The 142,132-nt window shown below is 47.0% G+C and overlaps 8 protein-coding genes and 1 long non-coding RNA gene across 10 annotated transcripts; 6 read left to right on the top strand and 3 right to left on the bottom strand.

Annotated features, from left to right (window-relative positions):
• Positions 1-1,832: 1,832 nt before the first annotated feature.
• LOC117844129 (protein MAIN-LIKE 1-like) lies at positions 1,833-4,972 on the bottom strand. The gene is made up of 3 exons (XM_072291947.1): positions 3,292-4,972; positions 2,843-3,170; positions 1,833-2,768 (listed from the first exon to the last, which is right to left on the bottom strand). The coding sequence occupies exons 2-3, from the start codon at positions 3,040-3,042 to the stop codon at positions 2,066-2,068; spliced, it is 903 nt and encodes a 300-aa protein (XP_072148048.1). The 5' UTR covers positions 3,043-3,170; positions 3,292-4,972; the 3' UTR covers positions 1,833-2,065.
• A 9,132-nt stretch (positions 4,973-14,104) lies between these two features.
• LOC117846045 (nuclear pore complex protein GP210) lies at positions 14,105-29,965 on the top strand. 2 transcript variants are annotated; one of them, XM_034727141.2, is made up of 36 exons: positions 14,105-14,437; positions 15,109-15,374; positions 15,751-15,920; positions 16,026-16,242; positions 16,572-16,918; positions 17,640-17,819; positions 17,947-18,085; positions 18,170-18,318; positions 19,129-19,240; positions 19,743-20,338; positions 20,448-20,571; positions 20,704-20,984; positions 21,221-21,325; positions 21,413-21,475; positions 21,567-21,758; positions 22,062-22,121; positions 22,193-22,261; positions 22,631-22,756; positions 22,830-22,949; positions 23,125-23,244; positions 23,330-23,485; positions 23,561-23,623; positions 23,697-23,818; positions 23,993-24,404; positions 25,229-25,331; positions 25,476-25,606; positions 25,748-25,819; positions 26,366-26,447; positions 27,214-27,321; positions 27,424-27,565; positions 28,050-28,136; positions 28,217-28,427; positions 28,508-28,562; positions 28,650-28,744; positions 28,844-28,904; positions 29,213-29,965. In XM_034727141.2, exons 1-36 carry the CDS (start codon positions 14,247-14,249, stop codon positions 29,581-29,583), a joined length of 5,898 nt encoding a protein of 1,965 aa, XP_034583032.1. In that variant the 5' UTR covers positions 14,105-14,246; the 3' UTR covers positions 29,584-29,965. The 2 variants fall into 2 exon arrangements, with proteins under 2 accessions (XP_034583032.1, XP_034583033.1); XM_034727142.2 differs by having other exon boundaries at positions 28,053-28,136.
• Positions 29,966-30,409: 444 nt separating this feature from the next.
• Positions 30,410-35,214, top strand: LOC117846046 (delta(14)-sterol reductase). Its single transcript, XM_034727143.2, has 13 exons — positions 30,410-30,565; positions 30,663-30,780; positions 30,916-30,986; positions 31,192-31,248; positions 32,084-32,175; positions 32,410-32,457; positions 33,065-33,185; positions 33,265-33,311; positions 33,476-33,557; positions 33,770-33,846; positions 33,957-34,076; positions 34,632-34,706; positions 34,796-35,214. The coding sequence occupies exons 1-13, from the start codon at positions 30,503-30,505 to the stop codon at positions 34,947-34,949; spliced, it is 1,125 nt and encodes a 374-aa protein (XP_034583034.1). The 5' UTR covers positions 30,410-30,502; the 3' UTR covers positions 34,950-35,214.
• A 1,308-nt stretch (positions 35,215-36,522) lies between these two features.
• On the top strand, positions 36,523-38,396 carry LOC117846641 (arogenate dehydratase/prephenate dehydratase 6, chloroplastic). The gene has a single exon (XM_034727877.2). The coding sequence runs from the start codon at positions 36,677-36,679 to the stop codon at positions 38,033-38,035; it is 1,359 nt and encodes a 452-aa protein (XP_034583768.1). The 5' UTR covers positions 36,523-36,676; the 3' UTR covers positions 38,036-38,396.
• Positions 38,397-41,015: 2,619 nt separating this feature from the next.
• Positions 41,016-55,326, bottom strand: LOC117844130 (uncharacterized). Its single transcript, XM_072291809.1, has 23 exons — positions 54,722-55,326; positions 53,886-54,184; positions 53,645-53,786; positions 53,315-53,418; positions 52,877-53,085; positions 52,617-52,712; positions 52,168-52,386; positions 51,837-51,877; positions 51,286-51,354; positions 51,067-51,167; positions 50,874-50,958; positions 50,662-50,760; positions 49,865-49,933; positions 49,649-49,780; positions 49,391-49,485; positions 49,199-49,291; positions 49,003-49,033; positions 46,304-46,690; positions 44,898-44,999; positions 44,501-44,758; positions 44,230-44,355; positions 43,549-44,109; positions 41,016-43,343 (listed from the first exon to the last, which is right to left on the bottom strand). Exons 1-23 carry the CDS (start codon positions 55,175-55,177, stop codon positions 41,565-41,567), a joined length of 5,553 nt encoding a protein of 1,850 aa, XP_072147910.1. The 5' UTR covers positions 55,178-55,326; the 3' UTR covers positions 41,016-41,564.
• Positions 55,327-71,591: 16,265 nt separating this feature from the next.
• On the bottom strand, positions 71,592-73,396 carry LOC117844131 (uncharacterized). Its single transcript, XM_072292129.1, has one exon. It carries the CDS (start codon positions 72,849-72,851, stop codon positions 71,811-71,813), a length of 1,041 nt encoding a protein of 346 aa, XP_072148230.1. The 5' UTR covers positions 72,852-73,396; the 3' UTR covers positions 71,592-71,810.
• A 1,580-nt stretch (positions 73,397-74,976) lies between these two features.
• On the top strand, positions 74,977-79,637 carry LOC117845309 (biotin synthase, mitochondrial). The gene is made up of 7 exons (XM_034726305.2): positions 74,977-75,133; positions 75,414-75,634; positions 77,755-77,934; positions 78,106-78,212; positions 78,490-78,695; positions 78,785-78,924; positions 79,132-79,637. The coding sequence occupies exons 2-7, from the start codon at positions 75,416-75,418 to the stop codon at positions 79,435-79,437; spliced, it is 1,158 nt and encodes a 385-aa protein (XP_034582196.1). The 5' UTR covers positions 74,977-75,133; positions 75,414-75,415; the 3' UTR covers positions 79,438-79,637.
• Positions 79,638-105,745: 26,108 nt separating this feature from the next.
• On the top strand, positions 105,746-108,046 carry LOC117843738 (uncharacterized). Its single transcript, XM_034724423.2, has 2 exons — positions 105,746-106,840; positions 106,936-108,046. The coding sequence occupies exons 1-2, from the start codon at positions 106,007-106,009 to the stop codon at positions 107,122-107,124; spliced, it is 1,023 nt and encodes a 340-aa protein (XP_034580314.1). The 5' UTR covers positions 105,746-106,006; the 3' UTR covers positions 107,125-108,046.
• A 585-nt stretch (positions 108,047-108,631) lies between these two features.
• Positions 108,632-113,295, top strand: LOC117843740 (uncharacterized). The gene is made up of 3 exons (XR_011897585.1): positions 108,632-108,802; positions 108,941-109,054; positions 109,410-113,295. It is a non-coding gene; the product is annotated as an uncharacterized lncRNA (long non-coding RNA).
• Positions 113,296-142,132: the final 28,837 nt, after the last annotated feature.

The following is a 142,132-nucleotide window of genomic DNA, read 5'->3' on the forward strand; positions in this document are numbered from 1 at the left end:
TAAGGAAATGTTGTTGTCTTATAATTATTGTTCATAATTTTTTTGTTTTATAACAATTGCATTTGTTGTAGACCCCTCCACCGCTATGTGATTTTGAGCAGTGGATCGACACTGAGATCGATCCTGAAGACAAGGAGTTTTTGGAGTATATGATGCGCTGGGATGCAGAGAGGAAGGAGGTGTACGAGAAGAGGCTCGTAGAGGAGGCTGCGGAAAAGGAGCACAAGGAAGAGGAGGAAAGGAGGCGGGTTGCTGCGAACAGGGAGGAGAGAGAGAAGAAGCTTGAGCGGGCACGCCGAGCGAAAGCAGCGGTTGAGGAGAATCCCGATGCCTTAAGGAAGGGAAAGTGGCCTCGTTGCACTCAGTAGCCATATTTAGGTTCTAGTTCTATGGTTTATTTATGAACAATATTTTCTACTGTGAGACTTTTATTATGTTGTCATGTAATAATGCACTTTAAGTAAGGACACGCAATTTGTAGACGACATATGTTCATTTTGCGATGTAATGCATTTCGAAGTCATAGTGTACTGAAATATCCGTAGAAAATAAAAATGGTACTTGTTAGCGAAATTTCGGCAGAATTTCCCCTACTTGTTCATGCAATCCATACAAAATTACGAGATGAATAGTGAATATAAATACAAGCATAGAAACATAGAAGCATATGACACAAGCATATGACACATTTAGAATAGAATCCACAATAGTTCAGAATGAAAGTACTTATATATACAAATAGTCCATATGATACAAAGTTCGCAATCAGAGTCATCACTGCCTCCTAGTCTTACCCTTACCCTTGTGACCAAGGGCGTCGGTGCCTGGAGTGTAAGGACAACGTGGACGACGTAGTCTAGTGCCCCCTACAACCTGTGTAGGCTGAGTCAAGGGAGCCTCCTGGAGCTGAGACGGGCCAATCTCCTCGGCCCTCTGCTCATCGTCGTCGTCATCGTCGACTTCCTCGGATGCAATTGATTTGGAACCTGAGGGGCCTTGGCTGGACGTACCGACGCCTCCTTCGCGCAGGGATGGAACGTGCACGTCTCGCGTCGTGGCAGTCCTGCAACCACAACGAGCAGCGGCACGGCGAAGCCGATTTGACAATCGCTGCAGTAGTAAAAACAAGTTACACAAATGAATAATGTAACGTATTAATAAAGTATTAGAAAGAATAATTTGAGACTTACCTCTAGGAAGCTCCCAATCTCGGGGTCCCTAACTCGTGGACGGATATGCTCTATATCTCTAACCGAGTTTTGTAGGGTACGCCCCTGCAACAAATGACTAAGTCACTAAAGCAATAAATGACTAAGTCACTAAATGACTAAATGATTAAGTTAGATGATCACTAAGTCCTTATCTAACTAACTAAATCTCTAAGTAACTTAACATAGAACATAGAAAACTGAAGCAATTGTCTTACCATCCTATCCAGGATTGGTCCTGCCTCCACCTGTCTTCCCGCACGAGTACTCTGATCGTACACCGTGTCTTCATCGTCGGATGACTGGATATCGGCGTAGTCATCTTGCGTCCACGCTTCCCTCAGCCTGTGCCGCGTCACACCTTGGTACCAGCTCTGGTAGTGCCTGTACGCACTGTTTGTGTGCGGCTCATTGTTCTCGTCCACGTTCTCCTCGAATAGGTCCCATTCCTGAATGTATGCGTGGTGGAACGTGGCCCACTCGGATACCTTCCTTTTCTTCTTTCGATCCACGCTGCACGTCACGTTACACGTTACTGTTAGCCAAAATTTAGTTAATAGTATTGAAATATATGAAATAGGAAAAGACTTACTTGTGTAACTCTATACTAGTCGAGGTCGCCTGTGGTGGCCAAATCTGCCTCATCCCAAATTGACGTGCGACTCGATGTGGCAAGTGGTACTCGACAGCATAGAAGCAAATAAGAGGGCACACCATCCTATAAATATCATCGTCCGTCGCACACATGAAGCTAAGGAGAAAAGGAAGTGGATCGTCTCCGTCGTAAGGCTGCCAATTTACCTGCAAAATTTGAATCAAAAACGTTAGTTGTTATACTAAAAGATTACAAAGCATGTCTAAAAAAAATCACTTACACTATGAGCAGTGAGCGCATCTATCTCGTTGATGTAATCAAGGTACGCGCGGTCCAACCTCGTATGGCTAACCTTAACCGGATCCCAAATATATGCCCATGTCGGCTGTCGTCTCGGCGGCTCACCTGGGAACCACGGTCGACGCGGCATAATCTCGGGCCGACCAACAGGAAGACGGGACCACATCCATAATTGCAACAGGTAGACACACCCACCAACTGACGGGGAGCCCGAAGTCCGACGGCACGCCTCGCACAGCTGCCGGTATAGAAAGCACAACACAGCTGATCCCCAGCTGTAAAAACCAGCCTGGTGCCAGTCAGTGAGGCAGTGGATCCACATCCAAGACGCTGTGTCACCTGTAGCGTCTGGGAAAAGAACGCAGGCAAAGAGGTGTAGTATCCACGCCCTGCAGTAGTGCCCAACTGTCTCAGCATCCGCGTCCTGGGGGCAGTGGCCGAAGTGTTCCCGCAGCCATGAGATTAGCATTCCAGATGTGCGAGTCCCCTGCTCCTCAACCTCTCGCCCCAGGAAGGCTGCGACTCGTGCTCTCCAACCATCTGAGACGCACGGCCCAGTGACTGGCTGGCCCCGAATCGACAGACCCAGCATCTTCTGACAGTCCTGTAGGGTCACTGTCATCTCTCCGAACGGGAGGTGAAAACTGTGAGTCTCGGGTCGCCACCTACATTTCGCCGGATTATTATTTGATAACATGTAAAGACATAACAAAATGAATATGATTAGTGGTAACAGTACCTGTCAACCAACGCAGTTATAGCCGCTGAATTGAACTTGGGCATCCCACGACGAACCTGATACGAGATGACATCTAGGCCAGCCATCTGTAGCAAAGGAGTGTAGCGGTCGTCGTACTGCAGCGCCAAAAACCCATCATGGGCTCTAGAACGAAGGAGCGGAAGGACCTGCATGCAAATAAACCGAGTCAGAGATTTCATAGAACACAAGACGTGGACGCTCGCAAAGCTTTAATCATGAATTGTAAATTATTACCTGCCCTCCCGCTATAAGACGACCTCGGTGGGTCTGGTCGTACGCCTGGTCTAGAAGGTGGAAGTGCGCCATCCTACAAAAAGGCAAAAAGAAATAAGATTAGTAAACAATAAATCATGAAGTTAGAGATGTAGAAACACAACCTGTATGAATAAAACACATATCAAGTAATGAAAAAAAGGTACTAGTCGCACCTCACTAATTTGCCAACGGCAAGTGCGTGAATTATGACCCAATCTGCCGCACTTGCCGCACTCGTTCTGTTCTGGATCAGCAAGAAATGGTGTTGCTCTACCACGCCTCGTTCTTCCGGATACCTGATCCATAGTCATGTTATGCCTCGTCCGCTTCCTTGTTCCACGTTTGTTCCAACGGTATGCAGGATCCGCAACATATTTTGGCCCATCATACGGAGGCCACTCTCTAGGATCCCGGAAAGGCACGAAGCAGGGGCTCCATGTCCGCACAAGGGTGCCTACGCTGAACTCATGTGGTATCATGCTCTCGATATCAAAATTGCGATGCCTAGCTGCTGCCACCAAATGAGAACATACAAAGTGGTACTGCCTTGGCCTACCACAAGTGCACTTGAAATCTCGGAGAACTACCACATGTATCCTCGACTCTCGGATCTCACCGTCGGACGTTGTACCGCCCCTATGCTCCACCTGATAAGTCCCTGAGCCGAGATCAAAACATCGCACCTCATGTGTGGAAGCCCTTTCATTTGCAATGATGAGATGTCTCTTTGGTTTTTCAGCCTATCTCTCCCCAGCAACCTGCAACGCTTCTGCTTTTGCGTGTCTTTCATTGAACCACGCAACAAGCCTGTAGAAGGTGAATTCAACGATTGCGTTCATAGGCATACCACGTATCCCCAATAACAACTTATTGAATGACTCGGCCATGTTACTGCACTGAAACTCGTACCTCCAACCACCGGCGTCGTGAGATCTAGTCCACTTATCTAAATCTCTCATCAAACCAGCAAGCCATTGTCGACCTTCTGCATTTGTTGCGGTCCTTACCGTGCTGCAACTTGAAACAGATCAAAATTATCCTTCACACCATCCTTCCGAAGAAGGTTCTCCGCAAGGTGCCGAGTGCACCAACGATGATGCAAAGGTACATAACCCTCTATCTGTTCTTGCACAGCATGAAGTATGCCCTGATGCCTATCGGATATGACGCCAACCTCCCTACCAGGACCAACCACATGTATCCGGACTAGTCTTAAGAACCACCCCCAACTGTCATTGTTCTCCCTCTCAACCAATGCAAATGCCAAAGGAACCAACATATTGTTCGCGTCACAAGATATGGCTATAAGAAGTGTGCCTCTATATTTGCCAATCAAAAACGTACCATCAATAGAGAAAACAGGACGACAGTGCCTAAAGGCTTCCACAGACTGAGGGAAGCACCAGAACGCACGCCCGAATATCTGCCTCCCGTCCTCCTTCCAAGCATTTGGCTTTGGGATGTACTCATAATGCATGCCTGGATTCACCGCTTTAATTGCATTAAAAAGAACTGGCAGCTGCTCGTACCCAGACTCCCAATCCCCATAAATCATCCTCCACGCTCGCTGCTTAGCCCTCCAAGCTTTACCATAAGTTATCACATATCCTCCATAAATCTCCTCAACAGTTCTTATAATTGTTCTCACTTTCATGTTGGGTTGTTCCTTCAATATTCCCATCAATCGCTTCGCAATGAGGGTAGATGTTAGCTGCGGATGTCTCACTGTAAGCTCATGGTCAGCACAATTGTGTGGACCGACAACTTTTGTGATCTTCCACTTCCCGGTGATATTTTGCTTTCTTGCACAAACCCTCCATGGACACCGTTCCTTGTCACACACAACTGTGTAACGGCGCTCCACATATAAATGCAACACTTTGTATGGTCTCTTCCGTATCACCGCAAAGGCTTGCAACCATCTCTTCAATGCAGGAAGGTCCTTAAATACCCTACCCTCCTCAATAACCATACTAGGACCAGCTTCAGGAGCTTCTAGGAGCTCATCATCACGTCCTTCTGCAAATGCCTGATCGGAAAGAGTCAGGTCGCTAAACTCGTGAACTATCGGATCACGACGTCCGGGGAATATACGCCTGAACATCTCAATATCACTTTCTGTCATCTCTCCAACAGGACGATCATCATCAGAATCAAGATCCACTCCCATCTCGTATGCATCTTCATCATTCAAAACTTCAACACTATTAGAGCCACGCAATCTATCTCCACATTGCACTTGCACATCAACTAGAGGCACATCCACATTTTCTGGAATATCTCCTGCGCCATCAAGTACAAATATGAGTAAAGAATAAGTGGATGGAACGAATGGATTATCTTGTATCAATAGAAACCGGTGAGACACTTACTCGGATCATTCTGAGTGAAAAGGAACTCATTAGGAGAGTCCGCCACATCATCAACAATCCGACAACCATGTCCAACTACTTCATTAGGGGCAGATTCAGCATCGGGAATAGTAGGTGCAACATCCACATCCATAACAGGTTCTGGGACGGAAGGATCGAAATGTGCCCGTTGACCCATTGGTCGGGAAAACCGACGAGGATTTCGATCAACTCCCACCGGACGAACAACCACTTCAACACTTGGGGAATGACCATTCATAACCGTCCTCACATATTTCTCCCACTGACCTGCACACCGAATTGGGACCATCTTCCTTTGAATGTTGAGAGGGGAACCTAGGTGAAGTATGCCCTCGACTGTGATTTCATCATTTTCATGACAATGTAACTCCTCCCGAGCCCTTGCAACCAACTCACTAAACGATGGTTTCTCATCGAATATGACAACCTCGCACTGCATGCCAACAAACTTAACACATCCATATTCATCCCTTTCCACAGTGCCTCTGTAATATATGCTCACTACGTTCTCCATCTAGTATATCAATATAACGACGCACAATTCATTTAGTCCATAATAAATTAAACATTCTAAGTCTACTAAATACAACTAACTAACTATGTCACATATACTAACTAACTATGACACCTAATATGTACCTACATACTTACCTATACAACTACTTAACTAAATACTTACCTATACAACTACTTAACTAAATATCGTAATAACTAGTTTACTATGCTATTAGTTATCATATCTAACAATTTACTTAACTAAATATCGTAATAACTAGTTTACTATGCTGTCAACTTATCTATCTACCTATTTTATCTAACAATTCTACCTATCTATCTAAATTTTACCTAACTAGTCTAATTTATCAATATTACTATTTTACCTAAACCTAACTATCTACATTATATTACAACAATTACCTTCGATCGGTCGGGAGCGGCCACAGGACGGGGAGCGGCCGGCCTCAGGCAACGGCGGGCGGAGCCCGGCCGGAGGGCACCGGCGAGCGGGGAGGCGCGGCTCGGGCCGGGCCTCTCCGGGCGGAGCTGTGCCGGGGTGGCCCGGGGCGGCGCGCGGCAGGCCTCCGGGCGGGCCGGCCGGGGCGGGGCGCGGCGAGCCGCTCCTGCCGCCGGGCGGCGGCGCGGGCTGGGGCGGCGCGCGGGGGCTACCGGGAAGCCGGCCGGGGGCGGCGAGTCGGCGCGGGCAGCGTGTGGGCGCGGGCCGCCGGGTGGGCGGCGGCGGGGCGGCAGCCGGGGCGGCGGCCGGGCGGGGCCGGGGGCGGGCGACGACGGCGCGGCGGCGGCCGGGCGAGCCGGGCGGGGCCGGGGGCGGGCGGCGACGGCGCGTACGGCTGGGGCGGCGGCGGCGGCGGACTGGACTGAGCGCGATAGTGGTTTCGAGATGCAAAAACAAACTGCCCAGAAGGAAGGCCGCGATAAGGTAGAAGGCTTGGCGCCATGGATCTTGGCGCCAAGCCTCCGCGCCACGTCAGCGGGCGCCCGCCACGTCGGAGGCAGGGCGTGGGGACCTTGGCGCCAGGATGGCTGGCGCCAAGACGTTATACCTTGGCGCCAGCCAGCCTGCCTGGCGCCAAGCTGAGGGTCCATTTTCGGAATTGGTTTCGCCAGGGGCCTATTTGTGAGATTTTTTCGCGAAAAGGGACAAAAAAAAAAGTCAGGGCAGGCTTGGCCATTGGGCCAAGGACTGTCGACAGCCAAGACGCGGCCAGGCTCACGTCGCACTAGCGGAGGAGGAGGAGTCGGCTCTGCTCCTAGCACATGCAAGCATCGAGCTAACTCCAGCGGCATCGGCCGCAGCTGTTCTCCTCCACCTTGACGAGCCGAGGGCACACGCCTTCCTCGGCGACGGCTCCAGCAACGATAGGACTGAGGGGTGGTGCCTCAACACCGGCGCTACCCAGCACATGACCGGTCGGCGAGAGTTCTTCACCGAGCTTGACTCTAGCGTCCGAGGCACCGTCAAGTTTGGGGATGCCTCCGGCGTAGAGATCAAGGGCGTCGACTCCGTCATCTTCACCGCCGAGTCTGGAGAGCACAAGCTGCTCACCGGAGTGTACTACATCCCCGCGCTGAGGAACTCTATCATCAGCTTGGGACAGCTAGAAGAGAATGGTTCGCGCGTGGTGATCGACGACGGAGTCATGAGGATTTGGGACCGCCGTCGTCACCTCCTTGCCAAGGTAACCAGAGGCGCAAATCGCCTCTACATCCTCAACGTGTAGGTGGCACAACCCTTCTGCCCTGCTGCTCGTCGGGACGATAAGGCGTGGCAGTGGCACGAGCGCTTCGGGCACCTTCATTTCGAGGCCCTGAAGCGGCTCAGTGCCAAGGAGATGGTGCGAGGCCTACCATGTCTTGATCACGTGGAGCAGTTCTGTGATGTCTGTGTGTTGACAAAGCAGAGGCGGCTCCCCTTCCCCTAGCAAGCGAGTTTCCGAGCCAAGGAGCGGCTCGAGCTCGTGCATGGGGACTTGTGTGGCCTGGTGACACCGGCCACACCCGGAGGACGACGCTACTTCTTGCTGCTCGTCGACGACCTCTCTCGCTACATGTGGGTGATGGTCCTCGGCAGCAAGGGGGAGGCTGCGAACGCCATCAGGCGCACGCAGGCTGCTGCGGAGGTGGAGTGTGGCCGCAAGCTGCGCGTGCTGCGCACCGACAATGGCGGCGAATTCACGGCGGCTGAGTTCGCGTCGTACTGCGCTGATGAGAGCATTCAACGCTACTACTCCGCGCCGTACAGCCCGCAGTAGAACGGCGTCGTTGAGCGGCGCAACCAGACGGTTGTGGGGATGACTCGGGCCCTCCTTAAGCAGAGGGGGATGCCGGCTGTTCTCTGGGGAGAGGCGGTGGTGACGGCTGTCTATATCCTCAATCGCTCGCCCACCAAGGCGCTCGACGGCAGGACGCCATACGAGGCTTGGCATGGGCGCAAGCCGGCGGTGTCCCACCTGCGGGTCTTCGGCTGCCTCGCGTTTGCCAAGGAGCTTGGCCACATCGGCAAGCTTGACAACAGGAGCACCCCAGGAGTGTTCATCGGCTACGCGGAGGGATCGAAGGCCTACCGCATTCTCGACCCGGAGACACAGCGTGTGCGCACAGCGCGCGATGTTGTGTTCGACGAAGGGCGAGGATGGGCGTGGGACAAGGCGGTGGATGACGGTTCGACTCTGACGTACGACGACTTCACTGTCGAGTACGTCCACTTCGAGGGAGCTGGGGGAGTAGGCAGCTCTTCTTCGTCGAGCGTGCCTACCCTGGTCCCTGAACCTCCACCGACTCCGACGTCTGCTACTCCGGCAGTGCCACGCTCTCCAGCCGCGACTTCGGCTGCGACGAGCTTCTCGCCGGCACCACCACAGCCGGCGACGCCACGTACTCCAGCACCGACGGCCACTCCTCCAGGCACGTCTACTCCAACACCAGCTCATGTCGAGCACAGCCTGGTGGAGTTCGCCACTCCGCTCCCTCACGACGAGGAGCGCATCGACGCGTACCACGACGGCGAGCAGTTGCGGTATCGTACGATGGAAGACCTCCTCGGCGACCAGCCAGTGCCGGGACTGGTACCTCGCGACCTGGAGGCACAGTTGCACCTTGCATGTGACGATGGCGAACCTCGGTCTTTCGCGGAGGCCGAGATACACGCAGCATGGCGTGCTGCGATGCAGTCAGAGATGGACGCGGTTGAGAAGAACCGCACCTGGGAGCTTGCTGACCTCCCTCGTGGTCACCGCGCGATCACCCTTAAGTGGGTGTTCAAGCTGAAGAGGGATGAAGCCGGTGCCATCGTCAAGCACAAGGCTCGCTTGGTGGCACGCGGGTTCGTGCAGCAAGAGGGGATCGACTTCGACGATGCTTTCGTCCCCGTGGCACGGATGGAGTCCGTGCGACTCCTCCTTGCGCTGGCAGCCCAGGAAGGCTGGTGCGTTCATCACATGGACGTTAAGTCGGCGTTTCTTAACGGCGACTTGAAGGAGGAGGTCTACGTACACCAGCCGCCGGGTTTTGCGATGCCCGGCAAGGAGGGCAAGGTGCTGCGCTTGCGCAAGGCCCTCTATGGCCTGCGGCAGGCTCCGAGGGCGTGAAATGCCAAGTTGGATTCCACGCTCAAAGGGATGGGCTTCGAGCAAAGCCCGCACGAGGTGACCATCTACCGGCGGGGCAATGGAGAAAATGCCCTGCTGGTGGGTGTCTACGTTGATAACTTGGTGATCACCGGCACCAAGGATGCGGAGGTGGCAGCGTTCAAGGAAGAAATGAAGGCCACCTTCCAGATGAGTGACCTGGGGCCTCTCTCCTTCTACCTGGGGATCGAGGTGCACCAGGATGATTCCGAGATCACGTTTCGACAGACCGCCTACGCCAAGCGCGTCGTGGAGCTAGCTGGGCTCACCGACTGCAACCCAGCTCTCACTCCGATGGAGGAGAGGCTGAAGCTGAGCCGCGACAGCACGACAGAGGAGGTAGACGCTACGCAGTACCGGCGTCTTGTGGGGAGCCTTCGCTATCTCGCCCACACACGGCCGGACTTGGCATTCTCCGTCGGCTACGTCAGTCGGTTCATGCAGCGACCGACGATGGAGCACCAGCAGGCCGTGAAGAGGATCGTCCGTTACGTGGCGGGGACCCTCGACCACGGTCTCTTCTACCCGAGATGTCCCGGGCCGGCACACTTCGTCGGGTACAGTGACAGCGACCACGCCGGCGACATCGACACCAGCAAGAGCACGAGCGGGATTCTCTTCTTCCTTGGTAAGTGCCTCGTTAGCTGGCAGTCGGTCAAGCAGCAGGTGGTGGCGCTGTCCAGCTGCGAGGCCGAGTACATAGCGGCCTCCACTGCTTCGACTCAGGCGCTTTGGCTTGCCCGACTGCTCGGTGATCTCCTTGGCAGAGACACTAGAGCGGTGGAGCTCAGGGTGGACAGCAAGTTCGCTCTGGCCCTGGCAAAGAACCCCGTTTTCCATGAGCGGAGCAAGCACATCCGGGTGAAGTACCACTTCATCCGAGGCTGCTTGGAAGAAGGAAGCATCAAGGCGAGCTACATTAACACCAAGGATCAGCTTGCGGACCTACTCACCAAGCCCCTTGGGAGGATCAAGTTCCTTGAGCTCTGTTCCAGGACCGGGATGGTCCATCCTTCCCACAAGACGACGCCCAAGACTTAGGGGGAGAATGATGCTGGATAAAGTCTTGTTGCTGGTTCTTGTGGGGCTGCAGTCCTTGTGGGGCTGCAGCTGGTCCTTGTGATCTTTGTGGGGCTGCAGTCCTTGTGGGGCTGCAGCTGCTTTGTTGACTGGAGGACGGTGGGGCTGCAGCATATGCTTGCTGCAGCACCACCTTTGTTGACTACTTTTAGGGTAGGACAGTCCTAGGCATCTTAGACTAAATAGGACAGCATCAAAAAGGCATCTTAGACTAGCATATGCCTTGATGCTTAGCTGGTTGGCTGCTTGGCCAGCTATAAATATGTATCCCCAACCCTTGGTTGGATATGGTATTGTAGAAAGAAAATCCAGAAAATTGCCCCAACTCTTCCTAGTGCCATCCTCTCGATGAGAGTTACAGTTCAGATCCTAACACATAATCGACATATTGAAAAGATTGCAAATTGTGAGGTTTGTGGGGCTGACAGGGAAACCATTTACCATGTTTTGGTTGATTGTTCAGTAGCAAGGACTTTCTGGAATTTCGCACAAAAGATTACAGGAATCAAATTACCTCATTTGCATCCTCTTACTTGGGCATCTGACCTGCTGAACATTCATTTTTGCCCCAGGGAGCACTCAGCGATGATTATATGTGGTATGTGGACGCTGTGGATGGCACGAAACAAGCGAAGGCATGGTGAGCAAATGATGTCTATGCGACAAGCAATATTTTGGGCTCGGGACACAGCGTTTGATCTCTGGCAAATGCTTCATACTCCAAGAAAACAGGTGATTCCCAAACTGAACCCTCAGTGGAAACCTCCTCCGACAGGGTGGGTGAAATGTAACACTGATGCGGCCTTCTACGTCGATGATCATAATGGTGCGTCGGGAGCAGTTCTCAGAGATGCTACTGGAGCTTTTTTTTTTTTGGTGCACATGCTAGATGGTATGGAACTTCTCTCAGTGCACTAGCAATGGAGGCCCAAGCATGTAAGGATGGCATGATATTTGCACAGAGTCAAGGTTTGACCCATCTGATGCTGGAGACTGACTGTGAAGTACTTGTCAAGCTATGGCATGACCTACAGACTCAACGCTCAGAAATTGCAGGGATTCTCCAGGAGCTTAAATCTCTTAGTTCTGTTTTTACTTCCTTTGTAATTTGTTTCTCTGGTCGTTCTTGTAATAGGGCGGCGCATGAATGTGCTAATCTGGTTAATTGTACTCAGATTCTGGGTGAGTGGCTATATAGAGCACCCGAGCCAGTACAAGAATGCCTGAACCTTGAATGTAATGCTTTGCCTGTTTTAGGCCATAATCAACACGAAACCGATGCCTCCGACAAAGGGCAGCGTTCCTCGCAAAAAAAAAACTTGGCATGGGCATTTTTGACATTTTATACGGGTGTTTTCCCTCAGAGTGTCCACTAACAGTTAATAGCTTGGCAATGTCTTCGTGTCTTCCCCAAACGTCGACTATTGCAGGGTCTCACAACTATTACCATGAAGTTAGGAAATTCTCTGCAACTAATAAAATAAAAGTGACGACACTCGCATTTTTCATCGTCCAATTCGATCGTAGTCACCCCTACGATTGTCGTGGCTCCTCCGAGATTTTCTTTGTTTTTTACCTTCGTGTGACCGTCTCTTGTGAAACCGCCTGGAATCAGTCCGGGATGCCGCTAATCGTGCTGCCACACTTTTTGGTTGCAGTCGTGCTCGTCGCTCTTACCCCTGCGCTCCTCCTCCCGCAGGCGATCTGATCTGATCGGCATTGGCCATGATCAGTTATGCCACTCGGCTGCCCTGCGCCTCTTCCTTAATCGATAGTGACGATGATCATTGGCGCCGCTCCCTTATCCTGCGCGGCTGCGCCTCCTCCCTACTGGCAATTTGATCGGCGCTTCGGTAATAACACGAATTGTGCGTCGTCACCCCCTCGTGCGTCACCAGATGCATCACACAGGGGGTGTTTGGGAGGCACGTGCTAAATTTTAGCACCTGTCATATCGGATGTTTGACACTAATTAGGAGTATTAAACATAGTCTAATTACAAAACTAATTGCACAACCCCTAGGCTAAATCGCAAGACGAATCTATTAAGCCTAATTAGTCCATGATTTGACAATATGGTGCTACAGTAACCATTCGCTAATGATGAATTAATTAGGCTTAATAGATTCGTCTCGCGATTTAGCCTAGGGGTTGTGCAATTAGTTTTGTAATTAGACTATGTTTAATACTCCTAATTAGTGTCCAAATATCCGATGTGACAGGTGCTAAAATTTAGCACCTGCTATCCAAACACCCCCATGTCTAGAGGAAGTGTCATAGCACCATGTCGTTGTTCTACATGAGCAACTGCTGAAACGGAATAAGCAGTAGTGGATCCAGAAAAAATTGTTAGGAACCTCTAACCTCTTCTTATAAGCTTCAATGGATGTAAATTTACAGGGGGCTTAGGAGGGCTTCATGGCTCTAGCAACGGTAGGAGGGGCTCTAGCCCCGTCCGCCCTAATGCTGGATCCGCCCCTAGGAATAAGCAAGATATCATAGTGAAAAGTCTTTGCTATATGTAGTGTCCTTTTATAACATTCAGAATCTATTCTGTTTGTAATGTGTTGCGCATGCACATTTTAGTACCATTTTGCTATGTTTGTTCGTTTCATCTCTCTGAGCGGAAAACCTTGAAGCTTCCTCCCAACTGAGGCATTAACGTTAGTTGACGGAAGATTAGTTGTTGTGTGTGTTTATGTGAGCGTCAGTGTATGTACTGTGTTTTGCAAAAATAAGGGTATTAATTATGAAGGTGGACATGGTCGTACGAGCGGCTACTCCTTTCCTAAGAAACTGTTTGTCTAGCAAGCATAATCGAACGTGATGACTAAATTTCATAGAAGGGATAGATTGAGGAAATGACTTGTAATTTTGCTATTTTCATAAAAATACGTGCATTTAAATGCATAAAAGATGGACAATTATGATGTTATCAAATTAGACTAATATATTTTTTTACTTGTAGCATTCACATGCATTTAACTAGTTTATTTAGAAATTTAGAGTCTTTATAAGGATATAACGGATCTGTTTGGTTGTTTGGTTGCTCGGATGAGGGTAGCCTGGCTCGTACCAGCCAGTCAGGCTCAGTATGCCTGTGTTCAATGTGCGCTATCCGTATGTTTAGGGGAAAAAACCCGTGAAAAATTGTTAGTGGTGTAGATCACCACGTTCGGTGTGCACGTAGCAGCAGTTCCTTGTTGTCGTTTCCAGCTGACCAATGGCGTTATTCCACGACCGCCCTCGGTTACTACCAACTTATCGTCCTTTCCGTTCCCCACGAATCTTTTAACCTTTCAGCAGTAAAAGCGAAGGCAGAAGGGGTAACAAAGAAACTTTCGCATAAAGCCCCCTCCCTCCTCCCCCTTCGCCGTTCGCCGCAGAGCCACCTTTTTCCTCCTCCTTGCTCCGCCTCTCCTCCCCCCTCCCCACCTTAAACCCCCTTTCCAACTAGGGTTTAGCGGACGGGCTCCACGCAGCGGAGAGTTCCAGAAGCTTCGCGCGGCGATGGGGTCGCCGCCGGCCGCTGCGGCGGCGGTTGTGGCGGTGGTCGCGGTGGCGGCGGCGCTGCTGTCGGCCTCCGCTGCTGCCAACCCCGCGGGCGGGCCCCACATGGCGGACCTGAGCGTGCTGCTGCCCCCTCGCATGACCAAGCCCGTCGAGTACCGCCTCATCGGCGGGGATGGATGCTTCTCCTGGTATGCTTCCTGCAGCCTTCCTTCGCCCCCTTGTTTTTTTGCTTCGTGTGCTGCGTGATCGATCGCCGCGGAGTGCCATTCCGCGACCGCGCGCTCCCGCGTCCGCTTCGTGGAGCGAATCGAGGCTTGATTGTTGCTGCAGCTAGTGGTTGGGGATGGTTTTTGTGGCGTGATTTGCTCCATGCGCTTGCTTCCTTGCTTCAGAGTGCGGCCGAGTGACCTGATGACCGATGTGAACCCTGGTGAAGCCATATGGTAGCATTGCTCATGGTTTGGGGAACTGAACTTTAATCCCTTACTTGGAGCAACTGAGTTTTTGTAGTGTTTACACGACTCTACCTCTTTCTGGTACTGGTATGCACCTCTTAACAAGTTGTTGACTACACCAGTGCAGAATGTGGGATGCACACCTCACATTTTAGGGCACTGATTATTTGTGCCTAGTTGGTTCATACCTATATGTTTTATTTACGAGCAATGTACTTAAGTACCTAGTATTAACTCGACTGGCGAACCATTGTTACTTGTGCGTGGACATGTAGCCGGTTGCACAAGGACTTTTCACAATTTAGAAACCATTCCAGGACCATGCTTCTGTCCTCTCTAGAGATGGGAAATTCCCATTTCACAATATGAAGAAGCTAATGTCTCCCAATTTCTTTTGTTTACAGGTCATGGGATCATCATGATCTTATTTCAGTTAAACCAGAGTACAATGATAGCAGCAGATGCTCGACTAGTGCTCGTTTGGCATCAATTGCCCCTTACAATGGCCGGAGAGAGACTTCTGTCTATGCAACTGATATTATCAGTGGAATCACAATACACTGTAAAGTATTCGTGGACAAGATCTCGCGGATCAGAATTTTCCACCATGCTGTTAAAATTGACCTAGATGAAATTGCTACATTGCGTGTTCATGCCTTTGACGATGAAGGTAATTCATATGAACTTTTCCATCTTTGTATGCGAAATTGCCATGGTACCTGTAAACAGTGACACTTCTTTTTCTATGCACTACTTGAATTCATTGTTTGTCGATCATTGGTTTAAAGTACCTTTTGGTTTTCTTCTTTAATTGGTTGTTAACATCACTCAATGTTCTTGTTGGTCTGAACAATCATTAGTTTAGCTTTTTAGCCTTTTTTCAGTCATACAAAGCTTTTAGCCCCAAGCAAGTTGGGGGTAGGCTACAGATGAACCCATACGGGAGCTACCAACAAAATGGAAAAAAATTATATAAAAAATACTATTTGCTGGCACTGCTATATTCTTTTATTTTAGCAAACTTAATTTGTTTCCATTTGGTTCAGAAAATGTGTTCTCGTCGTTGGTGGGGTTGCAGTTTTTGTGGCAGCTTTCCCCAAGATTGCTTGATAGCAGTAGCCATCATCTTGTTCATATTCCACTGAAAGAAACACATTTGAGTGACTGTGGTGGCTTTTGTGGTGATATGAATATTCGGTTTGAGCTAGAAGACAAGGTACACTGCAGCATTTGTGTTCTTGTTTTCTAAGTCCCTTGACCACTACTCAGTTATATAAGAATGCATGTTTCATGTTTGAATTTTGTTGCTGTACTCATGCAGAATCTTGGTTCAGATTTCTTTGTGGTGAAGGGTATTGAGATCGGCCAAGAGGTTGTTAAAGCTCAGTTATTCGAGCCTCAGCTTGAGCATGTGATTGACACAATCACATTGACTGTTGCTGAAGCTATGTCACTAGAGCCACCCTCACCAGTTCTCGTGACAGTTGGTGTTTCGGTGAAGTTTAAACTAAAGGTTTTTCGACAAAAAGTTGCTGAAGGTACCTTCTCTAACAGATTGAGTTTTTTCATCGTTTGACACTGAAATCTCTGAACAAGGAGGGTGACTTAATTGTGTTTCAATGAGGAACATATACTAGAACATTTTAGAAGAGAATCACAATAGATGGAATAATTTACATAAAACACATGGAAGTCATATTCAGGGGAAAAAGGGTCAATTTGACTCAGTGCTGAAATCTCCACTTTTAGATTCTGTATTATGGTTTAATGCCATCCATTATGTGATCTCATTGCTAGATAGCACTTTCTTTAGTGCATGTCTGGTGCTGGAAGCTAACAGATCCTTTCCATTTCTACCTTTTACTAGTGATTAAATTACCATCACCATATCATCGATGGCATGCAACAAACTCTTCTGTGGCCCAAGTGGATAGTTCCTTGGGTATCTCACATGCTTTGGGTCTGGGCTTTACTAAGATTATTGTTGAAGACACAAGAGTAGAAGGTCATGAACAAGTATCATCTCTACACGTTGTTATTCCACGAACACTCTTCCTTTATCTGGTCCCTGTTATGGATGATTCTGCTCATTTTCATGGGATAACGAATATTCCATCCTCAAAAGATTGGTATGTTTATCCTGGACGAAAATACATGGTCCTTGTCAAAGCATTTGCAGAGGGATTTGATGCTAGGGAGATATATATTACAGAGGTACTATTCATATGATGAATTTGATTCCTTGCTCTCTTTGTAAATGTCACTTACTATTGGATACATGGATACTACACATATGATTAGATCTGCACGAACATTCTTGGAAATTATTTTGAAGGTCAATTTGCGGATGACCTGTAGAACTGCAAGCACATGCTCTCAATTTCCATCAATCACTATGTGCTACGTGATGCAAGGGAAATATAATTTTACCTGATTTGTAGTATTAAATGCAAAAGCTCGAAAAAACAAAAAATTCCACCAATAGGAGGAAATAGGTGGCATTGTAAACAAAGAAAAAATAGGCACCCAAATTCGAGTCAACGAGGACTTGAACCTAGGTGGTTGGGTTGTATACACACACCAACCAGCTGAGTAGGGTCCCTAAAGCTTGAACAAACACTACCCGGGCATAATTACATTTCTATTTACATGCAGTCCTGTGTTCTAGTGATCAGTGTGCACATCCCAATAACTTGAGATTTTAAATTACATGGGCCATCACAACTTGCTGCCTCAAGATGCTCCTTGATGACCACACTTCATTGGCTCGTGCAGATGTGTGCAGTCATGCCTGAAACTTGTGTAGTGCATATTCACATCAAATAAATACAACATCTGAGCAAGTTTATGGGCATAATTGTTTTTTTTTGTTCAAAAATTGCCATCTGCATGGGAATTTTCTTCTGTTTATTAATTCCTTTTCTTTGGCTGGTAGGAAAACGAGCTTAGACTGGAGAGTAGTACCATGGAATTCTGGAACTTATCACAGGTGCTAGACAGTTCTATAGGTTCCTATGAAGTGCAAACTTCTAGATTGTTAAGTCCTGTTTCCCAGGGGAAAGGACATTTAGTTGCTTCCTTAACTTACCTAACAGAGGCATCTGGACCAGCAAAGGTACATCCAACTCATGCGTATATCCTGTTTCTATCTTGTCAAGTAGAGGTTATTAGGATGATGTTGGGAGTTCTACCATCAAAGCATCATGGCTTGCTGATTACCTGATTGGCCCATGCGATGCTAGGTTCTCAAGATCGTGCAAGAGGTTAATGTTTGTAGTAAGGTGAAGGCATTCTGGGATGAAGGATTGGAGAGCTCCAATGTTATTCACCTTCCCTGGGTTCCTGGAGTCTATCAGGAAATTGAACTGAAGGCAACTGGAGGTTAGTTATTGTGATAACTGCATATTCTTTACCATTTTTGGTTTGTAATTTGAGCTGATTCTATTGTCTTGCATTCATCTGAAGGCTGTGGTAAGACACTGGATGACTACAAGTTATTTTCCTCTGATGAAGATGTTGCTTCTGTCTCTGACTCTCGTATTGTGCATGCAAAAAAGCCTGGTCAAGCTGTCATCAGAGTAGTTTCTGCTTTTGATTTCTTGAATTTTGACGAGGTTTGTCCATCTAATTTTCGTTTTAAATCCCGATCTCTCCTGAACTCCTGTTTTTACTCTTAGTCTTTACATACTTTAAAAAATGTAGTTCAGCTTTGATGCACCATGTAATTACTTGAGGTCGACGTGATATGAAGAGTGACACATGTTATTCCTATGGATTATCTAGGCTCACATCTTATTATGTAGTGCTGAGTTACTGGTTAGCTGTGAGGTTGACACTTCAAACTTTCCACTAGTGGAGATTGCTATAACCTCAAATCTTCTTACAGATTGGCCACTTGTATTTTTTTTTCTAATGCCCTCATACTTCCTACAGAATGGTCACTTCCTCTTATTTTTCTGTCACAATGATGTATATGTGAGGAATGCATATTGTTACTTTCTCTCATGATAGTAACATGGTAACACTGATGTATGTCTAACATATATGCACTGTTTTGCTGTCACAATTGTTTATCTTTGGCCCCTACTTTTGGGCAAAGCATATTATGAGTCTAATTGCTATACAACATTCAATTTGGAAATATTTATCTAATTTAGGATGCAACACCCTTTCATTTGGTTGCTACAGGTAGACGCAAGATCTGTGTTTTCGCACAAGCGTGTATCTGCATTATCTTATGTCCAAAAGGACAAACACACCACAGTTGCTTGCTGTAATCTACTGATGCATTTGATCACATGGTCAATTAACTAAATATGCATACATCTTAAATGATTAGTGAAGGCCCTTCTTTACAATCATGATATTCCATCTTCACAAGTTTTAAACTCCTGGTAACTCATTTTGTTTTATTGGCAATGTAGATCATTGTTGAAGTTTCCATTCCTTCAGTATTGTCTATCTTGCCGGTCTTTCCTGTGGAGGTGCCTGTTGGAACACGACTTCATGCTGCTGCGGCACTAAAAACATCTAATGGTGCGTTTGCTAAAAAAAAACTTATGGCGGTTCATATGACTTGAATTAGATGTCTCTGTTACAAAATAGATGAAGTTCAGCAAGTAGCATGCATCTTACAAAATGAGATTAGTACAAGAATGCCATATTTTTTATATGTTTAAGTACTAATCTCATACTCTAATCTTTCCTTTTGACTCCTCTCTCATGCTCTGCTCTCAACCTCAGCAAATAGTATAATTCGTTCAGGGCTTCACTTAAAAGAGACAGAACTTGCAAACCATAAAATGTCATCATTTTCTTGCAGTAAGACAGAAGCTTATGCTGAACTTATACTCCCTCCGGTCTCAAATATATGACATTTAGGACAAGCTAGTTCATTTTTGAACTAAATAGCATGTCCTAGACACCATATATTTATGGACGTAGGTAGTATTTATTGAATATGTATCACTAATTAATTATTTTTTCCCACAAACTATTATGTTCTTCTAATAGCTATTATTGATGTTTCTCTCTGCAGGACACTCATTCTCACGATGTGACCATCTTAATGCTTTTATAAGGTGGAGTGTACTATCTGATAATGAGTCTTTTCACATTCTTAACACTGCTGAGGCCTCGAGCGTTGAGGACATAAAACATAGTGCTGGTTCTTGGGGACAAAATGGCAATCCTTGTGCCTGGATATCTCTAAATGCATCTGCTGCTGGCCGATCCACAGTAGTTGCAACGTTCACCTTTGATTCAGATTCTAATATTGAGACACTTGGACCTATTTCTCTAAAGGCAACTTCAAAAATTTCTGCATATTATCCTCTGGTGGTTCTTCAAGGGGGAAATGGAAACCAATTTGGTGGGTACTGGTTTGACTTATCTGGAATACATGGTAGGATTGAGATCATGGATAACAACTCTCTGAAGGAGCTGTACTTAGTTCCTGGATCAGCAATGGATGTTTTTCTCTTTGGAGGACCTGAGCGGTGGGACCAAGTGGTTGATTTTGTTGAAACCGTTGATGTGATTGGTGAATTGAAAAATCATATTACTAGTTCTACTACTGTGCAGAAATTATCTAGTGGAATATACCGAGTATCTTGCCCAAGCAAAGTGAACTATGTAAGTACTTAAAATGGATGTTTGCATTTCCATCTATATACCACATATTGCAATCTATACTAGTGCATTGATTCACTGATATGTGCAATTTAATGCACTTTTTCCATAGAAACTGCTGTTCTCACGTGGAAACATGATCGGGAAAGATCATCCTGTGCCTGCTATAGCCAAATCAGAGTTTTCTGTTGTGTGTGACTTCCCATCAGAAATAACATTGATAGCAAATGAAAATGGTACTTTCTTATCCTTTCCACTGATATCCAGTTTAGTCCTTAAATTACAACATATACATTATGAAAGCCTTTTACTGTTCCTCTTCATTCTTTAAAGCCTACCAGTAATGGTGATGTTTGATACCTGTACAGAAAATCGACTTAATATTTTGGAAGCCGCTAGCAAAGCTGACCGTGATCCTGATAGATTGCAAGCACCAGCTGTTGTAATCTCCAATGGAAGAAATATACGTCTTGCTGCTGTGGGTATACATGGAAATGGAAGATTTTTTGCTAATTCGTCTTCTCTTTGCCTGAGATGGGAAACCATTGGATGTGAAGGGCTTGCTTACTTTGCCGAAACCAAATCAGCTGAAATGCTTGATGAGTCAGCTTGGGAGAGGTTTCTTGTCCTACAAAATTCTACAGGAGTGGTCAGTATAGTCAGTTATCACAAATCACCTTGTTTGAACTTTGTTTTTTTTAATTACATCAATAAAACAATTGTGTTAGCTTGCATGTACAAGCAGTATTCACATTTTGTTTCTCTTGTTAGTTCGGGTGATTCACCACCCTCTATGTAAGACCAATACTGTGATTGTACCGTAGTAGTTGCATGAATTGTGGATTAAATACAGATGTCTTATCATTTACAATTTTGAACCCCCAGTGCACTGTGCGTGCTACAGTCGCTGGCCTCTCTACCAAATTTGCTGGCCAAACTCACGAGGAAGAACACACATTTCATAGTCTCACAGATGCTATTCAGTTGCAGGTAATTTGACTGGATTTATTTTTTTGTGAATGCTTTTCATCAATATGGCTAAAGCTTTTATCTCACTCAGCCTGTGTGTTCAAACAGCTTGTTTCTTCCTTAAGAGTCACCCCAGAGTATGTGATGTTAGTTTTCCATCCTGACGCACAGGTGCGTTTTGCTCACATATAGATCCTTTTCATGATCCAAAGTAATATGAAGCCCCCTTAGCTATTTAGGCTCTTATAAATTTGTGCTGCAGGAAAATTTGATTGTCAGTGGTGGAACGTGCTCCCTAGATGCTTCTACCAATGACACACATGTGGTGCAAATAGTTAAACATCCAGGAAAATCCTTATGTTCTCAATTGATTCTTGGGGCTAAAGGCTTAGGCAAAGCTATTGTCACAATCCAGGATGTTGGCCTTTCTCCTAAAGCAACAACTTACTCTCTGGTACTTTTCTTCCCGATTCTCTTGATACTTTTTATACTAAAGTCAACCAAGTGCCTTCTGTTGCATACTATGTTTGTACTTGTCAAATGGTCATCAACCTCCCTTGAGCCATGTCCCTGTGTCCATGCTTTATTTAGCATTTCTCTTGGGATAATGATAACTTTGGGTATGTATTTGTCATCCTTAGTTCAGTCAATTTTCATCAGATTATACCTCATCAATAAAGATGTTCTAATCTTCCTTTTAGTCCATTGTATTTCAAACTGACAATAGCTTCTCTGCTGCTGTTTTGTTGGTTTGCAGGCTAGAGTTGCAAATGTTGACTGGATTCAGATAATCGCAGAGGAGCACATCAGCCTTATGGTATAAGGGTCTGCTTTTTTATTATAATTTTATTTTGCTTGCATGCTGATTCTTTTTTTTTTCATTTAAAGGAAGGAAGCACAAAGGATTTTCAAATATTAGCTGGCACCCAAGATGGACAAACATTTGGCGATTCTCAGGTTTTTGCTGGAGGCACTATGTGTTAGCATCATATTTTCTCTTCTGTTTTTTAAATTTGATTTTGTTTCTATTTTGACACTTTTCTGGTTTATATTTGTCTTGACTCTACGTTAAGTATAGTCATTTCAACATTAAAAAATATATTATCCTTTTCAGCTGTGTTGAATCAGTTACACCAATTCTATTAATTATTTAAGTTATCTTGTTGGTTCAATACTGCAAATACAATTGTTATTTGTGCCTATGATCTGTTTTCCCTTTTTCAAATCCTAATAACGTGACCGTCGAATGCCTGTTTCAGTCTTTGCACATTTGAGTGGTTACCATTGTATTTCTTTGAGTTTGCTAATTTGCTCTATTCTTTGCAGTTCAAATATATGGGCATTGAGTTGCACCTTGGTGACAAGATTCTGGAGCTTATTAGTCCAAGCGATTCAATTGATGGACCCAAATTTTCAATTAAAGCTGCAAAAACTGGCATAACATCTCTATATGTAAGTTGACAATAGATATATGTTGGCTTCAGTTGCTTATTGGCTGATGACCCTTACTATGCCCAATCCTCAGGTCAGTACTAGGCAACACTCTGGACAAAGAGTTTTGAGTCAGGTCGTAAAGGTGGAGGTGTACAAACCATTGCAAATACATCCTGGGTATATTTACCTCACTCCAGGCGCCTCTTTTGTGGTAATCATTAATAACTTGCTCTCTTCTATGAATTTATGCCAGCTATATATACATCCTGTCAAGTTTTATATGTTCTTTTGGGGATGGCACTGCTAGCATGCTGTTGCCAGATCATTGGCATTTTAATTTTACTTTTATGGAGAGAAGTACGGGTGCTGAGTTTTATCTTCCTCAGCTTTCCGTTAAAGGTGGTCCAAAAACTGGAGTTTACATTGAGTACTCAAGTCTGAATATGGAAGTTGTAGAGGTTCAAAATGCTACTGGGAAGCTGTCTGCAAAGGCTGTGGGGAACTCTGTAAGTCAATCTGAGATCATTTATTCCTGATTCTTGAATCTGGATTACTTATACATTCAGTGTACTGACCTATTTCATTATTTAGACTGTACGTGCTGCTATTTTGGCAAATGGAGGTACCTTAGTCTGTGAAGCTTTTGGAAGAGTCGAAGTGGATATCCCACTGGCTATGATACTGAATACTCAAAGTGACCGTCTTTGTATTGGCTGTAGCATGCCAATCTATCCTTCACTGCCTAAGGTATACTTAATACCTGTTTGCTATCTGCTTATCTTCACATGTTTGCCATTATTTTAACATGACAATGCTTCCCAGGGAGATTTATTTTCCTTCTATGAAACTTGCCAAAGTTACAGTTGGATGATAGCAGATGAGAAGGTCAGAATTCAGAATACTCCTATACTTTCCTTGTATATAAGTTAATCTGTACTAAAAAGTTATTCTGCCTTAGGTTGTGATATTCCAATCAGCTAAATCTTGGCAATACAGACTTGGCCAAGGATCAGAAGGAAAAAACAATCCATGGTTTTCCAATGGCAGCAGCAATTCTTTTACCAACCATATGATTGGGAGGTACTGCATGGAGCACTATATTGAATTTCCAGTGAATTGCTTTTGTCTATAGCACAGTTGACTCTTGACTGCCTGAAACATGAGTATACTGAAGTAGTGTTTTTATTTGGTGCTCATCTTTAGTTCAGCTAGAGACCAAGTATGCCTTAATATGTTATTTCATTCTTGTAACAGGTCTGCTGGGAAAACCAAAGTTTCCATTTCAGTTACTTGTGACTTCTTGCTAGCTGGCACCACTGGGTCTGTTGTATCATACAATGCCTCCAAGACCATTCTGGTGGTTCCAGATCCTCCCCTTGCACTTGTACTTCCTATAACTTGGTTGTTCCCACCCTTTTATACTACTACGAGCCTTTTGCCTAGATCAGCGAATTCACTTGGAGAACCAGACTCACTTGACCTGGAGAGTTCGGTTGGGTATTCTCTGCTAAGGGGCAGTGGTAGGGGTGGTTCTGCGATCCAAGATGCTAGCATAATTGATGGAAGTAAGATTAGGACTGGAGAAAGCAATGCAGTTGATTGTATTCAAGCAAAAGACTACTCAACTGGAAGAACAGAAATAGCATCATGTCTACGAGTTGCTGAGGTTGGATGCTGAGACTCATGTTATTTTATTTTGACTGCCAATTATTTACTTATGAAGATCCCTATTTGTGTTTCCATCTTTCTTCTGAACTAATTTTACTGCACTCAATTAGAGTATAAAGGCCTAATAGATTTAGGCCCCGTTTGGATCATTGGAATTGAATTCCATCATAATAATCATAATTTAGACACAAATTAATTAAGCTAATATAATTGTATGTGGAATATAGTTGTATATTATAGTTGGTGATATGGGAGAGATACTTGTATGCTGCACTTCTACCATAGAGAAGCGAGTCTAAGAGCGTGCTATAAGAATTGAATTCCATTCTAATAACCATAATCTATAGAATCAATTTCCATCTCCCACCCCATGAATTTAAGATAGGCTTATATCTAAACTTTGGAAAGTTGTGGAATGCCACATTCCAACATAAATTAGCCTACTCCATTAAATAGATTCCAATTCCTTGGACCCAAACGGGGCCTTATGGAAACTGGAAAAATCACGATGCTTTGCTTTACTTATGTTGTGTATCTAACCTATTCATAAGAAATCTTTACTAATTCTAATAATATTAAAATATTTATGTTTGGCATTGCTATGGAGATAGCCAATTAGTGTGTCCAAAAGTGCAAGTAAAAAGCCACACATCTTCAATGCCAAAGGAAAGCTTAAAAGCAGATCACATCCAATTGTCAAACTGCAACATTCTTTGTCATGGGATTACTATACTCTCTTTATGTTTATGTGGATTGAAGTGAGAAATTGATCTTATGCCTGATGTTTTCTTTGATGCTGATGCTGTGATAATAATTATTCAGGTTGCACAAGCACGGCTAGCTGCTGCAGAATCATCAGTCCAGATTGCCTATCTATCCGTAAATGATAGAGTTGAATTGGATATAAAATATGCTGATGAATTAGGTAGATCAATAGCTCCTTTCTTGATGAGCACATGTTTTGTTTGTCCCCTTTCGTCTGGAATCTTCAATGAAGCTGCATCTTTATATATACCAAACACTTCGATTCTTAATGCACATGTTTTTGTTTTTTGTCCATTTTCATCAGGTTATATCTTCCATGAAGCTCATGGAGTAGCCCCTGTAAAGGTTGAGACAAATTATCCTGATGTTGTATCCATTCTCATGCCAAGAGATTTTAATGGTACACATGGCACACATGAACGTTTTGTTCTTCAGGTATGTTGTGGCACACAAGAGTGTATCTGCTCAATTCAGGAATACTGTTTAATTCTAGGAGTACAAGCATGGACATGTTTAGAACTCTCTAGTCTTTTATTCAAACTGTATTATTGATCAGTATGTTTTTTTAACTTGAAGGCGAGAAGTCATGGGACAGCTCTTATAAGGCTGCGCATAAACCATATTCCAAATAAAGCGGATTTCATAATGGTAAAGTTCTATGTTGGCTTTTGGTGATCTTGCCCCTACTTTGAAGTGCAATTGTGTTTTTACCCCTGTTTTTTGAACTCTGTGATTTTGCCCTCAACTATTCACAAATCACATTGACTTGTGAATAGTTGAGGGCAAAATCACAAAGTTGAGAAAATGAGGGCAAAATCACAATTACACTTCAAAGCAGGGGTATAAAGACAAATGCCCCTTGTGTGTTATAAATCCATGTCAGTTCATGCTGTATTTGATTCATTATGATTTACAGCTGCTCAAACTCAATATGAAATAGGAGAACCCACTAGTTTTGATACTTTTTAGCTATATAATTCTGTAGACTTTTAATTCTATTTGCCAAACCCACTAGTGGGCATTCTTTTGTGAATTGTGTACGGTGTCCAAGTTAGCAACATCATACACTTTCTGCACGTTGGCATGTGGCAGTGCCATTGAATTGGAGAACTGCATAGATACAGTGACAAGGCTTCTCTCATATTTAATGCACGCACTCAAGCACTTTTTTCTACTCCAAATGTTTCTCTCTAGGTATCTGTTGGTGCACAAATGTATCCTAGGGATGTGATCCTTCATTCTGGTCAGCACCTGAACTTCACTGTTATTGGAGACGGTATGTTCACTGAAACTATTTTCTTATTAATATATACTTTTTACAATTTTCTGCTTTTTATATTTGTATTTGATGTTCACCAGATTCATCATTTTGATTTTATCTTATCAACAGTAGGACATGCTCTTGTGGATTTTTTTTTTAAGGAAAAAGTCCAAATTACTCCCCTCATTTATGGCCAAAGTCTGGTTAAACCCTGAACTCTTTTTTGGTTTGATTTACTCCCACAGCTATGCCAATTGGTCCCATCTACTTCTTGATAAGATTTGTATTTTTTGTCTCCATCTCAAGTGGAGTTTTAAGTTAAATCATCGTGGGGCTGGTAGCGGGCATTTTTATGTTAAAAAAATACAGTATGCATGTTTCATCGTTATTTTTCGTACAGTTTCGTATCACTAAGGTTACTTTATTATTAGATGTCCTAACCTATCACAGTAATAATGAAAATTGATAGTGTATTCTTTTTTAACATAAGTTATGATGTCCTCCTCTATCACCCTACAAAATTTTAACCTAAAATTCCACTTTGTGCGTAGAGAAAGAAAAAAAAGTCAAAACTTATTATCCGGACTTTGGCATGCTTGAGGGGAGTAATTTGGATTTTTTTTTCATTTGCTTATGTGGGTTAAGGGTTATAGCAGGTGATAGGTCAGAAGTAGGTTGCTTTCAGTCTTACCTTACTTAATATCAAGTATTTAGTTGATTAACAGAATGGGCAATCTATTACTGTATATATTCTTTGGTCATAACAATGCTACTGCTGTAGGTATGGAAACGCGTGGATCTGGCCACTGGTTAAGTAGCAATGAAAAGATTGTGCATGTCAATCGTGTGACTGGTGAAGCACAGGCACGTAGTGAAGGTGTAGCAGAAGGTAATCTTAAGAACATGTGCCCAAGTATAACTGTGTAATACATTATCAACTAGATTCCATTTTTCTTGATGATAACTTTTCATAAATTTTCTTTCCAAACAGTAATCTTCAAAGGTTCAAATCTTAAGCTGCAAACAACTGTCAGTGTCCTCAAGGTGAACCAAATAGTTGTTGATGCTCCTGCAGAGACGCTGACTAATGCTGCTGGCCCACCTGATGGATACAAGTTCTCTGTAAGATTCAGGTTTGTAATGCTCATATCATTCTTTCTTCCACATTTTTGTTAATTAAAATATAATCACAGCTGAATTACTCTATTTCCTTGTGACTGTCCTTTCGTCATTATTCATGAAGAGGCACAAGTATATGGTATACTAGATTGGAATATGTTAATACTTAAACATACTGATGTGTAGTAATACTATGGAAAATGCCCACTTAAACCAACATTATGGTGCTTTTAATACTTCCATATATTCATAAGTTCTCGGTTGCATTTTGTGATCTAAAAGTAGAGGCTCAATATGTATATGTGTAAAAAGCATATTACTTGTAACATCGGAATCAGTCACTATAAAAACTTAATAAGTCGTTAGGTATTAGACTATAAGTGAGTTTATTACATCTATCAGCAACTCTCTCTCTCTCCATTCTGAAAACCTAAGCATACCAGTATTTTGGATACTCTTGACTCACTTGTGCTAACCTTTTCATTCTATTTTTGTAAGAAGTGATTCAACTGAGCACAGCAGTGGATCCTCTGTGAGTCCAATTGATGTCCCGTTTGAATGCAAGGTTGACCCTTCTTTTGTTGGGTATGCTTCCTTCTCATTATCATTCACTCAACTAACTCTTGAATATTTTAGTGAAATCTCACATTTGTTGCTTCCTATAGGTATGTTGAGCCATGGACTGACCATGCTGCAAAGAAATCCTATTGCCTGTTTCATCCATATCCACCTGCACAGCTGCTGGCTGTGAAGTTGAACCAGAAGGAAGGATTCTTACACATTTTAGTTCGCGCAAATCTAAAGGAAGACCTGAAGGTGACAGGATCTGCACATGCCCTTTTTGTCAAAGGATTTTACATCAAAGAACCTGGGAAGGTAGGTGCCCTCTTCGTCCCTTGCCCATGTGCGTGGATGGTTTTTATTTGCATTGACTACAAGGTGGCTATCTCATGCAGTTAAATTTGGCTCCAAGTTGCAATCATAGCACCATTACTATTGGTGGAAATACTGGTATGAGAAAGCTTAGTGTTGAACTTAAACCGTTGCGATTGGCTTGTTCTTCTACTGATAGTCAAGTTATTGTTTGTCCTGTTCTAGATGTTGAGTTATTCTGGAATGCTAAAGATTTACTCTCAGTCAGCCGTGTTGACTCAAATGAGAACAAGGGTGTTCCTAGTCAAATTATCTACAGGGTGAGCCACAACTAAAAAGTCAGCATTTTCTTTTCTTTTTTATTTTTGTTTACCAATGTTTATTGCTGGTAACCATGCACTGGTCTCATCTTCTTGTAGGTTGAAGCGCTAAAAAGGCAACCCTTCTCTGAGAAGGTTACTATCATTCTTCCTGTCACTGGTATGCTATATAATCTCCTTTTCTTAAATCCTTGTAATAAGCTGATCACCTAGAATTAAGATATCTCAAAACAAGATTAGGCTCCAAAGTCCAAACAATTTCTTGTTTGTAGTATATGATTCATGTAATAAGCTGATCACCTAGAATTAAGATATCTTGTTTTTTTACCATCCTTGGGTGAAATTAGGCTCCAAAGTCCAAACAATTTCTTGTTTGTAGTATATGATTCATGATTCAAGTTTCACACACCAAATATGATTGCAATGCTGTGGACTGGTAGTTACTATTTCCCTTTCCCCCTTCTGCAGGCCAGACTGAGGAAATCGAGATCAGCTATGATACAGGAGAGAAGGCAGAGCCATCATCATCATGGGGCCTAACCACATTTGCTGTTATCCTCACATGCATCGTGGTACCGGTAGCTACAATTGCGTTCTTCATGAAGTCACTGGAGAGGCCTAGCAGACGGGCACCGTCAAGGAACACGGCAGCATCCACACCAGCACGAACACCGGTGGCCAGTCCCGCTGCGATGGCTGACCCTGCATCCCCAGCTAATGGTCAGCTCTCGCCTCGCACGCCACAGCCATTCATGGAGTACGTGAGGAGGACCATCGACGACACGCCCTACTACAAGCGCGACGGCAGGAGGCGATTCAACCCTCAGAACACGTACTGAGCGTGTGTTGCTAGGTTAGCGGTGGGCTGGCGGTTTGTTGTAACGTTTCCTCGGAGATTTAGGCCTGTAGCTTGTAGAGCCTTGTAATTCTTGCACGCGCATGCCCATGCTGTGAGGAGAATATGCTGCCGATTTTCAGGTTCTGGCAGCATCTGTGAAGAGCGATGATTGGTCCGGGCGCCATTTCCTCCGCAATACTCTGTTAGTTGTGAGGAGTAATGCAAGACACCCTCCTTTTTGGGGTGCAACTCTGTTAGTTCTGAACTTGTGATGGACATGTAAATTTAGGTATGTACATGGGACGCTCGAGCCTTGGTGGTTGGTGGATAGCTCAGTCAACCATCTTTCTTCTGTAGTAATTACTGTTGATGGTTCGGCTTCAGTTGGCTTCTTTTGTTCTCGTTCTCTAGACTTTGGAAGCCAGTTTATTTTTACAGACCCAGTGGCCAGTGGGTGAATGACAAGACATTGTGTCCCTATATATCTACACCGTTAGAGGGGGACCTTGTTATGTAATCTAAGATAAATTAGATCTACACCGAATCATATCACGTGACGCATGGGATCACAGTGGTTCCACCACTTGATAAATCGTATTCGTTTGTACGCACGTCAGAGCCATCGTCAGTTCGTCGCCTTCATCGTCTTGCCTTGCCCACACGTTCTGTGCACTCCATCTGGTAAGCATGTTATGTGGCGACAATTAATGAACATAGTTTAGGTATGTTCACGACAAATCATGCCATAATATTTTTCAGAAGAAAATCAAGCGATAATAAAGGGGAAAAAAAACTTCGTAAAAATGAAAAAACAAGAATGGCAGCCCAAGTTTTGTTTGGGCCGAGTCGAGCCCAGAAACTTTTGTCAGCCACTTTTCGCCGTTCTGGGACCAAGTCCACGCCGCTGATACAGGCGGAGAATGGAGGCCGCCACCGCCGCCGCCGCCGCCGTCCTCCCCGCGCTGGTGCCCTCCGGTAGCGCGGTGGGTGCCTAGTTCCTCATCGCTCCACTTGTCTACTTCCAGTTGCGGCACATCGATCCCTCACTGTGTACCTGCGTGCTCGCTCTGTGCTGTGCAGGTGGTGGTGCTATTCGCCTACCTCGGCTACCTCGCCGCCGCCGGAGCCATCCTCCCCGGGAAGCTCGTCGCCGGCGCCGTCCTCCAGGATTCCTCCCGCCTCCACTACCGCTGCAATGGTAGGCCTGCTGCCGCCGCGCGTGGCGGCCCCTACCCTATCGCCACGCGCGCCCGATCCCTGAACCCTATGGCCAAACAACGGCATTGCTTTGTGTTCGTCTCAGCTTGTTGATGCGTGCGTGCGTAACCCACAGGTTTACTCTCGCTCCTGCTGCTACTGGGCCTCTTGGCGTTCGGTTCCTACATGGGTTGGATGTCTCCCACGGTGAGCTCCTGTTCAGTCCTGATGCCTTGTGCATCTGAGTGTTCCCCTGTTCAATTGGTGCGCTATTTATACTCTGATTCAACAAGGACCGAACGGCAGTCCTATTCGGATGACGAGCGCAGTGAAATTTCTGTTGCGGTTTATAATCTGTGAATTGACTTAGGTACGAGGAATTGATCAACGGATTGTTTGTCGATGCTTGCAGGTTGTGGCTGACAGGGGACTTGAGCTTCTATCAGCGACCTTCATTTTTAGTGTTATTGTAAGTGCCTCCTCGGACAGACGGACCTTTCCATGTCATCTGCACCTGCTTATGAAGATTCTAACTGCTTGTGCCTGGTACTTTTGGGGTGCCTCAATGCTATCATTTATGTAAACTGGAAAAAGGAAAGGGGGGACCTTGCACACTTATGAAAAATAAATAATCACATATTTTAGATGACGTATTGCACTCGATATACATTTGCGTGATTGAAGCTTCCAGACCATCTGAATGTCTGAATGACCTGGTCTTAACTCATAGTGTCAACGATTTCAGATATTACATGTTCAGAATTGCTACATCCTGAAGTAATCATAAGATAAGCCAAGTGTTGAACTGTTGATGCACGGAGTGTCAAATTTTCCCAATTTGACCTTGGTTATGGGTGTGTCTCATGCGTGCACATTTTTGGCTTACCGACTATGAATATTAATTTGGTAAAATAAAAAAATCACAAAATGAATAGTTTATCCTGGATTTGGATGGAGATTCACAAGAAAATGACTTGAGGTGGCAAGCCCAAGTGAAACTTTTCCTCCAGGGGCGGAGGGAGGTGCTGAGGGGGCTAGATGCAAAGAGTAGATGGACACCGATTTCACCACGTAAATTTGTGAAAATTTAAGCTTTTTCCTCCTAATGATCAATCAACTACAAGCTGGCCCCCTCATGGATGTTTTTCTGGCTCCGGCCCTTGTTTCCTGTACTTTGGTCATGATCAAAATGCTAGCAAAAATCTGGTCACATTCATATTTTCACCATGCAGTATTTAGTTATGTTGTGTCAGACTATATGAAGGCTATTTGATTGGATCTCATATCTCACTCTTTAATTTCAGGTCACTTTTGCACTCTACTTTGCCGGCACCAAGTCCCGCCACAAAAGTTCTTCTTTGAGGCCACATGTTAGTGGGAGCTTCATACAAGATTGGTAACTTCTAGGAAACTTCGTTGTGTCTAATATATAAAAATATGTCTGGCTTATTTTGGTACTTAAGTTTTTTTTTTATATATTCTTGTTATTATTGAAAGATCAAGCAAAGATAATCTTTTGTTTCTCATGGCTTGTGTCTTCAATTTGAATGTGAGAAACTACTATGCATTTGATTGCAGTTCTCTTTCACATAGCACTGATACTTGTTGTTTTGATCACTTTGTTCAATAGGTGGTTGGGAGTGCAGCTTAATCCTCATTTTATGGGAGTTGACCTCAAGTATGTCAACAATTTCTTGTATTTTTGCAAGCATATGACGTGCTGCTGTCTTGGAATTTTGAAATAGGATCAGGGTTGCCAAGAGAGATTTGTTATTGGTTGATTGAGATACGCCTATGATTTATCTACAATCTGTTTGACCCTTTGACAGATTCATAGGTTCCTTAATGTAGTCTACTCATGCCTAATACTTGTGTCAATTCATTTTATACATGTAGTCTATGGAGAATACCTAGTCAACTTAAATGGAATGCTTAGTGATTGTTTATTATGCTACTGATTGACTACAAATGAGAAATAATTGCTGCTCTTGGGATCTGCTGAAACTCAAGTTTATCTCCACACCTTAGCTACTTAATTTGGTGCATTGAGGTATAGAATCCATAATACTTTCCATTCTTTAGATTTTCACCTTTAGAAATGGCATCTTGGCCTAGTGTTTCTAGGTTATCCTGATAAGAAATACAAATGTGGTTAGACATGATGTATTCTCTCTTTATTTTCTCCTCAGATCACTTAATTGCTGGTGCTTGTATTGTATTGTTTATACTACACGCCATTGACGTTAATGAAATTTTCATGATAATTATGTTTTCAATCATTGCAGATTCTTCTTCGTGAGGGCAGGAATGATGGGATGGTTATTTATCAACCTCTCTTTGCTTGCAAAGAGCTACCTAGCTGGTTCCGTCAATCTTTCAGTCATTCTCTACCAATTCTTTTGTGCGGTATTGGACAGCAAAAATCTTCTTAATTGATCATCTTCTAACCCCTTATTTCTGGAATTAATTATACCTGTTCGTGCAGTGGTATATTATAGATTACTTCGTCCATGAAGAATTCATGACCTCAACGTAAGTATATCACATGCGGTCAGTGGTAAATAGATTAACGATGGTGAACATACTAATCCCAAACAATATATGTTGAGATCTCTTGTGGGAAGATTAAAGATGATAAACATACTATTCCTGAACAAAAGGTTGAGACCTCTGATTTGTTTCATTGCTATTTCCAGGTGGGACATTATTGCTGAAAGGTTGGGTTTCATGCTGGTGTTTGGTGATCTAGTTTTCATTCCTTTCACCTTCACTATTCAGGTATATACTTTCTTTACATTTCATTATTGCAAATGTTGACCCATGGTGCTAGCTATTGAATACCTTAGGCAGAACATTGTACCTAACATCAATTTTATTTGTGTTTCTCAATTGTCAGATTTCTGGCATGCGAGATCATTGATGTCTCTTCCATTAAAACAGTTGTTTTGAGAATTAAACTAATCAACAATTTATTATTTCTTTTTTGTCAGGGTTGGTGGCTTTTGAGAAATGAAGTGAAGCTGTCACCTTTGGCTGGTCTAGCTAACTTTTGCATCTTCATTATTGGGTACTCTTGCTCTTTCTCCAGAATCAACCTCTTGTTGCATTATTTTTGCTACGTAGCCGTTTCTTGTATTCTAACCTTGACTTCTGTACTTTATACCATGTGGCACACAGGTACCTAGTGTTCAGAGGAGCTAACAAGCAAAAACATGTTTTCAAGAAGGACCCCAAAGCTCCTATATGGGGAAAACCTCCCAAAGTCGTCGGGGGAAAGCTACTTGCATCCGGCTACTGGTAAGGACACATGCATCATGTGGAACTTATGCATGCCAATGCCCCTTTGTTAATCACGTAATATTTATACACTGTCATCTACTCATCTATGGTGCTTGCTATTGACCTTTGACCATGTCTAAATGTATGATGCTTGCTACAAATAACTAAGAACCACACGTCACAGGTTTCTTTTAGATGACATGTCTACTGTATGGTTAATCCTGATAAGTTGAAAAGTGAGAAGCAAAGGAGTCAATAGAATCATTATGAATTTTTATAGTGATAGATGATAGTGGCCCCAAATGATGTTTATGGAAGATTCAAAGATGTAGCAATTTGTGCTTGTGGTATGTCAGTTGCTGCTTATTCGGTCATTATATTGTTTTTTCAAAATGTTTGATAGCTCAGACTTAAAATGTTCCTTTCTCTTGTACTCCCTCCGTCCCAAATCGTAGGTCGTTTTGGCATTTCTAGGTTGATAGCTTTTGCTATTCATCTAGGGAGTAAGAGTTATCAAGCCTGTTGTGTTGTTGTGAACGTGAAATTACGAAGCTCGTCATCATCCAATTGCAGGGGCATCGCAAGGCACTGCAATTACCTAGGAGATCTACTGCTAGCGCTTTCGTTCAGCCTGCCCTGCGGGTTCAGGTGACTGTTGGGTCGATTATCTGTTATGCTTCCTTTTCTCAGTGGAATGCCAGTGAAAGACAATGTTGGTGGAATCCGCTGTTTTGCAGCTCTGTGATCCCGTACTTCTACCCGACCTACCTGCTGATTCTGCTGATCTGGAGGGAGAGGCGCGACGAGGCTAGGTGCTCGCAGAAGTACAAGGAGATCTGGGCAGAGTACTGCAAGCTCGTGCCCTGGAGGATCCTACCTTATGTGTACTAGTTGGAAGGCGTTGTACTCGACGGTCGAGCGAGCCTGAAGGTGCAGGTCAATCTTAGGATGGTAAATGTTACCTATTGGCCTTGGGTGGTTTCTTGGCGAATCCCCATCACTACTTGTAAAACTATGAGCTTGCTGATGTTGCTGTACGTTTTCCTCCTGGATATTCGTGTTTGCAAACCAGTTGCCCTGAGGCACGCACGGCACAGCAGTTCAGTTCCATGGCGTTTAAGTTATCAACTGCATGTCGCTCTCGTGATTTGTGTCAGAGGCTTCTAGTCGTTGGCCGTTTCCTGCTGAATTTCGATCGCTAGATGATGACAAGTTAGGCGTGTCCTTGATTTTTGCCTAGAAGATACACAAGGTTTTCGTCAAAAAAGGAAGGTTATGATAGGAAATGGTTTGGTGAGCAGCAAGAGTTGAACGCGGCGTCTAGAACTAGAACCTAGTAACGTGAATGTGGACATGGGTACGTCGCATGTGGTGCGCGCTAGCGGTGGTGTTGGCCACCTCGATGATTCGATATCGGCACAGATTGTCCGGCGTTTTGCACGTGCGCGACAATCGCCGCTGTCTCAGGGACTGGATGAGATGAGATGAATCCTCCCCGATAGCCGTCCAGTTGCGTTCGTCACCTCGTCCATTTTCCCCGGGCTATTTAAAAAAAAAAGCTACGTTCAAAAAAACGAAAGCAGGTTCGTCGGGAAGTACAGTACTCCATCCGTCCTGTAGGTTATTTTTTTATTCATTAGATTTGGTTGTACATTTAGATATACTGTATAATATTTTTTCCATTCAAAAAAAATAAAACGATCTATAATTTGAAATCGAGGAACCGAAAAAGTAACATTTATAAATTTAAAAAAGCTAAAATAACCCAGAATTTAGATTCTAGATACAGAGGGAGTATTCATCGTCACGACGTCACGCACGTGTGAAATGTGAACCGGGTCCGGCGGCATGCATGGCAGGCAGCTCAAGCCAAGACGAGATATTTCGTTCGGGTCCTTGCACGGTTGGTTGGTGTTGACGGATGCAGCCACGCAGGGCGCGCCTGTGTGTGTGGTTTGCCACGTAGCACGCTGCAGACGAACGGTGCGCCTACTGCTGTCAGATCAGGGTGGCCCCAGCAGATGGTCGTCTCCAGCGGCTCGTCGACGGCTTTGTCTCAGTCTCGGTCCAACCAAAGTTAAACTTTTTAACTACTAGTAGCCTCTGCTACTAGTAATTTTTACTCCTACTAGCGGCGGCGCCCACGATGGGACGGGGGAATATGGGATCAGAGCGGCTTCAAGTCACCACGGCGTTGCGTTTCCGTTTGGGACCTGCCGCCCCCACCAGCCGCCAGCGGCGTCGGCGCCCGTCACCTCGCCCGCCGTCGCCGTCGCCGTCGCCGACGTAGCGAGACGACAGGGCAAGGGGTCCGCCGCGCACGCCCACCACACACGCACGCCTCCAACCCTATAAACCCCGCGCCCGCGCTGGCTTTTCCCTCTAGCTTGCCTCGGAGGAAGCTCTCCTCCTCTTCCCAAGCTGAGCTGAGAGGGCTGAGGCTGCCGCTGCCTCTCCCCCACCGCCCACCGCCCACCGCCCACCCACCACACCCCACCCACCCACCTACCACACCACACCACAACAGGTGGGAAGGGAAAAAATAAAAATAAAAAAGCCAGCGCCCCGGAACACGGGGAGCGAAATCGCCCGGCCAATCCACCCACCCCAACCCCGACATGGAGGCCGCCGCCGCGGCGCCCGTGCTCGACGCCTTCTTCGCCGGGCCGCGCCACCACCACCACCAGCTCCGCCCCACCGCCGCCGCCGGAGGCGGCTGCAGATCCGCGCGCCTCCAGGCCCAGCCGTCCCGCGCCGCCGCCGCCCCCTACGCCCGCGCCGACTGGCAGGCCGCCTGCGCCATCCTCGCCAGCAACTCCAGCGGAGGCAACGGCGGCAGCACCAGCAGCGCCGACGCCAGCAACAGCAATAGCAGCAGCAAGCAGCCGGCGCCGCGGGTCAACGGGCAGGAGCCGCCGCGGCCGCCCGCGCTGGAGGCGACGCCGGCGCCGGTGCCCGCGGAGCTGGATCTGGTGCCGGTCTCCAACCTGCCCCGGCCCCTCAGCATCAGCGACCTGTCCCCGGCGCCGATGCACGGGTCCCAGCTCCGCGTGGCGTACCAGGGCGTCCCGGGCGCCTACAGCGAGGCGGCGGCCGCCAAGGCCTACCCGGGCTGCGACGCCATCCCCTGCGACCAGTTCGAGGTCGCCTTCCAGGCCGTCGAGCTCTGGATCGCCGACCGCGCCGTGCTCCCCGTCGAGAACTCCCTCGGCGGCAGCATCCACCGCAACTACGACCTCCTCCTCCGCCACCGCCTCCACATCGTCGGCGAGGTCCAGCTCCCCGTCCACCACTGCCTCCTCGCGCTCCCGGGGGTGCGACGGGAGCTCCTCACCCGGGTCATCTCGCACCCGCAGGCGCTCGCGCAGTGCGAGCTCACGCTCAACGCCATGGGGCTCAACGTCGCCCGCGAAGCCTTCGACGACACCGCCGGCGCCGCCGAGCACGTCGCCGCGGGCGGGCTCCGCGACACCGCCGCCATCGCGTCGGCGCGCGCCGCGGAGCTGTACGGGCTCCAGGTCCTCGCCGACGGCATCCAGGACGACGCCAGCAACGTCACGCGCTTCGTCATGCTGGCGCGGGAGCCCATCATCCCGCGCACCGACAGGCCCTTCAAGACCAGCATCGTCTTCGCGCACGACAACGACGGCACCTCCATCCTCTTCAAGGTGCTCTCGGCGTTCGCCTTCCGCGACATCTCGCTCACCAAGATCGAGAGCAGGCCGCACCGCCACCGCCCCATCCGCCTCGTCGACGACGCCAACGTCGGCACCGCCAAGCACTTCGAGTACATGTTCTACATCGACTTCCAGGCGTCCATGGCCGACGTCCGCGCGCAGAACGCGCTCGCCGAGATCCAGGAGTTCACATCCTTCCTCAGGGTGCTCGGCAGCTACCCCATGGACATGACGCCGTGGGACGCCGCGCCGTCCTCGTGGTCCTCGCGCGTCGACAATAGCAGCAGCCAGCACTTGTAGAGATTGCTGAATGCTGATCAATCAATCAGCCAAGGTAGCCACGGATCGATCGATCAATCAATCAATGGTGAATTGCCACTTCTTTCAATTAGGAAGGAAGGACGCACGAAACGTTTCTTGGTTCTTTCATTCGCTTTTGTTTTGGAGGAGATCAAACTGCATCGCGTTTGGTCGATGCTTTCTCCTCGATGCTCCTAGCTCCCTTTTCGATTTGTGTTCATCAAATCCAGAGAGGCGGTAGAGGGGCTCTTGTTGTACGCTGCTGGTGTATGTAAGTACAGTATATTCTTATACTTGTTTAAACCTTTGAAGAAATCAATCATGCGAAACCATGGAATTCAAAATGAAAACCAATTCTTTAGAGCAACAGGCATTGCTGCCTGCATCCACTGTTATGATGAACTGAACTGTTGATGGGCATGTCCCGATCGTGTCTGGATAGGCTCACCGATCGATCAAAATGCGACCTTGTGTTCCTTGCTGGAACTCTTCCTGTCGTTGCCTGTTGAGATTGGCATTTGCATTTTGGGAGGATGCGGGAAGATTCGATGGCCGGCGGCGTGGTTGGTGTGCGGGCGAGAGGCTGTGGTGTGAGCTGTGACTTCGCCTTGGTGAAGCAAGAGGTAGAGGACTCTTCTTTCGTTGGGTACATACGTACAGTAGGAGGAGAGGAGTTGACGGTGGATACTTGGGAGCCATCTATTTTCTACCAGCACAATACGTTGCCCTTACGGGCCACGATTAGAACTAAATAAATAACATAACTTGCCTTGAAAATCTTAAATTTGTTCCGATTCCAATAATTTATTATCCTATATTTTACACTTGTATATATTTTATTTAATTATTTCTACTCATTTGAAAAGCATAAAGACATATTATAACAATCATACATCCCAACCTTAGTCTTTACCGGGTGATTGTGTCGAACAACACATAAGGTAATCTGCGTATTGATGCGTCTTTAATTTCATTTAGAAGTTTTTCACTGATTTTATGCGCCGTGCATTATACCGGCCACCCCTCTCTCTCCCTCGCACTCTCCCTCTCTCTCAAGTCTACCATAGCTCTTTATGAATTGTGATGTATAAACTGAACAGATAAAATGTACCAACTTAGTCTCTTTCGGAAGAAAATGAATTGAACAACCTTTGCTCTTGAGTCTTGGGCGTATCTAGTCAACTCTGCGGAAACAAACTTCTACTTATGCATGCGAGGACCATGCGTGGCCCATGCACAGTGTCGAGCATGTCTTGCGTGAACCGTACACCAGACAGACGAACTGCTATAGCTGGCATGCAACATTCCCACAACTCGACACTGCCACCGATGACTGCTCTAGCTAGCATGCAATCTTCCCACAACTCGACATTGCTAGAAGGCCCATCGATGACGCATGGAGAAACAAAGGACATGTTGCGTTGAATCGCCAATGCGTCCACTTAGGCTTATCCACTCTGTCACCGTGGACGGAGCCACTTAATCCACTCACCCATTTCTCTCTCATCTATACTTCTTCCCAGCTCTGCTGTGGCGATCCCCACAGCCACCCTAGCTCAGGCCTCAAGTCAAGGAGCCTCTTCAGCGTCTTCGCAGCGTCTCCCGAGTGCGTCGCCAGGCACCACCTGCTGCCCCCTCCTTCCCCCGACCCCACCTCGGTCCGTCGTCTTCTTGAGCTTTGTCCGCTGCCACCTCCTCGAGCTTCCCTCTATCCACTGTCGAGCCACCAACTCCAGGCTCCAGCGGGGATGCACACCAGCACGTCGTCGCCACAAACACAATTCATGGTGCTCATCTACGTCACCATTGGCATGGCCAGAGCTCATCCTAGACGGCACGGTGCGGCCTCGTCGCCCTCATCCCCCAAACAGTGGCTTGGGCGACGAGGATGCGCGTGGGCAACCACGCCATCTACGGTGAGGTTAGGGAAAGGGACCGGAGGAGGAGGGCACCGCAGCGAGCGGTGGCGCGGGCGGCCAGAGGATGGCGAGAGGGCTGGATGTGGAGGTGGCGGCCAATGGATGGCGAGGGGGCCAGCGGCGGACTGGAAAAGGAGGGCACGAGTGGATGGCACACGAAGGGACTTTTTAGCAAAATCGACAAGTCCTATTCCAAGGACTGCAGGTTGATTAAAAAAAGTTGAGAGACTTTTTTGCAAAATAACCACGGCGGTCAGAAGAAACAACAGCACTTTAATATTATGTAGAGATAAGCGGCAGGTGGTAGGTGTAAGTGCCTGATTTTGACTAGACAGACAAGGCACTCAACTCCTCCAATTCGTTAGGCTGCACAAGCATGAAGCGTGGTTCGGTGCAAGATGAGCATCGCGCCAGCTTTTCCTCACGTCATGCTACTCGATGCATTGATGCATGACAGATCTAAGGAGTAAGGAGGGGCATCTACCATTTTCCAGTAAGAGACGATGCTTTAGTCTTGGCATGAGGGCAACAACAATCGTGGCAAATCCCATCGTCCTCACAAACTACTACCGGAGATCTTGGTAGGTGAAATTTGAGGTGGCAATGGAGAATATGCTCCCGGTCATGCTTGCTGGCAGTGGCAGGTAGATAATTGCAGAAAGGGAAAGCAAGAGTCCCGATCAAGACCACAGGATTGGCAAACACAATTATAACAGTGTACAACCCATTCTGATTAGTTAATAAGAGTTTAAGAGTAATTTTCGTGATGAATCTAGCAGCATAAACCATAGATTGTCTACTTTTCGTATGCATTGATAGGTCGATTTAAACAAGTTTCGCCAACTGGAATCCTGAAACAAATTACATTCGGAATTGGACCAACTAACAACCTTCCTACCTTATGTAAGTGCAAAATGAAAGGCTTTCAGATAATCAGGTCCATCATCAACAAAGTGAGCTCGTTGAATCGTTGTTTGCCTATTCGTTCGTGCAACTCGAAAACGCGTTAACGGAACCATGACACTGGGGAAAAAAATACGATGACAGGTTGACAGCAAATCGATCACAACTAACCTGTTTAGCCCTGCCTATCATGTTCTATTACTATCGGTTTCTTCTCAAGTACAAAAATCCCTACTTCTCAAAAGATCGAGAGCGAGTATGTCGTCAGAAACACAGTATAGACTTACATGCGGGGCATCTTCCCCTTTTTCCTCGTAAATAAACAATACATTCTTTTGACATGCTCCTACAAAGCTTTTCTTTCTATCAACAGAAAGATCCTTCTCCTCAGATGGAGTCCAAAAATATTAAGCTTTTGATTATTCTGATTCATATGGCCAAAGCGCGCTCCCCCAGGGCCTTATTCTTTGACTCATGTGGATTTCTACAGGAAATCCAAGGAAGATTTCAGTTCTTCACCAAAATTTTGTTTTTGATACTGCCTGCCACCTTCCCACTAATCCGTCTACATGTATACCATCAGCCCCGTTGCAACAGACCGCCTGCCGCTGCACAGTTTCCTCATTCAAACCCCTTCAGGCTCCCTCCATCTCGAGGCCCCCAGAAGAGTTTAGCTGCTGCTTCAGCTGCTGTGCACAACAATCATGCTAGTCCACCTCCATGCCGTTGTTTGAGCCTCTTGGCATACATCTTACATGGACTATGGGCACATGCTCTTCGCCCTCAACATTGCTTCCACAGCTGCCTTCTCTCTTGGGGTAATCCAAAAACACTGCATCCTTGTACATCCAGTCCCCCTTCTCAACAGAATAGATGTCATCAAATGGCTCCCCACATAGCGCACAGATAATTTGGCTCTCATCTGCAGGAACCATAAACTCACACACTTCTTCTGCAGAACCTAAATCCGCATCAGATGCCTCAGCGCTGTCCTCAATTTCATGAGATCCATCAATGTAACTGTTCTTGCTAGGGTACCATTTTTTAGGTGCGATACCAGCATAGCTCTTAGACTCCCTTGACACAGGACATGGCGCGTGCGACCTCAATTCCTCTTCAAGACTGAACCTTTCACCACAGGTTTTACACTGATAGTTTTGGTCACCAAACAGGCTGCTAATCACATGTTCATGGCACTCACGAAGTATCTCTTGCTTGAACTCCAGGCCAATAAGGTCACCTGTCTTGATTTTGATAACTTTGGGTAACAAAGTGTTTGTTGGGGCTGATGAATCAGAATTAGATGTCTCCTTACCAACTGAAGGCTTCTGAGCTGGCATAGGCATAGCTGAAGCTGCAACATCTGTAGCGTTTGCGCTTGATGCTTTATTTGGCTGTGAAGGGCCAGCAGCAGATGAATCAGTGGCTGGCGAAGAGATCAACCCCTTTGCAACCAGGGAACTGAGAAGGCTTGAGAGCGGTGCAGCTATCCCCGCACTCTGTGTTGGAGGTGGTGGCAGGCCCGGTGGCAAAGGTGGACGAGCAGTGTTTGGTGCCTGTGTTTGCAAAGTGGTATTTTCGCCAGCTGCATTTTGCAGTGATGAAGATGCCACTGGAGGAGATGGCAGAGTACGTGGAAGTGGCCCACTTGGAACAAGAGGTTGTGCCCTCAAACTTGCAAGATCGCTGGGGTTATTTGGTTTGAACCCACTCTTTATGAGACCAGCCAACAAATTACTAGCACTTGTCAGATCTGAGGTTATAGGGGTGGGATCACTGGGTAAAGAGACTTCTCCAAGCTGGATGGAAGGTCTCGACAACGATGGAGAATTTTCACGTGAAAAGCTTGCCTGCACTTGATCAGTTGGCTTGATATGTGACTTTGGCTGCAAGGTAGCATACTTTTGTCCCTGCTGGGTTGCTAGTAGACTAGGTTGTCCCTGAGGAAGTCCAGCATTGTGAGACATAAAATGAGAATCTTTAGCAAGTGCTGCCGCTCTTAGGCTATATTCTTCTTGAGGATTTTGGCCCAATTGAGAAAATGATCTGGAAGGATAAAAATCAGGCTCAGCAGGATTTGGAGAACTCTGACGTACAAAGGGTGCAGTAGATGAAGGTGAGTGAGCTGGTGGAGGAGAAGATGACCAATATCTGTGCTTTTGCTGCCCAAAAGTCTCAGTTGATCTTATTGGTACACTGTTTGCACTATCTAGGCTTGATCTTCCAGCGTAAGGTCCTGATAACCCAACAGGTACAGACGAAGTGATACTTGCTGACATGGTACCAGTATAAATAGTAGACCTCTCTCCTGGCTGATTGGAAAACCTTGATATCCTAGGATCCAGCCCAATGTCTGGGTGTGTGTTTTCCTGGGATGCCCAGAGAGAGGAACTTCGAGGTGCCGGCAACTGTTGTCCATCAGGCCTAATTTCCCGATCAATTCTTGGTCCCACCTCATGCTTACCATGAATGTACTCTTCATGATCCTGAACAATTGAAAGACAACAGTATTATAATCTTTTCTGACTAGAACGAAAAAGTGGAAGATATATAACGAAAATTTTCATTGTGAATGGTTCACATTGAAACAACAGACAACATAATAGACAGTTTATTGCATCTGGCAATACTATGTACAGTAATGAGCATATCATGATTACTGGATTTCTCCAATAACTTTGATTCACATACCATGTATGCCGCAAGTCTTCTATCTTGACCTGTTGCAAGTCCAAATCTTGGGTCTAGATGTTCAACAGCTCCTCCCTCTGCCCATTTAGCCCTTTGGAGGCTTGCAAACTTAGCATTGCCATCATCGACCATCCATTCTCCTTTTCTTACAGTGCTGTTACTACCATAATCTGCTGCTTGAGAATGTACATCATCCCACACATACTCTTCTTCCTCGGAGTGCTTCCAGCTTTTGTTTGATGAAGGCCTACCAATTCTATCAGGATCAATGGAAGGAGTTGGAAGAAGTGCACTATCCAAACGTACAGGTCCTGATGGCCGAACATCCTTGCTTGCATAAAAGTTGCTGCGCCGGTCAAATTGTTCTTCAGAAGAGCCAACACCAGTGGCATAATACGGCCCCCCGATTCCATCTTGACCTTTGGATTTTGAGCGAACTTGACCAGTTCCCACAACAGCTTGTTGTGAAATGTTGGAGAATCCAAGACCCCTGACATCTCTACCTGCCTGTTTTTCATTAACAGGATTGCTAAAAGGGTCCCTCTGAGTGCGCTGTATGTTCTGCATATTATAGTTAAAGTACTGTATTAGGGGAACAATGTGTGAACGAAAGCACTGATACTTTCCTGGCATTTTACATGAAGAGGTATCAAAAAGCCAAAGAGATTACAAAGAACTTACAGGCCTAGCATTAGGAGCATCTAATCGTCGCACTGCACTTCTATCAGTACCTAGCCTGTTAGCCCTCTCAATATCATTGCCTGCATCAGCAATTACAGCTGTCTTAGCACCACTTCCCAGTATCCCCTGTACGAGGTAAGGAAAAACAGCATCAGAAACAAAATCACATGAGGTGCAATAGAACAAAGTGGAAGCTACAATGCTAGACATTATACATGAAGGTCAGAGGAGTGAATAGGTATATCCAGACAAGTTGAGATAGATGGCTTACCTTAGTTGGTTGATTGAGCTGCTGTCGTGCTTCCAAATATTTTGGATTTACATGTATGCTATTGGATGGCCGCGGGGATTGAGATTCAGGCCTCGATGGTGTGGCACTTGAGGATCCATTGGCAGATGACTGAAAACCAAGGTCTTTCTCAATCATTTGGAGCGGATGAGGAGGAAACACTCCTTTCCATGTTCCGAAAAGGTGCCTCATGCTATGATGTATAGAAGGATCAACTTGTTTATACGCCTTGCAGAACACCTAGCAACAAAAGCAACCAAAGAAAACTAACGTTGATTGTGATATACAAGTTACACTCAAAATAAAGAAAATATTGCTCCAGGGTTTGGAACTGTCTTTATTCTCACATCAAGAAGATGGCATAGGACGGGATACTAACCTCTGGTAGTCTTGAAGAGAAATGTTTAACATAATCTTTTCCAATATTCTTGACAATACTGTCAAGTAGATATAGAGATGGTAGCTTCTGTTCACTTGGAACCTACAGGCACAAGCAACCATCAAATGAGATAGATATGCCCCCCTCCATCCGTAGTGGATAACAATCACATAACATTATAGAAAGAGCTAAAACCAGAAGCAAGATTGTACTAATGCAGGGAAACAGGAACCAAACAACGCTGATATGCCTCAAATGTTGATTCAAGACAAGAACACTAGCAGATATGATTTGATGACAGAACATATCCAATGGTGTGGATCTTTCAGTTCCAATGACTACCTAGTTGAAAAGGACCAATGGTGTTTATTAATCCCTTCTCTTCGATGACTAGGTCTCAATCCTACTTCTGAAGAATCCCGTAATTTTCCTTTTAGCATACAACCAAGGAACAAAATGAGCCTAAACAATATGCCACCTCAACCTGAAGACAGCAGCACGATTACAGAAAGAAGTAACACAACCAAGACAACCAAATGTTTGGCAGTTATCCAGGAATGTGAGAAGCCCAGCGCATGTCACACTTGTGGCATAGATTATTATACTTCATACTTCCCTGTTCTTTCATCAGCGCATCCATACATCATACAGATTTACATGACAATATATGATACACTTCAGTTTGGAATAGAACTTTCTGAATTCTGAATCCTTTGTGATTCACCATTAAATCAGATAGGTACACAAATATCAAGAGATTATTGGTCGGTATGAGAGTAGCATATCAAGAAATCTGTGCCAAAGTTTCTGAAAGCGTGGGAATGAAACGGTTTTGAAGCAGTGCCCAACCATAAGCCAATAGCTTAAGATTGTTTACCGCCACTGATAACTGCTGTAGCCCTCTAATTAGCAGAGGGTGGTTCCAACCATAATGTTCATATTTGTTTTGCCATGACACACGGGTCCGAATTTAAACAGCAAATGAAAATTTGGGAAATTAAATCGAGCAAAGGAACTTCACGAGAGAATTCATAAAACCACGTATTTAGCATCACAAGTGAGCAACGCAGGCACGAGAGAGCAAGAGAGAGAAAAAGAGGGGGTGAGAGAGATTTGCCGCGGCAAAGATAGGTCAATCAGTATTTTCTTTTCCAGCTATTTTACACACAACAATTCCCTTCGCAACATCACAGCGATTGATCTCGATAGCAACCATGGACACCAGTACAATGCACAGAGGCCTGAGAATCCAACAACAACACCTAGCACATGCACTGTATCTAGCATCAGACACAGACGGTGCTTGCTGCTACTTGCCGGAGCCTTAGTATTACTTTTACATGGTGAATTGAAGGGGAAAGGAGGGTACTTTGATGAGTGTAAGGGGAGTCAAAGGCAAAGGTCACCTCGAGGATGTTGGCGCAGATGAGGGCGGCAATGGGCTTGGCGGCCTGGAGGTTCTCGCCGGCGATGATGGTGAGGTTGGTGATGATGGGCTTGGAGTTGAAGGTCAGCTCCCCGAGCGCGGTCCGGTACTGTCCGAGCAGCTCGTCGACCAGCGCCTGCTCGGCGGCGCTGGCTGCGGCGCCATTGGAGGCGGCGGCGTAGGACGAAGATCTGGGGTCCCGCGGCGGCGGCTGCGCGAGGCGCGGCTTCTTGGCGACGCCGGGGTCGGGGCCCGGCGCGGATCTGCGGGAGGCGGCGGAGGCCTCCATGGGGGCCGCGGAGGCGGAGGCGCGCATGGCGGGGGGGAGCTTAGGGTTTGGGGCGCATAGGCATAGGGGAGGGAGCAGCTAGGGTTTGCGAGGCGGCTGAGGCAATCGAAGCCGAGCCCCGGAACCCGGGTTGGGAGACCGCCGAGTAGGGTTTGGGAATCGGGAGGAATGGATTTGGGCAGCGAGGGAGCGAGGAGGAGGAAGAGGCGGGGAGGTGGCTCGGACAGTGGACGCAGCAGCAGGTTTGATTTGATTTCGCCGGAGGAGCGTTTCGGGTCGAGGAGGGAGGGAGGGAGGAAGCAACGCGAGCCGCGAAGCGAGGAGGAACCGAGGAAGAGGACGCAGCTGCGCAAGCTGCTGCCCCCTTTTATCACCTAGCCCCTTTCTATTTGTGGAATTTGTGACGGTTAACTTGCTCACTCGCTCTGTCTGAGAATGCACATCTCCCCGCTTAGTAGTTTTTTTTTGTTATAGGCCAAATCTTTGACCAACAATTCAATCTATTTGTAGTATACAAATTTTCATCTTAAAAAGAAAAGGTAGTGTATACCTTTGTGATACAAAATTGATGTTATTATTTACTTATGATTAAAAGTTTGTCACAAAATATTATATCAATAAAGCAATTGATAATCAAATGTAATGCAAGGTATATTCAGTACCATGTTCATCTGTGCTGGACATAGTGAAAAAGTTGCTGAAACGCGGTGTAGAGAAATTTCAGGAAACACCAATTTAGCCATGATGACAACTACCAAAACACAGTGCTGGACAAAACGCGGAGTAGAAACAAGTTTGCCACAAAAAGTGTGCTGTGCTGGATAAGTGTGCAGAGCTCCGTCAACCTTTTGTCTATCGTAAAGACACAGATTGTAAATGTGAGCAGACAAGGTTGCTGGAAAGTAGCAAAGAAAGCACGATCCTGTGCAGACCTCTGGTCTACCTTTTGCCGGCGATCAATTGTTCATGATCTGTGTAGGAACCCCCTGAAGTGAAGAAATGGTTACAGCTTTTTGGCCATGGTAATCACTAAACCATGTTCCGAGATCATCACAATTCAATCCAAAGATTCGAACTCCTCCATAGAAGGCCCACCAGGCTAGGAACTGAAGCCCTGAAAAATCAGCGTCAGTACTTGCATGCACTGATGAAAATTATATGCGCAACAACTTCGTGACACCGAAATTATTCCATCAGGTCAGACATATCTGCTGCACGGACATAATATCTGGCAATCAGTGAACTAGTGAAGTCATGAACCCACACCACAAGCATGGCAGGAAACCCAAAGACATTCATGTCTGCTTGCTGATATTCAGCTTCGGCGACAACAATACAGGTACTATCACTCACCTAATTTCGTGGTATGTTACATTACAATTTACAAGAGATGAAGAAACAGGCATACATACAGATATACATCAGCTTCTACGGAACTGCACTGCTTGGTCTAGGTCAGTAATAGAATCAAAGGCCTGAAGCAAGTCAGCCAAAATCTTTTGTTTTCATGGCTACCTGTAGTTACATACTGTACAAAGAAATCTATAGACTGGAATTTACAGGAAATGGTCAGGAAATTTGAACCCAACGTGCATTCTCTGATGTGAGCAAGATATCATCACAGGATAACTCCGTATAAGAAACAAACTGAAAATCCAAATTAGCAAAGGATGTCATCCCACATCTCATGGGGAAGTTAGACTAACAGTTCCATCTGATATCCATTGAAGCAACATGCAGACCTGCAAGTAGTTATTATAGCCTCGTCAGCACTACTTTTCAAACAAAAAAAAAGGAAAAAGAAAAGGTAAATTGACTTGTAAAATAAAGTTGGAGCAGTAAGAGCTCAGCGAACAGCACTGAAGCACTCAATCTTTAAAAACAGGAACATTCAGTTAAACATAGTGATGTGTAATCAATTTGGTACTTGTAGCATAAACCCAGTTAAAATGAAGAAGCCTAGATCAACTGTGCCTAATCCAAGTTACTTCCATTATCACAAATAATACTAGCAACAACTATCAGGAAAGACTAATCAAACCATGCATTTGAGGTACTCAAAACTATAATTTTGAGCATTCAGCGAATTATTACAGTAGCCATCAACTGGATGCATATATATGCATTACTCGCCTAAAATTTCTAAATTCAATATTTATGAACTCATTCCTTTAACCCAAGCCATTAACTTCTAATGTTCTATACAGCATACGTTGTGAGAAAACATAAAAATTGAGCACAAGAAGACAAAATGGACAGTAGATTGTGTTTGATTTTGTATTTACTTGAACTCAATCTCCTTGCAAATATCTAAGTAATCTCACATTCAACAATGCATAGATACTTCAAATTTTGGTAAGGAACAGAACTCAATGAAAATGGCAGCATACCTGGAGATATGGAAAGAAGTTGCTAGGTACACTTTGTTTGAAAGTGTAGATGCAGGAAACCATATTCTCAGAATGAAGTGATGCTGACAATGGATTATTCAGTTATAGCAGGTCAATTCAAAACCCTCCTTCGTGTTGATCTTATCACGACAACTCACTAAAATACACCTTCCTGTAACTCTATAAAGCAGGCTACGAATCTGAACGAATCAGCTGCGGCACTGGAACCTTAATTAATGGTCTCAAAGCTTCCATAATATTTGTAAATGAGGGTCTTCGCCATGGCTCACTACAAAAGACATAGCATTAGTAAAATAGGCCCAGGTCCTTGCTATTAAATTCGAAGTAAAAATGAAAGGGGCTATATAGGTGGAACAACATTCCATACTTTGCCCAGCAAGATTCAATTAAAGCGGCTACTAGAGGATTCAGATCTTTCGGGATTTCAAGCCTTCTTCCTTTAAAACCTACAGCAGCAACCACCTGCAGAATAGTGTGGAGACCAACAGAGGTCAGTACAATATGGTATACAACACTTCAGGTGTTTTTTGTTTGTGGATAAGCAAAAAATGTGTTCTCGATGTGTTCAACACTCTCAATGAGGTTGTGTCACTTCATCAATCAGGCTACAGGATAATGAAGTTACCTGGGCAGGATTCAGGTTACACCATGGTTGTTGCAATGTCATTAGTTCCCATAGGATTACACCAAAACTGTAGACATCAGATTTCTCATTGGATGGTTCATCTCGAAGCACTTCAGGTGCCATCCATTCAGGCTGACATTTAAAACAAGATTATCGAAGGCTTATTTTCCAGTTAATGGGAGATGAACTTCAGAAAAAAGTGGAAAAGGCTCTTACAGTTCCAGCCAAAGACTTCGAAGACAGGAAGGTGTTAGCTTTTAGTCTTGAAAGGCCAAAGTCGCATACCTATGGAATTTTTAAAACTTATTAAAGTTTGGGCAAGTAGATACCCTGATATCACGTTGTGATCAGGCAAAAAAAAATGCGAGTAAATAATAGCATGGAAACTAAAAGAACAGCCAAGTCAAGACAACATTAAATCAACAAGCTATTTATGATGTATCCTCTAGGAAGAATGACATGAAAATCCACATGCTATGTCAAGACCAGAGCTATTTCTCATTTGTTTAGGGAACTTAGCATCTATCGCAGAGGTTCCCCTAAATATGTTCACTGAAAAGCGACAAGGTGAACTTAGAAAAAAGAAAAAACTTGAGTGCAAATATCTCCACTACTACAATATGAGATCTCTTTGTGTGTTCTCTCGGTAATTTTCTCCACCAACACTTAAGGGCTCGTTTGGAAGCAATAATTATGCCCAATCCCCATTTACCGGAAGGGGGAATGAACCCCCAGACCATCCCCAACGAACTGGATCAAATCTCAGGCTATGCAACAGAAAACAAGGAAGAACATGGAAGATTATAGCTCTATTTTCTCACCAAAAATCACATGTTTGCTAAGATTGGATAGTATTATGTTCAGATACTATTACAAGTTTCGATGTGCATAGGAACATTTAGCAAGATGTGTATGACTACTAACCATGTGTCAGCATAAAGCATCGCAGACAGTATGCACATGCAAATTTCGTTTGCCTAAATGCAATAAGAAATGAAGTTAATTGACCATACTTTGACAGTATACTTCTTGTCAACTAGAAGATTTGGAGACTTCAGATCACGGTGAACAATTGGAGGGCTGCGTCTATGCAGGTAGTTCATTCCTTTGGCCTGTAAAACCAGCAGAGAGGGTTCAGATAGTAACAGCGCATCGCTTTAATTTCATAACATGGGCATGTAAAGGTGTGGAGTTAACAGATAGGGAAAATGAGATAACACAATACCACGTCAAATGCCATGTTTAATCGACGTCTCTCATCCAGAACTTCCTTTGCACCACTCCTATGCAAAAGTTTATACAAACTACCCCTGCAATGAAAGAAAGGCATCACTTGTTGGAAGCAGCCTAGTGGGTAAACTATTATGATATCATACTATAAAGATAAACAAAGGTACAACCAAAAGGAACTTCCCAACCTAGACAAGTATTCTGTGACTATCGATAGGTTCGGCGGTTCAGTGACAGCACCCATGAATAGAACAATATTTGGATGTCTCAGACTTTTCATGATTGCAACCTACAAATTAAGAAAAAAATTCATGAGTTAACTACTTCGAATAGGGATACTCAATCATGTGGATATAGAGTAGTACAGGCATAACATAGTCCAACAACATTAAAACTATTAGACGGACCTCTCTCATAAACTCCCTGAAGCGCTCCGGATGAAAATCCTGCTCCATAAGTATTTTGACTGCAACATCCTGTGAAAATATGGAGTTGGTTTCATTATTGAGCTCAATATCACCAGAACAGTGGACCCACCCAGAGCAAAAGCAGCATAATGGGAGGTTACTATTGAATGTGTTATTGAGTCTGTTTTGGTGCTAGATGAGAAGTTTGCACACAATTGAGTAGTCAGTTAGCACTAGTAGTCAGCTGGATTAGGAAAGAGAAGACCAGCTCCGTTAGGAAAGGGAAAGGGGCCAATAAAGTCAATCTAAATTATGTTATAAGTCAACTTAAGTTAAGCTGAGACTAGATCTTAGTCATAGAAGGGTTCAGCCATAAGGGTTGACTATGTAATAGATTGAATCGAATAAGAAAGAAATCAATCTAATCCCCTTTCCCAACCCCTCTAGTTCAATAATGGGGCACAGTCAATCAGAATAAAGAAGCAAAGGCAACAATATTTTCACACCTGTCAGTTACAGCTTATGAATAAATAGAGCACGCAAAAGCTTACCGATCCATGCCAATCAGCACGATGAACTGTTCCAAAAGAACCTGTCAAAAAATGGGTTTATTAAATCAGCAAAAATGTTCTTTTGATAGGGTAGATACATCAAGTCAACAGGCAAATTACTCAGCATCACTAAATTTGATTAAATACTAAAATTTCTTCTTTTTTCCCTCGAATATACAAAACTATGCATCGTTATATTAAGAAGAAAATAAAATAAAATTTCTAACATGGTCGATTGCAGTGCTATTAGCAGACATACAAGACATGATTGTTTTCCCTTTTTTTCTGGTGGGCTAGAAAGGGCTGAACTTTCAAGTATTATGTCATATACCTGCTCCAATCTTCTCCTTTAAAATCAGCTCATTCCATGGAATGATCAGATCATCCGCAGCAAGTGACAGATCACTGACTGTATGCCGCAAGTGCTGAGTCTCCTCAATTAATTTCAATTCTTTCTTCTTATCAAGCTTTATATTGGAGGAAGTAATTAGTGGCAAAACCTCCCGAGGAGCTTCTGGCACAATAATGTCCGGCTTTATTGCTGCTTGCCCTGCATCACCAGAACATAAATATATCGACTTCAGACAACCATCCAATTATATACATGTATGATGCAGGGCTACAGTAAACCATGCAAATTTTCCTGGTACAGGTGCAAGGGGTGTACTATCTCTTGTGATAATATGTACATGTAGCGTGGTACAGCAGCAAGCCCCTCATTTGATATTTCAACACTCAGAACAAAAGGCGGTGATGTCTCAGAAGATAGTCATGCACTACCTTTTCCTGGCATCCAGCTGTTAATAATCTCGTCCCCAGCAATATGTTTCTTGGAATAAGGTTGGTCCAGAGTAGTTACTGCACTAGTAGCAGCACCTGAAAATGCATGATACAGCTGATAGATATAAACATTCTTGATGAAGACTCCTTACTTAGCCTATATCAACAGCTTACTGGAAAGTTATTGATATACATAATGAAGCACTCTTGAGTCTTGACTCATGAAGAAATAAGTTAATACCTATTCAGAAACTAATTACCTGTAGAAGAATCACTGAACAAGAGATTCAGTGAATGGCAATCTGAGAAGTACTGCTTGGCTACCGAGCTGAAATTTGAAGTGATCTCCAATGACCTAAATTTGGGAGGATGAAGAGGTGAGGACACCGATAGTGAGTAGGGACCATTGACAAACGAATCAGGATCACTAAGTTGGCCAGGATCCCCAATTAAATCAACCAAGTATTCCCTGCCAAAATGAAGTTAAAAAGAGATGAGTACAGCACAAGTCAAACATTAGGGTGGTCAATTGATGCTAACGAAATAACAGGTAAGCATGAGTCGTCCATGCCAAAAGTTCTCTATACAAGTAAAACAATGATTAATGTGTCCCAGCAGGACCAAAATAGATATCCGCAAAATGGATCATAGATAAGACATAAAAGGGTTCTAGTTCCAGATCAGCTGGGGAAGGGTACCTTTCAAGCCCAAAGCGTACAAGACAGGAGGAGGCATCATCAGATTTACAATATTTACAACCCTTGACAACTCTACATGGAATACTGACTTTATCTGCTAACATCTGCAACAAAGAAAGTGAAGGCATTACATTAGTAAACATTCCAGGTTGTAAGAAATTTAGAAGGTACTAAGTTATTAATTTCTATTATGATCAAGTTATACAAAACTTTCATGTTCTGACTATGGATAGACAGAACTCTTTACCAACATTCATGTCGTGGTTGTCACTGAGACAACAGGCTTTCAAGATGGACAGACAGGAAAGCAATTTAAACCAGCAAACATACTTTGAATAGCAATGAGCGGTGCTTGCAGAGACCGACAGGGAGCTTTCCCAGATGAAGCACAACAGATCCTGCACTTGACTTGATGGCCTCATTGCACTCTTTCCATCGTGGAAGCAAGTTCTCTTCGTTGGACGTTGTACCCCTTGATGACGGACAAAAGATTAGAAAGAAGAGTTTCAGAAAACCACATGAGCCAGACCAAAGTATAAGGCCTATAGGAGCTTGGCGATGCAACTCTCACCCCATCCTTGAAGATACGACTTTGGCTAGTTGGGTTACCACATCCTTGGCATCTGTACAGCTGGACGAAAGGCTGGAAGCATAACTCTCCAGCATACCTAAATCAAAATCAGTTCTCCGATCGATGAGAATGGCTTGAATTGAGGAATCATCTGGAAGGACAGATTTGAGGGATTCCATGGAGGGTATGCGGTTCTCTTCATGTATATCCGTGCATAGTGACCACACGAAGGGGTCCATCCCATGAATCACATAAAAACCATCTGGTATTGTGCTGTTGTATGATAGCGAGCCATTTACCTGAAAGAGTGTTAGGAAGCAAGCAATGGGAAAAAAATCAAAATGAGATAGATACCAGGTTTATGCAGGGTATATACAAATACAATCACAATGTGGAAGATAGATTTTTTACAACTGCATAGATCATTCTGATACAGCAATAAGATTGCTACACACATATATATGTATCTTTGATGCTGTTTAATTCACGGAAATAGTGAAATCCTAGTATGATTTCAGATGAGTTGAGCTACAGGACGTTGGTATGCATGAGCAGAACTATAATCAATTGAGCAACTGAACCCACAGCTTAGTTTCTGAAGATTAATGAACTATTATTAAGCATTGGCTACACCAAATTGCGGCATACAGAAACCAGAATTCCTCTCGTGAATCATCATTTCCAGCTTTTGTTTTCGAAGATTAATGGATTGTTAAGCACTGCTTTGACCAAATTGCAGCATTCTGAAACCCGAATTCCTCACAATCGCAAGCGATCGTTTCCAGAAAACGAATTGCTTAAATGAACAGAAAGCATAGGAGGAAAGGGAAGCTGACCCAGAAGCGATGCGAGAGGGACTCGGGGGAGGGCGCGGGATGCGCGAGCGGGAAGGCCCTCCCGTTCCCGCTGCCCCTGCCGCTCCCCGTTTCGCCGGGGTCGAGGAACCCCGGGTCCGCGGCGCAGGCGGCGTCGGCGCAGAGGCGGAGCGCGAGCGCGAGCTGCAGCTGGTAGGTCTCCTCGGCCTGCTGAGCCCAGCTCTTGCAGGGCGACGACCCGCCGGGAGCCGCCGCCGCGGCCGCCGATCCGGGCGGCGCGACGCCCGCGGCCGAGGCGGGGGCCTGGAGGTGGAAGGGGTAGTCGCTGGAGGCGGAGATGGAGCTCCCGGCGCCGTAGCTGCTGCCGCTGGACTGGCGCTGCAGGACGGTCGCGGGCGGAGGCCCGGGGGCGTCGTCGGGGAACTGGGAGAGGAGGGAGTAGGTGGTGCGGCGGGCGGCGCCGGGGGGCAGGTCCATGGCGGTGGCGGTGGAGGGCGGGGCCAAACCCTATGCGGCGTCGGCGTGGCTCGTCGGCGGGGCGGTGGTTCCGTTCCGCCGGAAAGGCAGGCGGGTAGTTTCGGTGGGGATTGACAGGATGGGGTGGGCCGTCGACGTCTCGTCGGTTGCGAGCGACTGCTACTAGTAAAATTGTGCGAGGCAGGCAGGCAGCGGCTGCGCGAGGACAGTGACGTGCGCTGCCCAGCCTGCCCTCGCCCCTCGGGCGGGTGGGCGGTGGGCGGTGACCGCGCGCCAGAGGCCGGCTGTGTGGATAGGGAGGAGTGGCCACACGCCGGCAGCAGCCGGGCAGGCACGGCTAGGCGAACCAGGCCGCGCCGCCAGGCACGGCACCAGGCAGGAGTGGCCGTGTCGCGGGCGGTCGGTTCGGAGGAGGCACGCCGGTAGCTGTGGCCTGTGGATGCTCTCTGAATCTCTGATTCGATGGCTCCCGCCCAGGTTGACGTGCGCACCGCACGGCTGGCGTTGCTTGTGCTTGGGGGGCTCTATGATCTGGTTCGACGCCTCCGCCTCCGCGGTTCCTTCCTCGAGCTGGCGCCGGCTCTCCAACGGAGGAGCAAGCGCTTGGGCACGTTTGGATTCCCAGGCTCGCAGCGGCAAGGCGCAACGCAACCCGTTGCCTTTGCTGAAAGATTGGTAGATGATTTTGCTGCCGACGTTCCGGTTCCGGCTGATACACATATACGTAATTTGGCACTTGAGGTGGAAGTGTGAAACACGTTAAAATAAGAGCATGTCTATGTTTCCTCCGGCCAAAAGAAACGTAGACAGTCGAAGAGTTTAAGGGGGCGTTTGGTTTTAATGGCTAAATTTTAGCTCCCGTCAATCAATCGAATGTTTAAATACTAATTAGTAGTATTAAACATAGACTATTTACAAAACCCATTGCACGGATGGAGGCTAAACGGCGAGACGAATCTATTAAACCTAATTAATCCATGATTTGACAATGTGTTGCTACAGTAACCATTTGCTAATGATGAATTAATTAGGCTTAATAGATTTGTCTCGTTGTTTTAGCGTCCACATGTGCATTTAGTTTTATAATTAACTCATATTTAGTCCGCCTAGTTAGTCTCCGAATATTCGATGTGACACAGACTAAACTTTAGCTCGAGGAACCAAACGGCCCCTAAGCGTCCTCGCCTAACCACCAGTAAACAGTTGCAATGGCATGAGATGCAGCACTCCCTCTTGGACTAGAAAACTAGAACAACTTTGCGCCCACAAGGTCCGCATCGCATTCTGGGCTCCTCCGTCATGGACGCACACGCACCCGCACCCGCGAGCGCCTCCACCGACACGGCTGCTTCAACACCCCCCGTGCCCATTCCACAACGCCGTGAAGGATTACATCCCGCAGCTAGAGAAGTTCCTTGAGTTTCGGTGCTCAACCCCTTTTTAGTACCGGTCACAACCGGTACTGCTAAGTCGATACTCAAATAACTAGTCTGTATTAATACTGGCTGGTGTTACCACCAATTTCGCTCAAAAAAATAAAGAAAAAATTTGACAAACACCCGATTTTCACACATAATATGCCCTATGCGCGGTCTATGGGATTCGAACCCACGACCTCTAGCCTCGCGCGATCCTTCTATACCATCTCACATACACGGCATATATGATAGAGTTGGATATGCTTTCCTTCTGAAGTAACCTATAGAGAAATTTTCAATACCGTGTCGTAATACCACCCAGTACCAGACCTTTAGTACTAGGTCATAACACCACCCGGTACTAAATCTCTTTTAGTATCGGGTGGTGTTATAACCCGGTACTAAAGGTCCTTTGGGGACCCTAAATTTAAACACGGTACTAACGTTAGCATAATTATACTAATGTTAGCATTAGTACCGGGTTAAAAGAACATTAGTACCGGGTCAAAAGGTGGCCGGTATAAAGGCATGGGATGAAAGGTCGTCTCTCTGGTAGTGTCCACATCTTTATTGGATGCCCCAAGCTCGCTCTGCTCGAAGCATGCATCACTCCCAGCCTCTTCACCCCTGTTGATGTTGCCATGTCCGTCGCGGTGCTGCCATCCCTGTTCCGCGGCCTCCCGTCTGAGCTTAGACACGTTAGCTTCGCTGGAGCTCCGGTGCATCCAGAAGAGCCGCAATGAGATGATCTTCGACTACGTCCACCTGGATGCGCGTGGCCTCACCGTTTTAATGCCTACCCACCTCAAGCTATAGGTCTGCTACACCTGGCGGCACCTCAACACCAACCACATCCTCGCCTAGCGCCTGGTGCATTGCTCTCAGTGATGTAATGTAGATCCTCTGTTGTCTTCTCTCCTCCTTCCCTACTCTCCACAACTAGGAAAATGGCCTTTCGTCCAGCACCTTTGTACCGGTTGGAATTTGGCTTGGTACTAATACCGGACCTAACGGATAGTCCCCCAGGATCCCCTTTAGTACTGGTTGGGGGTACCACACGGTACTAAAGAGCGCCACCTTATCCACCCCCCTCCCGCTACCCCTACCGGCCACTTCTTATCCATCCATCACCCCTCCTCTATCTCTCTCTCTCCTCTCTCTCTCAGCACCCTCACCCTTCCTCTCCTCCTCTACCTTCCCTCCCCTCCCCCCTCCGCTCACCCCTCACTGGCAGTGAGGAGCAGCGGCGGGGCGAGGTGAGGTGATGGCGGGCGGTGGGAGCGAGGGCGACGGGAGCGGCGGCCCCGGGAGGGAGGGGGCGGCAGAAGCGGCGGCCCCGGGAGGGAGGGGCGGTGAGAGGGTGGGAGCCAACGGCAGGGCGGGGGCAGCAGGGGTCGAGGGCGAGGGCCATGCGAGGGCCGCGGGAGGGAGGGGGTGGCGGCGGGCGGTCGGCGGGAGCGACGGCAGGTGGGTGGGGGTCCGTGACGGGGGCCGCGGGAGGCCGAGGGCCGGCAGCGGGGCGGGGGCCCGTGGGACCGGCGGTGGGATTTCAATTATTTTATTTTTTAATACCCATTTAGTACCAGTTATTTCAACCGGTACTATTAACAATACCGGTTGCGAAACCGGAAGTAAAGGAGGATTCACAACCGTTACAGAAGGCTTTTTCCTATTAGTGATCCATGCTCGACTTTGACCATCGTGCAGCTCAAAAACGACTTGCTTGTAACACTGCTGCTTTGTAGCTCCTTCAAATGAAGAGAATTCAAGTGGGCTCCTTGCCCCGTTGTTCCTTGGGAAAAACGATGGCCTGAGATGTAGCATTTGATCGCGACTCCGAGTTACTCTGGTTACATAATTGGCCATGCGGTCGGCTGATGGTGAACTTTTTTTATTTTTAACCCTTTTTTTCTTTATTTTTAAAAATAACCTCAGCGGGGTTTTATTTGCGCGGGCTAACCCTTTTGGCCGCGCCAGACCGCCTGGCGCGGCAGGAAGATGCTGCCGCGCCACATGCACCGGCGCGGCAGCCCCCTGCCACGCTGGCGCGGCGAGTCGCGGCGCCAGGTGGGCGCTGACGTGGGCGTGCGTTCGCCGCGCCAGCCCGCCTGGCGCGACAGGGCTAACACTAAGTCCGCGCGCCGGCTCCCTTCCTCCTCCCTCCCTCTTTTCTTCCTCCTCTAGAAACACCACACAGTAGCACCTTGCAGCGCCGGCCCCCGCCACCCCACCCCCAAATCCACCAAAAATCCGGCGTTTTTGGTAGGGGAAAGTAGTGGGAATCGATCCCTGCTTTGTGTGGAAGGTATTCCCCTACTTATTCTCGTGTTTTACCGTTGCATTTGGTAGATCGGAGGATGTTTAGGTGACTTAGGGTTAGGTTAGTGATTTGAAATTTCAATGAAATGCAATGGTGTTTTGTGTTAGATGATACGTAGTTCATACGCAATTGAGTCTCTGCCCGCGATATTGACGTGTAGAACTCGTTGAATGCTTCGATTAAGGTATATATTCATCCAATTGTGTGGTTTACATGACATGTATTTTTTTTATATGTTCAATTAATTAGTCTCATTTCTGTTTCAGTGTTTGTATTTTGTAGATCGATTGTTTACATTTTATCAAAATGATGTATATAGCTAGTATGGATTACGTGTGTAAAGTTTATTTGTATATTAAATTTGTTGCACTTGATTTCCAGGTGAGATGGCGTCGTTTGGTTGTGAATACAAACGGCGTAGGTGGTATGTGCGTTATGTGGGCGAGTCCAATGTTGCTGGTCCCGTACCTCCTGCTCTTCCGGTACCACTTTGTAGATGTGGCGCGCAAGCAGAGGTGAAACAATCAAGGCATCCAAAGACAGCCGGAAGAGCCTTCTATGTATGCAAATGGACTTTTGATCCATTGCCTGCCGCACCTTGCGATTTCTTTCAGTGGATCGATGGACCCGACAAATATGATCCTAGGATCCGCCTATTCCCATATCATAGCACAGAGCTTAAACCATACCATCAGTTTAGGCGTTGGGTTCCTCCTCCACCAAACCCACCTAGGATGACCGATGAGGAGAAGCAGGAGGCTGCTTGTAGGCGTGTGAGGGATCCTCCCATGTGCAAGTGTGGTGTTCCTGCTAAGCTTATGCGTCCTAACTTAGGGGATCCACCTAAGTTTACTCCATTCTTTCGATGCTCCCTAAAGACTCATGTAAGTATATTACGAGAATATTAGTATGTCGTTTAGCTAGCAGTTATAATTTTGCAGTATATTGTTCATACTTTAACTTGATGTTATTGCTTGGAAGTTGGAGCAGCGTTTTGTAGTTACTTTACATATGAGTAGTTCACATCGTGGGTTTTTTGCAGGATGGGTGGCCGTTGTGTGATTTCAATGAGTATATATACGGCCCAATGGCAATGTGGCCAACAGAGGAGGAAGTGCAGGAGTTTGAAAGTGAAAATGCACCGTGGCCATGTGTGTCCTCTCCTAGTGATAGATGCAAGTGTGGTATATTGGCAACAGAAGGTGTGGTGCCTTCTGAACTTGGATATGGTTCGTTCTGTGGAAATGCACATGGCGATTACTGGGTTAGTAACTACTCGTCTCTTATGTTTTATGAAGGTTGTAACTTGATTCAAATTTGTAAGAATATTTAATTGTTGTTGCAGGAGGGAAGGACATGTGATTGGGAAGATTTTTGTGGTCGATATGATTTGTTATTAAAGTTGGGAAATACATCGGAACCATAGAAGTCAAGGAAACAACAAGAAATTAAAGAAAAAGATTAGGAAGAAGTATGATGTGCCTATTCCTGATGACGACTTGCTTTGGGGAAAAATATATCAAGATATGGTGCATGAGACTGGAGTGGAACCTAAAGGATTTTATGCAAGGGAAACTATTATTAAGTATTGGAGGCAAAATAGATCCAAGTATCCACGACCTCTAACTGAAAATGAGAAGAGAGAAAATAGGAGGAAGTTGCAGGAGGAGAGGGAGTTGGAGAAACAAAGGTTGATGGAGGAAAGAGATCGCTTAGGTTATGTGGTTGATCCGAATGTGAAATACCCTGAGGGTTCATGGGAACAATATTTGCAGCAAGTTAGGGCAAGAAAAAGAAGGCTTGAAATGGAAGAGTTACAACAAAAAGCGGAAGAGGCACAGATGGAGACGATGAAGGCTCTTGTTGCCGATTTACCTGTTGGTAAGGTTAATGTCGATAAGAAAGGCAAGGGAGTTGTTGTTGCCGGAGATGATGATGATGATGATGATGATGATGATGACGACGAGTTACTATATGAAGGTGACTCGGACTAGATGAACGTGTTGATGTAGCTGGATCATGTTTCTCTGTAGCTGTGAAAACTATGTAGAACATTATGTTTATGTTTATTCTGGAAACTACAATTAGTTGTCAAAAATTATTTTCATTTCCGAGAGAACTATGTTCAAACGCATCAAAGTTTGTCGTGACATGACTGGCTTCTTGTGGTTTTGGCGTGTTGTTTTCCTGACCTCCTGTCCACGGATCACCGTAGTCAATCTCCATGCATCTTCCCGACCCGGAAGGAATAAGGTAGACCTGAATGGAAACAAAGGCAAACCGACGAAACATCCCGACTAGACGACGACGTAGTGAACTATGCGAGAGAGGCCAGGCCGTGCACAGGCCGTGCACAGACCAGCGTCCAATTTCCACGCGTTTCCTTGGGTCGCTTGCAGGAAACCGGACGGTAGATTCCTTGGTTCCTTTTTATTTCATCTTTTTTCTGTTTCTCACATACAGCACTTCTTAGGCAGCTGATCTGATTTGCTACCTACTCCTAGTATTCTGTACTACTAGCTGATCGAGTGCGTAGAGAGTGAGGTAGTGGAGTGAGAATCACTGTAAACGTGTCGAACGTTTCGTAACCCCCTAATTTTCAACTTTTGCAAATTAATAAAATTTGTTAGAATTTACAAGAATTTAATTACTTTTGCTTAAAGATTTAAGGAATTTCTAAGGTTTTATTTAATTTCTTGGGCATTTAAATCTTTTCTAAAATCAATCATAGGAGTTAATCAGGCGCATTGATTTTGGTCGTTTGAATTCAAATTAGTATTTGAATTGATGTTTGAATCCTTTTCAACCAATAGGAAAATCTTTTCAGTAGGTTCAGTATGTTTCGCGGGGGGGTGGCCGGCCTTGCCGCGCCAGGCGGCCTGGCGCGGTAGGGGCGAGCTGCCGCGCCAAATGCAACCTACTTTCAGTAGGTTTCGCCGGGGCGGTGGCCGGCCTTGCCGCGCCAGGCGGCCTGGCGCGGCAGGGGTGAGCTGCCGCGCCAAATGCAACCTACTTTCAGTGGGTTTCGCCGGGAGGGTGGCCGGTCTTGCCGCGCCAGGCGGCCTGGCGCGGTAGGGGTGAGCTGCCGCGCCAATTGCAACCCACTTTCAGTAGGTTGCCAATTGCAACCCACTTTCAGTAGGTTTCGGGGCGGTGGCCGGCCTTGCCGCGCCAGGCGGCCTGGCGCGGCAGGGGTGAGCTGCCGCGCCAAATGCAACCTACTTTCAGTAGGTTTCGCTGGGGGGTGGCCGGTCTTGCCGCGCCAGGAGGCCTGGCGCGGCAGGGGTGAGCTGCCACGCCAAATGCAACCCACTTTCAGTAGGTTTCGCCGGGGGGTGGTGGCGGCAAGGGTGCGCTGCCGCGCCAATTTTAGTAAACTTTCATTAGGTTTCGGCCCAGGAGGGTGGGGCATCAGGAGCGCGCTGCACAATCCGAAACGTATTTTTGTGCTGAACATTTACGGAAAAATACACGAACTACAAGTACATCATGGAGCAAACATATAACATTGTACGGACATAAAAAAACGTAACAACCAACTTAGTCTTTTACAAACGTGACATGAATAAACCTAACATGCTTAGTCTTTTACAAACGTGACATGAATAAACGTGACATGGAATAATTGGGCACATGCTAGGTTCAATGGCGTGACCGCCGCTCATCCGGAGGGCTAAAAGGATCTCTTGGGCGACGCTCCCTCCTTGGATGCGTGGGCAGCACATTGGCGCTGCCAACGTCGGTGTGGTCCCGGGAACAACGACGTCGGCGTGGCAACCGGGTATGAGTTGCAGGTTCCTATTGAATAATTGGGCACAAATCATAAAATTTGTATGACACTTCGGGAGCGAACATTAAAATGTATAATTGAATTTGGAGGAACTTCTGAATATACCTGGCTGGACTCTCCCTGCGTCTGAGTCACAGGTGGAGCATCGTGAGAAATCTCGAGTTCCTCACCATACGTAGGGTCATCATCCTCAGACTGCTCACCTTCCGAGTCCTCGCTTTCCTGAGGGGATGCGGGTTCCTTACCTCGCGATCTCCTGCTAGGACCTGCCGCAGTGGACGGTGTTGCAGCCCTGGGGGTAGTCACCAATGCAGTCCGACGTGATCCTGAAGAAGTACCCTGGACATTGCCCCCGTCGTGCGCATCTGAGGATGTCATGCAGTTCATCCTCTGCGCCATTCACCTGCAACTTTTACGAACCCTCTGCCATATATTCACGACTATGTTATTGATGGTTACAAAGATAGTATGAGTATAAGTGAAAATTTGTTTGGGCTTCTACCTCTGCAAAAGCACGAAGCAGACTATCACCTTCCCCAACAACGTGCTCCATAATCACGCCCGCCTCGTTAGAGAGCCTTGCAAGCTGCTGTCCCTGCACGCAGTAGTTTTCATTCCATAAGTGATCAATGTGACGATACTATAATTACAAACCGAAAGCTTACCATGTAGTCGTGGAGAGGTGCACGCTCAGGCTGTGTCCCATGGCGTGTCACGGTGTCGTACGCGTCAGCTATGTCAGCGTCATCATCAGATGGTGCATCCTCAATGGGCACATTAGTCCAAGATGGTTTCACTTTGGTTCTCGTTGAAGTACAGTACCATCTTATGTACTCATTGTTGGGTCGCCAGTACGGTCCACCTTCAGGATCGCATCCTTCCTTGTTCTGCCACAGGTGGATGTACCGGTCATGCTTCACCTTCCAATCATTTTCCTTGTACCGCTTTCTGCGGTCGATACTGCATCAGAAATTAGTGAAGTATTAGTATAACACGTTAATTGCGTTAATTGAATACCCTCCAATAGTTATTTATTCCTGCGTACCTGTGCAGCTGCTGCGAAGTCGATAATTCCAAAGGAGGGCACGGTTGCATCCTCCCAAACTGCCGCATCACCCTATGCGGCATATGAAACTCTACCACGTAGTACAGTATCATTGGGGTCGTGCACCTCCACAGCTCTCTGTCTCTGTAGCACGTCGGTGAAAAGACGATATCGCTAAGCTGCTGACGGTCATACGGTTTCCATTCCACCTTCAAAAATTTTCACGCAATACTTATTTCATCTACCATTATACGCAAGTTAGCTTAAAAAACTATTATGGTTACCAAATTACCTGGTGCTGCGTGAGAACATCAAACTCGTTCGTGTAGGCCCTGTAGCGCCTATCCGGATTGCCACGAACGGGCCGCACATGCTTCCACACGTGATAGAACATGGGAAGAGCATCGTCTCGATGCCATGGCTGAAATTGCAATAAGTCCAATTGGTCACATGATACAATAGTTTTTCGAACATTAACGTAGAAAAAGGAATTAGCCGTTGTGACTTACATCGACACGGAGGCGGGAAGGTCGACCCACGGGCATTCGCTCCCAAATCCATATCTGGAGCATATAAGTGCACCCTCCAACATTAGAATCTCTCGCTGTGCGCCGGCAAGCCTCACATAACTGTCTGTACAGCCAGGCAAGAGCCGCTGAGCCCCAACTGTAAGTGGCTATGTTTTCCCAAACTTGACCTAGAATGGGGAGAACCATCCACGATACTGTGTTCCCAGCTGCATCTGGAAGGAGGAATGTACTGACAAAGTGCCATAGCCACACTCGAGCAAAGCGTTGCACGACCTCGTCATTTGCTCCCGGAGGACACACCTCGAAGTGCTCCCTCAACCATGCCGAGCTAACACCGGACGTCTTCTTCGAGCTATCTCCGCCCTCTGGCTCTGGCGGCCTAATCCCAATATGCATCTCGACCATATCACGCCAATTCTCATTCTGGATAATACCTGTCACTGGCTGCCCATGCAGTGGAAGGCCGAGTATCATAGCTGCATCCTGCATTGTGATGGTCATTTCTCCGAAGGGCATGTGGAACGTGTGAGTCTCCGGACGCCACCTGTCGACCATAGCGGTCAACAGTGGTCCGTCCATTGGAGGGAGACCCCCCACGACCTGAACAGCGATATCCAAGAAACCTGCTCTCTGCAGGTACTGGGCGTACCGCTCATCCCACCTAAGTGGTGAGTGCACCCTAGCCCTGAGTGGTGTCAAATTCTGCAAAACATTATAAGATTATTACCAAAATGAGAAGTCAATCCAATTGTGAATAACGGGCTTCTAAAGTGGTAAGTAACACAAATATGATACAAATGACATTTGCAGTATGAAATTGTTTACACTCTACACAAGCGAATAGTAACGATAGGCACATCCTTAATTAATTTATAAGAACATTTCATACGAAAATCTTGCAATTCTCATCCTAAGGTATGCATTCATCAGCAAAAATTAGCAACCATTGTTATACCTCATTCAGGTCCGCGAGGTGGTGGGCACGGTGGTGCAAGTCGTAAGCAGCCTCAAGAAGAGGGTACCCCGGGGCCGCCATCCTAAAGAAAACAACATAAATGATCGTTAGTAAAAATCTTCATTACATGATAAGTACGGAAAATATGATAATGTACTACTATAAAAAAGATAAAATAATAGCCACGCATAATACAAGCAACGCGCATACCCAATTGTTCGATGTACGCGGCCTATTACTGCTCGGTCTAGATTTAGGCCTTTTGATTTTCTACTGCGACATGTGCAATTCCTGATGATCTTGTGGCACTTGGAGCAACGATTTTCCGACTTGTCAATATCAAAATCACCAGTATCATAATCTGCAGAAAGCCTCCCTTCCGACACGTCCATTTCGCCTGTGAAACGCTTCTTCTGCCGCCTTCCTACTTTATTTCTCATTAAACTGGGGTTAGGCACGTACCCTACCCCTTCATATGCCGGCCATTGTGACGGATCTAGGTAAGGTTGAAAGCTTGATTCCCAAATTTTGATGGTGTGCTCCCTAGAGTACAACGGTGACATGTACATGGGGCTTTCAAAGTTAAGACCTCTTGCCTTGCAAGCTGTAATGAAGTGTGAACATGGAAGGTGCAACAATTGAGGAACATTGCAGGTGCACGAAACTTCGTGCAGATCCACTCTATAGTGTCGGCCTCCATGAATCTCACCCCCAATGTTAGTCGTACCGTAACTTCTTATAGAATACACCATCCTTTCTGGCCCGTACGGTTCTGCTAAGTGGTGCACGGATCTAAGCTCAGCCTCTGATAAATAATTATCTGCAACTTGCCCAATTCTATAGCCTTGATCTAACATTTCACGTGTCTTTCCCCATTGGTTCACAAAGTAGGCGTTGCATTTTTTGAATGTGTATTCAATAATTCCAGCGACGGGCCTACTTCGGATGCCTTTGAAAACTCCGTTGAGTGATTCCGAGAAGTTCGTGGTCATAATACCCCACCGCATCCCTCCCTCATCGAAAGCCTGCACCCATTTATCCTTGTCCCCCATTTCACACTTCAACCATTCTTTTGCGTCGTCGTTCAAGTCCTTCACTAAATCTTCTAACTTCTCACGAAATTCTCTCTCTGTATGAACCGTGCATAATAATTTCAATTTTCCAATCACACGATTGCTCTTCTGCCGACGCAACATGTTGGCAGCAAAGTGCCTCATGCACCACCTATGCACAAGCGGTGGAAAACCATCAATGTGGTCCTTTGCACAATTTAGAAGCCCATGATGTCTATCTGATATCATACACACTATCCGTGAAGGTCCAAGAACATTTACCCGAACAAGTTTCATAAACCATGACCAACTCTCATTATTCTCACTCTCGACCAAGGCAAAAGCAAGAGGCACAATCTGTTGTTCTGGATCTACAACAACTGCCATCATTAATGTACCCTTGTACTTGCCAGTCAAGAATGTACCATCCACCAGTATCACAGGACGGCAATGTTGAAATGCCTCACTACATTGAGGGAAGCACCAAAATACCCTTTGCAGTATATGCTTCAACACTCCATTGTCAGGAACCATCATGCCACATGAGTCGATCCACCATTTAACTCCGGGATTGTAGTAGGTTATAGCTGAGAGTACCCTAGGAACCATGTCGTACGACTCCTTCCAGTCGCCCCAAAGCAGGGCAACAGCGTGTTGCTTCGCCCGCCAAGCCTTCGAATACTTCACACGGTACCCACTAAAGATGAAGATGGACTCCACGAGTGATGGCACCGATGTCTCGCTGTCTTTACGGATAATGCCTAGGATACGCCGTCCAAGGTACTTTGCTGTGCACTGTACATGCTCTCGCTTCGGCTGTGACGACCGACAAGTATGCGGTTGCACAACATTTGAAATTCTCCATTGTCCGGTGCTTGATATTAGCCGAGACCATACACGCCAATGGCATCCTTGCTTGCACATCACATTGTATCTTAAGTTCTTGTCAGAGTGAACTACGCTAAAAGGTCTATGTAACCTCACCGCGTAGTCAGCCAAGAAAAACTTCAGCTCCTCAAGACTATTGAACTTCATCCCCTTCTTAATCACTGGACTCTCACCAATGGACGTCCCTTCGGCATTCACCATACTAGATTCACATATTGCTTTGTGAACCATACTTATGTCCTTATCATTGGGAACGGATGGCAGTTCGACATCACGTTCTTTTAACATCCGTAACTCACACTGGGTGTAAGAAAAACAATCGTCCATACGACGAATGCCTTCTACATCATGTACGGTTGCGGTGTCAAATTGCAGTCCATCCTCTTCATTTTCTACCCCGACGTTCTCATATTCATGCCCACCACTCTCAAATAGTGATTCCTCCTCTACCTCCTCACCTACTACCCCATCTTCCTCCAATTCACAATCTTCGGAACCCATAGAGACATTATCAACATCTATATTTGCTTCATCCCTCTCAAAAATGTTATTGGGAAAATCATCATTGGCAATAGCCAAGTCAAAATCACGTTCTGTTTCACCTAACACGTGATGCAACATTTCTGACTCCTGGGTACCATTATGGTTCACTACCGTCACTTCCTCCCTCATGACAACATTTGGGCCAGGCATACGAACAATTTCGACTATAACCTCCAAACATGCAACATTGGCTTTGTGCACAACATCCTTATAGTGCTTCCAATTCGCATCGGATGCTAACTTCATGAGAACATCATGAGCTCTAGCTTTCCCACAATCAAAACGACCTCTCAAACTGATCTCATCCACTCTACATCCATACTTCGTCATTACACTGTCAACTAAATCACTAAAACTTGGAGGACCATCAAATATTTCAATTGACTCATTCATATTCTCTAACTCCCCATTTTGTTTCACAACACCACCATGAAAAAATCGAACTAAACGATCCATCTACAAAATACAAACATTTCACCATGTCATATACACTACACATTGCACATATTCGACATATCAACTACACACATTACATATATTGGACAAATTGCAAACAAAAAATACACATATACATTGTACTATACGATTCAATGAATATATCCTTAAATCAATAAGTTCTACACGTCAATATCGCGGGCAGAGACTCAATTGCGTATGAACTACATATCATCTAACACAAAACACTATTGCATTTCATTGAAATTTCAAATCACTAACCTAACCCTAAGTCACCTAAACATCCTCCGATCTACCAAATGCAACGGTAAAACACGAGAATAAGTAGGGGAATACCTTCCACACGAAGCAGGGATCGATTCCCACTACTTTCCCCCACCGAAAACGCCGGATTTTGGGTGGATTTGGGGGTGGGGCGGCGGGGGGCGGCGCTGGAGCTTCGGGCTCGGGCGTTTCTGGAGGAGGAAGAAAGGAGGGAGGGAGGAGGAAGGGACCGGCGCGTCGACTTAGTGTTGGCCCTACCGCGCCAGGCGGGCTGGCGCGGCGAACGCACGCCCACGTCAGCGCCCACCTGGCGCCGCGACTCGCCGCGCCAGCGTGGCAGGGGGCTGCCGCGCCAGTGCATGTGGCGCGGCAGCATCTTCCTGCCGCGCCAGGCGGTCTGGCGCGGCCAAAAGGGTTAGCACGCGCAAATAAAACCCCGCTGAGGTTATTTTTAAAAATAAAGAAAAAAGGGTTAAAAATAAAAAAAAAAGTTCGCTGATGGTTTTGTTCTGGTTAAGCACAAGCCAAGACTATCGATCATGTTCTCTTTTAGTTCCATCACCTGCAATCGTACGACGAATCTTTGCATGGTCAACCTTTTACTTTACACGATCTACATACCTTAATATACAATGCATGTCAACCTCTTATTTTCTTTTTTCATATATCCAACTAGCAACCAGTAATCCTGGTTTGTGCTCCCTCTTCTGTTTCAAATTATAGGTTGTTTTGACTTTTCTAGATTTATAGATTTTACTACGTATTTAAACATAGCGTATATATATATATATATATGCATAGCAAAAACTATCAACCTTATGAGGTGGGTGGGAGGTGTGGTCGTATACTCTAACCACCCAGGTTCAAGTCCCCTCTAGATCGAATTTGGATGTCTATTTCTTCTTCTTAGTGAAAAATCTCCCACAGCCTGTAACTTTGGACAGAGGGGGTATGTTTTTAACAAAGAAATGGTTTTGTAATGCTAAAAGATTTTATTTAGGAACACTTTAGTACCACCGTTATGAAATCTATCATTCAATCATATTTTCCTTCCATCCTTTCGTATCTCCCATCTCCGACACTTCATGAATGTTTGGTTCTTTAGGACCTCCTAAGATTCCTGTCACATCGAATGTTTAGATACTAATTAGGAGTATTAAATATAGGTTAATTATAAAACCAATTGCATAGATGGAGACTATTTTGCGAGATGAATCTATTAAGCCTAATTAGTCCATGATTTGACAATATGGTGCTACAGTAAACATGTGCTAATGATGGATTAATTAGGCTTAATAGATTCATCTCGTGAATTAGCCTCCATCTATGTAATTAGTTTTATAATTAGCTCATGTTTAGTCCTCCTAATTAACATCCGAATATTCGATGTGACATGAATTTTAGTTCAGACTAAAGAATCAAACACCCTCTGCCCATGGCGCTCTTTTTCCAATTGCTGACATGGCTTGGCAAGGATGAGGATGCTGCGTTCTTCGAGGTCAGTGACTACAAGCTATCACCGCTGCTACTCAGGAGGTGTTTGGATACAATGTGCTAAACTTTAGCAGTGTCACATCGGATGTTCGGAGGCTAATTAGAAGGACTAAACATTAGCTAATTATAAAACTAATTGCAGAACCCCTGTGCTAATTCGCGATACGAATCTATTAAGCCTAATTAATCCATCATTAGCAAATGGTTATTGTAGCACCACATTGTCAAATTATGGACTAATTAGGTTTAATAGATTCGTCTCGCGAATTAGACTTCATCTGTGCAATTAATTTTATAATTAGTCTATGTCTAATACTCCTAATTAGCATCCAAATATCCGATGTGACAGGTACTAACTTTAGCATGGGTACCCAAACACCCCCCTCAAACCTGCCCATAAAAGTCATGCTCTCCAAACACAATAATTGGTCCCGGAATTTTTTACTCCACCGGCTCATGTTCCTGCTCGCTCCGTCCCACAAAGACAGTACGTTTAGCTTTCAAAATTTATCTCACAAAGAATGTACGTATAACTTTCAAACAATCCAACATAGACCCTCGTAATACCTTCTAGCCCAGCTAATGAATTGATCATTTACTTCCACCATCGATGTCCAAGCCAGACTCGCTAAATAAGGAAGGCTAATAGGTCCGACAATTATTGCAAGTGTGCATGTATAATTAATTCTACTTGGTAATCCATCCGATTACGAAGAGTTATTAGGAGTATTTTGGACTTTTAGCATTGCTACCATCTTATCTAAAATTTTCTAAACGAACAGTCTTTGTGGGCCCTATAGTGTTGGAGCTGGAGCTGGCGGAAGCTCCACCAAAGGTGCCCTCAGATGCATCACCAATAAATAAGAACCGTCGATACTATCATTGGGAAAGTTTGCAAATAATTTTCCTTAAACCTAAAACCGATAAATACACAACTCATACACTGTCGCAATACATGCCGCTATTTAAAACACCGATTCTCTGGATAATTGGAAATTTAGTGACCAAATTACCCGTATTGGACGAAACTTTCGTGATAGCTATGCACCCCTTGGTCGTGAGAGTTTCCACGAGAACGCAAAAGCCAACCATGCCGGAAAAAGTCAAAGTCAACGCTCCGACGGCAGATTCTGACATCCAGCTGCGCTGGCCATCGACGTGGCAAGTAGAGTGGCCGTGGGCCGTGGCCTAGTGGGTCATCTTTAATGCCGCACGGCCTGCGACTGACGCCACCTGACCTCACCTGGCGCGGCCCGGCGTCGTCTTCGCCCAAGAGCGGAAGCCGGAAGCTGCAGCGGTGCAGCAGCAGCAGCCGCCTGCAGCCGCGCACTACCCCTCGAAGTTTAATGGCGGCCACCGGAAAGCATGCCGTTGCCGGTAGGCAGAGTGGAGCGGAGTACGAGGCTACTGTCCCCCTCCCCCCCGTGAGCCTCGTGATGCCGCAGTAAATGGGGCCGGGGCCTGGGCCTGGCCGGCTGCGCGACCGATCGAGGCAGGAGAGCACAAGTCACCAACTGCTTCCCCTTCTGCTCAAAGGGAAGGGATGGATCAGTTGCAGCAAGCTCGCCGGCGCCGAGCACGGCATCGGCAGCCGAGGCCAAGGACCTCGCACGGCAACTCGATCACCGAGAAGAAACCGAACGCGCAAGAAAGAGATGCTTGAAGAAAATCGAAACCTGTGACGATTCTTGATTCATTCTCCATCATCGGTCAATTCTCAAATTCCCAACCATCAATTTGTTCAACGACCAGACAACGAGCAGCAGCAGAACTATCAACGTCAGAAAACAGCAACGAACGGAACATATGCTGACGACAGGGGAGGAGAGAGAGAGAGAGAGAGTTCGACACGGCCAAGCGACGGAACGGAATGGCGCGTCACCGCCGGTAGCACTGCAGGTGCAGGAAGAACCCGGCGGGTGGCTGCCCCTTGCTGGCCATCTCCTCGTCCATCCACACCCGGCCGCCGTCCGCCGCCCCACGCGCCTTCACCATGAACTGCGCCCCGCCGCCGCCGGGGGACGCGCCGGCGAACCACCAGTCGTGCACGTCCCACATGACCTCCACCACCGCGCCGTCGCCCAGCACCGCCGTCCGGTTGCCGCGGAAGTTCCACTTGACCCGGCGCGCCTCCACCACCTTCTTGCCGTCGACGCTGACCGCCACCTCGCCGTCCCTGGAGGATGGCCCTCCTGCCCCCCACTCCTCCCCGCGGCACGCCACCGTGACTTCATGCTCCGCGCCGTCGTCGCGGAACCGGCACCGCGTCGTGTGGACCAGCTGCGCGCGCGCGGCGGCGGCGGAGTGAGGGAAGGCCGCCGTCCCGCCGCGGACCTGCTCGCGCCGGCTGAGCAGCGCGCGGCGCGGGGCCGGGGCGAACCGGCGCCCCAGCTCCCGCGCGCCCTCGCCGCCGCCGAGGAGGAGAGCGAGCTCGCCGTCCGCGACGACGGCGAGGTGGTAGTCGCGGGAGGGCTCCGGCGAGCCCGGTTGCTGGTACTTGGCCTCCGCCGTGTCCCAGTAGATGCACACCGCGGTGCCGGCCTCCGTGGCGAACGACCGCGTCCCGCGCTTCTTCTGCAGGAAATGCTGCGCGCCCGCCGGCGGAGCCGGCGCGGTCGTCCGGCGCGGCGTGCCGACCGCAGCCAGTGGCAGCGCCCTGGATCCGTCGTCGACGGCCACGGCGAGCCCGGTCACGCCGGCAGCCGGTGCCCCCGCCGCCGACCCCGCCCCGGCCCCGGCGATGCCCCGCGTCCAGGTGACACTGATCCGGAGCTCCTTGCGCGACGACAGCGCGACCCTGTAGACGCTGGCGGTGGCCGCTTGGAGCGAGCGGTCGAGCGCGGCGCCGGCTCCCCTGCCGCCCGCGGCCCCGGCGGCCAGCGCGACGGCGCCGTCGCTGAAGCAGGAGAAGTCCCGCATTGCGCCGCTGGCCGTTCCTCGGAGCAGGCGACGAGGACGGTAGCGAGAGCGAGACGACAGGGTCACGCGCGCGCACGACTGCACGAGGCGTGGACCTCGGCAGGGGCAGCCCACCAAAGCAACAGGAGGCGGCCGGGTGGAGACGAAACGGAAAGGCGCTGCGTGTCTGCGAGCTACTACCAGAAAGTAGGAGTAGCTGCTGGCTGCTGGTCCTGGCCTGCTGCTGCTGGCTTGCTGGTAGGAGCTGGAGGTGGAGGTGGAGGGGGAGGACCAGGCTCCACGGCGGCACGGCAGATGTGGCTGGCCTGGACGCCTGGTGTGCTAGCACGAGCACCGCAAGAATGTTTGGGATTGGCAGGAGGAGCACGGAGGTGGGGCAGCGGTAGAGCTCGAAGGGGGAAGGGATCAAAAGATGCTGCGGCCGCTGCTGGCTGCCGGAAGAATTGAACGGGCTGTGTTTTTTTTGGTGCTCGTGTCCTTTGGTGAGCTTGCTTTTTTGTTTGGTTTTTTTCTGGATATCTTTTTTGTTGAGGTGAGGTGGCAAATTGCAACGTGTGTGTGTGAGAGGTAGAACGGTTGGGGTTCACGCATTTAAGGTGCGGTTGACAGTGTCTTGACCGGGTTAACGAGCCATGAATCGGCGACGTAGTCTCTGCCTCTCAGCAGTTTGCTGGTCAGTCCCGTTGTCTACGCGATGACATCATGGCGCAAAGAAAGAGAAAAGAAAATGCATGCACCCCTATGCGAAAGCATTGATCCTTTTATTTTGTTTTGTAACTGATTGTGACGAGATCTTCTTCTCCTTCTTCTTTTCCCTTGTAATCTAGAGACACAACAGCAGCACAGGAACGCATGCGTCAGACATACGCGCCGCACTGATCGATACGGCGTGCGACCGTGTGTGCGTGATCCGATCCGATGGCACTCCCTCTCTCCCCGGTGTCAGAAACGATCATTATGCCGGACAACGATTACTGCGTGCTCCCATCGATGTGATTCCTGCCCGGCCTAACCACGCATCATTAACCTTTCACCTGGCTCCCCTTCTTTTTCCACGCACGGATGCCTAACCATCTGCATCGCGTGGCGTCGCACCAAGTCAAAACCAGCCTGCGTCGCCGTCGCCGCCGTCACTCCTTCATTACGGCGCTAACCTAGCTATCGACTCCGGCCTAACCAGATGATTAACTAATTGCGTGGACACGTACGTGCAGCGCTGTGGCAGCGACGACTCGCCCATGCACGGGGCTGGACAAAGCCACTGCCATGAATGCGCGCGTACAGGAGCCGCGAGTGAACGCGCCAGACTTCTGTCCCTCCACGTTCAAACCGGAGCGTTTGACACGTTATGGCTAGCTGCGTGTGACTGTGGAAGTGCAGTTCGTGACTGGATCGTGGATGGGAACAGACGGCCGGTCCTATAGATTATTGCTTGCCACTCCCTACTACGCGCGAAAGCGATGGTGCGGCGCACGATCGCACCGCAGGGCCCGTGCGCGCGGCAATGCGCCGGGGACCGACTCCAGACTCCTCTACCCATCGACCGTCGTGCCGGCCACGCCCACACGTCCAGCGGCCGCAGCCGGCAGCCAGCGGGCGTTACGGCAGCAGGGCACGAACGCATCGATTCAGCAGGGCAGCCAGCTAGTCTCCGATCCCTCGGCTGCGACTTTGTGAGCCTGGGAATGATATGGGCGCCCGTCTGGTCATTTGGCTGGCGTACGTTGGGCGGCCGGTTGAGAACCAACGGCGGCGGCAAGCCGGCCGGCCGGGAAATGTAATTGCAGCTGGCTGGTACCGGCCACCGGGGGCGGCAGGGTGGCTGCGGCCGGCCGTTTCAATGAACGGGACTGTGGTCGATGTGGATGGGTGCACGGGGTCCGAGCACGACCCCGATCGGCCGGGCCGGCCCGGGCGACAGCGATTGAGATGCTGCCATGAGCCCATCCATGATCGATCGATCGATTCGTTGCAAGCAAGGTCGTGGACTAGTTGTTGGGCCAAGGCAGAACGTCAGCGGGCCACATGGGCTGGAAATTTTCAATGGGCCGAACTGTCTCCCGCGCGCAATGCAAGTTGTTGGGCTGTCCTGCAGTCACGTTAATCTCCCTCCTCCCCGGGCAATCGTCATGCCTCTCTTGCTTGCTTTCCCCACGTTCGTTGTTCACCCCCCGCCTCTCTTCTCTCTCGCTCTTCCTTTCCAGGCGGCGACGACTGGGCGAGCGGCGGTGCCATTCGCCCCGCCTCGGCCGGGCCCTTTGCCGGCGTCGACCACCCACCAGGTGCTGCCCGCCCATTCACTCCCCTTCCTTCTACGCGAAACGGGGCACCCTAATGCAAGCTATTTCTATTCGGATCTGACCCAGTCACAGTGTAGAGGAAATGGATAGGGATTTGTCATTTGTGTATCTAAACGATAAACATGGAAGAATAATTGTACCTTGTGTAAAACATGCTTAGCCTTAGTAGCATCTCTCTTCTCTTATAATTTTGTCTGGCTTGCTTCAAGCCAAGCCACTATGCTTGCGTGTTGAGCAACGGGTTGCTATGTTCGTGAATCAGGCATGGCAATGATGCTGCTGGCGGCGGGGCGCAGCTTGCGCTCCATCCTCCACCCGCGGCTTGCCGGGGCGGCGGCGGCGTTCTCCTCGGCCCCGTCCGCGGCATCGGCGGCAGCGGCGGAGGCGGAGCGGACGATACGGGAAGGGCCGCGGAACGACTGGAGTCGGCCCGAGATCCAGGCCGTCTACGACTCCCCGCTCCTCGACCTCCTCTTCCACGGGGTACGTATGCTTACTCGGACTGGACACTCGCGATCCCAGAAACCTCTGTTAATCCTCTGGTTGTGTCGTGTATGGTACTGGATTAATGGCGATGCCTCAAATTTAGCAAAAGATTCTGTCTTTAACTTCTGGGCTGAAGGCCTTTGATTTCGTACTAAGGTTGTACGTTTAGGGTCTTTGGACTGTGAAAGCTGGATTTGGAGTGTCAGAGCTGTAGCTTACTTCTCTCAGATACTTGCTAAATGCCATTTTTGCTGTTGCCTAGTTGAGTCTGGTCAAGCGGATATTGCTACGTAGTTGCACCTCGGGGGTAATGCCAAAAGGTTTCATTTTGGGAGGATTTCTTGTTCTTGTGGTAGTTGGCGATAGCGATTGACATTTCAGCTCTGTGGGGCTTTGTGATGAGGACACAGCAGTGGATATTTCTATTTGTTCCATTAGATATCTGAAGATTATGCCTTTATGCTAGCCATTTCTGGTTGATTTTTTTGTTTAGAAAAAGGAAATGTTTCTGGTCCCTGCAACCGCGCATAGCTAAGTTTTACAGCATTCTCAGCTCAAAAGCTGATGAAAAAAAAGGGAAAAGATGTACGCATATAAAGGGAATAAATCAAAAGCAAAGTCTATTATTGCTTCTCCATCCATTCTTGGCAAAGATATCCAAAGCGACAATCTCCAACGCTTTGCTTGCTGAACAGATAGTTTCCCTTGATTCCTCACGCTGCAGTAGAGACCAAAATCGCAACCAATATGCTCCCCTAAAAACAGCATGAAAAGAGGTAAACCGTTTTTTCTCAAAAACCAAATCGTTACGCGTACACCAAATAGCCCACATAAGAGCTGCGACCCCCACGAAAATCAGTAGCCATTCCTGGTTGATGTTTCCAGCATTCACGGTCATGTTCAGCTAAATGCTTGGTGGATTTAGTAGATGAATAATGTTGATATGACACCCAGTTTCTTTGTATGGTGCTATTAAGGATCAGCTCTGTCACTTTAGGCCGGCCTTTTAGCAGTGGAAAGACCTGATGACAGTAATGTCAACTTGATTGTGTTCTTTTTGTTCTTAGCATCTGGGATTTTTCACTCAATCTATAGACACTGAAATGCAACCACTGATACAAAATATTATAATTACTAGCATTTTATGATGGTTGTGTTTTGGAGCCTTGTTGGTTATTTAGAGTTTCCTTAAACTGATGAAGCTTTCATTCTGTAAATGTTTTTTGCTTATTGCCCGTCCAAGAAAAGATATCAGATGGTGTGTGCTGGAGTATGTCTGATAAAGAAATTATTGTGTTTATATGGACCTAGGTGTCAGTTTGTAAGTCTATAAAAACTCTTAGCTATTTATAGATCCATTTGCAGTGTTGGTAGGAAGGTACTGCCCTCGAGGGCATTTAACCGGTATAGTGTGGAAATTCACATCAAGCATTTCTTTAAGGTGTTTTTTTTGGCCATCCCTTGTAGGTGCTTTGGATAGTTGGGATTGCAGGTGATGCAAGGTTTCACTTTTAGGTGCCTTTATGTGGTGGCAACGTTCTTGACAAATTTTTCTAATATCTGACTCTAGTAGGCCGTGGAATCATCTCATTGGTATTGGTCAAGTGTTAAGTATCACATAATCCTGTAGAGAAAGTAAATATAGAAGTTTATAGTTTATACGCTAAGAATTTCTAAAGTTTGATGCTACGTGTAGGAAAGGCTAGTTCTTGTTGTAAGCCATGGAATGAAGATCAGGCTTCAGGTTTGATGGCTCATTGTTAGGCAATTATTGCATGATAGTCTGATAAATGCAAGTCAATAACAAAATCATCTCATACCCTATTCAATATGTTTGGTCACAGTATCGTATTCATTTGGTGTAGAACGATTACATTCCTGTGCGTCTTGACTCATCATGAAATGTAAGCATTCTTTGCATTTACTCCACAGATTGCTAGTTTGTAAAAAGGTATAGATGTATAAGAAAATGCAACAACTCAAATGATTTATTATTCTGCTAAAGAACACTATGTTCTCTTACTGTATCGGTTTACCTGATGGAGTTAGCATTCATGTGACCATATCACCATGCCATCTGTTCTTCTCATTATTGAGCGAATGCTTTATGTTTTCAGGCTCAGGTCCACAGACATGTTCACAAATTCAGAGAAGTGCAGCAATGCACACTTCTTTCAATAAAGACTGGTGGGTGCAGTGAAGATTGTTCTTACTGCCCTCAGTCATCAAGATACGATACTGGATTGAAGGCACAAAAATTGATGAACAAAGATGCTGTCTTAGAAGCAGCGAAAAAGGTACTGTTTGTGTAATAATCTTCTGGGAGGTGAACAAGTTCACTTTGGCTGTTGTTTTTAACTGCTGCTAGGTGGCAATATAACCTTGTATTTTCTTGTTGACTGTAGACTTTATAACTTATACATTTTTGTGCTGTATTATATTGTTCCTTCTAACCTATTGTTGCACAGGCAAAAGAGGCTGGGAGCACCCGTTTTTGCATGGGAGCTGCATGGAGAGAAACCATCGGCAGGAAAACAAATTTCAACCAGATTCTTGAATATGTCAAGGAAATAAGGTATTCACTGGAATCTTTTATTATACTACCATAAAACTATGGTATATGGTGCAAGTTCTGCATAACCATGCACAAGTTCTCTTCTATGTCGATGTTCTGTTATTTTTGCCTTTATTTGCCTAGTTGTGTACTTGTTTGGAAGTTGGATCAAACTAGCATATGCACATGTCATTTATTGAAGGCCTTAACACATGGAATATGATGAACAATGAAAATTTTCTGTGTTATTATTGTATTATTTTAACATTCTACATGCATTGGATAATTAACGTTGTAGGGGTATGGGCATGGAGGTCTGTTGCACGCTAGGTATGATAGAGAAACAGCAAGCTGAAGAACTCAAGAAGGCTGGACTCACAGCATATAATCATAACCTAGACACATCAAGAGAGTACTATCCCAACATTATTACCACAAGATCATATGATGATAGACTGCAGACTCTTCAGCACGTCCGTGAAGCTGGAATAAGCATCTGCTCAGGTAATTCTCTGAAGTCACTGGTGTTTCTAGCTAATAAGTGTTTCGGCATGTCTTCAATATGAAATTTGGTGCATCATTCTTTTGTTCAGGGGGAATAATTGGTCTTGGAGAAGCAGAGGAGGACCGTGTAGGGTTGTTGCATACACTGGCCACCTTGCCTGCACACCCAGAGAGCGTTCCTATTAATGCATTGGTTGCTGTAAAAGGCACGCCTCTTGGGGATCAGAAGGTATTCTGTACTGTTCCTTGTTTTTTGTATCTTATATGCGTGTAGCTGGTGAATGAGCCTCCGTTTCACAAATGAGAAAAAGGCATGTATCTATAATCTATATAATATATAGCTTAGAATTGTTAACTTCATGCAGTACAGCCAGATTTAGGATTACACTTGCTGATTCTTTTTTTTCTTGGGATGCTAACCAATGTTCTACATCAGCCTGTGGAAATCTGGGAAATGATCCGCATGATCGCCACTGCTCGGATCGTGATGCCAAAGGCAATGGTGAGGCTTTCAGCAGGCCGTGTACGGTTCTCCATGCCAGAACAAGCGCTCTGCTTCCTTGCTGGGGCCAACTCAATCTTTGCCGGTGAGAAGCTTCTCACAACAGCGAACAACGACTTTGATGCGGACCAGGCTATGTTCAAGATCCTTGGTCTAATTCCCAAGGCCCCAAGCTTTGGCGACGAAGAGGCACCAGCTCCTGCTGACACCGAGAGGTCTGAGCAAGCCGCTTCAATGTAGACCATCGTTGCCGATTCTCTGTATCCAAGTTAGTGCGAAACTAGCAGTAGCGTTAGCTAGCTAGAGCACTGTATTGTAGAAACCACTACACTGTACTGTAGAAACCACTACACTGTACTGTAGAAACCACTACATTGTTTAGTCGCTTGAGAGTGATTAGACATAATTAGGGAATGCCAATATATGATGTATTTCAGCCAGCTTCCATCTCTGATTTCTCTCGAGGCAGCGCAACAGATCTTCCGGCTTTTGCCGCTTTTCAGAGATGGACTGCACTTCCATCTCTGATTTCGTGACAACTGATTGGAGTTTTGTGCCCACAAACCAAGTGCCTTTTCAGATAGGCCTATATAGCCTCAATATGAATAACTTCAATGAGTATGCATGCAGAGACTTTTCAAACGAATCAATTCAACGACGATTATTTCCTCCGTTTCAAATTGTAGGGTTTTTTGACTTTTATAAGTTTATAGATATTATCATGCACTATCTATAAATCTATAAAAGCTAAAACAACCTACAATTTGGAACAAAGGGAGTATAAATGTTTTTTCAGGTTTCTTATATCAAACTTACTAGCCATGCTCAAATACAATAGAGCAACGGGAAGGTCATTCCCGTAAAAAGAGGAGTAGAAAGGGTACTCATGAAAATCCGAACCGGTTGTACCAAAGGGATGATATAATTTTTTTATGGCATTGGACATTGCCATAATATTCGGTGTCAATGAAGGCCTATTCAGCTACGACACTGTCGGGCAATCGAAACATCATGCATAAAATGAAGGCGACCTTTACAGTTATTAAGTTGAGGGGAAAAATAATATTGTGGGTTTTGATGGTTACTGAAAAGCTCTATTTTTTTAAATTGAGCACTGTCATATCATTTAAGAAGAGAATGCAGTCTGGTTTGCATAGCTAATGTTACATAAATTGTCATAACTCATTGCTCCAAAAATAACGTTCTAACATAGAAATGAAAAGCCCTATCAATTGTTGGGTGGGCAATATGAAATGTTGACTTGCTTATTGACGGTGTACAATAGGTTAAGGATGTGCCAGTTTCGTTGGTGGTCGAGGCATTAATATGTCATTGCCAAGAGCTATTATGTACGCTTGTCAGTTTCTGCACAGATGATATTTAGCTGATAAAATGCTTACATTTGCAATTTCCTGATTTCAGCACCTATCTCTTGGATTTTCCGTTAAATATTAATATTATTAAAAAAAATTCCTTCTCCAACGCGGCCTACAGCCCTGCATCGCTTATCAGCAGCTCAGCACAGCAACAACAGCAAGAATCGAGCCCAACTGGGGACAGGTGGGCCTTCCTATTAGCGTCGAATTCCCTTCCACCTGAGAGTTCGAGTCGGACTCGGACACAGCCAGAAATGACGATCCGGTGGCGTCGTCCGTACGCCACCGCCATCCCTCCGCCGCCGCCACCGCCACCGCATAAAAACTACAAATCCTCGGATCATACGCGAAACAAATCCCGCGACAGGCAAGATCGCGCGCATCGTGTTCAATTGCAAAGTCTAGCAAAGGAGAGCGTTCCCAGCAACCACTCACCCGTAGATCTCGTCGAAAGAGATGCTCTGCCTCCCCTCCGCTGCCGTGCTCCGGCTGGCCGATCCGGCAGCACGTAACGCCATTGCTTCGCAGCAGCAGCGTCTTCCTCAAGCAACTATATTTATTGGCCCCTCGCTGTCGACGGGTACATCACCTATCGCTAAAAGTCTCGTTGGCGACGGGCATATCACCTACCGTTGAAAGAATAACGCTAATTAAATCTTGGAATAAATTCATGAAAATACGAGCACCGGCAGGGTGGGCAAGTTCCACCACAAGTAACGTTGAGCTACACTAAGTTCGCATGTTAATTATTCAAATACTTCATTTTATTCATTTTCTTCATTAAAAATATTATGTATGGTTTTATTTTATTAATGTAAAATATTTTATATACAATATTCATTATTTATATTTGTTTATTGAACTATTTTTATAAAACAAATTCACAAGTGATATTTGTCGATATCCCTACCTGTATATTTTATGATTAGTTCATTCTTCCAAATCGTCAATAAAGTGAATAGATACTTATTAATTGCAATCACCCAAATTTAGTAGATATGCGAATGCGAATTCGAATTTGAGATATACATTTTGTATTCGTATTCGGGACATCTAAATTCGTATTCAAGTAAATATGGTTAAAGTTAATATTCGAATCTGATTCTATTCGAGTCCGATCTGATTCTATCTTAATGGGAGGTAGAGGCCATGAAAAAACAGAGGAGAAATGAGTACTTCTCATGGAGCTTTGACATGGACGGGTTCTTTTAGTAGCGAGGGATCAATGTACTAAATGGATGAGTGGACAACCGAATAAAATCTTGCAAAAATGCAGTTATTATATAGGTCGACTTTTATACCATTATACAAGTTGAGAAAAAAAGTAGTAAAGTGGGATTTGATAGTTGTCGGAAAGCCCGATACGACTTATCGAGACAAGAAAAGATAAAATAATAAGAACATGCTAAAGTGGGATTTGAATGGCAGATTTGTACCATCATCTCGAGAAATCGAATCTACAAATTTACTACATGTCGACTGCCACTACTATTATGCAGGCTAATCAGTTTCAGTTTGCACAGAATTTAGCGATAAGATGCTAGAGTTGCAATTATACGCTTTCACTATCCATCTTCTGGACTTTCCGTTTGAACGAGATTATCTTAAAAAAAAGGAAAATCTGTCCAACGCGGCCTGCTCATCAGCAACTCAGCAAGACCCGAGCGCTCCAGTGGGCCCACCTTATCCAGCGAAATTACTTCCTTCTACTCCTACTCCGTTCGAAACCTAGTTGGACACAGTTCCTCCGTCGCCGACCTCCGCCGCCGATACGCATCTCAAATACACTTCCTCGGCTCCGATCTCAAACCCGGCGCAAATCAAATCTCAAGCAAAATCCTTCCTCATGCAACCAGGCGATCTCGCGAAACCATTCCCCATGCAAACGAAGCAATCTGAGCTCAGCGATGCTCTACCTCCCCTCCTCCGCCGCCGATCCGGCGGTGCGTGGCGCACTTCGCAGCAGCAGCGCTAGAGCTTTCCTCACGCCTCCACTACAGCTCGAGGCATGCTCAGCTTCTCCTCCGCCGCACCATTCGGGCCAGCAGATCCGGTGGCGCAGCAGCAGAGCTCCCGCATGCAGGAGTTCAACTATTTGTTGATACCCTTGAGCTTGCTGCAAGTGGCACTTGGCCTACCCAACTTCCTCCTGATTGGATGGTCGAGTGGGGTTCCTCCTCGGACGGCGAGGACAGGGATCATTGATATCATGATCAACTTCTTCATGATATCATGCAACGATGTTTAGCTTCCACTTATTTATTTCTGTCGTTTGAAAACTCTGCAAACTTTGTTTGAATTTCGAACTTGATGTTGTAATAATTCGATGCACTTGTTTAATTTGGATGGATTGTTGTAATCTCTGTAACCACTCATCTTCGTGCGAGTCTTGCTTTCTCGATCCTGAGTTAAGTGGTTTATCGGATGAAATCCGACGGACGACCAAGTTAACTTGTTTAAAGTACATGATTACGTGTTAGGTGACTTAAGTGTGCTTTAGCCATGTTAATCTGGGTGGTTCCGCCACATTTATCGGTGCAATTGATGGAACACACATACATGTTACGATCCCATTGAGTGAACAACCGAAATACTTTGGTCGACATGGTTATGCATCACAAAATATAATGGCGGTGTGCGACTTTGATATGAGATTCATATATTTGTTGTCACTGGTTGGCCTCATTCAGTTCATGACACTCGTGTATTGCTAGATACTTTGGAAACATACAACCAACAATTTCCACATCCCCCAGAAGGGAAGTATTATCTTGTTGATTCGGGATATCCTAATAGAAAGGGGTATCTAGCCCTTACAAGGGTCAAAGGTACCATGTATCTGCAACATGGGAGACAACCAGTGGGCTCCAAAGAGGTGTTTAACCATGCACATTCGCCTCTTTGAAATGTGATCGAGCGTTGTTTTGGTGTTCTAAAGATGAAGTGACGCATTCTTTTGAGCTTGCCAGCCTATCCCATCAATAAGCAAGCTAGAATCATATATGCAGTTATGGCTCTTCACAATTTCATAAGGGATAGTGCTATACATGATGCTGATTTTAAAAACTATGTTGATGATAATGATGAAACTATGTTGATGATAATGATGGTCATGATAGCACAAGTATTACTTATATGGGAGTGCTTCAACAGATAACAGTGATACGGGTGCTTTGCGGGATTCCATTGCTCCGGCTTTGGTAGCATGATTGTTCATGTAGTTGCTTTTGTTATTTTGAACGTATGAGGAGAGATTGTAATAGGCTTTAGTAATGACAATTGATACCTTAATTAAAAACTAATGAACCTATAATGTCAAAAATTAATGCAGTTATTGCATTTTGTGCTTTTTTAGCAACGAAATAAGGTATTATCACCCTCAAGGGCATACATGCCTGTAACGACCTTGGTTAAATCAGCTGAGTTAATCTTAATCCAAGTCCGTAATCCCTCTGTCTCAGCTCTTCCTGAGCTTAAGCGCTCCAAAACCGGTTCTTAGTCCCGACCCCTGAAGACCCAACCAAAATCGCCGGTTCCTTCTGAGTCCCCAAAGGCAGTGTTCCTTTCAATCTTGGAGCTGTGGAACAACCGAGACTGACTGGTGGACCTGCAATCTTTCTCACCGGATCTCCCAAGGCAGACGCGCCGAGCAGCATGCGCCCGCTTCAGAGCTTCCCCGCCGCGTGGCTTGATCTCTCCGACGCCGCCGCTTCACCCAGTCGCCGGTCGCGATAGGATGGATCCACGTGCCCTCCTCCCCAATCGCAGTGGAAGCCCTCTGCAACCCTTTCTGCTTCGCCCCGTCTCGCTCGCGCCCTCGCCGGCCTCGCCGGCCGCGCCAAGGTGCCCCGTCGCCGCCGTGGCAGAGTTTTACCGCTGCTACGTCAGACTACCTCGTGACTCGCGCCCATCATCTCGCCGGATCCCCGGCTGCAAGACCCGACACCTTCCGGTTTTTCCGCCGCCTTTCCACAGTCGCGCCGCCCACGAGCTCACTCCACAACGATACCTTCCTCGCCAACCCCGACTCTGGCAATGATAGCTCCTTTTCTTGCCCCACCAGTGACGTGCTCCGGCAATGCCGCTATTTCGCGCTCGCCCGCGCCGCCGCTCGCCCTGTCACTTCGCTTGTTGCAACCTCGCTTGTATAGCCTTTCTCCCTGTCACACCAGTCATATCCGCCGCTCGACGCAACCAGGCGACGCTCGCCTCCGGCAAATCTAAACCCCGGCAAAACCGCGCCTGTGCCGCCTTGTCTCCAGTGCCCAATGGCCGAAGACTCTATCTCCAAGGTCCTGTTCCGCCGCCCATCGCCGCCATGGCAGCGCATCCATCCTTTTCTTCCTGGTCTTCGTACTGCTCAAAATCTCTCTCTTTCGCGCCGCTATAAAAGGGAACGCCGAAGTCCCACCGGTGTTCCTTCGCCCTTACTGTTTCACCGCCCCTACTCTGAGCGCACTTGAGCCATGCCGCTGAAACTCTTGAGAAGTTCCCCTCTCCGCTCAGACCCGCTTCTCCCCAATCCACCCAGCCGTCTGCTCCTCCGCGCTGTGCTAGAGCTTCCTTGTTGCCCACAAGAAGCTCCGCCGCCGCCGGAGCACCCTCCAACCTCGCCGCCACCCAAGCCTTAGTGCTTAAGTCCTTCCGCCCAAGTCTGATCCTTCCCGACCCCAAGCTTCACCTATAAACCTGAAGGTAAACTGCCGACCCCTTTCCGGTTCGCCCGACCCCTTTTCCGTCTCGCCCGACCCCTTTTCCCTCTCGCCTGACCCTATCTATTTCGCCGACCCTTATCCGCCTCGCCCGAGGGCTCGGCGGTATCCTTTTCCTTGACCTGAGGGTATCTGTGCAAAATATCGGGGACTCCCCGGTGTTAAGTCTGAGGACCCTGGCACAGTTATTCCTTAACTTTAAGGGTCAGATCCTAAGTTTATCCCCATCCGACCCTTTTATCTTGTTCTCCCCCAACTAAAGTGAACTTCCCCCACCTTTTCTGTAGCCTTGCTACAAGTGTCCGAGCTTTAACTTGCAAGTGTTGTTGAAATAACCGTCTGAACACTAACTTCTGCATTTGCATTCGTGTAGAGTTACATCTCGCTGACGGCAACTACGAGCTACACCCGGCGCCCGAAGACGGAGCTGTAGCTGAGCTGCCAATCCCTGAAGCCGACGCAGCCCCCGCGGAAGACCAGTTTCCCTCTCCTCCACTTGAAGGCAAGCCCCGGAGCATGAACCCATCTTTCCAAACTTGCGCATGCCTTCTTTCTCATAGTTGTGCATTTACGTATAGGAGTTGTGTGCAACCATAGATGCATGCCATAGTTCCTTTGAAATGTACACTAGTCTGTTGGGTCGAGTAGTTGCAATGCTTAAATAGGAATCGGTAAAAGCCGAGTGATTTCCTGTCACTCGCGAGTTATAGGAGTTGGTTGTTTTTCTTCTGTTACAACTATAAGGACAATGGACGGGGCAGAGTTATGGTTAACTCTTTTGGTGGTCGGTTGATCGTCCCGTCTGTTTATTGAACCTGTTAAGGCCCGACAGTGGTGGTGTTCATGATCAAGTGTTTGAAAGTACTAATCTCATACCCAGTATGGGATGGGGAAGCCTAGTACCTGATTGAACCTAAACGTGAGCGGTCGCTCCACTGTCCTTGGAACGAAGTTCCCCTACGGCCGCACGTGGTGGCAAGTGTGGTCACAGAACGGCAGAGGCTGGGTCTGTGGAACCTTGCACCAAAGGAAGTGGACCCGACACGGGTTAGGGAATTGATGGGGAAGGCCGACACAGGAAGCGACCCTTGGTGGTGCGCGGATGTCGTGAGGTTAGGTTCACCATGCATGGTTAAAGAACTCGAATCGATTCGTCTGCCTCTCACAGTTTGAGACTGCTTGATCATAATACTACACTGAGTAATGAAGGAGTATGATGATGACATGGTTTTGATGATGAGCTTATATACACAAAGTTGGATCTATATTTGCTTAGTGTAAGTTGCCAACATAGACTGGTTAATGAACTTAGAATCTGAGCTAAAACTTGAACATAAGGACCTAACATAGTCGCTTTTGGCAAACAAAACCCTCAGCCAAAGAGCCTTGCATGTCTAGACGTGGTGGAGTAGCTTGTCCCACCGGTCGGTTAAGTCTTGTTGAGCTTAGCAGCTCAGCCTTGTTGTGGCTTCTCTTTTCAGGTGAAGTTGCAGCTTCTGAGCTTGCTGCTGGCACTTGGCCGTCCCAGCTCCCTCCGGGTTGGACGGTCGAGTGGGATCCTTCCTCGGACGGTGGGGAATGGGATCATTGATGTCCTGGCTGGCCTCACCAGGGACATTCGACCTCGATGATAGCTTCCGCGATGTGTTTTCCTTCTGTTGTCTTCTTCAGAACTTGTAAAACTCTGATTTTTAACCAGTGTATAACAACTTGTTAATCTAATGATGGATCTGTTGTATTCTCTGGAACCACTCACCTTCGTGTGAGCTATGCTAATTTGGTCCTGTTAAGTGGTTAAATCGGAAGAAAAATCCAACGGCACATCGAGTTAACTTGATTAAGACATGAGTGTCGCGTGTGAAGCGACTTAACCGTGCTTTAGTTAAGATAATCCAAGGTGGTTCCGCCACAATGCCATTACACACTCAGCACAAATAATCCCCTAATAGAAAATCAGGTTGCCAAACAGTCTACTTCTCTTACCAGAAGATTCTGTGGACATCAACTTTTTAGGGTAGCTAGATTTTCAAAGAATCGTTACTCAGAAAAGCTGAAACCAGCAGGCCCTGAATCAATTGGATAAAATCGGTGTGGTATCTGTTGCCGCCGGTGGGCAGTCCGCCGATGCCCACCCACCCATCAGTTGACCACCGTTCGCTCGCCTGTCCGCCTTCCTGTGCAGCGGATGGCGGCCACCATTCGCCTAATGGCCGCTCACTTGCCTGCAGGCCGCCGCCGCTGTCATAAGCAAGGAGCGCGGCGCAGAGGCACATGGGATGGCACGAGGGAGCACCATGTCATCTGGGTGCGCAATGGTGCCCAGCAACGAGTGCCTCGGCAGCCTGAAGACCAGGTACAGGGTACGAAGGAAGTTGTTCTGAAGAGATTGCTTTGCAGAGGAAATTGAAGGCCGCGACCAGGGGCGGACCCAGAAACATCCTGAGCCCCAAGCTGATCACAGGCTAAATAACGTGGGCCATGTAGCTTTGTGTCAAATTCTAGGATAATGCAGGCTTCTTGGGCCTTTATTTTCTCTTTAGCTACATTGCACTAGACCCGGGCTGCAGCCCCCCAGCCCGGGTCCTAGATCTGCCACTAGCCACGACGTATCTACATTGATGTATTGGCTTTGTAAAGGAAATTGAAGACCTGCAGGTGCTTGTGGAGGCGTTGAAGACTTGCTGTTGTACTTCGGTTGTCGTTTTCAGGATTGAATTTAGTTTGTAGGAATTATGCAAGAGCAGGTGGTGTACATACATCTATAGACCCACCACAAGGTTTGAACAATACTAGATACGCGGCTGTGCATCGAGATGTGTTAGACTGTAACATCCGTAAATTTTACTAACTCAAATCATCCGCTAAAAACTTGTTTTCAAAATCTTTCGACCGTTGAGCTCCCGAAAATCTTTTCCTTTCCGACGACTCCCCCGTCCCAGCACCTAACGCCGACAACCATCTTTTTCTCCCTCCACAAATTTCACCGCGTGTCCATCAAAATCCATCACGAGTGCCCGACCGTTTTCCGTATTTTTTGCCGACTCTCCCTCTCTTTCTCTTTTCCTTTTTCCTTCTTATTTTTCCTCGTTTCTTTTTCTTCTTTTTCTTCCTTCTCTTTCTTCCTTCTTCCTTCTCTCTTCTTCTTTCTTCCTCCGCCTCCTTTCCTCCTGGCGCCTAGCGCCAGCGACCCGCGCACCCCGGCCCCCTGCCGCACGTCGCCCAGGCCATCCCTGCCGCTCGCCCGACCCCGCACCCGCCCGCTCGCCCTGCACCTATCGGCCTCGACCGAGCGCTGGTAGCCGCTTGCCGCCCCTCCCCGGCGCGCCTTCCCATGCACTGTGTGTCCTGTGCTCCTCGCCGCTCAAACCCAGCCGCGCCACACCATCCACGCGGAGCTCCCCTGCCGCACACCACCGGCCGAGAACTCCGGCCGCCATTAAAAGCTCGCTGGCCACCAGCCCGCCACCCCTGTGCACCGCTCGACCCGCCCCTTCTCGCCGGCTATAAAAGGGGAGCCGACGCCCATAGCTTCTCCACTCCCCTGAGCCCAAGCTCCTTGCCTCCCTCGCGCCCAATCGCTACCGCCACCGCCGCCAGGAGCGCCGCCGCCGGAGCTGCTCACCGCCCCCTCTCGAGTCACCAACCGCCTAAGGTAAGGGACAAAATGGGTACCCCACACCCTCCTCCGCCTCCCCCGCCGCCTGGCCTCACCATCGGCGAGCTAGGCCGCCCCCTCCCCCACCGGTTTTCCCCTCCAACTCCCTGTACCGAGCCAAGGAAGAAGAAGGGGAAAAATCCCCTCCAATTTCGATTTAACCTCTATTTTTCCCTATTGACAAACCAGCCCTCCCACCTCTCTCAAAGATATCTCACAAATACGCCCTTCCACCTTCCAGAAATATTCGCGAATAGGTCCCTGGTTCTCGCAGTTTGGTCCTAAACCCTGTTTTAAGTCCCTAATACTCCATTAACTCATCATTTCATGCATCAAACTTTCTTTAATTAATCCCAAATTCAACCACGACATCCTCTAATATACCTCTGCCGAGGCATCTCCAAATTTCATGAAAATACTCATTCCTCCTATTTTCCGTTTGCATTCTGTGTTCGAAGCTCAACGGGTAAAACTTTAATTTTCTTTTCTTTATTGTGTGCTCGATTGTGTGTGCCGTAGATCGCGGAGTACCCGAGGTGGAGCACGAGGAGGAGTTTGACCACGAGCCCGAGCCCGAAGACCAGCACCGCGAGCAGGAACTCCCAGAAGGCCATGAGGACGGCAAGTCCAATCTCACCCTTTGATGCATATTTATCCTAGTTTTTCAAACACGACCTATTGGCCTGTTTTATAAATTGCATATTATTTTGCCGCTAAAATATGGTTGGATAGCCACTCCTTGATTGTTATGATTATTCATTGATTGACCTATAATTATCTCTATATATGACTTGCTCTATTTGGATGATAATTACTGCTAGAATGCGTAGGATCTTGTTACTCAATTCAATCATGACTACAATGCGTTTTGTTAAAGAATAAATGTGTGAGTGTTTTTAAAAGGAAAAATGGGTTTCCGGAAATAAAGGTAAAAAATGCTTAGATGAGATGGATGGGTGTTTATTGTGTGAAATACCAATAAGTTGGGTTCGTACCTTTGTGGTTGAGCAAGGTTGGGAGATATCCATCTTGTCATGGTTAAGGACCGAGTTGATGTGTGATCTTGCCTAACCCAACCATCGTGCAACTACTCGACCGTCGTATGCGACAACGGCTTAGCATAAATCCCACTAGCTAGTTTGTTAGTCATCAGGTGAGATGGTGAGCAACGGGAGACCATGGAAAAGGAATAAGAACTGTGTGAACTTAGATCCCGGTTAAGACCTCGTTGGTAGGTCGTTAACACCTTGGTTGCTTCCGTGTTGACTAGTCAGTCTTAGCTAAGGTGGGTAATGGCTTTGATAGGATCTGCACCGACACTAAGGTGATCATGCTGCGGTACCCTACTTGTGGGAAAAGTGTACAACCTATGCAGAGTTAAAACCTATTCGGGTAGCCGTATCCATGGCATTGGACGAGTTACGGCTTGGTCACATAACTAGCGGTTGGAGATGGATGATTTTCTTGGCGTGTGTTGGATTTCGGAAGTGTGTGGCAGTTGTGCCGTGAGCTACTTCGGACGGGGAGTCCAGTAGCATGAAAACTTGGATCCTTTGTGTAGGATCAACCCTACTTAATGATTCGGTTACCAAAAGAAATGCTTTGTGAAAACTCTTTTGAAAATGAACCCTTGCATGTGTTGAAAATCTAGCTTTAATGCAAATGAACGTTAGCCTTATCCTTGTTATATCCTGTGCATATTCTTGTTTGTTTTCCGCTTCCATGGACGGGGTTGGACTTTTTGAGTACTTTTGTACTCACCCTTATTTTGTTGCTTTAGAGGAAGACCCGGACTTTATCGCCGAGGATTTCGAGTAGGAGGTCGCTTCCGCACCCAACGCTGCCTGTGGTGTTGGCCTTTGCAGAATACTTCTGCTATCGCTTAGTTCCGATTGCAGCCCGGGGTGCGACTGGACTGCAACTTGGATCTGTATCATTGTTGGTTTAGTTCTACTTTGGGTGTGGCTTGCCCGCCCGCTCCTTCAGGAGTTGTACGGTTTTGAACCATCTGTTGAATAAATGTGTTATCAGCCTCCAAGGACTGATATTTATATCACATTTAGTCTCTACTTATGCGGGGACCCTTCAAGTGGTATCAGAACCATCGTTTGCTGTAGGACACGAGCATTAGGACCGAAAAAGCCTTTTTGACCAAAATAAATGATTTACAAAATTTTTTGCTTCCCCTGCTCAATTGCAAAACTGATTTACACCCCGATTCTTTCCAGATGGTCAAAGAAGGTTGGGTCAACAGCCACTGCCTGGAAGAGCCCGGTTTTCCCAGGTTGCTGTTCGCCTGCATGGACCGTCTTGGAATTTATGAGCGCTCGGAGTATACCAGCAGGGAGTACGAGGACCGTGGAACCCTCTGGTGTGAGATGATTATCGACATCGGAAGAAGTAGCCACTATCCTGACATCCAGCCATGGAATGTGACTGCGACCAGTTTTCAGCACAAGGATGCTTACCTAGTGGCAGCCTGAAAAGCTTTGCGCTTCCTGTGCCAGATTTATGAAAAGCACATCGGCCACACTTCGATGAGATTTTACCCGCCTGTCAAGAAGAACTGCCCGGTCTGGCTAGCCCGGGTAAGGAACTTGGAAGGACGTGGACAGTGCGTGGATGACCATACCGTGCTCCACATGGCTGCCTATCTTCTCACCCTGGATGAGATGTACGACGAGCAGGCTGCAAAGCTGAAGCAGCAGATTCGTAGAGCTGAGGACGCGGAAGTTATGGTGAGGAGACTCCAGGTGAAGCTGGCAGCAGCCGAGGCATGAGCTGCGGCCGCCCAAAGTAATGAGGCTAACGCCATTGAGGCCGTTAAGGAGGCCGAGGATCGACACTTCTAGGAATTGAAGGATGCCCATCTCGCGAACCGCGCGAGGAGGAAGATGCGGGCTTTTGAGGATGAGGAGGCCCCGATCCTGGATGGGATTCCCGTCGCCCAAGGATCTGGTAAGCGGAAGAGCCCCGATGCTCCGCCAGTACCACCACCTACAGAGACTTCCGGGAAGGGCTCAGAAGTTGTCAGACCACCCTCGGTGGAGGATGAAGTACTGACACTTCTCATTCCGCTAGAAGACCACTCCGTTCAGAATGAAGACTCGCCTCACGAGTAGAATACCCAGCCCAGAGTTGTACCCCAAGCAATGAAACCATCCAGAGTCTAGAGTTGTACCCCAGTTGTGCTGTTGTACTGGTCGTGTAGTGCGTGTTTTGGCCTCACCCCAAGTGTTGTAACCGCCCCGGTAAAATAATAAAATCATTTATGCTTGTTGTTTATTAGTCTGTGTGTTTGTCAACAGGAGGTGGATTCTATCTTTTAAAAAACACGAATTAATTAACTAAAACATCACTTTAAGTCCAAATCCAAGTCTCATGAAATTTCGCTCAATCTACAGATGCCTCCCAAGCGTGCCACTAGGATCTCTCCAAGTCAGGCCCATGCCACCCCCAGTGCAGAGAGACAGTCGGAAAGGCAAGAACCACCACTTGCAGTGCACCATGAGGAGCAGGAAGTGAGTTAGCCCGAAGGCAGAGGAGAAAGCCAAGTGGGAGCACAGCAGCCACCGCCCCCATCGGTCGTTGATCTGGTGCAAGTGATGAACAACCAGACCCTTCGTCTGGAAGTCTTGGCCAACGCCATCACTCGCTAGAGGCCCCGCGGGTAAAGCATGAATGAGAAGTTGACGGACTTCCTCCGGACCAAGCCACCCACTTTTGGCAGGTCTGTAAATCCTCTAGAGGTAGATGACTGGCTACGAGTCATTCAGAGGAAGCTAGAGCCGTTTGGATGTGAGAGCAGGGATAAGGTTCTCTTGGCTGCCCACCAGCTCAATGGGACTGCTCTAGCCTGGTGGGAGAACAAGTGCACAGCCACCCAGGATGCCTCTACCATCACTTGGGATGAGTTCGTGATGGAATTCTGCTGCTATCACATACCCGTGGCCACCATGAAGCGCAAGGCGGATGAGTTCCGTGAATTGTGCTAGGGCAACAAGTCTGTGGAGGAGTACACCTATCAGTTCATGGAGCTGACCCGTTATGCTCCAGAGGAAGTGGACAAGGACGAGAAGAAGTAGGATATATTCAAGAAGGGCTTGAATGCAGAACTGAGGACCCTGCTTACTCCTCAGATCTACTCCGACTTCAACACTTTGATGAAGATGGCCATCCTGACTGAGAGAGCCAAAGCAGACGAGCGGAGGGACAACAAGCATCAGTTCCTGGATAGCAAGGCTCACTAGCAGGACCGATTTCAGAAGCCGAGGAGCTTCAGCCATCCAGTACCCAGATCCCAAGCTCCTATGCATTACCGGACCCAGTCCTAAACATCCGGTTCTCATCAACCCAATGCCCCATTATGGAGCCAGAACCCTGTCAAGGCCCCACAAAATAGTGCCAGTCAAGTTACCAGCAACAGCAGGGCATGCTTTAACTGCCGTGAGCCAGGGAATTTCATCGCCAACTGCCCATATGCCAACAAGCCAGCAGCATCGGTGTAACGACTTAGGTTTTATCAGCTGAGTTAATCTTAAGACAAGTTCCCTAATCTGGTTGACTCAGCTTTTCTCGAGCCACATCAGCTAAAAGTCCGATTATCAGCCCCGACCCCTGAAACCCAGTCAAACTGTCGTTTCTCTCTAAGTCCCGAAAACCAGTGTTCCTCCAAACTTTGGAGCCTTGGGAGAGCCAGAGGCTGGAAGTGGACCCAGGAACGGATCTCACGAATCTCTTAGGTCAAGCGCGCCAGAGCAAGCATGCGCCCTGCTTCAGAGTCCCGCCGCCGCGTGGCTCAACCTCCCCGACGAGCGCCGTCTCACCCAGTCGCCGGCCGCGACAAGATGGATCAGCGCGCCTCCTTCCCAATTGCGCGCGGAAGCACCCTACAGCCCTTTCCGCCTCGTCTTGTCTCGCCCGCAACCTTGCCGGCCGCGCCAGGCGCCCTGTCGCCGCTGCGACCAAGGATTGGCTGCTGCCGCGCCAGACCGCCTCGCCTCCCGCGCTCATCATCTCACCCGGATCTCCGACCACGTCTCAATGCCTTCCGGCTTTCCGTTGCCCCCTCAGTTGTGCTGCCCATGCGCGCACCCCGCGACGATGCCGCCCTCGCCAACCCCGGCTCCGGCAGTGATAACTCCTTTTCCCGCCTCGCCAGTAGCGTGCCCTGGCAAAGCCGTTGGTCTGCGCCTGCTAGCGTCGCCGCTCGCCCTGTCACCTCGCCTGCAGTGCCTTCGCCTGCAGTGCCCTTCCTTCCTTCCTGCCGCACGCTAGCCGAGCCGCCGCCCCCAATCCGCCGCTTGACGCGACCAGACCCATGCTCGCCCTCGCCAATCCTTCCTTTCGGCAAAATCGTGCCTGCACAAGCTCTGTCTCCAATGCCCAATGACCGAAGACCCTGTCCCTGAATCTCCCACTTTGCCGGCCAATAGAGACGTCGACCAATCGCTGCCCCGGTAGAGCACTCCATCCTCTTCGACCTGATCCTCACGCTGTCCGAACTCCTTCTCTTCCACGTAGCTATAAAAGGGAGTAGCAGAGCCTCTACCGGAGTTCCCTTCGCCATCGCTGCCCTTGCCGCACCTTCCTCTGTTTCGCACTCAAGCGCTGCCACATAAGCTCTTGAGGAACTCTCCCTCTCTGCTCAACACCCACTTTTCCCAACCCACCGGCCGCTTGTTTCCTCCGCACGGTGCTAGAGCTTACTTGTTATCCACAAGAAGCACCGCCGAACCCCGCCGCCGCCCATGCCTTAGCGATTAAGTCTTTTGGCTGAGTCTGTTCCTTCCCGACCCCAAGACTTCACCAATAGGCCCAAAGGTAAGCTGCCGACCCTGTCCGTTCCACCTGACCCCTTTTCCGTATCGCCCGACCCTTCCCGTTTCGCCCGACCCCTTTCCGTCTCGCCCGACCCTGTCTGTTTCGCCGACCCTTGTCCGCCTCGCCCGAGGGCTCGGTCGTATCCTTTTCCTTTTGACCAAGGGTATCTGTGTAAAATTTCAGAACTTCTCTGTGTTAAGTCTGAGGATCCTGGTATAATTATTCCTTAGGTCTGAGGGTCAGATCATAAGTTTTTCCCAACCCGACCCCTTTATCTTGTTCTCTATCAATAGAAGCTTGGGATTCCACACCTTTTCCTGTAGTTTTGCCACAAGTTTCTGAGCTTAAGCTTGCAAGCGTTGTTGAAATAACCGTCTAAGTGTTTAACACCTGCATTGCATTTCCGTGTGGAGCTCAATCTTGCCGACGGCACCTACGAGCTGCATCCGGTGCCAAAAGACGAAGCGGAAGCCGAGCTGCCGACCACAGGAGCCGAAGCAGAATGTACTAAAGACCCGTTCGCTTCCACCCCGCTTGAAGGCAAGCCCCGGAGCATAACCCAATCTTTTTAAACTTGTGCATGTATTCTTTGCCTTCTTTTGTATGTATGTGCATTTACGTTATAGGAGTTGTTTGAAACCGTAGATGCATAACTCAGTTCCCTTGATCTGAACACTAGCATGGTAAGTCCGAGTAGTTGCAATGTTTAATAGGACTCGGTAAAAGTCGAGTGATTTCCTATCACTCGCGAGCTATAGGAGTTGTTCGTTCTCCTTCGTTCTCCTTCTGGTTACAACTATAAGGACGATGGACGGGGCAGGGCCTTGTGAACTCTTTTTGGTGGTCGGTGGATTGCCCCGTCTGCCTATATGAAACTGCTTAAGGTCCGAGAGTGTTGGTGTTCGTGATCAAGTGTTTGAAAGTACTAGTCTCATACCTAGTATGGGATGGGGAAGCCTAGTACCTGATTGAACTAGGGCGTGGCTTATACCCCTCTGTCCCTGGAACGAGGTTCCCATGGTGCATCATGTGGGTGCAAGTGCGGTCACAGTACGACAAGAGGTCGGGACTATGGAGCATTGCATGCCAAGGGAAGTTTGGACCTGACACGTGCCTGGGAATTGATAGGGACGGCCGACAGAGGAAGCGACCCTCGGTGGTGCGTGGATGTCGTGAGATTAGGTTCGCCATGCATGGTTAAGAAACTCGAATCGATTCGTCTGCCTCTCACAGTTTGAGATTGCTTGATCGCTATGCTACACTAAGTAAAGATGGAACATGATAATGATATGAACTTGATGCTTGTTCTAATATATATTATTTGGAAAACTACGTTTGTTTAGCATAAATTGCCAATGTAGATTGGTTAATCAACTTAGAATCGGAGCTAAAATATTGAAGGTAAGGACCTACCGTAGTCGCTTTTGGCAAAACAAACCCTCAGCTAAAGGGCATTGCATGTCTAGAAGTTGGTGGAGTAGTTGTTTTTTTTCCCACCAGTCGGTTAAGTCTTGTTGAGCTTAGTAGCTCAGTCTTGCTTGTGGCATCTCTTTCAGGTGAAGTTGAAGCTTCTGAGTGTGCTACTGTTGGCACTTGGCCGCCCCAGCTTCCTCCTGGGTGGACGGTCGAGTGGGATCCCTCCTCGGACGGCGAGGAGAGAGACCATTGATGTCCTGATCGGCCTCATCAGAGACATCCGACCAGACGATAGCTTCCGCTGTTCTATTTATCTTTCCGCTGTTTGTGAACTTGTAAAACTCTGATTTTCGAACTAGTGTTGAAATAAATTGTTGAACTTGTTTAACTTGGATGATCTGTTGTATTCTCTGGAACCACTCACCTTCGTGTGAGCTATGCTAACTCAGTCCTGTGTAGTGGTTTTATTGGATGAAATCCGACGGATCGTCGAGTTAACTTGATTAAAGCATATGATCACGTGTTAGGCAACTTAAATGTGCTTTAGCTAAGTTAATCCGAGGTGTTCCGCCACAATCGGCCTTCTCCAACTCTTTAAATGGACCGAGGGTAGCATTGTTAGGAGCCAACCGTGTTCCGGTCCGTGGCTACAACAACCCCAGCAACAACAACAGCCAACAAATGAGGCCGCCCCAACAGTCATTTGGACGAGCCTGCGTCAACTACATCAGATCACAAGAGGCTCGAGAAGCTCAGGGCGTGGTACTCGGAGAGTTTCTAGTCAGCTCAGTCTTGGCAACAATACTTTTTGATTCTGGAGATCACATTCTTTTATATCATCAAGCTTTGTTGACAAGCACAACATACCTACATTACTACTAAAGTTACCCCTATTAACCCGAACGCCTGGAGGTGACATTCAATGTCAACTAGGTTGTTCCCGGGTAAGGATAAATTTAAGTGGGGTAGAATTCTTAGCAGACTTAGTAGTACTTGAATCTAAAGGAATATATCTAAAGGAATAAATCTTTTGGACTGACCAATGCACCTATTCTCTGAGTCTTGGTAATCTTCTGTGCTAACCCCTGAGATCTACGGTTAATCTTGTTTAGGTCCTTAGAACCTTACTTAGTCCATAGATTCCACGTTTTAGCTCCGTTTTAATCTGTTTAAGATGCATTGCATTCATAACAGCTTAAAGTACACGTTAGTAGTGATATGATCCTACATTTCATGTCTTTAAGAATAAATTTAGTATTAACTTGATTAATGCCTAATGAACATGCGTTTCTCTAAATAAAAGTTACAAAGGGTCATACACCATTTTTCATAATAAAGATCAATATGATAAATACCTACTTCATATCCTTTGCTAAATAAAATCCAATTAGGTTATACACCGGTGTTTCATAAACCAAAGATAAATTGATTAACGCTTATTTAAATAATTCTTCCAATTAAAAGCCATGTAGAGATAAACCTCGGTTTTTCTTAAATCAAATTTAATTTGATTAATATTTATTCAATTTGCTTTCTAAATAAAAGCTACATAGGTTATATCTTGATTTTTTTTCATAATTAAAAGTTAATTTGGCTAATATAAATATAAATACATGTTTTAATATTTACTCCAAGAGTGTCCAAGAGCATGAACAACATCTACGGGTGGTGTTAGAAAAATTGAGAGCCCACTGACTCTATGCTAAATTCAGCATGTGTGAATTTTGGCTTGAGAAAGTGGCATTCCTTGGCCATATTTTGACCGCAGAAGGAGTAGCAGTTGATCCTGAGAAAGTTGAGGCCGTTTCCAACTGGCAGCAACCAACCAATGTTAGTGAAATCAGAAGCTTTCTTGGGTTAGCTGGGTACTATCGGAGATTTATTGAAAGATTTTCCAAGATAGCCCGACCCATGACAGAGCTACTCAGGAAGGATAAGAAATTCACCTGGACAGAGTCATGTAAGAGAAGCTTCCAAGAACTAAAGAAGGGATTGATGACTGCCCCAGTGTTGAACCTGCTGGATATTCAGCGGGACTTTGTCATCTATTGTGACGCGTGCCAACAAGGATTAGGATGTGTCCATATGCAGGATGGGAAAGTAGTGGCATATGCTTCTCGCCAGCTTAAGCCTCATGAGCAGAACTACCCAACCCATGATTTGGAATTTGCAGTCGTAGTGCATGCTCTCAAGATTTGGAGGTACTATCTGATTGTGAATAAGTGTGAGATCTACACTGACTACAAGAGTCTAAAATATATCTTCAGCCAACCAGACTTGAATTTGAGGCAAAGAAAGTGGTTAGAATTGGTTAAGGATTATAATTTGGAAATCCATTACCACCCCGGCAAAGCTAATGTGGTAGCTGATGCCTTAAGCAGAAAATCCTATGGCCAACCTGGACCCAAGGATAGCCGTTTGCAACAAAAAATGGCACGGTTAAATGTGCACATTGTTCCCCAGAATACCAGCTGCAAGCTAAGTGTTCAGCCCACTTTGAATGATAAAATTTGAGAAGCTCATGGTTCAGATCAAGACTTAATAAGAATCCGCAAGCAAACTGGAGAAAATAAATGCCCAGATTTCAGAGTGGATGAGAAAGGAACCTTGTGGTAGAAGAATATAATTTGCGTACACAAGGAAGGTGATTTCCAGCAAACCATCATGGATGAGGCTCATAACTTAGCATACTCCATCCATCCAGGATCCACCAAAATGTATATGGACTTAAAGCAGAAGTACTGGTGGAATAGGATGAAGGCGGACATAGCCCAGTTCGTCGCCCAATGTGATACTTGCCAAAGAGTTAAGGCCGAACATCAGAAGCCAGCAGGCTTACTGCGACCACTACCCATTCTGGTGTGGAAATGGGATGAGCTTGGTATGGATTTTGTAGTAGGTTTGCCCAAGACTCAGAAAGGAAATGACTTCATATGGGTAATAGTGGACCGACTCACTAAAGTTGCTCACTACTTGCCTGTACGGACCACTTATGGCGGAGAAAGACTAGCTCGGCTCTACGTGGACAACATAGTAAACCTGCATGGTGTGCCTAGCAGAATTATTTCGAATAGGGGAACCCAATTTACTTCTAGGTTCTGAAGAAGTTTGCATAAAGCCACGGGCACCAAATTGGACTTCAGTTCAGCTTATCACCCGCAGACCGATGGCCAAACAGAGAGAGTAAATCAAATTATGGAGGATATGTTGAGAGCATGTGTCCTTACCTATGGCAAGGACTGGGAACAACGTTTACCCTATGCAAAGTTCTCGTAGAATAGTTATGAAGCCAGTTTAGGCATGTCGCCATTTGAGGCCCTCTACGGAAGGAAGTGCAGGACCCCTTTGATGTGGTCAGAAGTGGGAGAACGCACTTTAGTTGGACCTGCCTTTATCAAAGAGGTAGAAGACCGAGTGACTGAAATTCGAGAGAAGCTGAAGGCAGCACAGTCCAGATAAAAGAGCTACTCAGACAAGAGGAGACAGAAATTGAGTTTCAATGAAGGAGATTTCGTCTACCTCAAGGTCTCCCCGATTCGAGGTACTCGAAAATTTCAAGTACAAGGGAAACTAGCTCCTCGGTATATTGGACCGTACCAGGTACTAAAGAGAGTTGGAGCTGTAGCATACTGTATCCAGCTGCCCGATGAAATATCAGATATACACCCAGTGTTTCATGTCTTCCAGCTAAGAAAATGCTTGAGAGTACCTGAAGAGCAAATGACGGTGGAAAAAATAGACTTGCAAAAGGATCTTCAATATCAAGAGGTACCTGTCAAGATTCTAGACACTGTCATCAGAAGGATAAGGAATTTAGTGGTACGGATTTGCAGAGTCCAATGGAGTAGACATGGTGAAGAACAAGCTACTTGGGAACGTGAGGATGCGTTAAATAAGGAGTTTCCCCATCTTTTCAGGATTCAGCCAAATCTCGAGAATGAGATTCAATTTAAGTGGGGTAGGTTTGTAACATACATAAAATTTACTAACTCAAATCATCTGCTAAAAACTTATTTTCTATATCTTTCGACCGTTGAGCTCCCGAAAATCTTTTCATTCCCGATGACTCTGCCGTCCCAGCACCCAACGCCAACTGACATCTTTTTCTCCCTCCTCCAATTTCGCCACATGCCCATCAAAATCCGTCACGCGTGCCCAACCATTTTTTGCATTTTTCGCCAACTCTTACTCTCTTTCTCTTTTCATTTTCCCCTTCTCCTTTTTCCTCTTTTCGTTTTCTTCCTTTTCTTCCTTCTCTTTCTTCCTTCTTCCTTCTCTCTTCTTCTTTCTTCCTCCTTTCCTCCTGGCACCTAGCGCTAGCACCCAGCGCACCCCGGCCCCCTGCCGCACGTCGCCCAGGCCGCCCCTGCCGCTTGCCCGGCCCTGCGCCCGATCGCCCTGCGCGTGCCGGCTCTGACCGAGCATCGGCCGCTGCTCGCCGTCCCTCCCCAGCACACCTCCTCACGCATTGTGCGTCCTGTGCTCCTCGCCACTCGAGCCTGATCCCGCCACTTCATCCACGCGGAGCTCCCCTCCCCCATGCCACCGGCTGAGAACTCCGGCCGCCATTAAAAGCTCGCCGGCCACCAGCCCGCCACCCCTGTGCACCGCTTGCCCTGCCCCCTCCCACCACCTATAAAAGGGGAGCCGATGCCCGAAGCTTCACCACTCCCCTGCGCCCAAGCTCCTCGCCTCCCTAGTGCCCAATCGCCGTCACCACCGCCGCTAGGAGCGCCGCCGCCGGAGCCGCTCGCCGCCCCCTCTCCCATCACCAACCGCCCAAGGTGAGGGTCGAAATGGGTCCCCCACACCCTCCTCCGCCTTCCCCGTCGCCCGGCCTCGCCGCCGGCAAGCTCGGCCACCCCCCCAACTGGTTTTCCCCTCCAACTCCCTGTACCGAGCCAAGGAAGAAGAAGGGGAAAAATCCCCTCCAATTTCGATCTAACCCCTATTTTTCCCTATTCAATAACCAGCCCTCCCACCTCTCTCAAAGATATCTCACAAATATGCCCTTCTACCTTCCAAAAATATTCACGAATAGGTCCTTGGTTCTCGCAGTTTAGTCCTAAACCCTGTTTTAAGCCCCTAATACTCCGTTAACTCGTCATTTCATGCGCCAAACTTCCTCCAATTAATCCCAAATTCGACCACGGCATCCTCCAATATACCTCCGCTGAGGCATCTCAAATTTCATGAAAATACTCATTCCTCCTATTTTCCGTTCGCATTCTCTGTTCGAAGCTCAATGGGTAAAACTTTAATTTTCTTTTATTTATTGTGTGCTCGATTGTGTGTGCCGTAGATCGTGAAGTACCTGAGGAGGAGCACGAGGAGGAGTTTGACCACGAGCTCGAGCCCGAAGACCAGCACCGCGAGCAGGAACTCCCGGAAGGCTTTGAGGACGGCAAGTCCAATCTCACCCTTTGATGCATATTTATCCTAGTTTTTCAAACACCACCTATTGGCCTGTTTTATAAATTGCATATTGTTTTACCGCTAAAACATGGTTGGATAGCCACCACTTGATTGTTATGATTATTCCTTGATTGACCTATAATTATCTCTAAATATGACTTGCTCTATTTGGATGATAATTACTGCTAGAATGCTTAGGATCTTGTTACTCAATTCAATCATGACTAAAATGCGTTTTGTCAAAGAATAAATGTGTGAGTGTTTCTAAAAGGGAAAATGGGTTTCCGGAAATAAAGGTAAAAAATGCTTAGATTAGATGGATGGGTGTTTCTTGTGTGAAATACCAATAAGGTGGGCTCGTACCTTTGTGGTTGAGCAAGGTTGGGAGATATCCATCTTGTCATGGTTAAGGACCGAGTTGATGTGTGATCTTGCCTAACCCAACAATCGTGCAACTACTCGACTGTTGTATGCGGCAACGGCTTAGCATAAATCCCACTAGCTAGTCTGTTAGTCATCAGGTGAGCTGGTGAGCAACGGGAGACCATGGAGAAGGAATAAGAATTGTGTGAACTTAGATCCCGGTTAAGACCTCGTTGGTAGGTCGTTAACACCTTGGTTGCTTCCGTGTTGACTAGTCAGTCTTAGCTAAGGTGGGTAATGGCTTTGATAGGATCTGCACTGACACTAAGGTGATCATGCTGCGGTACCCTACTTGTGGGAAAAGTGTACAACCTATGCAGAGTTAAAACCTATCCGGGTAGCCGTGTCCATGGCATTGGACGAGTTACGGCTTGGTCACATAACTAGCGGTTGGAGATGGATGATTTTCTTGGCGTGTGTTGGATTTCGGAAGTGTCTGGCAGTTGTGCCGTGAGCTACTTCGGACGGGGAGTTCGGTAGCATGAAAACTTGGATCCTTTGTGTAGGATCAACCCTACTTAATGATTCGGTTACCAAAAGAAATGCTTTGTGAAAACTCTTTTGAAAATGAACCCTTGCATGTGTTGAAAATCTAGCTTTAATGCAAATGAACGTTAGCCTTATCCTTGTTTTATCCTGTGCATATTCTTGTTTGTTTTCCGCTTCCATGGACGGGGTTGGACTTTTTGAGTACTTTTGTACTCACCCTTGTTTTGTTGCTTTAGAGGAAGACCCGGACTTTGTCGCTGAGGATTTCGAGTAGGAGGTCGCTTCCGCACCCAACGCTGCCTGTGGTGTTGGCCTTTGCAGAATGCTTCCGCTATCGCTTAGTTCCGATTGCAGCCCGGGGTGCGACTGGACTGCAACTTGGATCTGTATCATTGTTGGTTTAGTTCTACTTTGGGTGTGGCTTGCCCGCCCGCTCCTTTAGGAGTTGTACGATTTTGAACCATCTGTTGAATAAATGTGTTATCAGCCTCCTGGGACTGATATTTGTATCACATTTAGTCTTTACCTATGTGGGGACGCTTCATAGACAAGCACCAGGCTCTGGGGGTTCTTGTCGGAAAATTGGGTGAATTTTCAATTTCTTTTCTAGTCGGAGGCTGGGGGGACGAGTCCGAGGGCAAACAACGTTTAAAATACTTGTAGGTTTTGAAATTTTGATACACAAGAATCTTTTGGAACATTCAGTGTAGTCTAGCCGACACATTGATCAACACGCAATCGACATTTTTATATATTTTTATTTTTGTGCTTGCTCCTTCTGAATCTCTTCGAGTCTTAAACTTTGCGGGTGGCGTTGGATCATCGTTGTGTTTCTATAGAAATTTTTTAGCTATTTCGATCGTGATTTCGACATCAACCTTATTCGTGATTCACGAGCGGAGCAAAAGAATCCAACGGCTTCATTTGCTTTGCCATCACCACTTTCCACTCCCTTGTGCATCATATCAATCAGCTTTGGACGAAACAAAATCCATACGATCCGTCGCAACATGAAAAAAATGAAAACTGCAACATCAAAAATTACCTTTTGCAACAACCATAACTGTATGATAAAAATAACAGCATACGATCCCGTGAGATTCTAAGAAAAATAAATTCCCACCGCAATAAATGGAGATGTTTCATACGACATATGACTCGAATCCCTTTTTTTCTCTAGAAAATCAGAACTTTGCAATTCAGCTATGGAAACATCATAGAACACCTCATGCAACATACAAAAAAGCTAACACAACAAGAAATCACTTGCTGCAACATCAATAAAAAATCATGTTGCAACATCGAGAATAAAAATCTACTGCAACATCAGCAACACAAAACACTTCAACATTTTAAATCTCTAATGCAACATAAAAAATAATGCTGCAGCAATTAGAAATTACTAATGCAACATTCTGCACTGTCTTCTTGGATGCTCATGTATGCTGCATCCTCCGCATCCCCTTGTCCTCTTCTTTTTACCGGTGCAGGAGCAGAAGGAATACATGGCTTGCTAGGGGTTGACTTACATAATGATGAGCCTCACGTTGGTCCTCTGCACCTTACCCTTCCCTTCTACTTGATCTCCTAATCAGCTAATTGTAGGAAGAGCATGGCAGCGGTGAACCTCTTGCACACGAGCGATGGGGGCGAGCAAATGCTGTGGAGACGCTGCAGGAGTCACCAGGTGCGTCTCGCCGGTGTGTAGCAGAGGAATGGAGGGAGAGGGAAGGGGAGGCAAGCCACTGCAACCTCGCTGCTCACAGTCCATGGCGAGGAGGCACGGCGGTGTGTGGGTTGGAGCTCCATGAGGCGGAAGGAAACTAGAACTCCATGACGGGCGGCAGTGCATTGAACTAGCGGATGAAAAACAATTCAGCCGGCACGGCTACCGCTGCAGCAACACTAGCCTGTGAGCTGTTTTTCATATAGGGAGGCATTAACACGCACGAACGCTAGCATTACCGAATCCATAATTATGTCCTCTACCCTGACGTTAGGTTATCGTTATCGTTAAGGGTACATGGTATTTAATTTGCTTGCTGCCGATTAAATAATAAAGGAGCATGTTGCCGTGAGTAGCTCAGTAACAATGTGCGTAACACCCCATGTCTTATACATAATATAAATCATTCCAATGCAACTGTGCTATCAATTATGACAACTGATTTGTTTTTATCAAAAATACAAGTTCTTTTTGATAGACCTATATAGCCTCAACCTCAACTGAAGTAGACTTTTTAGATGGATTAATCTTACAAAATTTCTCTCCAAATATATGTTTTTTTTCAAATCATCACCTAATAGTCCGTGCATGTGCACGGCCCCTAGTTTAAATAGGTACCTATTTGTTCTCACAGCCCCGATCATATCGCCTGGCGCCATAATGATGAGGCACAAGGGTGAGGCATGCCCGTCAGGACGGTGGGTTTTGTCTCGACGTCCTTGTTGCATTTGCGTGGGTAGACCTATCCGTAGCTCTGTTTGAAACATCTTGCGTAAAATGAAAGACTCTACAAATACAACGTACTATTAATTAAATTTGACCGGTGAGAAAGCAAAAATATAGTATTATGGGATTTGATGGTCATTGAAAAACCCTTTCAGTTGTTAGGTGAGTGTTATAGGCCATATAAACCGTCAACCGTTCCGAGAACGATAAGGTAAGGATAGGCCAATTTCATCTGTAGCTGCAGTCGCTTTTGAACAGTATATTTGTTCTGTTAATTCGTGCCCGGCGCTATTACATATACTTTGTCAGATATTTACCCGATAAATAAGAAGCTGATTTGCAATTTTCTGATTTCAGCACGTAAATCCAAGATTTTCTGTTAAAAATAATATCATTTTAAAAAAACCCCAGCCAACGCGGTTACTCATCGGAGTCATCGCTCATCAACAGCAGGAACCTAGACCTTGTTTAGTTCACCCCAAACTCCCAACTTTGGCATTATGCAAAAAGAAGATTCCGCATCACATCAAACTTGCGGTACATGCATGGAGTACTAAATGTAGACGGAATTAAAAACTAATTGCACAGTTTTGTTGTACTTTGCGAGACGAATTTTTTGAGCCTAATTAGTCAATATTTGGACAATAATTCACAAATACAAACGAAACGCTACAGTGTGCTGCAGCAATTTGGCAACTCCAAACTTTGGCAACTAAACAACGCCTAGCCCAATTGGTGACAGGTGGGGCCTACCTAACTTAGCGTCAAAATCAAAATCACTTCCAGTCTTCCACCTGAGAGTCGGACTCGGACTTTCGGAGCCAGCCAGGCATGAGGAAATGGTGCGCCGTCCGTACGCCTCCGCCGCCTTCCACCGCCGCCACCGCATCTATGCAATAAAAATCCAAATCCTCGGATCCAATCTCAAATCATCCGCGAAGCAATTCTCTCGGCAACCTAGATCGCCCGCATCGCGTTCAATTCGTCCCAGCAACCACCGCAAAGGAGAGCCTTGCTCCCAGCAACCACAGCAGATCCGGCGAACAAGATGCTCTGCCTCCCCTCCTCCTCCGCGTTCCGGCCGGCCGATCCGGCGGCGCGTGGCGCCATGGCTTCGCAGCAGCAGCGCCAGAGCTTTCCTCACGCCTCCACTGCAGCTCGAGGCATGCTCAGCTTCTCCTCCGCCGTACCGTCCGGGCCGGCAGATCCTGCGGCGCAGCAGCAGGACTTCCGCATGCGGGAGTTCGACTACTTCGTCGTCGTCGACTTCGAGGCTACCTGTGAGAAGGATTCGCGCATCTACCCGCAGGAAATCATCGAATTTCCTGCGGTCCTCGTCGACGCCGCCACCGGCGGCCTGCTCTCCTCGTTCCGCACCTATGTGAAGCCGCGGCACCACCCGGTCCTCACCGCTTTCTGCTCCGAGCTGACGGGGATTCAGCAAGAGCAGGTCGACGGCGGCGTGGATCTTGCAACGGCGCTGGCCTTGCACGACAAGTGGCTGGCGGCGGCGGGCGTCGCCAAGAACCGTCTCGCCATCGTCACCTGGGGTGATTGGGACTGCCGGACGATGCTGAAGTTCGAATGCAATTTCAAGAACATCTCCAAGCCATCGTATTTCAACCAGTGGGTTAACCTCCGGATCCCCTTCGAGACCGCGTTTGGCGCTGGGCGGCGCAACCTGCAAGAAGCTGTCCGGGAGGCGGGTCTGCAGTGGGATGGCCGCCTCCACTGCGGGCTCGACGACGCCCGCAACACAGCGCGTCTCCTTGTCGAGCTGATGCGGCGGGGAGTCCGTATCTCCATAACCGGCTCTCTGGTGCCACCGCCTCTGCCAGAGCCAGAGCCAGAGCCGGAGCCGGAGCCGGAACTCCAACATCAGGTACAGCTTTCACCGGCGAATCGCAACTTAAGCTGGTGTGATGATGGTGCTGCTACTACTGACTGCTTCTACTGCTACTGTGGTGTTCCTATCAGAGGCGGTGTGGTGACCACACCAGGACCAATGCACGGACGATTCTTCTTCGCTTGTGGGAACTGGACGCCGACATGTCGTTTCTTCCTCTGGGCTGCCTGATTGCCGGCCATCTGGACTCCATCGCATCATCGGCGTTAAGGTTAGCTAGTTACTACTCACTTGTACACACACATGGAGTGCATGCTTAGTTAGTGCTCAGGTAGGTGCCACACTTGCTCAGGAGTTTGTGCTCTGTGAATCTGTGTGAACCAGTTAGAATTTTAGATGGTTGGTAGCAGGGTCTGCCTCTCTGGGGTCTTGGATGGTGAATCCTGATGAGGAATAGGTGCCTGCAATGAAGCTTGGCATTACCTTTTCCTAAACATAAAACTAGCTTATTGTAAATAAAGAGTTAACAAAAATTTGTTGCTCTCAAATATTAGTTGTTCGGGGGAGTAATAACAAGGGTAAGACATGTTAAGCTAGTTGGCTATCCATTTCAAGTTTTTAGCATACAGGTCCATATATTTGAATAACCATGTATATGAAACATGATCCTTTCTGTTCATTTTTGTCTCTAAAATAGCTTCAGGTTGCACTTGTTATTCTCCATCCACATCTTTCATGTCAGATAGGATTATAAATGCAGCCATTGTCAATAAGTTTATAAATTCACATGGTATGGAAAATGTAACAATTGCTAAAAGAGTTGTTTGTTTACCAATTGGAACGTAGCAGATAAAGAGGAACTAGAAAAGAACCGAATTCTGAGCCCTTGATCGTTGTGAGTGAACCTTAGGTTCATTATTTTTTTGTTTGTCTCTGTGTGGGTGGGGTGGGGGCTGGAACGGTGGAGGCAGTCTGCTGAGTACCTACCGTGTAAAATACTTCTGGTTCACCTAGATTGACCGAGCACCAGTATGTGGTTTTGCGGTATCCTAAGTTAGATCTGAATAGAAGCACTCCTGTGTGTGTGTTGAGGTGTCTAGGATATGACTACACGTTTTCAATGTAATCTAGTTCTTACCTGGTCTTCAATGTAGTTTTTATCCAGCCTTCAATGTAATTGAGTTCTTACCAAATGTAATTGACTTGTTACTCAATATAATCAAGTTCTTACCTGTTCTTCAATGTAATGGAGTTCTTCTGTGTAATAAACTTTATATGGAAGTGAATGGAGATTGTTTTCCCCAGTGTTTTGCAAATATTGTTCTGTCCTGTCATTTTACCTTGTGACAGTTTAAAAAGCTTTGGTAACTTGCAAATTGAATGGTGAACCTATTCTTCCGTTTTCTGCATTGATGCGCTCACATCCGATTCCAAGCCTCGCACACTGGGAACAGGTATTTCAATTTGGCAAGAATTAATGATTGGCATGCATGGGTTTGTAAATATTCAGCTTAGTTCCCTCTGGTTATGTGAATTTTGAATCACGGGGGTGAATAGTTATGGAGGCCATACGTCAAAAATAGCTCTTGCCGCATTGTGAACAGTTAAGGTTGGCAGGACCTGGAAGGTTTTTCCTCATGCTGGACACAACTGCAGCTGAGAGTTAGAGCATGTTTGGTTTCTGCGCGGGGCCGACGGAAAAGGGCGCGAGAACTACAGAAATGGCATGAGGCTGGCGGAAAAGCGCACAAAGACAAGAGAAACGGCGCAACGGAGATGATCGCTGGAAGGGACGACCTGTTCTGCTCTTTGATCTTGTATGTAAGTCTTATAATCTACTTTCTCCTGCTGTCTTCAGCATTAATGGTTTACTAGTAGCAGATTGCTTTGAACTTGATCAAGCTTCCTTTCCTCATGAAATAACCAGCCAGTTTAAATTGTATTATGTAGTACTGAGATGGAAGAAGAGGCTAACACAGAGCGCCATGATTCCAATATGTAAGTAATACAACCTGACTTGTTATTTCTTACGTGACACCAAATGGATATTAGTTGTCCCAATCCCGAGTACTGCTATTCCTTGCTTGTTCTCTGCAATTGCACAAGTCCCCTGCTCATGTTATTTTTCTGTTGCAGAGCTATACTGCCTGGATTGGTAGCTCATGTTGGCATGAAATTTAGAAATTCCGATGAGGCTTGGGCATTTTGGCTTAGCCATGGCGGGCAGAAAGGATTTGAGGACAGAAAAAGGTATTCAAACAGTGAGATGAGGACTACAAGAAGTCATGGGTGTGAAAACCTTCTTATTTGTATGTTGGAATTGCTTACAGTACTACTCTAGTGGTTTGTTGAGCTTAAAAAACAGCAATATTTTGAATTACTCGTAGAAAAAAGCACATAGTTGGATCAGTATATTTCTATTGATTTATCAGTAATCAATATATATTAGCTTGACTACTTAGTATCAAAGTCTATGGGCATATATTTGATTCGAATTACACATTTAACCATTACACATAAGTGACTATCCACATTCTGATCATCTAAACTATAACTACCTCATGTTAGATGGATTATGGTTTCTTATATTTGCTTTCACCTGCAGGGACGCTACCAGTACTTAGGAAAGGAAATTCCAGAGCAAGTGCTAAGGCTCCTATCAGCTGCCCAAGCAATGATGAGTATGTAAGCCCTTTACTACTACTACATCCACTTTATATTGCAAGTTCACCATGTCTGTAATTACTAATTACAACTATCTGGTATTCAGAATGGCACATTGCAGCAGTGAGAAGTGGCCTTTTGTTGAGTCTTGCATAGGTAGTAGAGTTAATTTGCATTAGTTTAGTTTGTTGGATCTTATGGTAAGGTAGACATTTGCATTAGTTATTTGAGATAGGTGCTGAGATTTTGAGTTTCATAGAACTGGTTATTTGAGAAAGGTTTCATCAGTCCCAAATAATATAAGCATCAAATTCAGAGCCGCTTTGAGGTTTAGCATGATCGGTATATTCAATGGTTCGCAACTGGAAGTATTTTGCTACCTGTTGGATTGCTCAATACTGCATGTATATCATGGTTATTAGAGGGTTGCATGGTTGTTGCTCAAACTGAGACAGCAAAAGAATATCTTTTTTCCATCTGTCAACAAGTTAAATACGGACGACATATACTGATTAAATTGGAATATAGTAAAGGTTGAAAAAATTGCTACCTCCTTCCTTTTGATTTAACACACTGTACCGTTTTTTTCAGTCCTTATGTTAACACAAGTTGGATTAACTAGCTGGCTGCAATGGGCTAATTTACCCAGCTGATCTATCCAATTAACTGAAAAACTGATAACTTCCTCTTGCATGTCGAGTTTAAAGTATTATTTTCCTGCTGCAATGATGAGTGATAGTCTTTGCATTCCAGTTCTTAGAAAGTTTGATGTAAGATTGCATGCAGAAAAGACACACACTTCATTTTTTATCATTGATGGTCTAACACTGCATGCTTGCTTTGATTACCATGTCGACTGGTAGTGGCCAGTTGCCTGTTTGTTGCAGCATTGCTGCAGGATGGACGCCAGTGGCGTGGCCTGTTCACGTCCAGGTTTGCTCGCGTCCATGGGAAAAAGGTAGGAAACCCCAACTGATGTCTGCTTCCTTCTACTTATATTAATTATTTTTGTTCCTTCCAAGCATTGAAGTGTTCAAGTGAAATTGCAAGTTAGATGAAAATTTAAGCTTAGTGGGACTTAGTTGTGATGTTTCTTTAACATCTGTGATAATATGTAATTGAAATTTGAATCATCTATGATTGACAAGTAATTGATGGAACAATTTATAAGAGGACGCTGCTGATAGTGACAACAATGAATTCATGTCTAGAGGAAATGAAGAATGACATTCCTTTTTTTTTTGAGGGAAATGCAGTAAGGGAATCCCCTACTGTGGTATTTTATTTCATATAAATTAAATAAATAAAAAGAGGTACAGTAGCATCCTGGAGTGCTAAATCACAAAAAGGCCAATTGATAGAGATAAGAGAGAGGTCAGAGAAAAAACTTTACAGAAGGCTATTCAGCCAGATGGATACATTGTGACTAAAAGAAAAGGACTAAATCTGTGCAAGTGAATCTTTACAGTATCCACAAAGCAAATTTTCCAATATCTGAATGAACCCTGAGTTCCTCTGAAGGTTTGTGCATTTCTCTGTTTCCAAATTTCCCATGCTGAGATAATGAAGATCTCCATGAAAAATTGGTGCTGACATTTCATCTTAGCTTTTTTTTTTAAATGTAGCAAAGAATCTGATAGAGTGATCCGATGATGTACCAACAAAGTTCCAGCATCTACTGCTGAAAGGACATTCATAGAACAGGTGATATGTGGTTTCCTCTAGATTTAGGTTGCATAGTACACAGTTATAATTGTCCCCATCAATCTTGTAGTTTCTTCTTCTGTGTAAGTTTCTGGAATTCAGTCTATCTTTGAAGATTAGCCACATGAAGTTTTTTAGCTTTTTGGTCACTTTAGCTTTCCAGGTTCAATTGAAAGGAGTTGGAGGTGTAATAGATCTGAATGATAGCAGATAATACATTCTTGAAGAGTAATTTCCATTCTCGCAACAGTATTGCCAACTGTCTGTTTCATTGCTTTACTGCTGTATTTGTTCAACTTTGCTTTGCAAAATTTGCAGTTCCTCCAATGCCTGCTGGGATAGTGGTATATGAAAGTGTGTCTGTGGAGTGCTATCTGCCAGAAACTGAGCGAGAGATACATTTCATTTTTTTTGCAAAGGAGAATAATCTTGGTAGTTGGTCCCTAAGATAAGATCCATTCCAGGCATCATTCCACATCAATTTGCAGTTGTATCAATTTGGAGTGCTATCTGTTTCATTGCTTTGCTGCTTTATTTGTTCAACTTTGCTTTGCAAAATTTGCAGTTCCTCCAATGCCTGCTGGGATAGTGGTATATGAAAGTGTGTCTGGAGTGCTATCTGCCAGAAACTGAGCGAGAGATACATTTCATTTTTTTTTTGCAAAGGAGAATAATCTTGGTAGTTGGTCCCTAAGATAAAATCCATTCCAGGCATCATTCCACATCAATGTTGCCAGTTGGACGCTTTGATTTCCCTATTGCGACCATCTTTTGTCTATGATCTTTACTAGCAATATTATTAGTGGGCTTATTAGTTTGGTAAAAATGGCCAGGTGAATTGTTATTTAGACAATGTTGCGTTAAGACTATATATTGTTATGTTTACGATAAAGTACCATACCCTTCCTGGCTAATTTGGAACCTCTTTATTTCTTTTCACGAAATCAAGGAGCATTAGTCACTAACGATTAACCTACATATATTAATATGAGATGTTTGGTCATAATTGCAAGTGGGTTCTCTGCATGGAGAATCTGTAGTAAATGAAATTTCTGGAGCAGAGCATAGGTCACTGCCGATATCCATGTGTTCTCTCTCTCTCAATATTCATGTATACCTTGGTTGCAGTGTCTGGAGGCTTTTTAACTTGGCTTAGGAGATGAGGGAAAATAAATTTCTGTTTATTTATTTAGGACTGACATGGTAATGGTCTTTTTTGTATATGCACAACAAATTCCATACTATCTCAGTTTTTTTTTCCAAGGCTCTTTTCATAAGCCTAATTTTGAAGTACTCATATGGTGGTCATTGATGTTTTTTCTTTTCTGTTTAGAGCTTTTTTACAATGCTTTTAAACTACCAATGGTACTTGCAGGTACTTTCCTTTCTTATCCTTCTTATCAAAAAAGAATGAAATAATGAAATAGATTTACATATAATTAAAAGGGTATCATAGTAATTTCTTACTATTTTTGATACTTGTTCCACCAAACTGGTACTTCTTGGCCCTTCTCTTTAGGTACTTCATGGTACTTCCTTTGTTTCCACTGTTCGGTTTTGCCGGATGGACGGCTCTTATTTTTTTCAAACATTTTAAAATTTCTACTCTGTTTATCATATCAACTGATATGGGTTCCACACTCATGTTGGTTTTATAATGACAGCAAGGAGAGCAGAAGGAGATGTTTGAGCAATAGGAAAATGATAAGGAAGATCTTGAGGTACTATTATCTTGGGACAACTTGTTATAGATTTCTTGGGAAAAAAAATCTTGGGCTGACAATTGCTTACATTAGGGAATACTGGTTTCGGATTGATTTTGTGCAAAAGGTTCTTGGTCTGTGATGTTTATTAGTCTTCAATATCCAGATGGTTTTAGCATTGTTTATATGAGTTCCAGAATTATCATCTTCAGTTCATTGTGACTGGGTTCGGTTGCCATTGCACCGATATCTTGACCACCAATATTTAGCTTCCAGTGATGCACTGATGTGCCACCTGAATGTCTGTACGAATGTCTTCGCTACCTGAAAAATAGCTGTGATGATTTAACAATGCATTCTCTCTTGTAGCAAATTTAAGATGTGCAGTGCAGTCAGATTTAAGATTATACTTGCTGATTCTTTTTTTTTCTTCGGTGCTAACCAATGTTCTACATCGGCCTGTAGAGATCTGGGAAATAATCGCCACTGCTCGGTTTGTGATGCCAGAGGTGTGTGAGGCTTCCAGTAGGCCGCGTACTGTTCTTTTTCAAGAATGCATAATCACAAAAATTACATTGGGGCACATGTTCCAAAAGAATATGTAGCCAACATCAGAAGATCTGATGTACCATATAGGAATAAAAAAAAAAAAGAAAATACAACTCAAATTCTCTTATCTCCATATACGCAAATGAATCGACTTCTCAATTGATGAAATCGAAACCAAAGCATGAGTCAATCCAACAACGAAGAAGAGTGGCAACTCCATTTGCTAATTGATACTCTGACCACAAACTCAAGACCGCAGCAAAACCATCCACACTTCATTAGGGATAAGCAAGATACTAGTAGCTGTTGAAGAATCCAAGTTAGGCAACCACAATACCCGCACGAAGTACACCACCATTTAAAATCTCCGATATGACGCCTCCACCGAGGATACAATGATAGTCGCCGCCGCCGCTGCCCGCTAGGACAAAGTTTTCACATGGAGAATTGATGATGGGGTGGGCTCGAGACAAACCGACGGCGCCCTCAGGAGGGAAAATGTAACAACCAGGGTTGTTAAAAGCCTAAGAATAGTCATTAAGGTGTTAATGGTGAAATTTGGATTAAAAGGAGGTATATGGGCCAAAGTTAAATTTGACAAAAATTCAAATTCAAGATTCAAATTTGGAAAAAAATGACAAAAATATGAAATCAAGCCTTGAAGCTATTTAGAATTCAAAGGAATCAAGTTTGAAGTCAAATTCAAGTCATAGGCACCTCAAATGCATAGTCAAAGATGGATTGACTTGAGTTACTATTCACTGTCTGAAAATGCTGAAAACAGTGACAATCCTTCAACTTTGAAATTAATTTCTGAAGAATTTTCATATAACCTTTGAAAGGTTTTGGACCCCAAGTGGACTTTGATGTCTAGTGAATATATGAGCATGTTGTTGGACAAGGAAAGGAAAGAATTCAATTTTTTCTGGAAGCCGAAAGTTTGAAAATTGGACTATTTTAAAGTAACTGTCGAAACTGAATGGCAATAGCCATTTCAGTTCTTAAGATAGTGAAAAGTGGCCAACTTTAGCTTAAGATTTTGGAAGATTCTATATGTAAAAGCTGGACCATGGCAGGCAAAATGGAATCCCTAACATGTGGTTTACAATTGGTGGACAAGGAGAAGTGGGTTTGCATATTTGAATTTGAATTCAAAGTTTGGACAGTGGTTGTTTAAAAGTGCTCTTACGAAACTGAATGAGGCTTTCTTTTGAACACTGACAGTCCGAACCCTAGATGATTTTCCGGGCTCAAATTCATGAGATAGAGTGATCCAGAGCCAAAACTATGAATCTATAGAATGAAGTACTGAGGATCCTCTACAACTTTGCTTAAAGGAAATCGTGGAGCTTGAATTGGAAATCGGGTGCAAGATTGAGTGGACTTTTGGGCGGAATTAGGGAGAAAAGGTGGAAGAGCAGAGCGGTGCTACTGCCACGCAGCTGCTTGCCGCCGATGGCAAGAGCGGTGCCGCCGTGCCACGCATCGGCGTAGGCGTGTGACGCGAGCCAAGCAAGCAGGCAGGACGTGTCCGTTGCAAGGGTGGTGAAACTTTCGTATATTTAATGCTCCCGCTGGCCAGAGTTATCCATTTCACCGCACTCTCTATTTTTCACTACGCTCGGTCGCCGGTGAGCTTTGCCGCTGTTCCACCACCGCCAGCCGTTCCCCTCCGCCAGAAACACCGCCTTAGTTCCTGAATCCATCCCACTAGTCGCCGTCTAGCCCCATCCACCACAGCTTCTTTTCGCTGTCATCTTCTCCAGTGCCGGCTGCCACTTTGTTCTGGTAAGGTCGCCGCCGTGGAGGGCTATGTTGCCGGGGCTCTGGTCGTTGTCTAAGGGTATGGGTGTGTCACGCACGAGCTCTAGATGGTGTAGGGCTAGCTTGTTGGCCTGGAGCACGGCTGGGTTGGCCGGAGCTCCTGCGCCACCGTGCGCATGCCTCGGCCATGGCCGCCGTCATGGAGCACCTTGCTCCGGTCACGGTGGGCTTTGGTTTGGGAGCGCGCCGCGTAGCTTAGGTCCTAGCGAAGCTTTCAGAGCCACTTGTGGTCGTCAGTTCGCTGTCGTCGAGCTTCACGCCGTTAGTAGGCCTAGCTCCGCTCACGCCGCCACTGTCTTTCACTGTTCACTGTCGTCGTCCATTCAACCACCACTAGAGTACCATCGGTGGGTGCACTAGGTTAACGTGAGTTGAGTCGTGGTGTTCCCGTCGCTGGAGGCCTCGCTGGCGATGAGCCGTCGCGGTTACTCGCCGGCAGACCCACAGTCAGGGCCGGGGAAGCGGTCTGTTGACCAGGCCCACGCACTAGTGAGAGGGGTTAGGGTGGGGGTGAGTGAGAAAGGTTCCAGAAGGGGGTTTTCGGGGGTGAAATTGGTTTATAGTTTTAGAAAATAGATTTAAATTCTGTTTTCATATTTAATTCTTTATAATTTGTAGAATTGTCCAAATTTAGTGAAACCAATTTTATTAGGTGTATTTTATTTTCCTTTATGCAGTAAAAATTCTTAAACCCTAGGAAAGGAAATTAAAAATTTGGTATTTATTTAGTGCCTTTAATTAAGGTATTTAAATAAATACTTAATATTTATAAAATGTATAAAATTTTGAATAATGTTTTATTATTCACAAATGCTTATTAATTCATAGGAATGAAGTTTTAAGGTTAGAAATTATTTATAATGCTTTTCTAAATAAAATAAAAGGCTTAAGTGAGGTTAGTTAAGGAATTAAATTGTGGGTTAATCTTTTATGGGTAGATTAGTGTTGGCTCGCAACTTTATCATGAAGATAAGTTGTATAGTATTTATTTCTAAATGTTTGCATATCTAACTTTGGCATGCATCATATCGTAGAACTAGAAGCCTCAGAAGTGGATTTCTTGGAATTCTTAGAAGAACCTCAGGAATTTGAGGAGGTCGTTGAATTGGACCCTTGTGTTGAAGGATCTTTAGAAGAAACTAACTTTTTTGTGAATCAAGGCAAGCCTCGGTGCGTCTACGCCTATCTGATTTCAGAGTCCAATAATTATTATTCATGAGTCCAATAATTAGTTATTTCCTTATTTATGCATTAAATCTAGGAGTTGATTGCAACCTAGTCTTGTGCATGATCCCACCTTGTTTGTAGGACATCTTTGCTACCTGTTCAAATAGCTAGTAACAATCCTATGCTTAGTAATGCTTAGATTTCCTTTAAAGTAAGTTTTGTTACTCAACCACTTAAGGTTAAAATTGTCATACATGTTGATCAAGGAAAATGGCTTTGAATTTTGAAGATGTGGACAGAAGCTAGAGATGGTAGTTTTGTTCACTGAATGTAATTTGTTAAGGCCCGTTCGTTGTTTTAACCGCTAATCAAGTGATATTACCTGGTTGCTTACTATCTCTGGGGACCAGCAAAACTCGGTAAGTTAGTTGGCTCTCTAATTGGAATATTCTTACTCGTGCTTGGCATGCGGAAGAAAGGCTGGGGCGTAGCCTGAAACTCACATGGAGATCAGGCCAGATGTGGGGTCCCATGTGGGGGTGCGTCCCTGGGTTCGGGTAATTATGTTTCCGATCATTGGGTACAGCTAATCGAAAGGTCGTTATGCGCAAAACCGATCAGTTGTGCATGGCTGGTGATTAGGTATCTCCTGCAGGATGTAAATCAGTCCGGATCGCCGCAATTCTCAGTTATGAATGCACCTGATTATCGCTTAAGCATCGTAGAGTAATCGAGTTGAATATAATATTTTTCTTGAATAAATATTGTTGTATGATGTTTAGTTTCCCTTGGTTGATCAAAAATGGTTTACTCACCTAGACTGGTTACGTAAAAACTAATGTGGAATAAATGATAAAACTAAGGTTCCACAAGTAGTAAGCTTTCTGCAAAAATTTGAGCCAGCCAGTACACTAAAAAGCTATCATATTCCTTGAAACGTTATTTTAAATCTATCTATACTGGTTAGATGGGTTAGTCTTGCTGAGTACCCTCGTACTTAGGGGATCCCTTTCGTTGTTTTTAGAAGCGCAGCAGGGGTCAACCGAAGAGGAAGGCCCGAAGAACTAGGGTATTTTACGGGTCTCGTAATACCCTAGAGAGAAACCTTGTACCCTCAGAATTGTTTTATGTTCGACACTCTTAGAATGGTCTAACTTGCACTATTAAGTTTGTTTCAACTATGGTTGTAATAATTTGCACTATGTAAAAATGTAATATTTGTTGATGCTTTCCCTTCGTGGAAGCGATCCTGATATATGGCTACAATTCAAGTCATGAATGATTTGAGGCGTCCTAGGGAGACTTGACGGACTACCGGACTTAGACTGTTTTAAGTGTGTTTCGTATAATTACTATTTTGACAGTGATTAGGCGCACTTAAGCCAGTTTAAATTGGAGGTTCCGCCACAGAAAACAACACCCAAAGGAGTCGTCACCAAGAATTCGGCCATGGTCAGCTTGGCTTTCGCCATCGCACCCTAGCCCACCACAACATAGCCCCAACGGTCGATGAAATGCGTCCCATACCACTCCACCGCCGATCATTGGAGGCCGAAGCACCCGCAACCTAACATTGATGAAATGCATCCCATACCACACACGCTGCACAGCGAGGTCCTGAGCACTTATTGCAAGCACGACGTTCATGAATGTAATTACCAGAATCCATTCTCCCCCTGTAAGGTTAAGCATATCCAACCAAGCATTGGAGGCAGATGCAGGGATGCGGGCCGACGCCGACCACGGATAGAGAACCCGGAGGGAATGTCTGTGCCGTTGAGCAGCAGGAAGACGCGCGCGTTCGTCGCGTGCAGGAGCACCCGGAACGGCGTGATGCGGTCCAGCATCACCGCCGCGGAAGCGGACCCTGTGAAGCTAACGACGACGTCGCTATTGGCGGCCGCCGCGGCGTGTGCGTCCTGGATGTGGCCCTGTCGCGGGCCACCGCCTCCCTGCTGCCCCCGTTAGGGACGGGAATTGAGGAGGCTCGTGTCGCATAGGACCGTCGAGGGTGTCGCCGCCCTGCTGCGGGCGTGGCTGCAAGCACCGCCACCCGCTCTGCGCCAGGCCCCCGCATGGCCGCTGGCAGGTTTGTCATCGAGATAGTGAAGGGAGATGAGGAGAGACCTCGCTATTGCCTTCCTAGCGACCATCGGACTTCCGGCGGTGCGCTCCGGCGACGATGAGGTGAAGCGCTGGTGGAGGCTTGGACAGTCCTAGATACGGGGCTATACATCGAGACGTGTCAGACATGGAGACTACGGTGCAGGATGGCGTGGTCTACGTGGAGGATAAGAACCAGTCGAGGATAAGGAAACTACTCGTACCAGTGAGAGTAGGATTCTTTAGTCGAATCCGACTAGTACTCTTGTAAACAACTGACCTGTAACCCTGCCCCCGGCAATATAAGGCGAGGCAGGGACCCCCTCCAAACAAGTTCAATCAATACAATCCAACCAACACACAGGATGTAGGGTATTACGCGACATTAGCGGCCTGAACCTGTCTAAATCGTGTGTTCAAGTTCACCTTCGAGTTCCTGATCTCAGCGAGCTCCACGTATAAAACACTACCTCAAGTACCCCCTCGGTAGGTTGCTGGGTCTAAACACTGACAGTTGGCATACCAGGTAGGGGACCTCGCCAAAGATCCACCAGTGAACTCGATGGCTCAAGTCATCATCAAGCCCACCGTCGCGTTTGAAGCAGGTGCGATGTTCATCTTCGGCTCCTGGGTCTGCATCGCGGACGACGCTAGGAACTTCTACTGCCACATCGCACCGGCCTCGGAGGAGAAGCACTACAACATCAACCTTCATCGCTAAGCTTTGGAGGATTTTGTTGAAAAATTCAACGAAATTTTCAACCTCTTTCGAGGTTCAGGGGATGAGTCCGAGTACAACTCGACTTCTTCCCCTAGTCGGATTGATTCCCATGAGCTGGCGCTCAAGGCATCGTGTGAATCTATCTACAACACAAGCCACTTCCCATAACAGACTCCGAAACTCGGGTGCTGTCTACCAGGCTACCCGGTCCAGATCTCAATCCAACTCAGATTCAATCGAGGATCTTGACTACTACTCAGATCCGGATGAGGAAGTCCCTTTATCAGGTCCACAACAAGGCCTGGTAATTAGTTCAACTCCGCAAGGCATATTCATGTACTGGTCCGACATGAAGCCATCTGCTCTCACTAAGGACGATGAGTCACGCCTTGTCACGTATCTCGATACTCTCCCATACCAGGAGGAAACCCCTTTGTCTCCTATCTACGAAGAAGACAGTCCCATAGAGATCGTCACATGAAGCTCGGCTGGTTTTTCTCTGGAGCGAGAACTACTCGCCATCATTACTCCTCAAGGGGGCGATGGTGAAGAACCACCAGAAAGGCATCCACGGCGTGAGCGTCATCGAGACAACATGTCGCAAGATGAGCTCACCACCAATGTAGAAGGAGAAGAAACCAAAAGTCAAAGGAATCATCGGCGAGCAAGAAACACAGCAAGGGCAGAGCGTTGCCGTCCCCTTGCAAACGAACTACCCATCATGAACCTAGATCACGCGTTTGAAGAAGTTCAATCACATCAGCATCACTCTCCTCTCGCCACTATTGCATCCATTGACCTGATTACTCGGGCAATGCCACAAGATAAGTACACCAGACAACTGGTCCTATTGGCGGAGCATGCGTACGAACAACTCGATCAGTAGAGCCCCATACACTCAGTTCGATGCACCTTTTCCCATCATGGTAGTGGTGCCAGACCTAGTCGTAATAAGGACCCCAGGCCAAGTCAGAACGAGGTTTCTAGAATTGAGAACCCCATACCAAATTAGCACAGGGTAGAAAGTAGTCGGGCAAGATCCTCGGGAGGTTGTGGTCACCGTGGACCCCATCCAGAGCCTGAACCCCCAACACGCGACCTCTATCAGAAGCTCAACAAAAATCGCGATGCTCGTGACATCATCGAGAGGCGCCGCAGCGAATGCGAGCAAGAAGTCGAGTACTTAGGAGAAGACTCTGATGGTTTCCCGGCCTTCTCAAAACGAGTAGGAAAGATGGTCCTACCCGACAAAATCAAACCGCCGGGCATCACCAAATATGACGGCAAGCAGGACCAAGTCCAATGGTTGCGGTGTTACTCATTGTTAGTTCAGGCAGCGGGAGGAAATGATAGCACCAAAGTCATCTACTTTCCCATCTGCATGGAGGCAGGGCCACTCACATGGCTTGAGAATCTGAAGAAAGACTCCATCAACATGTGGAGCCAACTCAAAGCAGCGTTTACAAACAACTTCGCAGGTGCAATGCAACGTTCTGGCAATAGGATCGACTTGTCGCAAATCAAACAGCAACAAGACGAGACGCTGCGTAGTTATCTACGTTGTTTCTTCAACAAGAAGGCCACCATCATGCACATCACAGAATGTGATGCTATATATTGCTTTCAGAATGGTCTCTATGACTGCTGGATGTTCCAAGACTTTGGCAGGAGATGCCCAGAAGATATCAAGTCTCTTAAGATTACGATACAAGCCTAAGCTGATGAAGAAGACAAAGAGATCGAGCATTTCGAGTCTAGTCGTAACAGAGGCCTGAACAACAATAACCAAAGCAACGGCCAATGCAATGACAAGAACTGCAACGATCGTCCCAATGACAACTGAGGAAACTACTCGGGTGGTCAAAACTATTGCAGTGATGTCCCAGTCCTCAAAGAAAAGCGACGGAAATAAAGAAAGGACTCTGTTCAAGGAGCTCCTGAAAAAGCAGTGCCCATGGCACCCATATTCTAAGCACTCTACGGTGGATTGCTATAGCTTTTGTAGAGTCATGAAAGATCTGCCAGAACCTTCTGGAGCAAAGGATAAGGGCAAGGCCAAAGAAGACGAAGACGACGACGACATCAGGAAATTCCAGAACTCGTCTAATACCGTCAACGTCATTTTCGGCAGCACACCGGGTACCGCTACCAAACGGTCTCAAAAACTAGCCCTTCGAGAGATCATGTCCATTGAGCCAGTAACGTCTACATTCCTCAAGTAGTTCGAGGTGCCAATCACCTTCTCAAGAAAAGATCAGTGGACTAGTTTCTTCGACCCAAGACGCTACCCTCTCATCCTGGATCCAGTAGTCATAGACTCCAAACTTACGAAAGTACTCATCGATGGTGGCAGTGGCCTCAACGTGCTCTTCGCCAAGACTTTGAGGAAGATAGGTCTCGACGTAATGGATATGCTCATCCCGATGAACTCTCTATTCTACAAGATTGTCCTAAGCAACGCGGTTGTACTCCTTGGTCAGGTGGTTTTGCCAGTTACCTTTGGGGACCAAGGATCACTACTGGACCGAGTACATCTGTTTTGAGGTAGCTGATTACGAAACATCGTATCACGTTATCCTCGGAAGACCAACACTAGCCAAGTTCATGGCCATCCCTCATTACATGTACCTAGTACTCAAAATGCTGGGACCCAAGGGAGTACTCTCCTTGTGCGGAGACTTGAAAAGATCTTACGACTGCGACACAGAAGCTGTGGAGCTGGCAGCGACTACTCAGGTGCTAAATTGAATGATGCAAGTCTTCATTGCTTCCAAGAAACTATCCCCGACAGAACTCGAGATCCCAAAGAAGAAGTCAGGGGTAACCAAGGTCAACCCGGCATGCGACATTGATATCAAAGACATTGACCTTGACACAGGCGATAGCTCCAAAGCAGCCCTGATTGGCTCAGGGCTGGACCCCAAATAGGAAGACACGCTGGTCAGTTTCTTCCAGGCCAACCGAGACATCTTTGCGTGGAAGTCATCTGATATGCCGGGGGTGCCCAGAGAGTTGATCGAGCAATCATTGAATGTGGATCCCAAAGCTACGCCCAAGCAACAACAACTACGTCAATTCACCCAAGATAGGAGAGAAGCCATCAAAAAAGAGTTGGCCAAACTACTCGCGGCCGGCTTCATAAAAGAAGTCTATCATACAGAGTGGCTGGCCAACCCCATCTTGGTGTGGAAGAAGAACAACAATGGGTGGAGGATGTGTGTTGACTACACGGACCTCAACAAGTAGTGTCCAAAGGATCCCTTCAGGCCCCTTAGGATTGAACAAGTCATTGACTCGATGACTGGATGGACTCTACTCTGCTTTCTTGATTGCTACTTGGGGTATCACCAGATACCTCTCAAGGAAGAAGACCAGATCAAAACCGCGTTCATCACCCCGTATGAAGCCTTCTGTTAGACTACAAGGTCCTTCGAGTTGAAAAACGCAGGCGCCACATATCAACGAGCCATCCAGGAATGCTTCAAGAAGCAACTACACCGCAACATAGAGGCGTACGTGGTCGTAAAGACCAGAAATCCAGACGACTAGATTACAGATCTGAAAGAAACCTTTGCAAGCTTGCAAAACTTCCAGTGGAAACTGAACCCAACAAAATGCGTGTTCGATGTACCCTCCAGAAAACTACTTGGGTTCATCATCAGTCATCAAGGGATCGAGGCTAACCTTGAGAAGATTGCTGCCATCATGAATTTGCACGCTCCATCGTGCATCAAGGACGTCCAGAAGATGACTGGATGTATGACAGCTCTCAACAGATTCATCTCAAGGCTTGGAGAAAGTGGATTACCCTTCTTCAAACTACTCAAGTGGCAAGAAAAATTTCAGTGGGCCGAGGAGGCGGAACAAACCCTTCAATAGTTGAAGGACTTCTTATCAAAGCTACTGGTCCTCACAGCGCCTACTCCCAATGAAGACTTGCTGCTCTATATTGCCGTGACTACTAATGTCGTCAGCACGGTGATCGTAGATGAAAGACCAAAACTAGGCCATGTATACAAAGTATAGAGGCCCGTCTACTTCATCAGCGAGGTGTTGTCAGATTCTAAAACCAGGTACCCGCTAGTTCAAAAACTGCTATACGCAATACAACTCACCTCGTGGAAGCTACGACACTACTTCTAGGAACACAACATTTCCATCGTAATAGACTTCCCCTTAGAAGAAATTCTCCACAATCGAGATGCAATAGATAGAATCTCCAAGTGGGCAGTAGAACTCAGAGCCTTATCCCTGGAATTCAAGTCAAGGACTGCCATTAAGTCGCAGGCACTAGTCGATTTCATTGCAGAGTGGCGGGAAAATCAAGTACCAACACTAGCAGAATGCCTAGAGCATTGCGTCATGTATTTTGATGGATCGCTCAAGCTCGAGGGCGCCGGCGCAGGAGTACTCTTAATATCTCCCAAAGACGAACAACTCAAATATGTTTTGCAAATCTTCTAGGAGGTATCCAACAATGAAGCTGAATACAAAGCGCTTCTGCACAGGCTTCGCCTAGCAGTTTTGCTAGGAATCAAGCGGTTGTTGGTTTACAACGACTCACGGGTGGCCATCAATCAAGTCAATGACGAGTTGAATCGCCACAAGGATAACATAGATGCATACTACCTTGAAGTACGCAAATTGGAGAAAAAGTTCTCCAGACTGGAGTTCCATCACGTGGCTCATGATAACAACGTAGCTGCGGATGTCTTGTCCAAGATCGGATCTACTCGTGCTCTAGTTCCAGCTGGGGTCTTCATCCATGAGCTACACAAGCCATCCATAGTTGAGTCGGCACCATCAAAAACCACTGATCGAGGCAACGATGCGCCAGATCGGGAGGTTATGATGATTGATGTAGATTGGAGAACCCCTTTCATCGACTACATCAAGGAACACAAGTTACCGCCAGACAAGACGGAAGCAGAGAAAGTCTCACGGCGCGGCAAGAACTACGTTCTAGTTGGGGATAAGCTCTACAAGCGAGGCACGTCATCAGGAGCACTCATGAAGTGCGTCTCACGGCTAGATGGCAAGGATATACTGGAGGAGATCCACAAGGGCATCTGCGGCAACCGCGCATCATCAAGAATGATCGTGGGCAAAGCTTTCAGAGTAGGATTCTATTGGCCTACAGCTCTCGCTGACACCGGAGAACTAGTCCACCGGTGCTAAGGTTATCAATTCTTCGCCAAGCAGCAGCACGTCCCTACCTACAAGTTGATCACCATAACACCATCTTAGCCCTTCGTATGCTGGGGGCTAGATATGATCGGCCCGTTGCCTATGATGCCTCGAGGGTTCAACCGAGCACTCATGGCGATCGACAAGTTCACCAAGTGGATCGAGGTGAAGCCAGTAATTTGCCCCAAGGTAGACAGGGTACTCAACTTCCTTGATGAAATCGTTCATCGCTATGGTTTCCCCAATTGCATCATCACAGACCTGGTCTTGAATTTCAACAATCACGAGTTCTGGGAGTATTATGAGAATAGCAAGATCAACATCCAGTACGTCTTTGTCGCTCATCCGCGAACCAACAGCCAGGTTGAGTGCACCAACAGGATGTTACTGGAAGCTTTGAAGAAAAGACTACACGGCATTGGCAACACCAAAGGAGGCAAGTGGCTCAAGGAGCTACCCAATGTCCTCTGGGGGCTTTGCACACAGCCGTGCAAGCCTACAGGGTACTCACCCTACTTCCTGGTCTAGGGATCAAAAGTCGTCCTTCCTGCCGATGTCATGTGGAAATCTCTAATAGTCGAGCAGTACGAGGAAGGTGCGGCTGAAGAAACAAGGCGTCTAGACTTAGAGAGCCTCGAAGAAGCTCGTTGTGTAGCACTCATCCAGTCAGTAAGGTACCTTCAAGGAATTCGCCGCTACCATGATTGCAACATCAAAGAGCATTCGTTCAACACAGGCGACATGGTTCTCAAGCATATTCAAGACATCAAGGGGCTGCACAAGCTAAACTCTCCATGGGAGGGTCCTTTCATCATCTCCAAGGTCACTAGACCTGGGTCGTACAGGATCCAAACTCTCTCTTGTGAAGAAGTCGACAACTCGTGGAACATTGAATACTTGTGTTGATTCTACCCATATAGCCATCGGCCTCAGTTGTACAATTACAATTTAATAATGCAGAGTTATTTTTTGTCGCAAAGGACTAGTCTCTGCCCATTTGCGGCTTGCAAAAAGTAAAGTTTATCGAGCTATTCAGCTCCTCTGAGTACTATCACCCAACTCGTGGCTATTCACAAGTCTGCACACACATTTTTCGAGTTATTCAACTTGTTGGATAGCATCTTGCAACATGCCTACACACAAAATTCCTGAGCTAGTCAGCTCTTTGGACAAATCTATCCATCGATGGTCTTCACAAAAGAAGCCATCAATAAACTTGGGAGTTACCCATACTTCCTGAGTTCTCATCTAGACAAGTCTGTCTAGTTGTGGCTTGTAATAGCAAGTTTGCAGTTCCAGGTCTTCGGAGCACAACACCCAAACAACCCAAAGAGGTTGCAAAGGTAGGCTTTAGATGATGAAGTACTAAAGAGTCTACTCATCTAGAGAGTTTGACTACCCAGGTACCTGAGTATTGACACTCTACAAAAGGGGTTACATCCTAAAAGGTACTCTACATCACGTATCTAAAGAGGCTCACAAGAGTAGCCTTGTGTGTAGACACTTTCGACTACAACACGAGCAAATATCAGGGTAGTCTGAGAGATGCATTAAGCTGAAGATTTCAAACAAGTTGACAAGAAAAATAATTTGTGACAAGACTTCAAATAATTTACATTTTATTTCATGACTTGTTTATATTACAATAACTTAATGTTTTTTACATTACAGCTACTCAAGGTCTATTTGATTGACTACTTCCTTAGCAATGGGAGCCATCTCCTGCAGATACTGTTGAAATTGCTCATTAGAGGAGTCTTCAGAGATGCCTTCCGCAACATGAGCCAAGTCGGCCTGCGGGTAGAAAGACTTCACCATCGCCAGCAACTACTTGTATACAGACTCTACCGTCTTCTGGATATAGCCGGTGATCTTCCCGGGTACTTTCTTGAGTATTTCTGCCAAAGGACGGGGCTCCATGCCTTCTTCTGGGGGCTCGCCAAGGGGGTACCCGAGGTAGTGTTTTATGCGTGGGGCTCGCCGAGATCAGTAACTCGAAGGTGAAATCGAACACAGGATTTTGACAGGCTCGGGCCGCTAATGTTGCGTAATATCCTATGTCTTGTGTGTTGGTTGGATTGAATTGATTGAACTTCTTTTGAGGGGGTCCCTACCTTGCCTTATATTGCCGGGGGCAAGGTTACAGGTTGGTTGTTTACAAGAGTACTAATCGGATTCGACTAGAGAATCCTACTTTAATTGCTACAAGTAGTTTCCTAATCCTCAACTGGTTCTTGTCCTCCATGTAAACCACACCGTCCTACACTATAGTCTCCATGTCTAACACGTCTCGGTGTACAGCCTCGTATCTAGGACTGTCCAAGCCTCCCGGTGGGCCTAAAGATGTATGGCCGACAAGCCTTCGAGTACTTTTTTAGTCAAATGTAGTAGTCCCGAGTACTTCATTAGATGTCGGCCGATCACCTCTTTGGCAAGGGGTAGCCGATCAGGACTCACATGTTGAGGACTCGGACTCATTCCGACGCTGGGGACTTAGGTCGAACGAGGCCGAGATCCTCCCTTGGAGGGTCGGGCGCGTCCGATCCCAAACCTCAGGGGTCGAGCGAGGCGGAGATCCTCCCTTGGAGGGTCAGGCGCGTTTGATCCCAAGCCTCAGGGGTCGGGCGAGGCGGAGATCCTCCCTTGGAGGGTTGGGCGCGTCCGATCCCAAACCTCCGGGGTCGGGCGAGGTGGAGATCCTCCCTTGGAGGGTCGGGCGCGTCCGATCCCAAGCCTCAGGGGTCAGGCGAGGCGGAACTCCAAGGATCAATCGGCCGATCCTCGACTGTAGCATTAATTGGCCGATCCTTGACTGTAGCACCAATCGGCCGATTTCCAATTGTCGCCCTTGTATCTCGCCGCATCTCCTAATTCCTTCCACTTCCAACGCCGATTTTACACGTGTCAAAAATCTGGCGTCAACACATGCCCCCCAGTTTCGGAGTAAAACATAGTCTTTACTTCGAAATTCTTTTCAACTTCTCATCCGAAACAGACGCCATGAAAATATCCTTCCGTTTCGCGGTCTCCAACCTGATGATTGCAATCTTTTTGAAACGGGCGCCCACGACAACCACTACTCCCGAAAAACTCAAAACGCCGGCGCAGTAAAAATTCCGCTTTTACCCCTTCTCAGACCTTCTTTAAATATCAGCACATCCCGTACTCCTTACGAGCTCACGTCCTTCTTCTTCAGCACACAGGCTTTCTTCCCCCTTCAACACTTTCCTCAATCCTCCAATCCTTTAGCGCCTCCTTCCCTTCACATTCCCTCCTACTTTTCCAATGGCGGCACCTTCAGGCACCTCACAAACGTGCGAAGCTCCAGAAATGGTGCCTTCGGCGGAGATTCCAGAAGCGACAGCGGCGGCTCCATCGACGGAAGAAGGAGCTCCATCGGCGAAAGTTGAAGCTTCATCCGAGATCCTATTGGCAGCTTCGTCATCTGCAGTTGCACCTGTGACTCCGCCGATTACGAGGAGCTTCATCCCGGAGGTCATTACCGAAACTTTCCTTTATTAGTAATGCATTTACCTTAGATCTATTTCTTACCCTCTGAAGCGTCCCCACATAAGTAGAGACTAAATGTGAACCAAATTATCAGTCCCAGGAGGCTGATAACACATTTATTCAACAGATAGTTCAGAAACCGTACAGCTCCCGAAGGAGCGGGCGGGCAAGCCACACCCAAAGCAAGACTAAAGCGATAACAACACAAATCCAAGTTGCAGTCCAGTCGGACTCCGGGCTGCAATCGAGCTAAGCGTCAGCGGAAGCATCCTGCAAAAGGGCCAACACCGCAGGCAGCGTTGGGTGCAGACGCAACCTCCTACTCGAAGTCCTCGGCGACGAAGTCCGGATCCTCCTCTGAAGTAGCAACACAAGGGTGAGTACAAAGGTACTCAGCAAGTCCAACCCCATCCACGGAGGGGGATACAACAGAGTATGCACAAGAATAAACAAGGAATAGGCTATGGTTTATTTGCAGTAAAGCTAAATTTTAGACACATGCAGGGTTCCATTTCAAAGAAGTTTCATGAAAACATTTTAATAAACAATATATCAAGTGGGGTTGATCCTACACAAAGGATCCAAGTTTTATCGCTACCGGACTCCCCGTCCGCCGTAGCGCACGGCACATCTGCCGGACACTTCCAAAATTCCACGCACCCACACACGCAGTACAAAACCAGTCATTCCCAAAAGCTAGTTGTGTGACCGAGCCGTAACTCGTCCAATGCCGTGGATACGGCTACCCGGATAGGTTTTAACTCTGCAGAGGTTGTACACTTTCCCCACAAGTAGGGTACCGTATCGCGATCACCTTAGTGTCGGTACGGATCCTAACAAAGCCATTACCCACCTTAGCCAACACTGACTAGTCAACACAAGAGCGCTCAAGGGGTTAGCAACCCATCCACGGGGCCGTAATCGGGACCTAAGTCACCAAGAGCTTAGTCCTTTTCCAAGGCCTCCCGTTGCTCACCAGCACACCTGAAGCCTAGCAGTTTAGCTAGTGGGGTTTATGCTAAGCCGCTGCCCATAGAACGGTCGAGTGGTTGTACGATGATGGAATTAGGCAGGATGACACATCAACTCGGTCCTTAGTCATGACAAGATGGATATCTCCCACACTGCTCAACCATTGAGGTACGAGCCTATCAACCCGGCGTTCCACACAAGAAACACCCATCCATCTCATCCACCACCTCTCTTAACACCCGAAACCCAACTCCTCAATTAAACATACTCACACATTCATTTTCCGAGTAAACAGGTGTAGTCATGTTTGAATTTGGATAATGAGTTCCTAAGCATTCTAGCAGTATTTACCATCTAAACAGAGCAACTCATATTTAGAGGTAAACATGGGACAACAAGGAATAGTCATAACAATCAAGGGGTGGCTATCCAACCATGTCTTGCGATAAAACAATATGCATTTTATAAAACAGGCCAATAGGTTGTGTCTGAAAAACTGGGTATTAAAATATGCATCAAAGGGTGAGATTGGACTTGCCGTTCTCAACGCCTTCCGGGAGCTCCTGCTCGCGGTACTGGTCCTCGGGCTCGGGCTCGCGGTCAAACTCCTCCTCGCGCTCCTCCTCGGGTACTCCGCGATCTACGGCACACACAAACGAGCACACAATAAATAAAAAGGAAAAAGGGTTTTACCCGATGAGCTCCGAACAGGAAACATGAACGGAAAATAGGTAGGAAGGGTATTTTCGTGGGATTTCGATATGCCTCGGCGGAAATATATGAGAGGAGGCCGTGGTCGAGTTTGGGGTTAATTGGAGGAGGTTTGGCGCATGAAATGACGGGTTAAAGGAGTATTAGGGGCTTTAAAACGGGGTTTAGGACTGAACCGCGAGAGTAGGGGCCTATCTGTAATTATTTTTGGAATGGTGGAAGGACTGGTTCGCGAATCAGGGAAATTTGTGGGTTGGGTCGCGAGGAGAGGGATTTACCCCTTCTTCTTCCTGGAGACAATCAGGAGCTTGAGAGGAAGATGGTCGTCGGCGTTCTGGTGGTGGGAGTGGAGGAAGGCAAGGTGCTCGTGGTGAGGGTGTGGAGGTGAAGGCTCGGCTCCCTCCTTTTATAGGCGGCGCGCGGGCGGGCGAGGGCCGAGGTAATGATGGCGGCCGGACTTTTGACCGGTGGCGTGCCGGAGTGGTGGAGCTCGTGGATGGCGTGGCGGCGTGGTCAACGAGGCCACAGGGGCGGCGACCGGTGACCGGCGACACGACGCGACGCACCGAGCCAAGTGCTAAACGCCAAGGCGCGAGCGGGCGCGGCACGGGCAACGTGACGCAGTGCGGGCGCGGCGGCGGTGCGGCGTGCGCGGCGCGGCACGCGCGGTGCGGGCACGCGGACGCGCGGGCGCGGGCGACGCAGCGGCGCGGGCAACGCGGGCGCGGGCGGCACGCGGGCGGGCGCGCGGCCCGACGCGGCGCGCGGCCGGCGCGGACGCGCGCGTGCGCGGCCCGACGCCTCGGCGCGCGTGCCGCGTGGGCGCCTGGTGCAGTGGCCGGTGGGGGGAGGTTGCCAGGGAAGTAAAAGAGGAGAGAGGAAGGGAAAAGGGAGAGGAGGAAGAAAGAGAAGGAAAAAGAGAAGGGAAAGAAAAAGGAAGAAAAAGAAAGAAGGAAGAGAAAGAGAGGGAAGGGAGGGGAAAAAGATGGCGGAAATTGCGGGATTCGTCTGCGCGTGGTGACGGATTTGACGGGCACGCGGCGAAAATTACGGGGAGTGGAAAATGGAGAATTGACGGGCCGGGGCCAGGACGGCGAGTCCGACGGAAGAGAAAGGATTTGCCGGAGCTCGGCGGTCGGAAAAATTTTGGAGAGCGTTTTTAGCGGGTGATTTAACTGGGTGTATTTTACGGGCGTTACAAACCTACCCCACTTAAATTGAATCTCGTCCTCGAGATTCGGCTGAGTCCTGAACAGATGGGGAAATTCCTTCTTCAACGCATCCTCGCGTTCCCAAGTGGCTTCTTCCTCACCATGCCTACTCCATTGAACTCTGCAAATCCGTACTGCTGAATTCGTTGTCCTTCTGGTGACTGTGTCTAGAATCTTGACGGGTACTTCCTGATATCGCAGATCTTTCTGCAAATCTATGGTTTCCACCGGTATTTGCTCTTCTGGTACTCTCAGGCATTTTCTCAGCTGGGATACATGGAACACCGGGTGAATATCCGACATTTCTTCGGGCAACTGGATACGGTAGGCTACCGCTCCAATTCTCTTTAGCACCTTGTATGGTCCGATATACCGAGGGGCCAGCTTTCCTTGCACTTGGAACCTTCGGGTACCTCGGATCGGAGAGACCTTAAGGTACACGAAGTCCCCCTCACTGAAACTCAACTCTCGTCTCCTCTTATCCGAGTAGCTCTTTTGTCTAGACTGTGCTGCTTTCAACTTCTCTCGTATTTCAGCTACTCGCTCTTCTGCTTCCTTAATAAAGGCAGGTCCTACCAGGGTGCGCTCCCCCACTTCTGACCACATCAACGGGGTCCTGCACTTTCTTCCATAGAGAGCCTCAAACGGTGACATGCCTAAGCTGGCTTGGTAACTGTTGTTGTATGAGAACTCTGCATATGGTAGACTCTGCTCCCAATCCTTGCCATAAGTAAGGACACATGCCCTCAACATGTCTTCCATGATCTGATTTACTCTCTCTGTTTGACCATCGGTCTGGGGGTGGTAGGCTGAACTAAAGTCCAGTTTGGTGCCCATAGCCTTATGAAGACTCTTCCAGAATCTAGAGGTAAACTGGGTTCCTCTATCCGAAACAATTCTGCTAGGTACACCATGCAACTTCACTATGTTGTCCACATAGAGTCGAGCTAGCTTCTCTCCCCCATAGGTGGTCCGTACGGGCAAGTAGTGGGCAACCTTAGTGAGTCGGTCCACTATCACCCATATGGAGTCATTCCCTTTCTGAGTCCTGGGCAATCCCACTACAAAATCCATGCCAATCTCGTCCCACTTCCAAACTGGAATGGGTAATGGTTGCAGTAACCCGGCTGGCTTCTGATGTTCGGCCTTAACCCTTTGGCAAGTATCGCAATGAGCGACGAACTGAGCTATGTCCGCCTTCATCCCGTTCCACCAGTACTTCTGCTTTAAGTCCATGTACATCTTGGTGGAACCCGGGTGGATGGAATATGCTGAGTTATGGGCCTCATCCATGATGGTTTGCCAGAATTCACCTTCCTTGGGTACACAAATCCTATCCTTGTACCACAAGGTTCCCTTTTCATCCACTTTGAAGTCTGGGGCTTTGTTTTCTCCGGTTTGCCTGCGAATCCTTACCAGGTCCGGGTCCGAGCCTTGGGCCTCTCGGATTCTTTCTTCCAGGGTGGGCTGAACACTTAGCTTGCGGCTGGTATTCTGAGGAATGATGTGCACATTTAACCGGGCCATTTCCTCCTGTAAGTGAGGGTCCTTAGGTCCTATCTGTCCATAGGATTTCCTGCTTAATGCATCCGCTACCACATTGGCCTTACCGGGGTGGTAGTGAATTTCCAGATTATAGTCCTTGACCAATTCTAACCATCTTCTTTGCCTTAGATTCAGATCTGGTTGGGTGAAGATGTATTTTAGGCTCTTGTGGTCGGTGTAAATCTCACACTTATTCCCGATCAAGTAATGTCTCCAGATCTTGAGGGCATGCACTACGGCTGCAAATTCCAAGTCATGGGTGGGGTAATTTTGTTCATGGGGCTTAAGTTGACGGGAGGCATATGCTACTACCTTCCCATCTTGCATCAGGACACACCCTAACCCTTGGCGAGAAGCGTCACAATAAATGATGAAGTCCCGCTGGATATCCGGTAGGGTTAACACTGGGGCGGTCGTTAATTTTCTCTTCAGTTCCTGAAAACTCCTCTCACATGCCTCGGTCCAATTGAATTTCTTGTCCTTTCTGAGTAGCTCTGTCATAGGTCGGGCTATCTTGGAAAATCCTTCAATGAACCTCCGATAGTACCCAGCTAAACCAAGAAAACTCCTGATTTCACTAACATTGGTGGGTTGCTGCCAGTTGGAGACGGCTTCCACCTTCTCGGGGTCGACTGCTACTCCTTCTGCAGTCAAGATGTGACCAAGAAATGCCACCTTCTCTAGCCAAAATTCACATTTACTGAATTTAGCATAAAGTCGGTGGGCTCTCAATTTCTCCAGTACTACTCGCAGATGTTGCTCATGTTCTTGGACACTCTTGGAGTAAATAAGTATGTCGTCGATGAAGACCACGACAAACTTGTCTAACTCCTCCATAAACACCTTGTTCATGAGATTCATGAAATAAGCAGGGGCATTGGTCAGTCCAAAGGACATCACTGTGAATTCAAACTGGCCATACCGGGTAACAAAAGCTGTCTTCGGGATATCACTTTCCTTAATCTTGAGCTGGTGGTACCCTGATCTCAAATCTATTTTGGAGAAGTACTTGGCTCCTTTTAACTGGTCAAATAGGTCATCTATTCTGGGAAGGGGGTACTTATTCTTGATGGTGACCTCATTTAGTGCGCGATAATCCACGCACATCCTCATGCTTCCATCCTTCTTCTTGACAAATAGCACTGGGGCTCCCCACGGGGATGAGCTAGGTCTGATAAAGCCACTCTGCTGTAGTTCACCTAACTGTTTCTTCAGCTCTGCTAACTCAGATGCTGCCATTCTATAGGGCCTCTTGGCTATAGGGGAGGTTCCAGGGATAAGGTCGATCACAAACTCTATATCCCTATCCGGGGGCATTCCAGGTAGTTCCTCAGGAAAAACATCCGGGTATTCACCCACTACCGGAACTCCTTCTATGGCTTTGGCTTCCATGTTAAAAACCATTGGGTCAGGCCCACTTCCCCGGGTGTGGCAGGTTACTTGTACGCCATCCTGATTAATTAGGCGCACTACCTTATCAGCACATCCTATGTGTCCATCATGTAGGCTTAACCAATCCATTCCAAGGATCACATCTATTCCTTTAGACTTAAGTACTACTAGATCTGCTAGGAATTCTACCCCACTTAAATTGATCCTTACCCGGGAACAACCTAGTCGACACTGGATGTCGGCTCCAGGCGTCCGGGTTATTAGGGGTACCTTTAGTAGTACTGTAGGTATGTGGTGCTTATCCACAAAGCTTGATGATATAAATGAATGTGATGCTCCAGAATCGAAGAGTACTGTTGCCAATACTGAGCTGACTAGAAACTCACCGAGTACAACGCCCTGAGCTTCCTGAGCCTCTTGCGCGCTGATGTGGTTGACGCGGGCTCGTCCAAACGACTGCTGGGGCTGCCTCATCTGCTGGCTGTTGTTGTTGTTGTTGTTGTTGTGGCCAGGGTTGTTGCTGCGGACGGGAACACGGTTGGCTCCTGACACTGCTGCCCTTGGCCCAGTCACTGCGTTGGAAAAGGCTGATGCAGCTGGCTTGTTGGCGTAGGGGTAGTTGGCAATGAAGTGCCCTGGCTCACGGCAGTTGAAGCATGCCCTGCCGTTGTTGGTGACCTGACTGGCGCTGTTCTGTGGGGCCTTGACAGGGTTCTGGCTTCTGAATGGGGCATTGGTCTGATGGAAACCGGAGGCTTGAGACTGGGTCCGGTACTGCATGGGAGCTTGGGACCTGGGCATGGGGTAACCAAAGCTTCTTGGTTTCTGAAACCTGTCCTGTTGGTGGGTCTTGCTGTCCAGGAACCGGCGCTTGTTGTCTCTCTTTTCATCTGCCTTGGCTCTCTCAGTCAGAATGGCCATGTTCATCAGGGTGTTGAAGTCAGGGTAAATCTGAGGGGTGAGCAGGGTCCTCAGTTCTGTGTTCAAGCCCTTCTTGAACATGTCTTGCTTCTTCTCATCCTTGTCTACTTCTTCTGGAGCATAGCGGGCCAACTCCATGAACTAATAGGTGTACTCTTCCACTGACTTGTTGTCCTGGCGCAGTTCACGGAATTCATCCGCCTTGCGCTTCATGGTAGCCGCAGGAATGTGATAGCGGCGGAATTCTATCACAAACTCATCCCAGGTGATAGTGGAGGCATCCTGGGCGGCCGTGCAGTAGTTCTCCCACCAAGCTAAAGCAGTCCCAGTGAGCTGGTGTGCAGCCAGGAGAACTTTGTCCCTGCTCTCACAGCCGAATGGCTCTAGCTTCCTCTTAATGACCCGCAGCCAGTCATCTGCGTCCAGGGGGTTGATGGACCCGCCAAAGGTGGGTGGCTTGGTGCGGAGGAAGTCTGTCAGCTTCTCATTCATACCCTGTCCGCGGGGCCTCTGGCGAGTGATGGCATTGGCCAAGGCTTCCAGCAGAAGGGTCTGGTTGTTCATGACTTGTACCAGATCAATGACCGGTGGGGGCGGTGGCTCCTGTGCCCCCACTTGACTCTCTCCCCTGCCCTCGGGCTGATTTACCTCCTGCTCCTCATGGTGCACTATTGGTGGTGGTCCCTGCCTTTCCTGTTGTCTTTCTGCACTGGGAGTGGCACGTGCTTGACTCGGGGAGGTCCTGGTGGCATGCTTGGGAGGCATCTGCAGATTGAGCGAACTTTCATGAGACTTGGATTTGGATATTAAGGTGATGTTTAGTTAATTATTTCGAATTTTCGAAGAGACAGAATCCACCTCCTGTCGACAAGCACACAGACTAACAAACAACAAGCACAAATGATTTTATTATTTTGCCGGGGCGGTTACAACACTTGGGGTAGGGCCAAAACACGTGCTACACGACCGGTACAACGACACAACTGGGGGTACAAGTCTAGACTCGGGACAGCTTCTGGAGTACAACTCTGGACCACGGATCATGACGACTCTACTCCCTCGGGCAAACTCTGGGCTGGGCACTCTACTCGCGGGACGAATCTGCACACTGCGCGGAGTGGTCTTCTGGCAGAATCAGGAGGGCCAGCACCTCATCTCTCAAGGTCCCACCTGCGGGAGGGAGCTCATTGGCCACCTCAGAGTCCCTTTCCGAAGGCGGTGGTGCTGGTGTGGCATCGGGGCTCTTCCGCTTCCCGGACCCCTGGGCAACAGGGACTCCATCCAATACTGGGGCCTCGTCATCCTCCACGATCCGCATCTTCCTCCGTGTGCGGTCCGAGCGGTGGGCTTCCTTCAGGGCCTGCGCGTGCCGGTCCTCGGCCTCTTTGAGGGCCTCGATGGCGAGGGCCTCATTGCTTTGGGCGGCCGCGGCTCGGGCCTCAGCTGCTGCCAATCTCACCTAGAGCCTCCTCACCATAATCTCGGCGTCCTCGGCTCTGCAGATCTGCTGCTTCAAATGAGCAGCCTGCTCATCGCAGAGTTCATCCAAAGTGAGGAGATAGGCAGCCATATGGAGCACGGTGGGGTCATCCTCGCGCTGTCCACGTCCTTCCAAAGTCCTCACCCGGGCCAGCCAAACCGGGCGGTTCTTCTTGACAGGCGGGTAGAACCTCATCGGTGTGCGTCCGATGTGCCGCTCATAGATCTGGCACAGGTAGCGCAGGGCTTTCCGAGCTGCCGCCTGGTAAGTGTCTTTCCGCCGGAAACCAGTGGCAGACACATTCCAAGGCTGAATGTCGGGGAAGCGGCTGCTCCTGCCCACAAAGATGGTCATCTCGCACCGGAGAGTCCCACGGTCCTCATACTCCTTGCTGGAGTACTCCGGGCGCTCGTAAATTCCGAGGCGGTCCATGCAGGCGAACAGCAACCTAGGAAAACCGGGCTCCTCCAGGCAGTGGCTGTTGGTCCATCCTTCTTCGGCCATCTGGAAAGAATCGGGGTGTAAATCAGTTTTGCAATTGAGCAGGGGTAGCAAGAAATTTTGTAAATCATTTAATTTGGTCAAAAAGGCTTTTCCGGTCCTAATGGTTACGTCCTACGGCCAACGACGGCTCTGATACCACCTGAAGCGTCCCCACATAAGTAGAGACTAAATGTGAACCAAATTATCAGTCCCAGGAGGCTGATAACACATTTATTCAACAGATAGTTCAGAAACCGTACAGCTCCCGAAGGAGCGGGTGGGCAAGCCACACCCAAAGCAAGACTAAAGCGATAACAACACAAATCCAAGTTGCAGTCCAGTCGGACTCCGGGCTGCAATCGGAGCTAAGCGTCAGCGGAAGCATCCTGCAAAAGGGCCAACACCGCAGGCAGCGTTGGGTGCAGACGCAACCTCCTACTCGAAGTCCTCGGCGACGAAGTCCGGATCCTCCTCTGAAGTAGCAACACAAGGGTGAGTACAAAGGTACTCAGCAAGTCCAACCCCATCCACGGAGGGGGATACAACAGAGTATGCACAAGAATAAACAAGGAATAGGCTATGGTTTATTTGCAGTAAAGCTAAATTTTAGACACATGCAGGGTTCCATTTCAAAGAAGTTTCATGAAAACATTTTAATAAACAATATATCAAGTGGGGTTGATCCTACACAAAGGATCTAAGTTTTATCGCTACCGGACTCCCCGTCCGCCGTAGCGCACGGCACATCTGCCGGACACTTCCAAAATTCCACGCACCCACACACGCAGTACAAAACCAGTCATTCCCAAAAGCTAGTTGTGTGACCGAGCCGTAACTCGTCCAATGCCGTGGACACGGCTACCCGGATAGGTTTTAACTCTGCAGAGGTTGTACACTTTCCCCACAAGTAGGGTACCGTATCGCGATCACCTTAGTGTCGGTACGGATCCTAACAAAGCCATTACCCACCTTAGCCAACACTGACTAGTCAACACAAGAGCGCTCAAGGGGTTAGCAACCCATCCACGGGGCCGTAACCGGGACCTAAGTCACCAAGAGCTTAGTCCTTTTCCAAGGCCTCCCGTTGCTCACCAGCACACCTGAAGCCTAGCAGTTTAGCTAGTGGGGTTTATGCTAAGCCGCTGCCCATAGAACGGTCGAGTGGTTGTACGATGATGGAATTAGGCAGGATGACACATCAACTCGGTCCTTAGTCATGACAAGATGGATATCTCCCACACTGCTCAACCACTGAGGTACGAGCCTATCAACCCGGCGTTCCACACAAGAAACACCCATCCATCTCATCCACCACCTCTCTTAACACCCGAAACCCAACTCCTCAATTAAACATACTCACACATTCATTTTCCGAGTAAACAGGTGTAGTCATGTTTGAATTTGGATAATGAGTTCCTAAGCATTCTAGCAGTATTTACCATCTAAACAGAGCAACTCATATTTAGAGGTAAACATGGGACAACAAGGAATAGTCATAACAATCAAGGGGTGGCTATCCAACCATGTCTTGCGATAAAACAATATGCATTTTATAAAACAGGCCAATAGGTTGTGTCTGAAAAACTGGGTATTAAAATATGCATCAAAGGGTGAGATTGGACTTGCCGTTCTCAACGCCTTCCGGGAGCTCCTCCTCGCGGTACTGGTCCTCGGGCTCGGGCTCGCGGTCGAACTCCTCCTCGCGCTCCTCCTCGGGTACTCCGCGATCTACGGCACACACAAACGAGCACACAATAAATAAAAAGGAAAAAGGGTTTTACCCGATGAGCTCCGAACAGGAAACATGAACGGAAAATAGGTAGGAAGGGTATTTTCGTGGGATTTCGATATGCCTCGGCGGAAATATATGAGAGGAGGCTGTGGTCGAGTTTGGGGTTAATCGGAGGAGGTTTGGCGCATGAAATGACGGGTTAAAGGAGTATTAGGGGCTTTAAAACGGGGTTTAGGACTGAACCGCGAGAGTAGGGGCCTATCTGTAATTATTTTTGGAATGGTGGAAGGACTGGTTCGCGAATCAGGGAAATTTGTGGGTTGGGTCACGAGGAGAGGGATTTACCCCTTCTTCTTCCTGGAGACAATCAGGAGCTTGAGAGGAAGATGGTCGTCGGCGTTCTGGTGGTGGGAGTGGAGGAAGGCAAGGTGCTCGTGGTGAGGGTGTGGAGGTGAAGGCTCGGCTCCCTCCTTTTATAGGCGGCGCGCGGGCGGGCGAGGGCCGAGGTAATGATGGCGGCCGGACTTTTGACCGGTGGCGTGCCGGAGTGGTGGAGCTCGTGGATAGCGTGGCGGCGTGGTCGACGAGGCCACAGGGGCGGCGACCGGTGACCGGCGACACGACGCGACGCACCGAGCCAATTGCTAAACGCCAAGGCGCGAGCGGGCGCGGCACAGGCGACGTGACGCGGTGCGGGCGCGGCGCGGTGCGGGCACGGCGCGGCGCGCACGGCGCGGTGCGGGCACGGCGCGGCGCGCGCGGGCGCGGGCGACGCAGCGGCGCGGCGCAGGCGCGCAGGCGCGGCGCGCGGGCGCGCGGCCCGGCGCCTCGGTGCGCGTGCCGCGTGGGCGCCTGGTGCAGTGGCCGGTGGGGGGAGGTTGCCAGGGAAGTAAAAGAGGAGAGAGAAGAAGGGAAAAGGGAGAGGAGGAAGAAAGAGAAGGAAAAAGAGAAGGGAAAGAAAAAGGAAGAAAAAGAAAGAAGGAAGAGAAAGAGAGGGAAGGGAGGGGAAAAAGATGGCGGAAATTGCGGGATTCGTCTGCACGCGGTGACGGATTTGACGGGCACGCGGTGAAAATTACGGGGAGTGGAAAATGGAGAATTGACGGGCCGGGGCCAGGACGGCGAGTCCGACGGAAGAGAAAGGATTTGCCGGAGCTCGGCGGTCGGAAAAATTTTGGAGAGCGTTTTTAGCGGGTGATTTAACTGGGTGTATTTTACGGGCGTTACACCCTCGCACCCCCTTTTCCTTTTTAGGCGGTTAGGCATCGCATCACCATTCGCCTTACAGAAAACCTCGGCCTTATCTGCCTTGGGCCCATGGGAAACCCAGATCCAACCGACCTAATCAATTTGGAAACCCATAGGATCCCCTTCAAACAATCAACTATGGACCTAGATCACTGGTCGGGTACCTTTAGGTCTTGGCCGAACGAAACTCCTGGTTGGAGGGAATGGTACCAGCGGATAGCCGCCTCCAAGAAGGTCCGATGGGACGAGCTCAAAATTGGCCAATGCATCGATCTATCTTTGTCCCAAATGGAACGGAATGAACCGTTAGTGGTGGCAGCTTCTTACTTCTGGTCCGATGCTCTCAACGCATTCCTGTTTGGACACGGACCCATGACCCCCACATTGGCCGATGTAGTCTTGCTGACCGGCCTGGACATCTCTTCCCCGGACACCCCTTTCCGCCTTATAGCTGCAACATCACATCGGCTGGACACAAGGGGAATCGGCAGGTGGAAAGGCTTCATCAGATGCAACAAAAGGGTCGGACCTGTCGAGAACAGAGAGCATACGGCTTTCCTGATGATGTGGCTAGAGAAGCACTTCTTCTGTGGGAGAGCAGCTGGTCCATCTACCAATACCCAAGCTCTGGCCGAAGCACTATCAATAGGGACTTCTGTTCCTCTTGGAAAGCACTTACTGGGAGCAGTCTACCACATGCTCCACCAAATCGGCATCAAGCTATCCCAAGGGGAGCCGATTGGAAACCCAGGTGGACCCTGGTGGTTCATTAACTTATGGCTGAACTTGTATATGAGCGAGATCTCTCAGCAGCGAGTGGAAAATATGACATTCCCCATCGTCGAATCAGAAGAGAATCTCACTGTCCGACGCCGGTGTACGTCTTTCGGCGAAGCGGCATCGGCCTTCTCTGGTTGCTCGTACTCTGCGACCAAGGTGGCCGAATACTTCCGGTGTTTTTATAACGGCTTCAATGAAGATGCAACCGTCTGGTTCCCTTATCGAAGAGATGACCCAATCTTTGAACTCCCTTCTTGCTTCGACTCAACTACCGGCCGATTCGACGAAGATCTCATAGATGAGTTAATTAAACCGGGGATCTTACCGGCCAACTTCTTCTCCGGAAAAGATGCCCCTACATATGAATTCTATAACCCCTCTGTTGCAGCACGGCAATTCGGCATGGGTCAACTGCCGATTCAGGCATACTTCGTCGGCCGAGCAAAGTTCAGAGATGAGCTCACCAAGGGTCTTGACTATAGTCGACTGCGAGATCGGATACCAGACTCCAGTACCATAGACTTGAATGACTGGATAGTAGCCCCCTTTGCTGTCCAACAATTCAAGTTATGGTGGGCTGAATGGAAACAATACCTGTTCTGCGCCTCCACATCGACATACTGCAATCTCTTGGATCCAGCCAACATCGATCCGAACGCCGAGGTATTTTTCCCCTAGCCGATCTTCATTCCTTTATTAATGCATTTAAATATGTACACTAACATCTTGTTGTTACTTCAGTCTGAAAACCGCGTTCCCCCAACACACAGTCGGAGTGGCCGGCCGATAGAGGATCATCACCCATACACCATCTTCCCCCTTATCGTCTATGATGCCCCTTCTGTGGATGTGATTGCCGGCCGATCGAAGCAAGCGCGGAAGAAGGTTACCAAGAAGACCAGTCGTCGAGTACGAACTCGTATAGAACCGGCCGACCCTCCTATGATCACATCAACAGAAACTTTGGCTGCATTGCCCCTTCCAGCTGCTGGAGAAGCGGATACTCAAGTCATCACGCAAGCTGGGGCGGCCGCTGCATCATTACTGGTGGAGGCTATGCAGGTAAACTTGTTGTCTCATCCTGCCGATTGCCATCCTCATACCGACTCATCTTATTTTAGACTGCACAAATCACTTCTGTGGACTCACAACAATCGGCAGCAACCCAATCGGTCATCATGCCCACGCTTCCATCTGCCGAGGTAGACTACTCTTCAACCGATTTTTCCAGTATTTGGATAATATTCTTATTCAATCTTTTGTCACAGGTCACCGGTACGCTTAGCGCCCCATCTAGCCAACCAATGGTCATCTTCCGGGAAGCTGGCCCGAGCAAAGCACCAATCATGGTGGAGTCTTCGACTTCTAACGAACCAATGGTATTGGCCCCTGAACCGAGGATAACGGCTTCTCAAACGCAATTTGAAGAAATCTGTTTTAAGGAGGTAAGAGACTTCTCACCCTTACTCGGCCGATTTGCTATCATCATCGGCTGATTTGTTCTTCTTCTTGGCTTATTATTTTCCAGGAACAGGACACTCCCAACAACAGCCTTTTCTCGTTTGCGGTCGCACTCTCCGATGACGAGGAAGTCGCCTCTCGCTAGGTCACCTTGAGCTCTGTCCCTGATGACGTCCGTGCCAAACTCGCAAGCATCCGATCCCTTCTTCAAGAGGACATCGGCCGATTAGTAGAAGACGCCTCTCCGATTTGGCAACTTT

Source organism: Setaria viridis, chromosome 2 (genome assembly GCF_005286985.2).
Source record: "Setaria viridis chromosome 2, Setaria_viridis_v4.0, whole genome shotgun sequence".
NCBI classification, from domain to species: domain Eukaryota; kingdom Viridiplantae; phylum Streptophyta; class Magnoliopsida; order Poales; family Poaceae; genus Setaria; species Setaria viridis.

Excerpts from the sequence above, each read along its gene's own strand:
- LOC117844129 (XM_072291947.1), bottom strand. The coding sequence starts at position 3,042 with ATGAAATCTCTGACTCGGTTTATTTGCATGCAGGTCCTTCCGCTCCTT. Across the intron at positions 2,769-2,842 it reads ATAACTGCGTTGGTTGACAG|GTGGCGACCCGAGACTCACA; the intron begins GTACTGTTACCA and ends GGCGAAATGTAG.
- LOC117846045 (XM_034727141.2), top strand. The coding sequence starts at position 14,247 with ATGGGGTCGCCGCCGGCCGCTGCGGCGGCGGTTGTGGCGGTGGTCGCG. Across the intron at positions 23,245-23,329 it reads CAAAGGCTGTGGGGAACTCT|ACTGTACGTGCTGCTATTTT; the intron begins GTAAGTCAATCT and ends TTCATTATTTAG. Across the intron at positions 24,405-25,228 it reads CATGTCTACGAGTTGCTGAG|GTTGCACAAGCACGGCTAGC; the intron begins GTTGGATGCTGA and ends ATAATTATTCAG.
- LOC117846046 (XM_034727143.2), top strand. The coding sequence starts at position 30,503 with ATGGAGGCCGCCACCGCCGCCGCCGCCGCCGTCCTCCCCGCGCTGGTG. Across the intron at positions 33,558-33,769 it reads CTTTCACCTTCACTATTCAG|GGTTGGTGGCTTTTGAGAAA; the intron begins GTATATACTTTC and ends CTTTTTTGTCAG. Across the intron at positions 33,847-33,956 it reads TTTTGCATCTTCATTATTGG|GTACCTAGTGTTCAGAGGAG; the intron begins GTACTCTTGCTC and ends TGTGGCACACAG.
- LOC117846641 (XM_034727877.2), top strand. The coding sequence starts at position 36,677 with ATGGAGGCCGCCGCCGCGGCGCCCGTGCTCGACGCCTTCTTCGCCGGG.
- LOC117844130 (XM_072291809.1), bottom strand. The coding sequence starts at position 55,177 with ATGGACCTGCCCCCCGGCGCCGCCCGCCGCACCACCTACTCCCTCCTC. Across the intron at positions 53,086-53,314 it reads GTACGCTTTGGGCTTGAAAG|GGAATACTTGGTTGATTTAA; the intron begins GTACCCTTCCCC and ends TCATTTTGGCAG. Across the intron at positions 51,878-52,167 it reads AAAGGAGAAGATTGGAGCAG|GTTCTTTTGGAACAGTTCAT; the intron begins GTATATGACATA and ends ATTTTTTGACAG.
- LOC117844131 (XM_072292129.1), bottom strand. The coding sequence starts at position 72,851 with ATGCGGGACTTCTCCTGCTTCAGCGACGGCGCCGTCGCGCTGGCCGCC.
- LOC117845309 (XM_034726305.2), top strand. The coding sequence starts at position 75,416 with ATGGCAATGATGCTGCTGGCGGCGGGGCGCAGCTTGCGCTCCATCCTC. Across the intron at positions 78,213-78,489 it reads GAATATGTCAAGGAAATAAG|GGGTATGGGCATGGAGGTCT; the intron begins GTATTCACTGGA and ends TTAACGTTGTAG. Across the intron at positions 78,696-78,784 it reads TGGAATAAGCATCTGCTCAG|GGGGAATAATTGGTCTTGGA; the intron begins GTAATTCTCTGA and ends TCTTTTGTTCAG.
- LOC117843738 (XM_034724423.2), top strand. The coding sequence starts at position 106,007 with ATGCTCTGCCTCCCCTCCTCCTCCGCGTTCCGGCCGGCCGATCCGGCG. Across the intron at positions 106,841-106,935 it reads AGCCGGAACTCCAACATCAG|AGGCGGTGTGGTGACCACAC; the intron begins GTACAGCTTTCA and ends TGTTCCTATCAG.